This window comes from Triplophysa dalaica, chromosome 25 (genome assembly GCF_015846415.1).
Source record: "Triplophysa dalaica isolate WHDGS20190420 chromosome 25, ASM1584641v1, whole genome shotgun sequence".
NCBI classification, from domain to species: Eukaryota; Metazoa; Chordata; class Actinopteri; order Cypriniformes; family Nemacheilidae; genus Triplophysa; species Triplophysa dalaica.
The window spans coordinates 13,305,592-13,415,415 of NC_079566.1; the positions used below are offsets into that span (position 1 = coordinate 13,305,592).

Sequence of the window (109,824 nt, forward strand, 5' to 3'; positions counted from 1 at the left end):
ACTTAATTCACTGTGTTTATTTAATTGATTTGTCCAATCTACTGTATTTGAGAAAAACGTTATAAAAAGTTATAAAAATTTAAAACCTTTGAGAATCAATACGACCCAAAAAAAACATGCAAAAAAGTTGAGTTGAGATTTTTTAAAAGTGCAGCTTTATATTAACAATCATTTAAAATCTGTTTGAGTTGTTTAATTGCGTCAAAGTTTTAATTTAATCGCTAACAAAATTAAAACATTCAAATAATAAAAAACATCTACAATTATATAAGATATGGTAAACAGGACAACACTTTTAATTTTGCAGTCGTATAGTATATTGGTATATGAAGTTGTTATAGTGTAGAAGTGCATGATAAACATAGACAAAACAACAGATGCCCTGGAAATATCTACACGGTGCAAATACAACAGTACTTTACATATATTCTTTAAACTACAATAGATTAATTCTGTCTATATTTCCCAATCGAACACAATCTCATAGAAATTCATTACTATTTAACTGAGGATAATTGGTATTAATTTTAAATCTCATTTATCGGCATGTCCTGCTTTCATGCCAATGACAGTTATGGTGAGGCCTTATTACTTTTGACCAATGAGATCAAATTATATCGTTCACATTCACATAAATTAGCCAGCTCGTAAAATAGTAACAAATTCTTATGGGATCGATTTTGAATTCAGATTCAAGAAGATTCTGTAAAGTTAGAAGCCAAGGATTCAACATCTGAACTAAACCTAGAAATACAGCTGTGAAAAAAAATACTACAAAAACTATTTTCGTATTTAAAAAAAAATTAACATTGTTTTATTCTGTGAACTTATGACAATATTTTGTCCAAAATTCAAAATTAAAATATATATATTTTTTGCATTATGTGGAGAAAACTAGTAAAACAACAAAACAAAAGATGCAATGTTTTCAGACCTTAAATAGCTTTTTTCCACAGCTGTAAGTTTCCAAAACTAAAGCAACGTTGTTGACATTGAGATCAGATTTCTTGAGACACAAGACACCTGTGAAGCATTCTAACATCGTGACGTTGATCATAAGACATGTGGAGATCATGCCAGCTCGAGCACTCTTGTCATGTAAGCAACAGGCCAACATATCATCATAATGTCACGTTTGGACTTTTAAAGTAAATTGGAAAATCGCCAATATAGATTTTGTTCCCCGCCAGTCCACGGATGATCGTGCTTTATGGTACAGTTCTCCCTTAAATTGAAATTCTGTCTTCATTTGTTCTCAAATAGAAAGACTACATTGCCATTGACTGCAATAGTAGAAAAAAAAAAACTTGTTTCTGTTGAACACAAAAAAAGATATTTTGAAGTATGTAGTAAAGCAAACAGTTCTGAGGCACTTTTGACAACCATTGTAGTTTTTCCTACATGGAAGTCAATGGTGGCCAAAATCTGTTTGCTTACAAGCATTCTCCAAGTATCTTTTTCTTATTCAGAACAAACTAATACATCTATACCGATTTGGAGCAACTGTCCCTTTAATCTCTACCAATCGGCACCATCCATTCATTGCGACACTAACCAACACCACACATTCTAGAATTAAGCAACAACATAGGATGTGAGATGAAATACAGCCTAAAAGAATCAAGCACACACATAAATATGTTTATGGCCACGTCGCAGCCGAATCTAGTTTTTCTCCTCCTGACACCTTTTTTTTAACTCACGTCTCCTGAGAATGACTCGCTGGCCCATCTCTGCAAATCACCGACCCACTTTTTTTAAGACTGAAATTACAACACAGACAGGACGCGACCAACGCTTCACTTCATCTCAAGAACGGAATGAACAAACCAACACTTGGAAACATCTGGAGGGGAAGTCATCACCGTGTTATTAACTGCGCACACCGAGAGGTCCTGGTATCCAGAACATCCAGAAAGAACTCGACACACTCGAGCGCAGGTCACACACTGTTTACCAGCTTCACGACAGATTTATTGCTTTTAAACTTGTGATCTCTCTCAGTTTGAGTTTAGGTTAATCATTAATTCAGTAAAGGTACACCGAAAAGATCTGTTTTTGGTGCCAACTAAGAAAATCATTTTTGACAATGTGGAGACCAACATAAAGAAACCCTTCATATATAAGCACAAATACAATTTCAGGTCACAACAACCATTCAGTGTCAACACGTTGGAGCATGAAACTCTCACCATCTCAACCTGCCGAGGGTCCAGCTGGGTCGGTTCCATAGATGGGTCTTCAAAATGGATTTTCCTTTTTTCTTTGGGTTCCACGGGGCCCTTAGAAGGACTCGAGGTTTCCATAATCTGTTGTTCTCTTCTGTCAGTGTCACAAGTATCCTTTGAATCAACCCTGTCTCAACATATAAAACCACAAACACACACACGCACGCAGTGTCCTCCAAATTCTCCTTGTTATTTCTCTCCTTTCCTCGAGTCTCTGAGATGTGCTGGTGTTTCTTCTCTTATCAGCCTGACCTCTGGTTTTGTCTCTCTCACTGGCTGTGTTAAGAGTCGGCGTGGGACGTCCTTATATCAGCCCGGGGGCGGGAAAGAGGCGGGGCTTAGAGAGAGAACTTGCGGGTTTTTTGGGGGCTGTGTTGACGTTGATTTCTAATCAGAAAAAAAAAGATAATCTCATCCAGCTGGCTGAGCCTCTTTTGGCCTCTATTTGTGAATAAGAGATTAATAGAGAAATATAGAGAGAGAGGGCAATAATCATTTATACTGGAAACCAATTTCAATGCATTCTTCAGTTTGAGAAATAATATATGTATTAACACTAATTGATAATATGCGGTTACTAGAAACACTTAAGTCACATTGAAAATATAGATAACACTGCCCTTAAATATTTGGAAAAAAGATCATTCCAAATGCATTCATCCAACTGGAGTTGGGTTGATTTGATCAAGTATAACTTAAACAATTAAAACACAATTAAACACAGAAACATGATAACGTAATAAAAAACATGATTTTTGAATATTTTAAAAACAGAGTCATCTGTTTCTGCAAAGAAACTTTTCATATCAAAGCAATTTTCTCATAACTAATGTCATTTTCTAAGTAACCATTTGCAGTCTTTTTAAATCCCCTGGTGTTAAGAATGTATGTTGATGTATGAAGTTCACAGGTGTGCAAACAGAAGAACCACAGGTGCGGTTCATCACATGGACAATGGACAACCAGAAAATGTCCAAACACACCTGGTCTTCATTTGCACTGCTAAAATATTAGTTAAGCTTAGTTTGTTTTTGTAAAATGTTTGGCTCGTGGTGTATTTAGGTTAAATATGTACTGTACCACCTGTAATGGCATTCCGACAGCTTAAGGTGTGGCTTACATGTCAAATACTTTTTGAGAAGATATGTGCTTTGTAAATATGACAATTAACAGGCAAATATAGAGGCAACTCGACTCTATCTGCAAGTTACTTGGCAAAATAACAAAACAAGCGTTTTTGTAACACACGACCGTTGCAAAACTGCTGCAAGATGACAATAAATGTCTGTAGTTACTGTAATAGGCTCACTAGCGCCACTTGGTGGATAATAACTTGGGAGCAAGGGAAGGATTATTAGGAACACCTGTTCAATTTCTCATTAATGCAATTATGGTGGTGGTGTAATGGTGTGGGGGATGTTTCCTTGGCACACGTTAGGCCCCTTAGTGCCAATTGGCATCGTTTAAATGCAAAGGCCTACCTGAGCATTGTTTCTGACCATGTCCATCCCTTTATGACCACCATGTACCCATCCTCTGATGACTACTTCCAGCAGGATAATGCACCATGTCACAAAGCTCGAATCATTTCAAAATGGTTTCTTGAACATGACAATGAGTTCACTGTACTAAAATGGCCCCCACAGTCACCAGATCTCAACCCAATAGAGCATCTTTGGGATGTGGTGGAACGGGAGCTTCGTGCATCCCACAAATCTCCATCAACTGCAAGATGCTATCCTATCAATATGGGCCAACATTTCTAAAGAATGCTTTCAGCACCTTATTGTATCAATGCCACGTAGAATTAAGGCAGTTCTGAAGGCGAAAGAGGTCCAACACAGTATTAGTATGATGTTCCTAATAATCCTTTAGGTGAGTGTATTGGTATACCATAATAAATAAATCTTCGAAATTTAACATTAAGGTAATGCCTACAATAAAACGAACATTTAGTGAATAAAGAAACTAAGAACCTATTCCACAATCAAAGATTACCCGAAATATTTTTGGTTGTTGATGGCACAACACTAATCTCAAATCTAGAGATGAATTATTTCAAACCTTTCTAATGGTCGTGTTCTCAGTGTTATTTGTCATTGAAAGTTTAGGATTCAGAGCACCGAAAACAGCAACTGAACTATTTTCGCCCTGTTAGGATCATCGGTGAGGTCAAAGGTCATTTCGGTGCATGTTTGTGCACGTCATAGTAGCTTTTCAGACAGCTGCAATAATGACAAATGATGTAAACAAGGTCTGTATTTTCTATATAAACCACATTTTCTAATTTTCCTGTCAGAAACCCATTTAAAACCTTTCTAGAATATTCATTATATTCTAACCCTGAGCCCTATAAGTAACACCAACGCCCCCATTTGCATTGATTTATTCTTTTATAATCAAATATCTTAAGGATGTAAAAAAATTGACAAGTACCAGTAAGTTCAGTAAAACCTAGAGGGACACAATTAACTCAGCCACGTTTTTAATTTATTGTCATTTTACAACATGTACATTTGTCGTAGACAAAATCAAAGTAAGCAATTCTGTTGCTAAAACTCAGACCAGTCAATGTGTCTCGCAAGAATTCGGGAAGATCCCTTCAATTTAAATGAACGTTGCTAAACCTCTTGGTCCTGAAAACAACACGACACAGGCTTCGAAAACTCGGGATAAGTACACTTTCGCCACCAAAAATAAAACCAAGTGTTCTTTTCTCTCCCACTAGATGAGACAGACCTGGAGTTTAAACTGAACCGGGACAAGAAAGGGCACGAGGAAAGGCATTTAATGAGAGAATGTGGAGTCAAAGTTTATGCATCCTTTACAGATCCACAAACATTTTCATCTAGTCGGACAGTCCACCTCAAAATAATGCTGGGAGGGATGCATGTCATCCATTCAGCCATCAAGAATCCTTCCTTGAACATTCAGTTTTTCCTTCAACGTTAGAAAGAAACAGCAGACACAAGCGTAACTAGTAAAAAAGCAACAGATGCAGTTCAGAGCGGCAGACTCTCAGTCCCGGCTCAGGACTGGCCGGTGGATCCACCCAGAGAGTACCGCAGGTCTTGGTCTTGGGGAAACTGAGTCTCTGTAGCAGCGTTTTCCAGGCCGGCGGCGGGCGAGGGGGCATAAGAGGATGCGGGGGGTGGGGTTGTGCTCGGGGGAGAGGGGGGTACCTGACTGGTGCGAGGGTCTTCAGAAGGACGTCTGTCCTCTGAGGTCTGATGGGAGAGGAGATGGAGCAGGGTGTCTGTTGCGTCACGAGGGGGTTCGGAGGGTGCTACTGCAGACTTGGAGCCTGTCGCCTCCGGCTTTTTTAATGCAGCATCTGCCCGAGAGAAAAAGACGGAGTTAAATACAACACACTGCTATCAATACATTCAAACCAGCACCTAAAAGTGACTATACGTGAGCAATACATGCTTCTCTTGCTGGCAAATAATCCTTGTTTAGTTACTACTTTTGTACATGTTTTAGAAGGTTGCATTTTAAAGTATATGCATGTGCAAGTATATACGGCATTTAAATAGTGAAAAGTATTTTGGTGTTTAAATACTAGATTTAAAATGCATTTATTGTACAATATAGACCGTGGTCCAAATAATGAAGCAATGATTAAAGGGATAGTTCATCCAAAACTAAACGTTCCGTCATCATTTATTCACCCTCATTCCAAACCTGTTTATGATTCTTTCAGTGGAACACAAAAAATAGTATTTCGAGAAATGTCTCTGACTCGCATTGTATGAACACAAAACCACAATGTTGTTTGGTTAATGACATTCAAAATATCTTCTATTGTATTCTGCAAAAGAAAGTCATGCAGAATTTTCATTTTGGGCTGAACTATCTCTTTAACATCACCGGTTTATTGCGCCTGGTGTTGTCAAACTCTGTGTTCAGAACATTTCAAAGACACGAAAACAGATAAAAAATGATCTCAGAGCAGACATTTATTTGCACATGAGCATGATTTGTGCTTCAACTACACATTTATAGATAGGTTTAATAACACTAGCATCCTCAAATAGATAAATATTTTTACATTTTTAGAACATGACAAATGACTCGATTGCTCCTGTGCAGCCAATTTAAGAAATGATGCTAGTTTTGTTGATTTTATTGAAAGAACTTCATTGCGTAACATTTTTGGTTATGCATTTGAACATGCACAAGGATCAAAATATGATAAGTGTGTTTGTATCACCGTTTATTCCAAACCTACAGTATTTACTGATGCATTTCTATTGATTTATGCGTATCGTTGTATGTTTAGAACATCATGTGTCATATTTATCAGTATTTCATAAATATTGTGGTTATAGACATAACTATTATCGTGCATTTAAAACATTGATTAACTGTTTATGTTTCGATTTCATTTGTTGCATTAATTTTAATGAGGAAATATTAATGTGTCTTACTTATTTAAGCCTAATGAAAGCCACGAGGCATGCTATGTAATCTAACCGGGCCTCAGTAAACATATGTACATGTTACTAGCCAAGCGTATACTCACAGTTTAAGAGACAAAACTGATCTAACAGTAAAGATTGATTGTATTACATTATTTTTTATAAAACAGAATTGAGATGGTGGGTCTTTGAGGTTTGTGGGGATAAATGAAGATGTTTGATGCCTGCACATATGCACATTTCTGAAACTTGTTGTAATGGATAGTAGAGGCTGATTTGAGGCATAACATGTTTAAAGATAATAGACATTATGAATACAATTTCCCTATACAGTAATTATATAACCAAGCTTTATGAAACCCTGATGGTCAGACTCTGAGAATGAAAAATATTTTGGAGACTTAAAGCAGCAAAGAAAAATTGGTAACACTTTACATTAAGGTGCTATTAGTTAACATTAGTACATGGATTAGGTAACAATGAAGAATTTAGCTTTTCAGCATTTATAAATCCTTGTCAATGTTAGTTCAAGGTGAATTAAGTAAGTGAAGTACTACTTTGCACATGTGAAAAACTGGACATGAAATGTGAACTTAAAACATATTGTTAGCTCATTACGAAAAGAGACCATCCGTGAAGGAAAGCAATTTACTTTCGGTTTAAAGGTAAGATACGACGTTCAAAGGTCACTAACAGGCAATTTGGTTTAATCATTTGTAAATATAATACCATATAAGTTGTTAAAAGACATTTTATTTGTCAAAAAACCTGTCAAAATGATTTGCTGCATCCGAGTTACTGTGTGTTGTTAGTTTTGAGAGGTTGCTATCTGGGAATAACGAACCTGCAAATGTCTTGACTGGCCAATCAGAATGAAGCATTCCAACGAGCCGTGTAATAACTACTGTTAACAGTAACAACCTTTAATTTTAATAATGTATTAGTAAATGCTGGAATGAACATGAATTAATATTAATAAATGCTGTAGAAGTATCGTTCATTGGAAGCTAATGCATTAACTAATTGTCAACAAATTGCACCTCATTGTAAAGTGTTACCGAATCTGACAAACATCTTAAACTCAAACATAAAAAAAAAACCAAGACCTTTATCCATTTGGAAAAACGATAAAGGTGCTGACAATACATACAGTGCATCTATAATTTATTTGACACTCGTCTCACAGTAAGACTTTTATTACAGTGTGTACTCACAGATTAACACCCAAAGACTGCTTTGTTACGAGAAAAAATAAATCTACTGATGAAAAATATATAAGAAAAGAGTGATTTGAAACAAACATGTACTTGATGGTTTCATCTGTCAGGTCAAGAGTCAGCCGAATTATAAAGTCGTATTAGATCAGTAAGATTTTGTAAGTAACATCTCTTTTAGATGCGCCACTATACGATAAACAAAGATAGAAGGGGGAATCTCACAAAACCGGTTGAGATCGTCCAGTTGTGCAACAGGTGCATTCTGCATATCAATACTTCACAAGTAAAAAAGCTTGAATTTAGGACCATTAATATTTTGCATTATGACATTTTCATGACAACTTCACCTGCCTCAAATTGTGATCATTGTGTTTACCACGATTACCCTTACATCCACAGTAAAAATACTGCATATCAATACTGATTCCAATTTTAAAACAAAAATTGCAACAATTTCTATTACCAAGTATAAATATTATTACTTTTAATAGAATACTTATATTATTTATATGTAACCATTTAGGGACACTTACGAAAATAATGAAAAAAACAATCAGTATTTTTATTGATGTTGTTTTGAACTATGACCCAGACACAACAGGATTTGTGAAATTCACCCAAAATAATATCTGTTCAGTGTAAAATAACTATGCCTAAAGCAATAAATGGGAACGCTAACCCGATTCAGAAAACTGCTGTTTCTCATACCTAGAGATCAGTCTGTGTATTAGAACAGAGGCACAAGTGAAGATGTGTCCCAAACTGCTCTTTATTCCAGAACTTCTACAGGTTAACGCAAACATTAACCATCTTTCAAGGGTTTACCCTTCTCGGGGTGCAGTGCACACAATATCTTTTGTATGTCACAGTCCATGGGACACCAACGCGTCCTGCAAAGGACACCAGCGGCTTGGGATTTTGTTCCTATGAAATTTCAACTGAACGCTGCAAGGCTGTAAAATTTAGTGGAAAGTTACGACAGCAGAAAAAAAACATTGGGATTTCAAATAAACATGACAATTTATTTATTTTGTTAGCTTGCAGTCTTTCAACTAATTAGATGTTCCCCCTTATAAGATAAGAAAACAACAACGAAAAACTCTGCATGAAAAGCGAATATCAGCCTTACTGTGGGGCGGTCCCACAAACCCCACCATGCGTTGATCTGATGAGATAGAACAATCTTTTTTTTAGCTGCGACCAATCACAGCTTTCGACTACTCACGCCCCGTCCCACCCGTAGATTAGGCTAACACTTGCCCTCGCGACTGCTGCCCTTGACGGAAGCAGAGCTGCCTCGTGCCACAGCCTCTGCCGACTGAACTCCGTTGCTTTCGTCCGCCCCCTGTGCCGGAGCCTTTATAAGCTGCTCCAACAGGAGCGTGAGGAGGCCGGCCTGGTCTTCCTGCGGGAGTCCTGAAGGCTGAGGATTGCTAGAGGACTGGAGTAAGGTGGAGAGATGGCTGAGCAGTTCTATCTGCTGCGCGGGGTCCAGCTCGGGCATGGAGGGGGCGGCCGCCGTTTTGGCCAGCACTGAAGTCGAGGCTTCAGAGGAGCTACGGAGGACCTCGGCCATCTGCGGGAGGTTAAGATGGTCTGTTTGACTTTGGAGCAGGTTCAGAAGGACCGCCAGCTCGGTCTGGTTCAACTGCTCAGCCGCGGCTCCCAAACCTGTGCGTACATGCGGCATACAAGTTACATCTGGCATCTCTTAAATGAGGATATATGACACTTCAACAATACATCTCACACAATAATTGTATTAATGCAGCGAGAGACAACAAACACATAATAAAACAGCGAAAATGCAGAAACAGTAACTGGACATAAGAACACAAGTCAGACAATCAGATTTGTGTATCCTGCATCGAAAAAAGCCTTTTCAGGTTCAGAGACGGTTTAGAAGCTTAAACACCTCATAACTCACCTTCAAGCTCAGTAGTTGTGATGTTTGCCGGAGCAGGCTGGGCGGACGAGGGAGGCGGGGGCGGACGGCTGTTCTCCCCTCCGGCAGATCCTCCGGACTCCTTGCGTGGCACTTTGGCAACAGGTATCTCCTCAGAAACGCCGCTTTGCCTCTGTCGCCGTCGCTTTTTGCTCCAAAGCTCATGACAGTCTTGCCAATGAGGCAAACTACAGGATAATTGAGTTATTACGACAAATCTCATTAATACACATTGCCATGCTAACGACAAATCATTTTTGAAAGTTGCATTAATACTTGGAGATGGAGAAGCAGGGTAAAAGATTGATCATTTTAAAACGATGCATACTGCGATCGACATGACCTTGCAACTGCATTTGTAAACGCAAAAGATGTGAATTTGTAAATAACATGAGACAAGCACTGACTCTGGGGGCGGCATTTTGCTGGGCACCACGTCAGACAGAAACTGACTCGCAAGTGCCTGTTCGGCTGTGCAGCGTTTCGATGGATCCAGCGTCAACATGTGGTCCAGCAGGTCAAGAGCGGAGGCGGGCAGGCTGTAAGAAAGGCATTTTTTACATACCGGGGGTAAAACTAAACTCCACACTGACATCTTTCACGTCTGTTGTGGTACAGATAACATAATTTCCACCCAGGTTAAACATTAGATTACAAATAAACAAAAATAAAAAATTATTTGCAAGTGATCAAATCTGAAGGCATTATGTCAAAACCATTTGTCTGCAGAGTGAACAAAGCCAAAGTTAAGATAAGAAAACCTTGCACAATAAACCTAAGATAACATGTTATGATGTATTTGAGAAACTCATGAGAAACATACAAAGCGAATTCCTCTCGTAAGCGTCGCCTGTACTGTTTCTTGGGTCTCATGGTGTTGAAGTACGGCAGCTTGATCACATCTGGCCAAGCGGCAGGACACGGACTCCCACACAGACGACTGACAAAAACAATTACAACCATGTCACCACAGTCTATACTACACAAACAGTACATCGGTTCAGTGAATGTAAACACACCTGATCAGCTCCAGCTGCAGTAGTTCTTGGTTAGCTTGAAAAATTGGTTTCTTGGTGAAGAGCTCTCCCAAAATACACCTGTACACAAAATCCAAACCACATGATTAGCGTTGCAATATAATCATACCACAAATGCAGTTGTTCTGAGAGAGTAACAGATGTGATCTTACCCGCAGCTCCACACGTCTATAGCGGGGGAGTATCTCTCCTCTCCCAGCAGCAGCTCGGGCGGCCGGTACCACAGCGTGATCACCTTATTGGTGTACGGCCGACTGGAAATGACCAGAGATCATACTGTAAACAACTCATCCCCACTAAAAATCAGCTTTTTAAATCAGGATTGAATTATGACGTTTAAAAGTCCTGTGGTACCAAAATATATTAAATATGGCTATAACTTCTACTCTTCAATATAGCATCTTATAATCAGTTGTTATGTGTGTTTCTTTAAGATGTACCCAAGAACCAATGAGTTTCAATGAACATCGTGAGAATTGTCACAGGTATATTATTCCTTAAAATCACTAATTTTGACAAAAATAAATAAATAAATTATCTGACACCATGACTTACCTTTCCTCAGAGTTATAGAGACGAGCCAACCCAAAATCTGCCAGCTTGATCTGACCGCTGTTGACCACAATCAACATATGAGAGGTTGTACTTGCATTTTAAAGAACTAAAAGACTATTCAGGTCATTCTCACGAAACCACTGAAGCATTACGATAGTAACGATTTTAATCATAAAACAATGTGGTAAAAAAAGATCATAAAGATAATTGTGTTATCTACCTTGCACAAAGCATCATTTTGACATGGGAATCAATGATTTAAGTATTTTAATGCTTGTGTTATTACAGTTACACATCCTAAAGTAAAATTTAAATTGTTGAAAAAAAAACAACAACAAATGAATCTTGTATTTTGACAGTATCGGTAAACAAAGTACTTCATTTTTTTAGACTAAAAAGCTTAATATTCTTTGGTCACGCTGCGTACGCGACTTTTTATTCATTTTCTATTAAAATATACTAAATGTCGTCTTATACATGATCGATAAAACTTGGTTAGACATCGTGCCTTTGCTTTTATAAAGATGCAACGGGATTGACAATGTTAAGTTGGTGTGATGAGCATTTTTTTGTAAAAAAAAGTTCAAAATTGTGTTAAACTGTTAGTAACCGTTTCTAAACGAATGCTTTCAAACATGTCATACCGTGTTTTTAATGAATCGAAAGGAATTCTGTTGATATGAGTGTTTTTAAAAAAATAATCTTTGACATCTTGAAACGAAGATTTTGTGAGAATCACCCATAAGAACAGACACAAAACTAGAAATCCCAAACACTGTTGAGTAGTTCATTATCGTACCTGTTGTTTAGCAGAATATTGGAGCACTTGATGTCTCTGTGCAGAAAGTTCTTCTTGTGGCAATAATCTAATCCCTCCATGAGCTGATGCATGAAGCTCTGTACGTGTTCATGAGAGAACGACACCAGGCCAGACTCCAACAGACCCATGAGGTCATGGTCCATGTACTCAAATACCAGGTAAAACGCACCTGAACACACATGCACAATATGAGCTGTGATGCTCTTATATGAACACGCGGGAAGCACATATCATGCAGAGAATTGAACAGACCTTTGTCCTTTTTGAAGTCGAGAGCGTCCTGTTTGTCAGTGACGATTTCTTTCATGTTAACAACGCTGCTGTGGTTGAGCTGTCTCAGGATCTTGATCTCTCGGATGGCAGTGATGGGGAAACCTTCCTTCTCATTATCTAATCGTACCTTCTTCAGTGCCACCAGCTCACCTTTACAAACCCAAACACACACAACAGATGTCAGGACAAACGCATTATCAACAATTATATTTACTGGATGATGGCCGATTCATCGTTTTTTCCGCTTAATAAGCACCAATAGTTTTTCCTGGTTATGTTGATCCAGACTCAGCAGGAAAAGCTTTACTATGATATGCAGTGAGTACAGAGTGAAACAGGGACCTCTAGAGGAGAAAATAAAAATAATACTGACAGCCCGTGGAGATGCTCTTAGTAGATAAGTAATCTCATATTTTATATTCTTTAATGCGTAAAAAAATAGATGTTAGTTTACTCGCCACCAGTCCCACTATTTTTAAGAAGATATTTATGAAGTTGAAAGTTTAATGAATAAAAGTTTAAAACGCTAGCACATTCAGCACAAACGTAATATCTGCCCCTGAATCAATTGATAAACTGACCGCTATTTTCATAGATATGGATATAATCACATCTTCGGTTGAATTCCAATCGCATTTATGTGCCTAACACACTTAGAAGGGCAGATCCTTTTAAGTGCAAGTTCTGGAGGAAGATGAACAGCTGCTTCATTGCTATTTTAGTGAGTGTTGTTTTGATTCAGAATCAATAAAAAAAACTAAAGATGATTAATCGTTATCGGCAGGTACAGACCACCTTAGATATCTTTATCGGCAAAAGTAGGGATGCACCAAAACTTGAATTCTTGGCTGAAGCCGAAGATGATGTGAAACACTTGGCCAAAGACCTAATAATAATGAACATGTTTTTTTTTGCATTTCTTCTATTTATTACAGTAAGCCATTTTTTTTCTATTGCACAAACTGAAGTGTCAAAATATGCTTTTAATTATTTGTTTTGCTTTTCAATAAAATACAATACAATTTAACATAAAATTGAGCAAAACAACGTAAATTAAAACAAAAAATTGAGCCCTCTCCCATCATGGATAACCTATATTAATAGGCCTATAATTGACTGCTAAAAGAATGTGATGTAAGTTACTCTGTACCCCAAAACAGTTCATTTAAAAGTTTCATTCTACATTAGGCCTGTAAACTAAAAATATGAATAAACGAAAACTGTCAGATTATTATAGGCTACATTGCAAAATGATTTTAAGAAAAAAAACTATTCTGACAGACGCTGGCTGACTGATAACCATATCAGTTCACATTTCTCCTCCAAACATCCCCCACAAAAGCTGACTGTGAGGGTGCGCTCGTGGCCGGGATGCACAGAACATACTTTGACAAGTTGTTGAGTACAGGGAACTGTGTGCACACGACCACTGTATGATGTCAAGGGATGTCACGAGCGGTGGTGCTACAGTCAGACAGCCCACTTCCGCCTGAAGTAAAGTTACCGACCAGTAATGACGTTTTCATTTGGAATTTTAAATCCGTGCGGTAAGTCCCGTGCTGCGTCTTTCTCTTTAAAATGCTTCACACACACACACAAAGCCAAATGTTTGCAGCAGTAAAACGTGCAGCCATCTCTCTCTCTCTCTCGTATCATGAGTCATGTTCGGTAAAATGTATTCAGCCATTTCACATATTCGGTGGCCGAATATTCAGTGCATCACTAGGTAAAACCCAATATCAGTCGACCTCTAATATTTACACATCTGGCAGATGATCTTAAATGTATATGTTCGAATTCAACACCGATCATTCATTCCCTTTAAACATGACACAGAGGCAGCATACCTGTGTCTTTGTCTTTGGCCTTGTACACCTGGCCATACGTTCCTTCTCCAATGATGCCGATGATGTCAAACTTATCCACGCAGCGTTTTCCCCAGTCGCTCTGAGTCTGCTTTCTCTCTCCAAACCTCGGACAGCAAATCCTGGAGTCATTTCACACAAACAGCACATGTTCGGACTGTTGTTCATGCATGATGAGGTTTTCTCTCTTTAGCGATACTCACTTTGGTCTCTTCTTGTAGGTCGGTTGGTGGAGGGTCGGGGGCTCCAGGACAGGTGAATGTGGAGGTGAGGGGTCTCCGCCATGAAGCATAGGTGGGAGGGGCAAATCGCTGAGAAGGCGTGTCCTGACTTCTTTTTCCTTTTCTTTCTCCTTCACTCGTTCCTTTCGTGACGACCTCTGGGAAAGACTCTTCTTCTGACTAAGAGTGCAGAAAAGACAGTTTTATAGTTTACTGGAAGAGTTTATTAAAACCAAAACAGAGGCACGATTTTTTCCCTTTGGTTATGATACATGAATCAAGAAGCTAAATGTAATACATATTTTTTAAGACTGTTTTCATACATTTCAAGACCTCTTCGCCACTGAGTTTGAATCGGCTACATTGGCAACACTAACTTACATTTAGTATATACTGCTTGTTAGATCGCACAACTAAACAGCCTTAGTTTGTGATAACTCCTGACACCCTGCCAAGATGGCGACGGCAGGCTCCGCCCACTTTAGGCTCTTCACAAAACCTAGGGCTGACATCACGCCACGGACACTTCGTCCATGTTTTATACAGTCTATGGTTGATCCCCGTCGAGGCTACGCAAAACGCTTTCTTACATACAGAGCAGTACGCCTCACGGTTATTCCCAGAAACAGCCCTCAGCCATGGTTCTTACTCCTTATCCTCCAACCATTTGTAAGAAAACTTGCATTTCCCTATTAGTCAACGATGTTGTTTATCACCCGGGTGTAAATGGACCTCCGACTTTTCGCCTACACAATGATTATATTCAGACAAACTTTAGCATAAGACCTCTTTGGACAAATATGAAAAGATGATACAAAATTGAATACCTTGGAAATTGCATTTAATACTTCTTAATACTTTTTAAGGGCCTTCATTTTCTCTAAATAGATTTATTTTTTTAACTTTTTAAGGCACCCTGTGAAAAGGAAAAATTAAGTGAAATTTTATTTTATACATCGGTAAAAAAAATTCTGCCCGTTTCCACTGTTCCAATTAAAGATTTGAACATCACAGAAATACATTTGACATAGGGCAGTGCTGGTACATAAATAAAAGTAAAAAAAAAAAAAATCAAGGAAAAATCATCAAACTAACATTGTGATAGAGGGTTTTGCATAGGCAACCTTGAGCACCGCTTGACACAGCTAACTGTTTTGCGTCCATAAACAAGACAAACTACATTTTTATTTCATTTGTTAAGGAAATATTCCATATGTCATCCCAGCTTTGTGTACAGTGACCTAAAAGAGTGTTTGGACAAAAGCAGGTGTTGCATTACCATTATAGACATAATATCAAAGCAAGCAGTATTAAACGTGAAAAAATAGATGCACAACAACATTTTAAACAAAAGAATCTAACAGGTAAGACATTGCGTGCTGACATGTTTAGAAATTGAAACTTTATGGTTGTCAAATGTTTGCCCTTAGTTTAAAGGAATGCTTCATCAAAAAATTATTCTTTCATTTTTTCCTCAACCTCAAACCTGTATGACTTTCTTCGGCAGAACATGAGATATTTCAAAGAAAAAGTTGTATTTTGTATGACATGAGGGTTCATATTTTAGTGTGAACTATCAATTTAACGCTATAAATTATAAATGCGGTTCCCCAGTTAGGACACACATGTGATCTCAAACAACCACTAAAAAAAGAAGACTAGAGAACATTTACATGTTAACTTTTACATCAAGAGCAATAGAAGCGTTACATTTTTAAATTTCAATTAAATCCCTCCATTATTTTGTTTCATTACAACAGCCTCTATTGCAAAGAACACGCCAATAAAAACGTGAGCTGTATGAAAGAAGCTTTATTGTGTCTCACCTGTCCCTGGTGTCTCCCAGAAGAACGGGTGGCAGGGGGAGCAGTGGAAGGGTGGAGGTCTTCACCGGGTGTCCAGAACTTTGTGTGGATCTCTGCATGGGGCTTTTCGACCGGGAGGGAACAGGCGCAGCAGGTGCTATAGATGGAGCGGCTGGCCGTGGGCTGTTTAGAGGAAGGGGAGGAGGGGACGAGAGAGGAAGTGGGGGTGGAGAGCTTGCAGGAAGAGGCGGAGGAGCTGAGAGGGGTAAAGGAGGAGGACTGGACAGAGGGAGAGGTGGAGGAGGAGCCACGGCCGGTTCTTCCGGCGTAACGGTGCTCGGAGGAGGGGATGGAGGTCTTTGCTGCTCAGGGGGCGGAGCAGTCTCTAGTGTTAACTCAGTGTTTTTCGCTGCCACGTTTGCAGCGCTTGTCGTGTTTGAAGGGAGAGAGGGAGAGTTCTTGGCGGCGGCCGCCTGACGTTCCTTCTTTCTGCGCGTAAGTTCGGCCCCGAGGCTGGATGAGATCGGCAGATGAGAAGGGGATCGACTTTCTTCGCCTTTTCCTCTCGAACTTCCGGAATATAAAGAGTGTTTCTTAGTGCGAGAACGAGAGGACGAACGGCGAGAGGACAAGTAGTGTGGAGAGCGACTACGGGAACGTAATGATCTCCTGAAGAGAGAAAGAGGGAAATGTTTTAAAATCAAGTCAACCTAATGCAGCCAACCTAACAACATTTAGTGGGTTAAATCTATTCGTCAAACACATTCCAATATACTATGTGTAATGAATTATAAAAGATACACAACTTTAAGAACTAGTTAAATTAAATCAAATACGTTCTTCAAACTTCATATGAATTAATAAAAAAAAGATCAAATGTTGTTTTCTCCTTCTGAACTGGACTACATGGTGTATCATAAGCACCAAAGTGGCACTTTGCAAACAACTGTTATTAAAAGAGAATTATTACATTTGAAACCCCATAACTTCAGCATTGATCAAGTATTTTATTGCAACTAAAAAGCAAAATATGGCTTGTACTGTTTAGACATTAGCAAATGCATCATCATCCAGCCCTCTCTCATATTCATCGGAACGTAAAAGCCAAAGATTCCTTCCCAAAACTGTAGATTGATCGATTAAACATCTGCCCGATTAACCGAACATATATATCACGTGATTACGTGAGTGAAGTACGCTAAAATGCTGCTGCATCTGAAAGCCAGAGGGCGCTCTCGTGCAGAAAGTCCAAATACGCACTGCAGAAGAAGACCATAACAAATGCCTAAGAACATGTTTTTATCACTGTTCCTCAATCCTCCTCATGTATTTTCATGATAATAAAGTATATTTATAATGATCATGTTTGACGGGTGTTGCTGTTTTAAATGCACGTCATAAGCGACTCAAACGCGCACTGCTTATTTAGATCGAGCAGCATTTCCAATTCCTACTGATACGGACAAGCTACGCATCAAATAAAATAATCGATACTTTGCAGTTTTCACCTTCATCTATCATCAAATACGTAACATATGTAATTAAGTAGAACGCCATGAAGTTTGATTGACAGGACAAATATAATAAAATAACGTGATTGTCAACATTAATTCACAATAATGCCACTGGAATGGGCTGTTTTTTTCAACGCAGTTTAATGAAACAAATCTAACATTTCTGCAAAGAAATCCAAGTCCAAGGACTCAAGTTGTTAATGATAAAGACTGATACGGTGTTAAGAAAAAGCTCTTCTCAACAAGATAACAAACATTGCCATGAGTAAAATATAAAATGGAAAGGAAAATTTTCCACGTACATTTCATGTATCATGCAAAACAAAATGGGTTTAATGTCAATAACATCATAATATCACACACCTCACCTCTCAAACTGTGCTGTTGTTCACAGAACCCAAAACTATTTAGACACTTAACTTACAGCATTTCATTGAATTCAACCACAAAAAACAATCTGCAAACAAATGACATTTCTTAAAAACGGTGTCACCTTGCTGTAACACATTACCATAAACTAACACTAACAGCATGTTTTACAGCATCTTCCTAAAACTGACATGCACTTCCATTAATAACAGTTGGTTTACGAATGCTGTCAAATTAAAAGCTGATGTTTTATGCACGTGCGGCAGCTCACCTGGATACCGGACTGGTACTGGATGAGCGTCGGTTGCCATAGGGACTGCACGGCGAGTGTTTCCTGCTTACATACGGACTTCCATCCTTTTCGCAACTCGAGGACCTCCTCCGTCCATACGGACTCTCTGATCTCTGCCTGCTCCGTCTGGACGGCTCCCTGTACGGGCTCGGACTCGCAGCCCGGCGCCTGGAAGAATAACTGTTGTCCGGCTCCCCGGTGGAGGGACTGTCCCCTGCACTTCTCCTGGGACTCACCGACTGGGCAGCGGCCTTCCTCCGAGGGCTACCCCGAGACTGGCTTTTCCCCTTGGGGCTCGACTTGCGGCTCTTGGAAGGCTTTCGACGGCTTTTGTCCTCGTATTCCTCTCTCCTTTCCTTGTCTTTGCGGGACTTCAACGAACGCCCGCTTTCCTTACTTCTGGACGAAGATGCTGAGGATGCGCTGCTACCCAGATTTACGGCCGACTGGACCACAGCGGATGAGAGAGAGTCACTGGACCTCTTACTACCGGACTCCTCCGAGCGCCTGGATGCGGAGACAAGTGAGCTCTCCTTGACCTTTCGACTTTCCTTGGTCGCGCGATCCTTTTCCTTCGTGATCTTTTTGGGGTCCTCTTCGCTTTCCAATGACTCCCGGACCCGATGGGGGTCTTTGGACTTCTTCCGGGAGCGCTTGTGTTTATGAGTCCTGTTGTCTCTACTAACCCCCGCTTTGCTGTTATCAGAATCTACTCGATCGGAGTCTCTGCCTTCGATCGGTTTCGCACCTGCGGGAGAATCCAGAAAAGGGTCCGAGTCGGAGCTAATGTCGTCGTATTCCACCAGCGGCTTAATGACGCCCACTGCTGGACGCGCGGCGGAACTGCAAGTGGAGGCGACGGCGGCGGTTTCGGCCTCATGTTTGGACTTGCTTCGTTTGAGCTTGGAAGAAGCAGAGCTCGTTGACTTTAGGAGATGCTTACCGGAGCCGGTGTGCGAAGGTGGAGCCGTTTTACCGTCCCCACCGGCCGCCTGCTGCTGCTGATGGTACAGCGACTCAGCCTTCCTTTTGGTCGCATGCAGGCGGTCTGATCCAGGCATACCTCCACGTTAGAGCGACCGGTGTCCTCTGGAGATGCGAACCTCTGCGGTCAAGACAGCACATGAACAGCAGAAATCGCACAGTGTGGGGTAAAAAAAACAAATCTTGCGAGACGAAAAAGTTTAGGAAGCACGAAGATGCGCGTGCGGTTTATTGCGCACGACGTATCCAGAAGTCATCCCCTGTTGCGGTTGAGCAAGACTTGGCACCTTTGTACGGCTTCAAAATGTATCCAAGAGTACACAAGAAACAAAAAACGACCCTTTTAACGATACATCTGATTCATGTCCTCCAGGATGGTGTAACTGGCCGCTTCCAGGGCGCCTCGGTCAACGCGTTGCGCTCGCGCCACTCCACTGCGCGGCTAGCTTAGGCTAAGCTAGCTCCCATCGAAAGCCAAAAAAAGAACAAAAATACACGCTCCCTTGTTTTAGTTTGCTTATCCTTGCTCGGTATCAACGTCTAAACGGTCGTTTAGATGTCCTTGCACACGGCTGTCGAGCTTTGATCAAGTAAAGCTCGCTGTGCATGGATATTTCACCACATAACTGAAAATGAAAAACTTGACCCGCTTGCTTCTTGTTCACATATTCGCTTTAATATTCAGTGTAAACTCTCTGTAGTTTCATATTTGTCGGAAATTGTCACATATTTATGTGTTAAAATTTGTTCCAGTTGACTTAAGCGGCTCTGGGAAGCAACCAGACCTATAATTCGGGCGATGTTCGTGGATATAAAACCCTCCACGGCCCTTAATTCAGAGAGAATTCACATCATCCATCACAGCCAAAATTATGCGCAGCCTCTTCTGCGCATGTGTGATACAAGCCCCTCCCACGGAAAAGGAAATACCAAAGAACTACTAGAGAATGTGTTCGATAACTAATAAAGGCACGGGCTCATATTTTTGTTATTTCATGGAAAAAATACGTGTGAAAGTGTTAACTAGAATTATATTAAATAATACATTTATTCTACAATCCTCATGTATTACAGCTGACCGCTCCTTATCGGTTTCTATGGAACAAGAACACTGTCCGTCTTCATGGTAACTAGGCGACAGCCAATCATAAAGGGGAAATGTGTTCCGCCCCCGTCGCGTTTCCGTTCGAGTTCTTGTAGTCTATAGATTCAATTTTTTTTTTTAAAGATCATTATCATATATTTTTTTTCATTTAACGAATATTTACTGGTTCTTGTCCATATCGTGTTCTTTTTAAATGTAAATGTTCTGCTTTGTAACAATGAAAATTGTAAAAAGCGCTATATAAATAAAGTTGAGTTGAGTTAAATATAAAACTAAAAAACAACAACTAGGATTTACACTGTAGTTCATAAATCTATACATTTTTCTAAATTACACACATGCACAGATAGATTAAATAAAACAATAGAATTCGTATAGTTTTGTAGTTTGCACGTCATTGGTAGTATATCAAAGTAATTTATGCTTCAAGAAAGTGCTCGTCAGGCTAAATTTACGAGTACAATTTTATTTTAATAGAAAATCTTACAAATAGTATGTAGATTGAAGATGCAATTTTGATCTTACAAATAAAAAATTGTGCATCATTTTTTTTTCTGTCGCACTGCTTGCTGTTTGTTTGGGAAAACGCTGCCTCGTGTTACCACCAGGATGACGTCAAATGACGAACTCTTTCCGTGAGTTTCCATTGGCTAGCCATACCCGGAAACCGCATAACAAAAACATGAAGACAAAAACACAGATGATTTGCAGTCTGTACTCTGTGCAGTATACTTCAACAACCGAGACAAAAGAATGATGTTAATGCTATTTATTCAGAAAACATTCATTCACAATGTATTTAGCCCACTATCTTCACGTGTAATATTATAAATAATACATTGATTTCTGAATGGGAGCTCCCCATTCCCATTATGCACAAAATAACAACTGGGGACAGGTTGATGTTGTGACAACTAAAGGACGGTTATGTTAAATGAAATAGTGGACACTTTCGACCTTGATCTAGTCCATAGACAAATACAACCACGTTACAAGGCCTACACACTCTCAATCTCATAAATGCAGAAGCTGTAAGACTTGTTTATTAAAATATGTTTACGCACCCATGTAAATACAATATTCACGTAGGCCTATAAGATAAGCCAAAACGCGTATTTCACAATTATAAACAAACGTGTAAACTGTGAGATCGAGTCTTGGTAAAGGGGAGGGGGTGATCGACTACACAACAGAGGAGATAAGCTTGATTTCACCCTTCTACCGCTGGGGCTCTTCTGCATCTTCGCCATCAGAAACCTCGAGGAAATTAACCGAAAACAAGACATGAGCTCGACGGAAACCAGCGGCGCCGACACATTCGTTCCCTTTTAATAACCGGACGCGCGTTTCCTCCCCGGTTTACCGAGTCGGTTCAGTCGGCACCGTCCGGGATGGGTAAGGAGGTGAACGGCGTCTCGCGGAGTCGCTTTGAGGCGAGTAGCCACTGTTTATTTTCACATTGACATGTCGATGTAAACAATCGCCACGTTATATTTTGCGTCTTTCATTCTTAAACGGCTTAAATAAGGGAGGATTCCAACTAGTTGCGGTGGAAGAGGCCGAGCTTCCGCAATTAAATGGCTTTAAATGACCACTTGTCAATGTTAGCATATTAACTTATGTTTCGAGTAAAGTCAAAGAGAACACGTCAGGTTTTGTCGCTGTGTTTTACCACACACGTCTACTTTGTGTCCGTTTGTATAAACATAACAGTTGTGTCAAGCTAAACGTGAGCCACTACATGCACTTTAATTTTTGTGTCTGATGTTACGTGAAGCAACAGTTACAAGTTACACGTTTGCCAGATATATACCAGATGGGTTTTGAACATTGAACTGGTTAGCTGAGATTATATTAGCAGTCGATACGTATAATGCTGATAGGCCTGCAGGCTGGAGTGAAAACAGCCGGCCAAAACAAAAGCTGTACACAAGGGCCTTTACGTTTAAACACGGCCACATCACAACTTGTAACACTTGGGCATGTTGACGCACACATTAGCTTTGTTTTTGTTTTTAAAAGTGAAGCCGCGTTCGGTCAGGTTAACATCGGCTGTGTTTTAAAACTTACTGATATTGTTGCCTAGGCTGCAGTTTGGGGACGCTATCTAGTATGCTGCCTAGGTAGGCACCCAGCTAAGTTTACAAACACAGCCATTATGTCGAGAAACCCGACATTGTTCTAATAGTTGGGTTGAAGTTTAAATAGCCCCCTGCTGGAAACAACAATAGAAACTATTTGCATACAGAAATTCTTATGGATTTACTGTATTGGTGTTAAACTACTATGGTCTTTGTTGGTGATGTGACTGTGGGATATTGTCTACTAGAAGGGAACCAGAAAACCCATTCAATCTTACTACTGAGGTTAGGCCCAAACACACATGAATCATTTTTGTACTGGTTTTAACGGAACAGCTGATGGTTTGCCTGAAACCCTTAGAAAAGAATGTTTTTTTTTGTGCAGAGGGTCTGGTTTGATTATATTTGAAGTGACCATCAATTTATTCAAAAATACTCCTGTTGTTATGTAAACAACACCGTAACTTACTGTTTTGTGAATGGTATGTGTATAAAATGACAGTAATTTCACCATGTCATTTTGAATAGGAAATATATTCACCATATTTTTATAGTTTTGTAGTAGTATAGCTTTTTTGGAATTTTGCAATTTGACTGTACGCTGTGTTTGAACTTAGTTTATAAAGTTTGGTATTGTTTAAAGGCCTGTTCTGTTTTGAGTAACATTGTGAATATCTGGATATAGTTCAGCATGCTGAATAATTTATATTGTTGTTATAATATTGTCATTTATGACTCTTAAAAGCAACGTTGTCTGCAGGACTGATTTATGTATGTGTTCCGACTTCCGACTGCGAAATAAGTGTGGAAATGGCGTTGGTATGTCAGATAAGTGAGACCAGAGGTGTTGAAAAACAGAGTTACGACACTTGATCTTGCTACCGTGTGGTCGCGTGGTTTATGGAGCGCTCAATCCAGTACCTCAGAGATGACGTGCTTTTGTAGGCTAAGTTAGCATCGCGCTGGTTCCCTTGACCGAAAGCCTATGCATTTTTCCCATAGACTTTTGGAAGATCGCAAAAAATAAACTCTCTAACAAAGGTTTATTGTGTTTAACGTTTTGTCTATTGGGATAACTTTTACAAATCAACACAACATTTGTTACTTTTTGTAGCTGAAATACAATCGGCAGAAGTAAACAGCTAACACAATGCTTTAAACAGACTATATTTAATGTTGCTTGATATCAACGTCACCACCACCAAGCCTCCGACAACTCTTTCAAACTTTATTAAAATGTGTCTCCTGGGAAGTAATTACTACGTGAATGAAACTGCATCTACGTTTGAAGAGATTTGTGCCCATATTGCATTATTTGTGAGCTTTAGATGTGCGATGACGTCTAATGTCCCTGCCTAAGGAAGTAGTCACTTATAGCAACATGCTAGCAACCGGCGTTTTAAGACATAAAAAGGCTTTAAAAAATCACAAGCGGGTTATAATTGGTGTGTTTTATGTCATAGATTAAAATGTGAAATATTTAGAGGTTTTGTTTACCACTGACCTTATTTCGGACAATTTACCAAAAACCCATTCCAAAAATCCCATAGACTTTGGAGCGATGGAACCGGAAGTCCTTAAATGCTATAACCCGCTTCCTGGTTTTGCAAGCACAAATAAGTCATCTCAAACCTCCCTATAGTTCCAAACAAATCTGTACTGTCAACTTATTTGAATGGATTTTAGCGGGACAGTCTACAGCAACTATATTTGCATAAATTTTGCTAAGTATATCAGCACATTGTATAGACTGAATACTACGTTGACTACATTTATATCAGCATTTTGTCTGGGAAGTATGACGCAATTTAGTTCCGCATTCCATTCTTCAAATGGACGTCTATTTGAGTGTCGTAACTCTGTTTTTCAACGTCTCTGAGTGAAAATACACCCTGTGAAGGTACCGGGACCACTCAGAAAGCAGGAAACAATGTGTGTATAACAGGAAGTCACTTTTCCCAAGTCTTCTGAAGTTATATGATTGATGAGATAACAAGAAGTTTCCTTGTATAAAGACATTTTATAAGATTTATTTTAAATCAGGCATTGTTCTTATGAGAACATAACATGTTCTATGTTCATGGGAACTTTGTACTTCATAGTTGGTGTGCATTTTCTATATACAGACATGATCTGAACCAATTTTGTGAAGATACATACTTTAGATTTAATAGTAATTAGAAAGCCCTCCAGCTATAGCTGTACAAGATTAGATAGTAGATTGTCAGGTTTGACACAATCTGAACTTGATCTTAGCTCCTTAAGCAAATAAAGGGAGAGTACATCTATAGAAACAGAAGGCCATGCATACATCATTACTTACCATGCACAAACAATATCTACGTCATTATTCTTGTATCTGCAGTAGTTACTTCTTCAAAAGAGGAACATCTGGTCCTGTCTGAATTATTCAGTAGGACATCTGTATCTCTTGTTACCACATGGTAAAAGGTTTTGTGGTTCGATGAGAGCAAGGTAAACTTGCTAACCACATAAGGACAACACATCTCTAAGAACACCAACTGTTGGGTGCAGGACACTGTAGATCATTTATGTAAATGAGGATAGCAAAATTAAGTAAACTGTTACACTGTTACAATCTTAGTGACGCTGACATTCAAGTAAAACTGATGCAAATTTGGGACCAGAAATATGATATTGGACTGGAAATGCGTTTCTTTTTCAAACGGATTTATCATAGGCCTAGTTACTCTGAGTTTAGGCACCTCAGTCTTTGACTGAAATGTTTTTTTTGTGTCAATATTTTTGCAATATTAAATAAAATCTGACGAAAATTTGCATTGGTGTTCACAATGGCCTACTTACATTTTTAACTAGAAAGTTTGTTTTGAAATGCTTTTATTTCATACAAAATGGCAACAAAATAACACTTTCGGTGTTCACGGGTCAAGAATACCCGTCTACCAAAAATAGCTTATAAATCACTCGATATGCTATATTGTCACCAAATATTGGATTCAATCTTTTTCTCAACTTGTTTTTTTCATTTAGGACTGTTTTTATTCTCTTTCAAACGGATTAATCGTAGCCTTCATTGATCTGAGCTATTGCACCTTAAAATGACTGGCCTTTGAAAGTAAGTGTGGAAGAATACAAAACTCAGGACCTTTATTTTGAAATCATATTAATTTCTGAATAAAGGTGTGAAGTAACAATTATGCTGTTTCTGTGTCAAATCTGAGTCACAGAAGAGGAGCAGCACCAAATGTCCAATATTAAAGTACACAGTTGATCCGGGGCGTGGATCAAAAAAACATAAGACGCGAAAACGTTTTGCACTTTTCACTTGTTTCTATGGCTTCTGTTGAAGCATTAAATACATTTGACTTTGGTTTCTGAGCAGTTCTGTTTGATTATATTTCTTGTTTTAATATGGAGTAGTTACTTCTAGTATCATAATAAAGAAGCTCTCTCTCTTCAGATGTTCTCCAATAATGATGAGGCTTTTATCAACAAGAAGCTGCCAAAGGAGCTGTTGTTACGGTCGGTGGGAAGTCTTTCCTTATAATCCATTTAAACTCTGTATTTTGTTGTCCTAATAGCAGAAAGATATTATGACTTGATGTTTCGTTTAATTTTTATTTTACAGAATCTTCTCGTTTCTGGATGTGGTGACACTCTGCCGCTGTGCACAAGTCTCACGAGTACGTACCATTAGTCCCAGGGCTTTAAATCGATAGTTTATCCCAAAATAAATATTCTGTCATTATTTATTTATGCAGCCTCATGTCATTCAGTACCTGTCAATTACTCTTTCTTCTGTGGAACACCAAAGAAGATATTTTGAGAAATGTTCAGACAATGGAAGTCAATGGGGTTCGGTGTTGATTGGTTATGTCTTCAAATTATCTTCGTTTTTTTGTTCAGCAGAAGAAAGAAAGTCATACAAGTTTGGAATAACAAGAGGGTGAACATTATTTTGGGGGGTAAATGACGATGATTTTATTTTCTTGTTTGCTTCTAATGCAAAAGCCATTTAAACTAACCAGGTATCACTGTAGTAGGTTCTCTTTTACTTATTATTATTTTTTTGTTTTTGTTGATATGTCTGTTTCTCAGTCATGGAACCTGTTAGCTCTGGATGGCAGTAACTGGCAGCGTATTGACCTCTTTGACTTCCAGAGGGACATTGAGGTCAGAAACGGAGAAATGGTTTAAAAACAATAAAACATACAAAAATTGCTTTTACCGAAAACGATAAGAGATGCTAAAACCCATTCTTTTACAGGGCCGTGTGGTGGAGAACATCTCAAAACGGTGTGGAGGCTTCCTTAGAAAGTTAAGTCTCAGAGGATGTCTGGGAGTTGGTGACAGTGCGCTCAGGTGAAAAACGTCTTCGCATCTTTAAGATCTGCTCTATTCTCTAACAAACGTCTGCTTTTCATTCCTGTTTTAAAAAGTACAAAGGCATTATTATTCAATCGTGACTTGTTTTTGCCAGAACATTTGCTCAGAACTGCAGAAACATCGAGCTGCTCAGTCTCAACGGTTGCACAAAGATAACTGACAGGTGGGTGCACGCCAGCCTGCGGGATGTTGTGCGCAACTTGTTGATGTCTATTAAACCTCTGGCTTTCTCTTTGCAGTACCTGCAACAGCTTGAGTAAATTTTGTCCCAAACTGAAGCACTTGGATCTTGCCTCCTGCACCTCGATTACAAACCTGTCTCTCAAAGCACTGAGGTCAGAGGTCATTCAGTTGATGGGCACGTGGTGGTTGAACGTCTCTGAAGCATCTTGTTTCTCTCGTTTTAGTGAGGGCTGTCCTCTACTGGAGCAGTTGAACATCTCTTGGTGTGACCAGGTGACCAAAGATGGCATACAGGCGCTTGTGAGATGTTGTCCAGGTCTCAAATGCCTTTTCCTTAAGGGCTGCACACAGGTAAATCTGTTTCCCAGTGCGTTCCAGACCTCTTCCTCTGGCGAGTTACTGTCTTAAAACATTTTGAGGTTAAATTGTGATAATTTTTTTTTGATTACATTTATTTGAATGAATTATTTATTAGTAAAAAAAAGTTATTATATCTTTTTATTAAAAATATGTGACCCTGGACCACAAAACCAGTCTAGCACAGGAATGTTTGTGGCAAAAGCCAACAAAACATTGTATGGTTTCAAATGATCGATTTTTATTTTATGTGACCTCATGTGGTCACTAATTGATTCAACCGAGTGCGACATTTTGTCCGATCAAAAGCTCTTATGTTGTGTGTTATTTAGTTGGAAGACGAGGCTCTCAAGCAAATCGGAGCACATTGTCCAGAGCTGGTCACGCTCAACTTACAGACGTGTTCAGTAAGACATACAAACAAATGACAAAGACACATTGTGACATCAGTTAAATGATTGTAATGTATACACTGTGAAAACATGACACTTATTACATATACCGTAAACAGATTGTATGATCAAGGGGTTCTCATGTAGAAATCTCTTTGTATGTGAACCGAGCAGCAGATCACAGATGAAGGTCTGATAACCATCTGTCGAGGGTGTCATCGGTTGCAGTCGCTATGCGTGTCGGGCTGTGCGAACATCACAGACGCTATTCTCAATGCACTGGGCCAAAACTGCCCTCGCCTCAGGTACATAACACACATCTGATCAATCATTGGACATCATAAGTTGATCAGAAACTGAAAGTTGACTGTGGATCCTTGATTTATCTTTTTGTCTCATGTAGAATATTAGAAGTGGCTCGCTGCTCTCAGCTCACAGACGTCGGGTTTACCTCTTTAGCTCGGGTGAGACACTTCACAAAACATCTCGCAGATTAAACCTGCGTATATCAAACCCCCCCAAAAAAAGGTGTTTTATGTCACTCCATGTTGTTGTTTTTTACAGAATTGTCATGAACTAGAAAAAATGGATTTAGAAGAGTGTGTACAGGTGAGGGAGAATGTGTTGCTGTTACATAGTAATATTATTTAGGATATTCTCAATGTGTCTTGTAGTTTTGCGATAATTATGATGTTTGTAGATCACATCTTTTATGATTTTAAAATATACTATAAAGGTGTGTTTTTTTCTGCTGTATGTGTTTGTGTTCATCTTGAGTTCTCTGTTACATGGCTTCAAACGTGTCTCACTGAAATAATCGTAATGCCTCCTCTATAGATCACAGATGGGACGCTCATCCAGTTATCTATACACTGCCCTCGACTCCAAGTTCTGGTAATAGATTAAATAAGAAACACACTTTACATCATATACTGTATCGAGTTATTTTCAAAACTGTCGCGCAACTAGATAAACATTTTGTGTAATTTTCCATGATATCCGAGATCACAACAGCAAAATTCTCAGATATCAAATTTGATATTTGTGTGTGAACTTAAAACTGATGAATATGTTCTTCATATGTTAAGATCCAAATGAACTCATTTTATTTTAGCAGCCAAATGTTGGAGTGTAAGATAGGAAATGTGTGATCCACAAACAGCACAAGTTATATATATATACATATCAGATATCATGCTGTTGTGTGATTTAGAGTTTGTCTCACTGCGAGCTGATCACTGATGATGGGATCAGACAGCTGGGCAGCGGCCCCTGTGCTCACGACCGGCTGGAGGTCATCGAGCTGGATAACTGCCCGCTCATCACGGACGCTTCCTTAGAGCATCTGAAGACCTGCCACAGCCTGGATCGCATCGAGCTCTACGACTGCCAGCAGATCACCCGCGCGGGGATCAAACGCTTGAGGGTGAGTCCACAACCCATGTTTCACTTATGGAAAACATTTAATGTTCAACAGGGTGAACATTTAAATGAATGAACTCAAGATATTAATGATCACTAACAATAAAGCTTTTCTCAGATATATGGTCAGGATGTTTAAGTGATAGTTAGCCCAAAAATCTTACAACACAAAGGAAGATATTTTTAAGACTGTCAGTAACCACACAGATTTCATCCCCCATTTACTGCCATAGTAAGGAAAATAAATACTATGGGGTGACATCTGTTTGGTTACTGTCATTCTTCCAAATATCTTCCTTTGTGTTTAGCAGAACAAATATATTTTTTCAAATGAGGGTGAGAAAATTATGACAGATTGTTCATTTTTTGGTGAGTATCCCTTTGAGGGTCCACACTGTTTAAAGAAATGCGATAGGTTAGATAAAATAAGTTTTATTTGATGTGCATTTTGCAATAGCCTATTCACATTTGGAATATATCGATCATATTTCATTCAGCCAGAATATTTGTTTTTGTTTATAGATGTGGGTTTTAAGGGTGTAAATACATGCTGTGCTATAGATAATAATATGATTTATTAAATCATGTAGATTAATTTGATTTATTAAAAAATGAAAGTGAAGTATTACATCATAATCATATATTATGTACATATTCATCACTATTCAAATGTTTAGGGTCTTTTTAATTTGAAGTTAATTCGTAAATTATTTTGGTATTTTTTTTACATAAATCAATAAATATTATACATATAGGGGCCAACAAGATCCCAAAATAGATCCTGACCACATTCTTCCCAAAGTTACATTTGTGTAATTACAAAGTTTGGATAAGTTAAATATAATTGTACTTTTAGTATTGTTATTGTATAATTGTCAAATTTGACGAAGAAAAAAACGCATTAACATTATGGACCTTTTTTCGTCTCTTTATCTGTAGACTCACTTACCCAACATTAAAGTCCACGCCTACTTTGCACCCGTAACTCCGCCTCCATCGGTGGGCGGAAGCCGTCAGAGATTCTGTCGCTGCTGCATCCTTCTATGATGTAAAAACAGACTGCAACCTGACCCCTCCCCCTAATCTACCCAGAGCACATGCTGGTGGGTCTCCGGTCAGATCTAATGAAAGTAAAAGAGAGACTCGTCCCGTCATACTCTCATGAGCTTCAACCAACACTACAGTCCCTTCTGTGGCTTTATACCAAACTCGCATATGGATATGGGGAGCGTCTTAAAAACAGAGCATGAAGAATGTGACTCCCCCTCGATACCACACCACGGATCACATCAGATTGTGCAGAGACAACATTAAGAGGAAACTGGCGAGTTTTTTGGCAGCCCCAATCTGACCGTTCTTTTTGCCCCTACACAGATATGTAAAAAAAGTTTACTTGTCAGACCCCCCAAAAAACACAGCTTTGAACATGTACGGACACACAAACACACATTCTCTCTCTTTGTTTTACTCTGTGGCTTTGTAATATAAGACATTTTTTAAGCATGATACTCCTCCAAGTTTTGCTTTTTATCTGTAAGAGGTGGAGGTGGCAGTCGGCTGATGGAGGCGAGGGGTTGATGTACACTGCTGATGAAGCAGGTTGGATGTCTGGAGAACACGAATGAAGGTGTTTTGCTCTTTCAGCATTATGCACTTAAGACAGTCTTTGAATTTTAGGAAAGACGCGTACGCGAATTCGAATGTAAAATCCCAGATGGACAAATGTGAGCTAGATTCCGCATACATCCATACCTTCAGGACCCGTCATGTGAATCTAAAAAGAAATTAAAGCATCACTTCATCATTTGTTGAAGTGTACGCTTTTGAAAATGTCACTAATAGACGAAACAGTATTTAGGATTTGTTCAATGCAAACAATCAAATCAACCGAAATCTATTTGATGCGCAGTGTGCTCGCATACTACTCAGAGGAATCGCCAGATGACTTGTAAACGAATCGCCAACAATGGTTCGGCTTTTAGATCCATGAGAGTACGTCCTCCCATCCCAAACACAATCAAAAGCGTTTGTTTTAAAATGTTTTGTTTGTTTGTGCTTGTTCTCAACGCGACTGGAATCGTTTCCGTTTTGTCTTTCGAGTTGGTGAGCCCTTGAGGCCTCTTGCGAAAATGTACGTTTTTTTTGGTTTCGTGATTTTTTTGTAGTTTAGAGAATTACCTTTATTGAAAATAAACATCTGTCCCGCTCAAACTTGCAAGAGTAGAAGATTATTTCTATAGGGCTTTATAAAGTGCAAACGTGACCTGGAGGCGGGTTGGTGGCATTTTGTTAATGTAAACATTTTGTGTGATCGCGATCATGTAATTGGATGAAGTGAAGCGGACGCAGTTACAATAAACCACTTTTGCACAAATTTATATTCAGTTTCTCCCAAAAGTAATTGAGGGATATACTGTTGCCATAAAGAAGATCTGGCGTTAACGCATTGACCATTCTTACCATCTATTTTTAGATAAAGTTCGTTCATCTGGTTAGAATCACACACAATGTATTAGTTTATTTTGGACTATTTGTTTCTTAGTGCCTATGAGCCGTGTAGATTTCATCAGGTGCGGTTTTCTGTGATGTCTTGTACCTATTTCGATTCTTTTCTTTGTCAACAGCACATAAAATGCATTGGTTTGGAATCAGAGACATGTTTCTCCAGTCATGAACAGAGATAGTGTTTGAAAGTCATTGTGTGTGTGTGTGTGTGTGAGGCACTAACCCGTCGTTTTTTCCCACTTTCTTGTTGTAAATCTCATTTTTGTGTATTCCTGCTCCGTTGGCTTAGTCTTTAGTGCATAGATTCTTATCAAGGCATATCCTTGCTCTCATGATGCTCTTGAATTGAGTTGAATTTTCTGTCCATGACAAAGCTCTATTCTTCATACGCTTGATATCTTTTGCGTTTGGGTTTATAGTTTTGTCCTTTAAAAACAGCGAGGTCCAAAAGTCTCAGATCACACTTTGATTCTGTGATTCACAATATAATTGAAATGTGGAAATAAATATACATAAAAAATCATGTATGTAAAAGTAATACGTAATAAGGTTTCTATGTCAGTAAGCAAATTCATATGTAGGCTACTTAAGATCACAAATTATTCAAGCTCGCCACATGATTTTTAAAGCATTTTAAATGGTGTCTATTTCAGTTAGAAACATACTGTATGAGGTGAAGATAACCTTAAATAAAATGAAGAACTCGTCATCATACGAGCTATAAACAGATCAACCCATGAGTGAAGTTCTTCTTGGATGCTTTTAAATCAAGAGAAATGCAACTGTGTAGAGATTTCACGAGTGGTCTCGGACGTTTGGACCCCACTGTGCATCTGAGTTTATCTGGAGATGTCAGTCTCTTGTTGAGAACAATGTTGAGCATGTAGAATGTTGGGATTTTCTGTTTTTTACATTGTGATGTTATTTCTTTATGTTGTGTGTATATTGGAAAGTCTAAGGTTCAAGCTCAATATCTCCAAACTGCTCAGAATGTAGATAGACCTTATAATTCACATTCGACAAATGGTTAATCGTTTATATTCGATCGATTATTTGTCAGATCAGGATTTGTCCATGTTTTGCTTTTAGATGTTTTCGCTGCTTTGATATTCTGTATGTGTGTGTTTAACATCCATCCTTCTTGACATGTATTTGATGAAATGTGATGACATGTGGCCATTGCACTGTGTTGTCTGCAAATCCTTTTTGATTTTTAATCTTGCTGTTAAATCATTTGAGAGATCGAGTCAGCAATACCAAATAATGTTTCTCAATACATTTAACTCCAACAATGATTGGGTTATAATAGAAATCTCTGCCCTGTTCCATATAGGCGACAACCATTTTTTTCTTTGTCGCCTTTTAAGAACTCGCTGGACTTCGAAAAATTGCTGATAATGAATATTCCTCTATCATCCTTACATACACACACAACACACATTATCTGACTGCTGTCAATCCTCATGGTTATCTGTGCACTTGTTATCAATGAGTGTGTTCAACTTCTGGATGTTTTGGGGTCACATTCTGATTTTGGGATAAACAGACACATCTACAATCTGAAGTCACGGTCTGAGTGTTTGAGACTGTAACAATGAGCTTTCAGGGCCCTGAGAATGAGGGGAGGAAACCTTCACAAAGACTGTACTAATTTTAGTTCTTGTACTTTTTTATTTTACAATTAACCAATATAAATGAAGATGGCAGAATGAATAAATATATAACTATATTATTAAGAGCTATGTGTTTTTGCCGTTATTGTTGTCAGCCCTGGTTCCTGCCAGAAGCAAAAGGGTGGGCTAGCAGATATCATGGTTGGGCATTTAGCATTTACTTTTACATTTATGCATTATGCAGACGCTTTTATCCAAAGCGACTTGAATTGCATTAACCTATTTATATATACTAAGGTATGTCCAATCCCCTGGGTCTCGAACCCACAACCTTGCTCTTACCACTGAGCTACAGGAAAGCTTTTTACCACACTCAGTATATAGCCACAAAAAACATTAAGTGACCATTTTCAAAAGTTTTTTTATCTGTTAAGAATGTGTTTTGGTGAATTTTTTTGTTTATATCTGTGAAATTCTGACAACATTTTCCCAAGTTTCATATAAAAATGTTGTATTTTTTTGCAGAAAATGAACTGGAGAAAAAAAAGGGTCTAAACAACAGAAAAGACGATCTACGTTTTTTAAAACGGAAACATCGCAAAAAAACTAAACATGTTCATATTTAGTTTTAAGCAACACAAAAGTAATGTTAACATATGTTAGTAAAAATATATCGGATATAACCTTGATTTTTAAAATGTGTTTATTATCTCGCTCTCAGGCCCTCATGTTGCTGAAGTCACTAAGGTTTGATTTTGTTTGAATTCAACAATCACTCCAATATATGACTGTTGGATCTAGTGACATTTAAATGATTTATGATGTTATAAATATAAAAAACACGCATTAAGTTCAGAAGACAGAGATTAAAACAAAAAATAATTATTGTTGATCATTGCTTTTTATATAGTAATTGTGTGCGTTTGATTTTACTGATGTTTTACTGATGTACATAAGCGGTTGTGTAAACTGGACATAAATAGAAGCCTTTAAAGTGGGCTAAGAACAATCCCCATCACTAAACGATCACAGACTTCTGTTTAATTTCGCAAAATTAAAACATTTTTAATGAATGAATAATCGCTTTGCGCCTAAACTAAACTATTCTGAAAGTGTTTCACTACCACCTGCAGCATGAAGTGGGATGTTTAAGATGAAGGAAGACAGATTTATTTCTGAAGCGAGAGATTTCGGTCATTACTGAAGGTCAACAGATTAAAATCTAGCCTATTGCAACGAAATAATAGCTGTTTGTTAACAGCACAAAATAAGACGTTATAGTAAATGAATCAGACTTCACTGCACAATTACTTTTACATTCTGTTTATAATAAACTCAAAGCAAGTCTGGCTAAAATTCCTTTGCTTCCACCATAGCATGTACATGAAAAGAGATATGAAAAACTCAAACAGAACTTTAGGTTGACAAAGCACATGTATGAGTATTATGAGGATAGCCACATCTGGGAAAAAGCTTTGTCATATAGACTCGGTCTTATATGAGAGAGAACTTAAAGAAGAGAGCCAAAATCTCATCGCTCTATGTGCTGTGAATGACAAAAAGTTCACAAAATGCTGAATCTGCAACAGAATCATTACATAAGAAAGTTTGTGGACAGCTCAACACTTTTCTAATATATCATTGTAGTAAAGATTTGATGAGACATCGGTCAATCTATTTACATTCACGCATTGTGCATCACACTTTAGTGAGTGACTTTCCTTTTCAAATTGTAGGTAACTGCACAAGATCATCATGACAGAACCCAACAACTCACTTAACATTTTCACCATCAATATTAATGGGGGTTTAAAGGAAAAATTGACAAAAAACAGATTTTTTTGTGATTATATTAATAATTAACATGTTATAATGCTGCAAGAAACTCATGAGGGCAAAAGGCTGAATGTAGTCCAGGACTCATTTTGGCCTCCATGGTGATTCTGAAGTCTACATCACAGTTTTCACCAAAAGAAGAGGTGTTGCTAGTATTATAAACACCACACATGAAGTCATCAAAGTCGTCAAAAAACTATTTTAAAGTATGGGGAATGACACACATTGTAAAAAAAAATTCTCACATACATGTTGGCCACAATTCTTGGCACCCTTGCATTAATACATTCTGCAACCACACTTTTTTAGAAGCGTTCTTTGCTCATATTAACTAAAGGTGACAAAATTGGAGGGCACTGAAGGCGCTACAATACATTACTATCCAAATATATTTATCATGTTTAAAGACATTTATTTTATAATAACATTTTACCATCTTCACAATAATTCTTAACACACTAAAGTCAACTTATTATTCATGTATGCTTCCTTATAGAATCAAGTTTATGTTATTCAATTGTTTATCCTTTCCTTCAAAATCATGTTAGTTATCATGTGTTACCATAGTTTTTAGCATATTTACGATTGTTGTTATCATATTGAAGTCACATTCGATTTAAAACATGTTACTTTGAATACTTATCATGTATGATCTACATTTTTTACAGCGCTTTTCACAGTTTTTCCTTGTTGCACAGCAACTTTACAGTAAACGTATGGTGACATAAACAGTGTAGTACAGTAAAATATGCTTTGACTGCAAAGTGTGCTTTACAAAAATAGTGCCTATTGGGCCATAGGAAGACTGTAGGTGTCTTCTCTCACCAGAAGAGGGCAGTACAACTGAAGGACAGAAAAGATGTCTGTCCAGAATTGTGAATCGAACTCGAGTGTATTCTCTAATATAATAACAAAGCTCTTATAAAGGTCCAATATTCTTTCCAAAACATTAACACATTTAACACTTTGTCATTTTTGTCACAAAGCTTTTCACACATATATTAGATTGCAAAAAAACTATATCTTACATAACAATTTATGGCTTTTCCTATTTTTTTCTGTTTCAAATCATTTTCACTTAGTCTCTTTTTATAAAGCTATGTACACATGGGACACGGACAGGATGAAACTACATCCTTATTAACTTGAATGACACATTGTTAACCTACTGAAACACAGTTTGACCTCTTTCTTCCAGAAGCCTAATGTCAGACCCATAACAACAGAACACAAGCCTTATATTACAGCATCATCTCTATTGGACTAACATATTGTTTTATGCTCTGAATCTCATCCTGAGTAAAACAAACATGTAAACATAAAGGTTCTCTGTCAATGCTTGTTTTGGGTGTTAACAGAACCAATAAGTCATTGTTCACAAATTTCCTCATTTTTTGGCTGTGCTGTTATGTTGAAATGTGGGGTTTTACAGATTGTCTGGCATGATACTGTCACATTTCACACATGTTTTAGCAGTGAAACATTCACCTTTCCTAGTTTTAATACTTTATTTGTCAATTACATTATACTATTATTCCATTTGTATTTAATATTAGAAGAGATATAGTTAACCAATACAACAAATTGACTTTGAAGATAAGCGAGGATAAGTTTTTGCACAGTTTATTTATTGGCACGTTCAATTCGCTGGAGGTCATTTTACTGTGATTGACAGTTTGGTTTAGGGAATTTATTTCATAACCTTTTCTCAAGTGAAGGCATCTGAATCCTACGTACTTCAGAATCAATTCATTCAGTTTAAGTAAAGTTTAAGTATATTGTAAGCCTACGTTACGATGCTAATGTCAATGTCCTGTCTAAGTGGTTATCCAAGTGTCAATAGTGCTACATTTGGGACAATATTACCCCTCTTTTGAGTATACTTTGGAATAGCTTGGAATACAACAACACTTTTATTTCCGATGTAGACAAAAGTAAAGATGAAAGAACAACACGGCCGAGCTTGTTCACACATGATACACACAATAATCATGTACTTGCATTCACAAGCATTATATCCAAAAACACACAATAACAGGTAAACAAACAAGCATAAATTACAATACAACAAATTCTAATCAATTCTATGTTCCTTGAGAATGTATAGCAGATGAAGAGACGGACATGACCTTGTGGAATATTGATTCTGATCAATCCAGCGTTCTGACGTTCCTCAGTATTCACTGCACTTTCAGGACTAAGTCTGCAAGCCATATTGATTTCTGATATCAAGATTTACTGTCAATTCCCGCCATCAAGAATCCTGAGGATGAAATAAAGGGTTTATATTTGAGTGATATTTTGGGCCTCATCTGTGTTACTATACTATATACATATTAAAATGATGAAACATTGTTTGTTTTCAAGTAAAAGAGTGGAACACTCTTCCAATCTGCCTTAAGTAGCTCCTGATCAACCTTTCAGATTTTTTTTGAAATAACAACTACAAACTGTACATAATGTCCTTATACACACGTTGCCGATGATACCTAACAGGTTTTATGAATGTTCACCTCGAAGAAAAATGTGTTATGTTGTAATTATTTCTTTCTAGGAATTCTCATGTCACTATGTTCGCAACATTTCCAAATCGTTTTGGTTCATGTCCAACTCTTGAACATCACAATCTTCTTCTCCTGCTCAAGTCGACGGATTGTCTGATATTCATAGTCTCCAGTATGACTTCAAAATAATGATGCCACTTTCCAGCTCTTGTCGCTGTAGCAAACCTGAAAACTTTCACCTGTGAGAGAAGGAGTTAATGTCTTCATCATTTAAAAGAGCTTTAGCACACGATTGTGTTCTCACAGAATAACTTGTGTGTTTCATCCTTTCATATTTGAGAAAAAAGAAAAAGAACAAAGAGGCGATACATTTATCTTGAGTTACAGTATATAGGGAAAGTTATTTGTGTACTGCAAGCTGTTCCGTTCCATTTATCTTTGTCACTGGTCCAGAAGTGACACATCCAAATCAAATTAATATTTACAATCCAAATAAAATTAAATCCAAAATATACAATTTCTCGAGAATTTTTTTGTTTGAGACGTATAATGAATATAATGAGGTTTTACCTCATCACAGATGTGCAGAGCGAACATCAGCGTTAGGAAGCCTGTGGATGGATAACTCCCGTGACTGTCCGTCCAATTCATATAAACATATTTCATAAATTCTGGGTGGAGTATCATCACCTTAAGAGAAAAAAATAATACAAGACCCTTGTGAAACACACTTGTGAATGAACTAATATAATGTTGTGATCTGATATAGTTTGATTTTCTCCTACATTATATTTCAACAAACAAAATCATTTTATGTTGTTAGTAAATGTATTTATTTGAAGAAAATATGTGTTAATCACCTTGTCCTTATAAGCCTTTATTGTGGATGGCACTTCTATATATGTTCTGGGAACAAACAGAAGAGACCAAATAAAAAAAACGTTAACTGAACTTTTCCTATTAAATGAAATATACCTGTCGTTGTTTTTTTATTAATTCCTCTTAAATTACTTAACAGTTGCATGGTTGGTTTTATGGGTAAACCTACAGCAGGAATGTTGTTTTAAAGCTGATGTTACAATACTTTCTTCTTTTGAAATGTAATACAGACAACTATAGATTTACCAATTATAGTTTAAACTCCTCCTACATGAAAATGTAAACGGTGTCTCACTGTGGGCAGGTGTATATGATTGACACTCAGTATAGCTCCACCCCCAGGCCGAGACAAACGTCATACAGAGATGTTGTTGTTAATGTTTTTGATGACAGATTAGTGAACATGATTATAAAAAACAGCTCTGCAATAATACATTAAAATATTAATAGTCGTTTTTGATTTCATGGTTACGTTCAATATGAGATTCTCTCTTGGTTAGAGTACAGCATTAGATTTTGGACGGTCTATCATTAGAATCAGCAAAGTTTACTTTATGATGTTTTTAGTGGTGAAGGCACTGATGAGCCACTCCATATCCAGAATCTTAAAAGGATAAAACACCAGGTGAGTTGAGTTGTCCATATCCACAGAGCTCTCATCCTTTCATATTTGAGAAAAAAACAACAACAACAATTAGGCGATAAATTAATTTGAGGAGATTAATTGCATTGTTAAAGCAATGCTCTTACCGCTGAACTACAGGAAAGCTATTAAAAACCCCAATGGAGATGAAAACACAGTTCCCGACCACAGCGCAGGTTCTGCAGCGGTCTGGACCTGCATCTGAGTAGTGTTCTTTATCCGGAAAGAGCGGAAACAGGTTCTTCACCACCTCTGTGTAGTTGGCAACACGTGTTACATTTTGAAGATCCTGTGTTAACATGAACAAAATGATAATAATACATTATTATTAAGCAGTGGAATAAAGAAATGCTGTAATGCTTCAATTGTTTACTTATATTGTCTATGTGTTTTGATTCATGTCATGTCATGTATAAATCTTTTAAACCTTGAATCTATTGTGACATAAAAACAGGTCTAAAGGCAACAAAGGAGCGTTGATTTGACCCACTGAACTATATTTTACCACACAAAAGATCATTTTCAAGCCATTGTTCTTTGAATAAAGCCATGTTCAGCAGTTTACACAACGGAGTAGGAAAGAACCGCTTTGATGAGAAAAACACTTGGTGATTTAAATAAATTGACATTAATAACTGACAAGTTTACACCTTCCATATAAGGGTCAATGACGTGACATGTATTTTTTGTGTCCAAATTCATTATTTTCCTAAAAAGAATTTGAATAAATACATGTCATATATCAAATGGATCTACAATATGTCCTTTATAAGAAACCCTTTTCATTTTATTGAAATTCAATAGATTTTTTGAGTTTTGGTGTTTGAAAGACCAAAAATGTCAGGTGGTGCGACCGTCCGAACATACAAACAGAGAACAAAACTGAGAAATAAATGTTAATTTTCTCAATAAAATTCTTTATAAAATATTTTGGCATGATTTTATGTTACATTTCTTATATATGAGGGGAAAAATACTCAGTGCTAAATACATTAAATGTATATTATTTTAAATTAATATATGGTCGCACCACCTGACATTTTCTTATTTGTCATTGACCCATAAAAGAAATGGCAGCAAAAGACAAATCTTGACACAACCAAATGTACCACTTTTCAGTCAAACATCTTCTAACATTCATAAGTCTCATCTTGTTTAGACGTTCATTTCTACTTTTACTCTCATTGTCATGGAAGGCATGCTGGCTATTTATTTTTCAAACCTTTGTCTTTCCATCTGCAGGATAGGAGATATAAACGTGACGTACATCATCCGGGATCATGGTACATCATCACAACGATCCGTTTGTTTGTCAGTGTTAGTATGTGAAGTGTGACGGAATGTTCAGAGTTGCTCACTTTCAGCCTTTGAGCAATCAATTCGTCACAACCCATTGGGCTGCACCCATAATGCACCACAGATAAATACATTTAATCGGTCCAGTTTCATGAGTCAAACTCCTCCATAATACAAATTCAAGAGCAGAAATGAATACACTCACTGATCATTTCTATTGGTATCAATATAAATGCTAAAAATAATGCTTTGCTTATTAGACAATAAGCTTATAAGATGAATGAAGCAGAATTTGTGAAACGTCGTTCCTTTTACGTCGCGTCAACTAATTCATCAACTGTTGAGTTGTTTTGATTTAATTTAATACAATTAATACTGTACACATTATTCTGATGTTGCTCATGTACATTTGCTCAAAACTGGAACATCCTGTTCTCTATGAAATGACTTTCTCCTGTAGCTCAGTGGTAAGAGCATTGCGTTAACAGCGCAAGGTTGTGGTTTCGATCCCAGGGGATTGCACGTATAAATGTATAGGATAATGCAATGTAAACCGCTTTGGAATAAAGTGTCTGCCAAATGCGTAAATGTCCTCATATTTAGATGATTAAATGTATGCTAAAAATAGGCAAAAGAAAAACACCTGAAATTCCAGTCGTATGAGAAGCACATGACAAAGTGAAGAGTAAGCTGTCGTGATTCCAGTCTTGTCTTAACATTATCTGTCAAGGAGGGTGTGCTATGCTATCTGTGAGCGTGTGCGTTATCATTCTGTCACCTCACCACACACACGCAATGTCTACGTCAATCGCCCTCGTGTTTCCCCGTCAGGGCTTTCACCTCACTGGTGATCAGTCACACCTTTAACTTATCGTTTCCCATCAGCTTGATTCTCTCCCCATTAGTACACACTTGCATCCGATCCCTACTTATTCTTTAGTAGCCTAACTGTTTCACAGCCTTTTCACTCCCTACATTCCCTTTATGAAGCTGTATTGATTTAAACAAACAACATATGTCCACTATGTGCTGTGCATGTTCACTGGATTTAAATCTGGCACTATGGCAAGTTTGTACAATACTTCTGCATGAAATATTACCAATTAAACCCAGCCGCATATATATAGACATAGCTAGAATTGATCAGGAAACAGATATTTGAACATGTTAAAAATAGCTCTTTGTGCCTTTAATAGGAAAATATGAATCACCAAAAACAATTTAACAGTCAATGCATGCTTGAAGACAACAATCTTAACAAAGTACTTGTGAGTAATTGAGACATTTGGGGAAATGTTGTTATACATTACATGGCATACAAACAGGATGAAACTACAGCTTTATTAACTTGAATGACACATTGTTAACCTACTGAAACACAGTTTGACCTCTTTCTTCCAGAAGCCTAATGTCAGACCCATAACAACAGAACACAAGCCTTATATTACAGCATCATCTCTATTGGACTAACATATTGTTTTGTGCTGTGAATCTGATCCTGAGTAAAACAAACATGTAAACATAAAGGTTCTCTGTCAATGCTTCTGTTTATTGAAGTAATTGTTTACATATCTCTTACATTTCTTTGGCTGTGTTGTTATGTTGTTGTTGCTCTACTGCACATCTTGAATGCATAGAAAGTCTCGCATGAACGTATCACATTTCAAACTTGTTTTTACTTTTTATCAGTGAAACATATGCGTCCCCCTTTCCAAGTCATTTATATTTTATTTATAAATAACATTATTCTTCTAATATTAAATACAAACGCAATAATAGTATATAGATATCCAATACAACAAATTGACTTTGAAGATTGGTGAAGGTCAGTTTTTGTACAGTGTATTTATTGGCACATTCAATTTGCTGGAGGTCATTTTACTGTGATTGACAGTATTTCATTATGTTTTCATATCCTTTTCTCTCTTTTTCTCCAGTGAAGGCATCTGAATCCTGCGTACTTCAGAATCAATTCATTCAGGATAAGTAAAGTATATTTATATTTTATGCCTACTTTATGTATGCTAATACGTTCTGCCAATGTTTCCAAAACATTTTTGTTCATGTCCAACCCTTGAACATCACAATCCTCTTCTCCTGCTCAAGTCGACGGATTGTCTGATATTCAAAGTCTCCAGCATGACTTTCATTGACATACAGAGTCAACGTTTCATCAAAATAATGATGCCACTTTCCAGCCTTAGTAGCTCCAAACCCGAAAACTTTCACCTGTGAGAGAAGGAGTTCATGTCTTCATCATTTAAAAGAGCATTAGCACACGATTATGTTCTCACAGAATAACTTGTGTGTTTCATCCTTTCATATTTGAGAAAAAAACAACAACAACAAAGAGGCGATACATTTATCTTGAGTTACAGTATATAGGGAAAGTTATTTGTGTACTGCAAGCTGTTCCGTTCCATTTATCTTTGTCACTGGTCCAGAAGTGACACATCCAAATTAAAGTAATATTTACAATCCAAATAAAATTAAATCCAAAATATACAATTTCTCGAGAATTTTTTTGTTTGAGACGTATAATGAATATAATGAGGTTTTACCTCATCACAGATGTGCAGAGCGAACATCAGCGTTAGGAAGCCTGTGGATGGATATCTCCCGTGACTGTCCGTCCAATTCATATAAACATATTTCATAAATTCTGGGTGGAGTATCATCACCTTAAGAGTAAAAAATAATACAAGACCCTTGTGAAGCACACTTGTGAATGAACTAATATTGTCACATATGTGTTCCCTGCTACCAGACGTCGCCACACACCACACTGACTGTTTCACCATGGACTCCATTTCCCAAGATCCCCTCTAATTACACCTTCACCTGTTGCCTATCACTCAGTCACTTTTTAAGCCACACTCACTCCATTACACATTGCTCAGTATTGTTTGTCCCACAGCATTACCATGTTTATATATACCTGTGGTTTGACCTGTTTTATGATTGTAGTCTTGACCCCTAGTCTTGACCCCTAGTCTTGACCCCAGTCTTGAGCCCAGTCTTGAGCCCTGTCTTGAGCCCTTTCTTGAGCCCTGTCTTGACCCCTAGTCTTGACCCCTAGTCTTGACCCCTAGTCTTGACCCCAGTCTTGAGCCCTGTCATGAGCCCTGTCATGAGCCCTGTCTTGACCCCTAGTCTTGACCCCTAATCTTGAGCCCAGTCTTGAGCCCAGTCTTGAGCCCTGTCTTGAGCCCTGTCTTGAGCCCTTTCTTGAGCCCTGTCTTGACCCCTAGTCTTGACCCCTAGTCTTGACCCCTAGTCTTGACCCCAGTCTTGAGCCCTGTCATGAGCCCTGTCATGAGCCCTGTCTTGACCCCTAGTCTTGACCCCTAATCTTGAGCCCAGTCTTGAGCCCAGTCTTGAGCCCTGTCTTGAGCCCTTTGTCTTTTTGCTGGATAAAACATTGGATTACACATTTTAATAAAGCTTCATATGGATCCGACCTTGCCTCATAAACCACCATTTGTTACAAATATAATGTTGTGATCTGGTATAGTTTGATTTTCGACTAAATCATATTTTAACACCAAAATCATTTTATGTTGTTAGTAAATGTATTTATTTGAAGAAAATATGTGTTAATCACCTTGTCCTTATTAGCCTTTATTGTGGATGGCACTTCTATATATGTTCTGGAAACAAACAGAAGAGACCAAATCAAAACTTTAACTTAAATTTTCACTTAAAATGAAATATCCCCGCTGTGGTTTTTAATAATTCCTCTTAAATTACTTAACAGTTGCATGGTTGGTTTTATGGGTAAACCTACAGCAGGATGTTTTTTTAAAGCTGATGTTACGATACTTTCTTCTATTCTAATGTTATACAGACAGCTATAGATTTACCAATTATAGTTTAAACTCCTCGAAAATGTAAAGGGTGTCTCAGCTGTGGACGGGTGTATATGATTGACACTCAGTATAGCTCCACCCCCAGGCAGAGACAAACGTCATACAGAGGTGTTGTTGTTAATGTTTTTGATGACAGATTAGTGAACATGATCATAAAAAACAGCTCTGCAATAATACATTAAAATATTAATAGTTGTTTTTGATTTCATGGTTACGTTCAATATGAGATTCTCTCTTGGTTAGAGTACAGCATTCGATTTTGGACGTTTTATCATTAGAATGAGTAAATCTTACTTGTTGATGTTTTTAGTGGTGAAGGCACTGATGAGCCACTCCATATCCAGAATCTTAAAAGGATAAAACACCAGGTGAGTTGAGTTGTCCATATCCACAGAGCTCTCAGGGTACATGATCCTGTGAGTGGTTCTGGAACCAACATCCTTCTCAAAACCTTCCGATGGACCCTTATTTATCCTGAAGGAAAACACAGCAAAACTTGTTATTGAACTGAAATGTAGGAATACAACGTTTTGAAAAAAGGTTCAAATACATATCCAGTTATTTTTGACCCTTATAGCTGCATCCATGCAACCTCACGCTGAATATTTTCTATTTTATCTTTAATGATATTTGATGATATCATTCTTTGTAAAGAACCAAAGAAGTTTGTGTTAGTTTTAGGCGGATTAGTTGTGCTTCACTCTTTAAAAGAGGTGCTACAAAAGTTTCTTTACAGCAATGTCACAAGAACCATTTTTTGTTCCCCAAAGAACTATTTCTTTCTTTTTTTAAATCCAAGACATTTTTTCCACTGCAAGAAAGGCTTTTGTGCATTTCCTCAACACATAAAAACATCAAATTAAAGTCAGATGTAAGTTTGTGTGCTTTTGTACCTCATGACAAAGTCATTGGAATCTATGAGAGGTCCATAATGGGATCTCAGCAGGTTCCCGGAGTTCCCGACCACAGCGCAGGTTCTGCAGCGATCTGGACCTGCATCTGAGTAGTGTTCTTTATCCGGAAAGAGCGGAAACAGGTTCTTCACCACCTCTGTGTAGTTGGCAACACGTGTTACATTTTGAAGATCCTGTGTTTAACATGAACAAAATGATAATAATACATTATTATTAAGCAGTGGAATAAAGAAATGCTGTAATGCTTCAATTGTTTACTTATATTGTCTATGTGTTTTGATTCATGTCATGTCATGTTTAAATCTTTTAAACCTTGAATCTATTGTGACATAAAAACAGGTCTAAAGGCAACAAAGGAGCGTTGATTTGACCCACTGAACTATATTTTACCACACAAAAGATCATTTTTAAGCCATTGTTCTTTGAATAAAGCCATGTTCAGCAGTTTACACAACGGAGTAGGAAAGAACTGCTTTGTTGAGAAAAACACTTGGTGGTTTGAATAAATTCATATTAATAACTCTAATAATATCAAGAGCTTTTCATATGTTGAGACCTTCCATAAAAAAGAAATGGAAATTTCAGCTAAACAGCATCAAACATTTTTAAATAAGTTCTGCTTTTACTCTCCTGATCTATTCTTATGGAAAGCATGCTGGGATCTGCTTGGAAACAGCCCTGCCCGCATGTAAATCTTCCGTAGGCTATGTTCGTCTTTTACATGTGTCGGTCAATGAATGAATGTGATCCATCCGACTTAAACTAATGTGCAATTAACTGGCTTTTAAAGAATACACATGTAATGAGAAGTTTATCAACAGTTTTCAATTTTGTGCCATCCATTCCCGGTTACACACAACTTGCTGCAAAGTTTCAGCAAACTCACCTTCCACCACCTGAAGACGTCTGCGCGTAACACGCTGTTGCTGCTGTTGAGCAGCAGATGGACTGTCGGTTCGTAACACGCACTGAACCAGTCCGCGCGCCCCCGGTCCAGCGGACAGTCGCCACACGCGCACGGAGCGCGCTCGGTCTCATTACGAAAATAAGAATTATAGGTAGAAATAACCACTGAGTTTTGAAAGTAAAAACAGAAGAGGAGAAAAGTGGAGATGAGGAGTAAAGTCAAATAGCGGTGGTGATGCCTCATTGTGTGTAAAACGATTGCCACCTCTGGAGTTTGGAGTCGCCAGATATTAGGAAAGCAGAGTAGACCTACGGAGAGAAAGTTATGTATAATGATTCATGAAATAAAACGTCAAAGTAGACAAATGAGATAATTATAATAAAGCTGTAGCCTATTTATTTTAAGCCTTTCGTCTATACACGTTCCCCATGAAAAAAATTACTAGACAACAATCTATAATGTTTTAGTATAGCAAACATCACCAAAGAGCAATATTTCACCATAACACAGTTTACTATAAAGGCTAAAGCTACAAATGTATTTTTTCCACGTTGGATTATAAATGTAGGCTAATTAAGTAATACTATAGTTGACAGTATAAGAAACATAATAATTCGTTCATATGATAACGGTCTGCTATACATCAGACATTATAATGAATTACTGAGGTCACGTCCTCTACCATTCGCAATAAATCAATGAGCCTTCTCGTAAAACCTGGCACGTATGCATCAATGTTCAAGTTCACTCACCTTCTTTGGTTTGTTTGACAGATTTTTAAGGTAACTGAAACAATTTTAATCCCCGGAGGTTACGCACGGGATGAATCTCCGTTGTGTTGTGGAAAGCAGACACTAGAGCTGAGTGTTTTCATTGAGAGCTGTTTTATGACTTCTGGTCGATCCGGTTACTCCACCTTATGTAATGGGGATGCGCCCTTCCCCACCTGAAAAGAAGAAATGAAAACCGACACTTCGCAAATCGAGCTGTGGAGTCGACTAGAAACGTCAGCAGTGGAATAGATCGAGTTTTGTAACGCATTTTTATTGGGCCAACTGAGTTTCAAAGTGAGAAATGTTCGAAAACGTATATTAGACAAGCTCCAAAACATGTCAAGTCTGTAAGAAAGAATTAAGATATTTTCTTTGACAAACGAATGCTTAAATACACTGACCAAAATTATAAACGTAACACTTTTGTTTTTGACACCGTTTTTCATGAGCTGAAAGCCTTTTTGTGTACACAAAAGGCGTATTTAAGCTGACCAAAATAGCCACTCCAAAATGTGCAGAATTATTTTGGAAAACATTCGAAAACACTGTCAAAAGTAAATAATGAAAGCAGGAATTTTCTTAGACTTATTTGATCAAATAATTTATAGCCTATCGCTTAATGAATTGAAAATTGTGATTTTTGTCTTTCTGTTTTTGTCTTTTTTTGGGTTGTATTATCTTTAATATTTTTTTCTTGTCTAAGCCCTACAATGCTTTGAATGTAACTGAATGTATAGCATCCGATCCGAATGGAAACGCAAAGGATTTCTTGTATGGAAGGCCAACAGAGACAAAACGTGTGAAACTAACGCGTTAACACGTATTAAGGGGTTAGCATGCTTGACTGTCCGCGTCCGTCTCGCGCACAAACCCGTCGGCACAGCTTCCTACGCGTACTCATCACGGGTTAAGCGCTGACGTCCGAGGTCAACACATTCGCAATTCAAATGTGTCTGTGTGCTCTACCAGACCGAGGGCAGCGCTGAGTCGCGTCATTTACAGACATACTGAAAACTAATGATTGAGGAAGGGTTTTTGCCTTGCAAACAACAAGAGTAACAACCAAACTGGAGAAGGAGAATTGGAGTTTGGAGAAGGATATGCTTCTAAGCTTACTCTTCTTGTTTCCCGCCTGTTGGTTTTGTATCATTCTTCTTCGACAACGGCACACTGCAAACTTTTGTGTATGGACCCCTATTGGAGTTATACTTTTTTGTGCATGCGCTGTTGTGTCTCAAAAAATGGTCTGCACGAGGACGGGGTGTGCGGACGAGAGCGGACCCTTCTGATAACCAAAATTGCGTCATGCGGACGGCGCGCGGATGCGGACGGACGGACGGACCATACTTCCAGCTTCTACATTAAAACGCGTTATTGCGTACGCGCAGTTTAAAATAAGGGGGTCAAATTACACAGGTAAAATGAATATTATCGTTTCATTTAAATGTAATGTATGTGTACACCATTTAAGGTTAAAAATGCTGTATTTTCCATAAACCCGGGCATATGTGTACATCTCCTCTTTGCCCCGCCTCTCTGAAACGCACTGATTATTTACAAAGCTCATCGCTCTGGACATTTTAGTCAATAGCGAATATAAGAGATCATAGAATTATTTCAAGTGAACCACATGGAATGCAAGATGTGAATGCTTTGTTCATTTTAGTCATTTAGGAAGACTGGTTAATTCAGTTGGCTATTGTGGGGTGAAAAATAAGTTGAAAATTATAAAAACAGCGTTATTTGATTAAAAAACATTTCTGTTTGGTTGAATAAAAGTACTTTTTTATATAACTTAATAATGGTCTTTTTCATCTCACTTTATACGAACTTTTAATATGTCAAGGTCACTTTGGTTAAGCAACCTAAGTTTCCAGAATTGTATTACGGAGTATTTCTGTGCTCGATACACTCCCAAGCGATCGTACAGGTTTCGGAAAGATTTTTTTCGAACATGTAAAACTGTTTAGTAACAACTGGATAATTCTCCCAGAAAAGCGCGCGAGAGCAGGAGCATGCGCAGATGTGCTTCTTCTGAACAAAAGCCGCTAGAAGTCTAGGAAAAGTGACTTCAAAAGACAGACTTCTTTATTTAGAAACACTGTTTTGCGTTCCCACCTCCATGTGCGCGGGCAGGGGAAACGCATGGCAGTATGAATGTGGCGTATTAACGCTGTTATGTTAAATTTTCTTCCTGTTGCCTGGGCCCCAACCGCGCATGGGCCCCTGGGACTGTGGCAATAATCCCTATTGGATAATCCGGCCCTGCACACAAATACACCAGGCTGCAGTGCGGGGCGGTGCTACCTATGGGGGAGGAGCTCCGCCCTCAACATATCCGATTGGTTAGCAGGCGGGGTTATTGTTAAATACAGCTTTCATGTGTCGCTCTGCCCATAACTCTACACATTGGTTACAAGGAAATGATGTTGAAACCAGGAACTGATGGTAAAATCATTGTTGTTCGATTTAATGCGGTGCCGTTCAAACCGATTGAAATATAAACTCTGTATGTATTTATTAATATTCATAGTATGATAAAAAAAACTTAATCCAATGAAAGTTACTTCAAGGGAAGTGTTCCAGTCTTTTGTAAATTTGAAAGCATCAGTCTTTCTACTACTTAGGTTGATTTTGATTCTGATTTTGGCGCATCCTTTGTTAGCTAGACGATAGATTTAAAACATATATTTGATTAGAATATGGATACCGTATCAGTTTGAACTCTTTTACAAAGTCTTTGTTTACAGTAAATTTCTCATTTTTCATCTCAGAAAGTATGTCAGTGTCTATGTATTTATTTACCGTATTTACTTGTTTTTATTTAATATTTTTTTTCATTATTTATATTAAATAATCATTTATTATCCTACTTTTTTCTATTACTGTTATTTAATGCAGGGATTTTCAAACTGTGATCTGGGGCACTCTAGAATGCTCCAAAATATATTTTTTTGATAAAAATATAAAGGTTAAAGAAAAATGACATAAATCTACTGGAACATTATTACAGTTTCATATAAATATGTTAAATTTTTTTCTAAGCGAAGAAAGAACATTTCTAAGAAGGCAGTCCGAAAACATTAACATTGTTAATTGTTAAATCCATAATTTTAATAGCCAATTAGTGTGTTGACACAATTATTGAATTACATCATTCACTTTATTTCCATTACAACAAATGATTAAAATGGTTACGAATATAGCAGGATTAAAAAAATATTAACTACAACAGAAGCATATTTGACCAACATAAAATTACAACGAAAAACAACTTCATTACGTTCACGTGTGTTAATATGCGTCCTTGCAGTACACCACGTTTGCCATTTCTTTTAAACAGGCATTTTATCCATTAATAACGTATATTTCCGATAGGGCACCATGTAGTATTTGGCAGTTTTTGAAGCAAACGGCTATGTATAAAAAACATTCACTCAACATAAGTTAATGATGTGCATGTGGCATTCAGAGAGTTTTGCATCTGAACTTTTCAATTGTTTATCAATGAAAATCAAGTTAATTTAACGTGGGCATTAAACCTTATGAAAAAAAACTTCCCAAATACAGACCGTGTCATCACACTCACAGTGATGCTAGAAATAGTGGAAGTGAAGCATACCGAGCAATCGACGTCATTACTTGTGTTTAACCAATAATGCGAGGTTAGGGCGAGACGACACATAGATCGCCCTTAATATTTACCGAACCTCTAACCAATGAGACGCGTACATATGGAGCACCGCCCTGTACTGCAACCTGCAGCTCGGTGAGTGAAACTGATCTATATTTAGTTGACAATGGTTGCGCACGTGCTTTGGTTCAGCCTCCCCCACCACACGCGCCGTACTTTTTCGGAAACAATCGTAAAGCTGTATCTATCTTTAATAAATGTTATCAAACTAAATACTCTTCGATCTTACGAAGTATGCAATACTACTCTATATGTTCTCAAGATTAATATGAGATTGGCAGCAACCATGTGTGTTACCCCCGCTTTAAAAATACAATACACTTTTGTGTCCAATTAAACGATTACCACAAATGTACGTTAGAATAAATCCCAACAAAACAATGTAGGCTCAACATTATTGCGCTGGTGCTGTAAACATTTACAGGGATGAATCCTTTTACAGCAGGGTTGTAATAAAATAAGCCATGATAAAAAGGTCAGTAAAGATGACCTCACATTTTCTTCTCGCCACTTATCGTGTGTTGGTGGAAACTGATGATGTGAGCACGTGACCATCATCCTGCATTTAAACGTGTCCTCTGCTTTCGCAAATAGAGAATCACTTGGTTTGAGCGTTTGTTGTGTCTGTGATTATATAAGAACCGCTACCTTGATTTGAACCCTATTCCTATCATTTAAACAAATAGCTTTCCAAGAGTGATCGTGTTGTATTGTGCTTGCAGCCCGTTTACCCATGACGACATTGTTGCAATTGCAGTGCCTTGTTAATTAAAGTTTAGCCTTTAGTCTACGTGATACGCAGTCATACGCTGTATAACAGTTAGAAAAGATCAATCATTTTCGTATACCCACTTAATAAAGCCCGAGGATACAAACATCGTTTTGAGTTAGAAAACTGCGAAGCGCTGACTTTTGGACTATTGTTGCACCCGGGAGATATATGACACAAAAGGATATCATGCAGGTGAGCCTTATTTTAATGCACGTAGAACTATACAAACACAACATAAAATAAACTTGTCTAAGGCGTATACAAAATACTGTCACATACTAAATAAGCTTTAACAATAAATCAATTTCAATAACATGGAGTTCATTACAAAAATATTTTAAAAAGTGGGAATGAGATATACGTTAACATTCTTTTTAGTATATGGACAAAACCAGAACAGGTGTCCAACAGTTTCATCAGAATCTTCACAAAATGAACAGCAAGAGCCAATATAATTTTGATACTTTTACATATAATGGTTGGCGGAATAACACTTGTGAATTATTTATAAGACACCTCTTTTACTTTGTTGGTTAGAAGGAAATTATGAGGAAGCATCCCTTCTTCCAGCAAATGTCATTCACTGCATTATTCCAGTATGATAATACTTAAGGAATATATACAATATCCTGTTGAAATAATGATCGGATCAGTCTATTGTTTTGACAAGGTGAAACGAAGCATAATTAAGCAACAGGTATGTCAAGCCAATTTATTGAGACTGATCGAAAGTTTTTCAATAAAGCAACAAAACCTGGAGGCATGAAGCATATGACTATTCAAGCCCCTCTTGGGGAAATGGGAGAAAGGTAACCATTTAATCTGCACTATTTGCATCGTGTGACGCTGGAGCAGGTATTACAGAAAATGAGCCCTGCGTCGCAATAGCGTCCCGGGTTAGAAATCGCGTAATATGTTTGCTGGTGTATTATACTTTCTGCTGATAAATCGCCCCCATTTTTAAAACCACAGCGTATTCTTTAATGAATTGAGGATATTTATTATCATTAACATAAGAGTATTGTTGGCATATTGAATTGTATCTAACTAGCCAAAGTGTCAATAAATGAGGGAGGAAGATGATTTATACAACAATGTAGGCAATATTTGGTTTGGGATGATAAGAGATGCGAACACAGGCTGGAGAAATTCCCAGCTATAGGTGCAAGGGTTGCTTGATAGAAGTGCACAAATGTTCATTGTTAATTATTATACCCTGACATGTTCACAAGTCTCTGAAGTCCAAGTGTCTTAAGTCTATGTACTATTTTTAGCAATAGTTCTCTCCGATAGTGATTGCAATTCACAGTGTATGATCCTAAATCGGTTTTGAAAAAGTTTTTAAAACTAACTTTACAGAATATCTTGGGTATTCGAACCAGTACTGTTGCTGGTTTGGTAGCCTGCGTTTTCTTCTTTTTACTAGGTCTTTGCGCCACGTTTACCGTTGCAAAATCATAACACATTTTATGCGGAATAATGATGTGCTAATATGAACAATTTCGTATTTTTATTGTAATTTTGTCTTTTAATGAGTTGCATGGTGTGTAATTAAATGTTCCAAACAAAGATTGAACTGTTTTCACGTCATTTATTTGACCTTCGAATGAAACTAAACCAGGACATTACCTTTATTTTTCAGAAAAGTTCAGTAACTACTGGATATGCATTGTTGCAACACAGAGAATATTAGATCATGAACTCACTTACTAGATCATTCAATTTCATTTGATTTAAATGACTCGTTCAGTAGGGCGTATTCATGAAGTACATTTAACCAATGAAACAATGAAGCGCTATTGTCTAATGGCGTGCCTCTCTGTCTCAATGAATAGTCTTCTTCAGTCATGCAAACATGTCACATACGTGCTTTGATATTTAGAGTCTCGTTCAATCTTTGAATGTACATAACGACTTAATTAATCACTTCTTTTGCCTAAACTGTTACATTGTTGCATTTCACGTTATGCAGCAGCTCGCATTAGCGCATAAATTAACATTTGCATTTAAAATGTTCGTGCTTGCCTTTGTAATGAGTTTTAGGGTGACTCGCCCTCACTCGAGCGTCAAGTTTGTGGAGTTTTTTACGAGTCTCATGAGTCCAAGTCGAGTCTTGAGTCAGCTGTTTCCATCGCTGTTATACACTGACTTAAATTATAATTGCAATACTTTTGTTTTTGCCCCTATTTTTCATGAGCTGAGCTAAAATGTCAATTTTTTCCCCTTGTACACAAAGGGCTAATTTCACTCAAATACTGTTCACATATCTGCCTAAATCTGTGTTAGTGAGCACTTCTCCTTTGGCGAGGTAATCCGTTTACCTCACAGGTGTGGCATATCAAGATGCTTCTTGTGTGCGCCTTAAACTGACCACAATAAAAAAACACTATAAAATGTTTACAGCACAATGCTACAGATGTCGAAAGTTTATAGGGAGTGTGCAATTGGCATGCTGACTCCAGGAATGTCCACCAGAGCTGTTGCCCGTGAATTTAATGTTCATTTCTCAGTGAAAAAGGTGGCGTTTTCAAAAAGATTAACTTTGAGACCCGTTTTCAAAAGTTTGTGTTTTCAGTCCCCCAAAACGCTGTTTCCGTCTAAACGAAGACCAAGACTCATAAAGGTATTTGCACCTTCAGTTGAAGATGGTCTTGCGTAAACATCCCCTAGTGGGCTTTTATTGTGGCCAGCCCAAGGCACACCTGTGCAATAATCATACTGTCCAATCAGCATCTTGATATGCACACCTGTGAGGTCAATGGATTATCTCGGCAAAGGAGAAGTACTCACTAACACAGATTTCTGAACAATATTTGAGAGAAGTAGGCCTTTGTGTACATAGGCCTACTTGATACATAGATTCTTGATTACATATAGAGGCGTAGTCTATGCATTCGTGAGTGTGGTGGTGCTGGGGGGGGAATCAGAGTATATTCACTACCACTAAAATGATACCATTTTCTTTATAATTGTTATTATATATTTGTGTTTTAGGCCTACTTTAAATTGATGTTTCGTTTTACTCAATGCTTATTGTTTTTGTTTATGGCATTTAAAATTAAGAAAAAGTATGTATATTTGTAACTGCAATAATCAGAAAAATCACGTACACAAATTTGTAACGAAATATGAAAGACTTCTGACAGTCCCTGAAATGTACATTTGGCTGTACAATATTTCACAGTTATACAAATACCGCAGTGGTTTGCAATAAAGGATTTTATCTTCATACATAGTCAAAGTTTTAGTTTGATGCAAACAGCAGATTGACACGCACATAATCTACATGGCATGGTGATATTTGATTTATTTTCATTAATCAGATATATTGATTTAATTCTTATATCAATATAAACGATTGAAACTTTAACCAGTATCTGGAATCAAAACATGGTATGTTTTAAGTTTGTTTGAGAAGTCCACGTATTTGGTATTTAGAAATGTATTGAAATATGTCTATTGCACTTAACGTATTTAAACAGTGCACCTGTTGTTGTGAATGTTAGGGAATTTAAAAAATGATCAGCTTATTATTATATTAAACCACACTCCAAAATGATCTTTGTTTGTTTGTTTTACTCCATGGGTGAAGTGAAGGAATGATGCAACGGATTAGAAATTGGACACTGGTCATATGTGTAATTCTAGTCTGCATGTTTGTGGTCTTCCGACCCCTGGAAGACTTCTCAGATGGGATCTGTGCGTGTACTCACTGTGTCAGACAGCAGAGCCACAGTCATTGGTTCAATGAACTCTACAACGTCTCTGTCCCAGCTTTGCTCACCAGGAGAAATCATGTGCTTAGTGATAGTGACCTGAAGTATTGGAAGGTATTCTTCTTACTGTAAAATGACTTTGATCCATATGTTTTAGAGAAACCTTCCGGAAACTGAAGTCACTTTTACATAACATTGCAGGGTCTTCAGAAATTAAAGACCGAATCCAACTACGTCGAAGTGGTGGAGAAGTTGTTCTCGCTCTTCCCAGATAAAGAACACTACTCCGATGCTGGACCGGATCGCTGCCGAATCTGTGCTGTTGTGGGAAACTCTGGCAACCTCCAAGGATCCTATTATGGACGTCTCATAGATTTTCATGACTTTGTCATTAGGTATGAATACGTTGAGATATGTCACGGCCATAAACATATCAGTTCTGACCTATTATATGTTTTTTGCATTTATTGTTAAGTTAGGATAAATAAGGGCCCAACCAAAGGTTTTGAGAAGGATGTGGGTTCCAAGACCACTCATCGGATGATCTATCCCGAGAGCTCTGTGGATATGGACGACTTCACCCACCTTGTACTTTCTCCCTTTAAGATCTTGGACATGGAGTGGCTCATCAGTGCCTTCACCACTAAAAACATCACACGGTGAGGACTGTGTAGTCGGCCTGAAAAAATTGTGCCACTACATGTAGACAACAACAAAATATGACATGGAGAGTTACATCAGACCATCCCACAGTGTCGGCTTCAGTTCACAGAAATGTAATGGTCTAGTCAGGGCTCTAGACTGCGACAAAATGGTTGTAAATGAGATATTTTTTTTATCATGTTCGAAATACAATTTCACCGGTTGGTCCAAGTGCGTAAAACAAATTTTGCACCGGCAAATATTTATTTGAACATTTAATGTGATTTATAAATGGTGAATGACGCACTTGCGATAAGTGCAGGAAAGAGTGAGCAGAGAGCTTATGCACTACCTCTGTCTCCAAACTGAAGTGTGCCCCACCTACACGCTTGCAGTGCATTGATAATAAAACACAGCGACTATTTAAAAAAAAATCAACGTGACCTATTAACAGAATGATTCATCAACATACAACGTAATTATGATTACTATCAAAAAAGGGTGCGACTAAATGAGAAATTGAGTCACACCAATAGAACCAGTGGAAAAAATGTGCCTAGAGCCAGAAGCTGATCTAGGATTTGTTTAAAGCAAGGGCCGATCTAGGATTTTTTAAATCTTATACCAGATTTCTGAACAAAACACTGGAGAGGAGTAAGAGAATGATGCAGGTTTATTAATGATAAACAGAGATGAGTACAGGTAAGTAAAAAATCCAAAAGACCACCAAACAAAAGCATTATATACAGTGCTTATAAGCATAACTTTGGTGTGATCAAATACTATAGGGTTTTAAGTGTCAGACACTATTCTCCATCCCTGGACTATTTTACTCCTCTGAACTGTAACTTTGTTTCGAAAATTGGTGGGGAAAGAGATGACAAAAACAATACTATAATAAATTGTTTCTATTATAACACGTTGGGAATATGTATCATAACAGTGGGTGGTCTGTCCATTAGCTACTCCGCTTTTCGACCCAAGTTCTCACAGTAGTCATATTTGGTTCCCAAACTATCATTTTGGGAAGGTCACCATGGCTGTTGGGGTGCATTACACTTACACATTCCCATGACTAATAAAGACATTTTTTCATTGGTTTTCGGGTTTTTGTGATTGGACACTGGATGATGAGCCCATTTTTAAACTGGCCGCGTTCCTGGAGTCAAGGTTCTCTGTCTTCCGCAAATATAATTTACGAGTTAAAATAATTGCTTTAGGTTTTTGGGCTTAATGGTGTTCAGATAAAGATATAGTCAAATGCAATAATCAAAATGCAAAATAATATTTTTAAATTACAGAATGCATGCTTCACTGTGTATAAATTAAATAACGTAACTATGATACTTCTGTGTATGTCTAATTAGTGAAATTGCTCTCACATAATGTGTACTGTAATTATACTGTATATTTACAGACAGTAGTATGAAGCCCTGTAGATTATTCTATGGTTCACAATTTCCTGTGCTCCTATTGATATTATCCTGAGATTTTGATTGGAGTCTCATCAGCTGTACTGCTGAATGTTTACTGATGGATAAATGTGTGCTATTTGAGATTACATCTTGACACTTCAGTTCATTATATAATGTGTTTTCTTATGCACAAACCCCAAACAAAAATGTTCACATTTTTCTAAGGTTTAACCAAGTTGGTGTATTGTTCTGAGAATGTGCTGCGTGGAGAATAGTTGTGAGAAAATCATTAATTGTGTGTTCGCATCGAGGAGAAACGGTCATTTCTGAAACTGACTCTAAAGTAAATAAACATAAACATTGATAAGAACGACGTTTCCTTGTAGTATTCAAGATCCGAAAACATTGAATCTTTTTTGTTATTTTGACCAGTTTGTACCACTTAAAATTTTCTACACATACAGCAAACAAAAACGTTTTTTGCAATTGGGATGAACTGTTGTCACTAGTTCACAGAATGAAACAAATATGATCATTTTACTTAATCACAAACTAAATAATAAATTCCGAAAAATGTAATATAATTTTAAGTATGTGTTCTTGTCTTTTATAGCACCTACATGAAAGTTAAGCCGAGTGTGACTGCCAACAGACATAAGGTGAGTTTGAAGCTACACTTTGAAATTGTTTGGATTCTGTCGAGGGGCTGGGGTGATTGTTATTTTGTCAAATCGAAGTAGAGCACGTGCTTCTGAATGCCTGGGTGGGTGTTCTCGTTGTTTGTATATAGTGGCATAATATGTTAAATTCTTTGAATGTAAGGGTGGTGGAGGATGTTTTAGACAACGAAATTTAAGATCAAAAATGTTTTTTTGCCACTGTAAATGTAATTCTAGTTCATTACAGTAATATCTATTAAACAAATATTTAATCTTCAAGGTGATGATTCTACATCCGGCTTTTATAAAATACGTCCATGAGATTTGGTTACTAAAACGTGGCCGATATCCATCCACTGGCTTCCTCGCAATTGTATTTGCCCTGCACATCTGTGACCAGGTAATTCTTGAAAAAATATATATATTATATACAAAAATATATATATAATAATATATAATGAACATATATAATAATGAGAAAATCATAATCTATATAGAATTCAGCTTGATCTAATATTGTTTTGTCATTTCATTTTTGATGTGTATTTTTGTGTATATTTGCACAGGTTTCTGCATTTGGGTTTGGTGCCGATCAGTATGGAAACTGGTATCACTACTTTGAGAAAACCGGACGCAACCTTCACACCGGTGCTCACCCCGGCAGCTTTGAATTTGACACTATGATGCGCCTTTACCTTGAAAACAAAATTCAGGTGTTCAAAAGAAGATAATTATAGGAAATCGGACATGTGTCATTCGACTAGTAAATTGAACCAGATCAAACTGTACTGCTTACGCCTGCATCATAAGGCACTCATTTATGCTACGTTTCTTGTTTGGTTGCAAATGTTTGCTTGGTTCAGAGAAAAAGCTTCCCTTGAGCAAAACTCCACATGCTGTAATGTATTTAAAGTGACCCAGTTTTACGGGCGTAGGACATTGAGATGGCACTGTATTGTCCGTGAAGATATATTTTATTTGTTTAGCCACCTCACAAATTCCTGTCTGCGTACATGTGTACGTCAAAGCAGAGAATGGGTTTTTTTTGGGGCGTGGAAGTCTATTGTGCAACAGAATGTTCAGTTGCCCACTCCTCAAGATAACTTCTGAATGATCAGCCAATGACGCACCTGCTCTGCAAAAAATGTTTCACGCTGACTGAGCAGTAAAGGGATCCTGAAACAGATCTTTACATATAATGAGGTCATTTATTTGTTGAGATTAAGTGTCCTAGCTACCGAAATGTGTTTTCTCTTCACAATGTAATTCCAACAAATGCCTTCAGAACAATGGTGCTGTTATACGGAATGCCTTGAGATCATCATGTGGCTCAGAAAAAATACTTTAAAGATCTCGCACTGATGGTAATGAACACACACTTTTGTTTTCGAAATGGTAACATGCATGTTCAAACGAAGCCATTTCATTGTGTCATTTAATAAATAAAATAAACGCTAATCATTCACAAAACAGTTATTCAGTTATTTCAACACGTTTCTAGTGTGTTGAAATCTGGTGTAGTGACGCAAGAGGAAGATTGTTTACAGTGAAAGAGATGAATCATATTTAACTGCATCAATATTACAAAGAATACTATTGTAGCATTGTTTCATGATGGATGTTAGGTATTAACACCTGTAATGGTTCAGAAGTCACACAAAAAATCATGAGAGATTAGTAGAGAAAATTATTGACTGATTGTTTTCCAGGATACTCGTCAAGAAATAAGTGAAATTGCTTTCATATAAAGTGTGAACTGTAATTATACTGCATGTTAACAGACAGTAGTATGAAGCCCTGTAGATTATTCTATGGTGCACAATTTCCTGTGCTCCTATTGATATTATCCTGAGATTTTGATTGGAGTCTCATCAGTTTTACTGCTGAATGTTTACTGATGGATACATTTGTGCTGTTTGAGATTACATCAGTTCATTATATTAAGTGTTTTCTGAATGAGAACATGGTTAAACCTTTGAAAAATGAGGAAGTTTTTGGTTGGGGTTTGAACAAGTTGGTGTATTGTTCTGAGAATGTGTTACGTGGAGAATAGTTGTGAGAAAATTTTGTAAAGAATTTTGAAAAGAATTTTGTGTTTGCCTTGAGGAAAAAGTGACATTTCTGAACTGGTTCTAAAGTACATAAACATGAACATGAACAAGAACGACTTTTCATTTTAGTAGTCAAGATCCGAAAACATTGAATCTTTTTTGTTGTTTTGACCAGTCTGTACCATTTAAATTTTCTACACATACGGCAAACAAAAAAAAACATTTGCAATTTGGATGAACTGTTGTCACTAGTTCACAGAATGAGACACATTTTTTTACACAAAAACATACTTAAATTATTGTCGTTTTTTCTGATAGCACCTATCAAAGTTAAGGCGAGAATCAACGGAAGCTACACTTTGAAACAGTTTGCATTCCGCCCAGGGGCTTGGCTGACTGTCACAGCATGCGCTTCTGAATACCTGGGTGGGTGTTCTTACAGTTGCATAACCTGTTCTTGTCTGTAAGTGTTTAGGAATCTTCGAATGTATGGGTGGGGGAGGATTTTTTAGACAATGAAATTTAAGAACAAAAATGTTTTTTGCCACTGCAAATGTAATTCTAGTTCATTACAGTCATTTCAATTAAACAAATGTTTAATCTTCCAGGTGATGGTTCTACATCCGGCTTTTATAAAATACGTCCATGAGATTTGGTTACTAAATCCTATCAACCTCTGCTAGGGGTCATAACTATGCATTTGAAATTTCAATCAAGTCAAGATGCTTAAATATGCCTTTTTTAGTATAGGGCCAAAATGTGTTTTCATCTGTTTGGCGTAACGTCAGGTGCTTCGTGTTTCCAGGAACAGTTTTCTCTTCATAATGTAATTCCAGCAAATGCCTTCAGAACAAAGGGGCTGCCATACAGAATGGCTTTTTCCTTGAGATCATCACGTGTCTCACAAAAAATACTTTAAAGATCTCGCACTGCTGGTACTGTACACACTTTTGTTTTCGAAATGGTAACGTGCATGTCCAAACGAATGTATTTCACCGTGTCATTTTATAAATGCATGCAGTTGTTATACCAACACATTTCTAGTGTGTTGAAATCTGGTGTGCTGACGCAAGAGGAAGATTCTATCTTTACTGTAAAATATATAACAAACAATACTACTGGACCATTGTTTCATGATGGATGATGTATTAATGCCGCAAATTGTTTAGACGTCACAAAAAAAAGATCACAAGAGATTATGAGAGAAAATAGATTTTGCACATACCCACGGAAGTATGTTCCTTCACTTACATGAAGGGATATGTGTATACTGAATGACCAAATGGAGTTTCATGTATACATTTCTCATTTCTCATTTCTCATTTCTCATTTCTCATTTCAACTGATGCAAAACGTTCGGAATAACCCAGAATGTATGTATGGCAGTCGGCCTACATCAAAGGTTTTATTTAGAATCAAATAGAGCTTTATTGCCATTGTAAAGGGAACAATGAAATGCAGTTTAGCAGCTCTTCTGGATGAGAGTTGTTAAAAACAGAAAACAAACAAAGATATATATACACACAATATTATAAAAAATATAAATCCTCTGAGGTAACGCAGTAGCAGTGCAAGTAAAGCAATAGTGCAACAGAGTAATATAGTAGGGGAGGGTTATTGCACATTTAAGGGAATTTTTATTGCACGTTTATTTGTTTTAATTGATATCAAGATGGCAGCCGCGTCCAGACGCAGCGGCCAAGGTTTTATTTCACATTAACAATAGCCTTATATAAGACAGTCACCTGCAAAACTGCATTCCAGTGGTGCATTGACAAAGCCAAGCTTTTTTTAAAGCCTTTCAGTGCATGACTTTAAAGATATGCTTTGAGGTTAAACCCACGTAACAAATGAATCAAATTCAAAAACAATATCTCTTTCACAAACCTGTCCAGGTAGAATAAAATTACCATATATGTTCATTAGACTGTAAAGTATGTACAAAATATAGTGTTCCATTCTTCCAATGACATATTTAATTATTCTGCACACATTCCATGTCATATGTTTCTTATCTATCGTATAGCGTACAAGGGTATTATTTTACTTGTGTAACCAGATATGTATATTAAATAAGCATTTTTTGTGTGAAATGCATTGACAATATAAGGATAAACTAGATCAATCTTTTGCTAGGCCCTAATGTTTTATAATAATACAGTAGGCTACATCTTAATTATATAGCAAACAAATTATTATTAGTGTTGTTAATATAAATCTATGAAAATTATGAACTGAAAACATAAGCAGGGTTAAGCTAATTCATAAGTCTGCAGTCTTTGACTTTTACAATAAAAACATGTTTACAATGTTGAAAACATGTTGAACAAACACATCTCATGACCAGACGGCTGATGGCTGAAAGCAAAAACAGGTGCAACAAATGCAAACAAGTCATATATTTATGGATCCTTTTAGAATCCTCTAAACTGGATCAATCCCACAACCTTGGTCTTGTCTTATTGAACCCATACAATGAGGTGACTGTTTTACTTCAACTTTGACCTCCAATTGTTTATCTACCCTGTCTTGCTCAAACAACCAAAGACTGCTTGTAGATCCAACTGTGTCTCCCGCTTCTTTGTTGTTACATACATGCAAAGAAAACAAAACACAAACATTGAAAAGAAAAACCCTTAGTTGAGACACAAGGTCTAAAAACATTATCTCCAATCAAAAGGTTTAATGGCATCTGTCAAGAAGAAAAAGAAAAGGTCCTAAAATAAACTTCTTTACGTCATGCTAACTTTTAATCAATGGCTTGGATCTCATTGTATTGCTTTGCACACATCACGTATGTAAAAATATTTTTTACAGCTGGGGTTAGATCACAAATTATGTTGCAATTGTTTCGTACAAGGATGTATTTAATGTGCTCATAATTATGTTTGTGTTGGATGTGGTTTTGTGTGGACTCTCTCTCTCTTTTTGTCTCTCTCTCGACACAAGACAGGTGCTCAAAGCAGCTGTGTTCAATCCGGTGAGGTTTGGGGTCATTAATGTTGACGGGAAGAAATCAAAATATAAGATGTGGTGGATCTGTGGAGAAAAGAGAGAGACTTTCTTCTGCCAGTTTCTTTCTCATGGCCCAGATACATTTGTTGTTTAATTGTCTTGATTCATTAATTTTTGAGTAAGTGAACTCATGAGTTTTGTTGTGTTCTTTGACAAAAAGAGAACTGAAGCTGATTAATATATTTTCATTATTTTTACTTCTTATATGGTTTTCAGTATTTTATGATCTTTTGATTTAGGGAATTTAGGGGGAAGGGTGCCGTTTTTGTTTAAACTTCTTTTTCTCCTGATTATAGTCAGATAGGAATAGAGGGAAGTTGTGCGTATACTTTATTTTTCGATTATCTTTTTCGAGGTAAATTCCTCTTCTTGGGATAGTAAATTCTGATTGTTTGTTATTTGGCGAAGTCAAAGAAGTACAAAAATTTCCAAACATCAACAAATAAAATGTATTATTTGTTGATGTTTGGAAATTATTGTTAATCATTTTCTATTGTTTCAAATTAAAAGATATGAATTTGTGTTTGTGTTGACTCTGGGACGGGAGGCTGGATTGCCCTGGTTTTTCTCTCCAATGAAGCTTTTTTTTCGAGTTATGTTTTATTTATTATTTTGTTGCTGGCTCCCCAGCCCTAGATGGGTAGTTATAAAACACAATACATAAAATTATGTTTTTGTTATGAACTACATTATAGTCATCATAAAGCTAGCAATAGCTCACTACCTAGTAATCATTTTATAGTTTATGGCTATGATTAAAAGGAAACACTCAACGCAGTGAACTATGTCAGTTCCTGAGCAGCTGCGTTACACAACAGAGCACATGAGTGTGTAAAGACAACAAAATATTTAACAGAAATTACTAAAAAGAAACAATTATAAATCTCTGCCAAATTCATAAATGTAGGCCTAACAGTTAAAGCAGATCAAAAGAAAAAAAACGTACAAAAGTTTCTCTGCTTAGGTGTAAAAACATATGATGCATGAAGCAGACGTGCTTTAAATAAAATGGTTGCAGTGCATGGGGTTAGGGTGGGTTGTAATTTACTGTTGATAAAAACGTCTGCCAAATAAATGAATGAGAATGTCATTACCACCCACGTGATTTCATATATACATTGACACATCTATTGAATCATATGTCATGATAAAACCTTGTTTATGATATTATATGGATTCATTTGTCCGAATCAGTGTTGAAAAATAATCAGTAAACAGAAATAATCCCTGAGTGCAAATCATTTATCAACACTGATATCCTTAGAAATTTGACACACAGATTCCATATTCTAAACAAGATCTATGAAGAAAGTAAGGAATTTCAGTCCGAAGTGGCTTACAATTCCAAACAATAATCAAGAGTTTATAAAAAATGTGATGGACGTTTTGAAAAGTCAAAAGCAACTTTATGACTTTTAAGTCAATTAGTGAATCTTATACATGCAGCGGTAAAAAAAATGAGGAGAGCATTCCAAATTTTCATTTCAGAACCGCATTGCAATAAAATCAAACCTCAGGAGTCGCATAAAGTTTCCAACAGCAATGTAAAAAACGGACATCATAACAAGGCACATGATGAACTGTGATACAAATCCAGATTATCCCATAAACATTTTGGAACTTTGCCTAGTGTGTAAAATATGTAGAAAATTCTATTTTACCTAAATGTGAATATAAACTTGTTTTCTTTGCAGTATTTGAGGTCTGAAAATATACAGAGCATATTACCTGCTTATATCTGATATTTTGAGATGTTTCTCCAGTATTCCTTTTCTGAAAAAATATATGCAAATATTAGCAATAATTTTATTTAAATTTGGGAGAAATATTGACTGTAGTTCACAGAATGAAACAAAAATTGTATTTTGTCTACACACATGACTTATTTTTAGTACATTTTAAAATCATAAAGACGGTCTCTTCATTTTTTCGCCGCTGTTTGTTTATACACACACATACAGGTTTTTGATGTTTGTTTAACAGTTGGATTACTGAATGTTTACGCACCCACACATGCAGACAAAAACAATATTACAGAAACCCACAGACAGGCAAAGAATCATACAGAAACACACACAATGGCCAATTACTCAAGAACTCAAATAGACAATGTATGTATACTGTGTTTGTGTGTACTGTACATACTTATCCGTCACAGAGTGTTGACTTGTTAACGATTAACACATTAATAGGCTAATAAAAATGATTATTATGAGTTTAACTTCACCTATATTCTTACCTGAGTATACAATACTCTTCATAAAGTGCCAGCAGTGATGACAACAGGTCTGTGCACCAAACACAGCTCCAACCTAAGTGTCTATATTTTTCAATATTCAATGTTTTCTTACTGTTCTTAATAATAATGACATTTATGTATAAATATATAAATATATTTAATAGAAAATAGGACATATAAATTTTGGGACAATATTTATGCAACAACAGTGGTATGGGTTTGTGTTGAAACATGGAGCAAACATTTCCCCTCCCCCCCAATTTTTTTATTTTTTATTTTATTTAAATTTGACAATATATTTTATAACCCTTTATACTTGAAAATCTTTTTTCTCAGCTGAAGCTCATTCATGGTTATATTTTCAAAGTCTCCACCATGGCTACCTCTGGAAAAGTGAGCCAAAGTGCTGTCGAAATAATGATGCCAGTTTCCATCACTTCTAGCTCCAAAGCCAAAAACGTTAACCTGTGTGAGAGTGAGATCAAGTCATATACAGCATTACTCACTCAGATAATCTATTTAATCAAAAATTTGTTCAAGAGAGGTTCAGAGTTTGTCAAAAGCAAACATTAGACTCTGTGAATCAAATATCAGAGAGAAGGGGATTTTACCTCATCACATATGTGAAGGGCCAGTATTAGAGTTATGAAGCCTGTAGATGGATATCTCCCATGCCTTTGTGACCAGTTGTCATAAACGTATTTAATGAATGCTGGATGGACAATCATCACCTTACAGAATAATGGAATAGTTATTTAATAAAAATATGATGAATCTTAGGCATAAGAATGATTTTTAGGTTACATACCCTGTCCATGTCAGCATTTAGAGAACCTTTCACATCAGTGTACGTGCTGGAGAACACAAAGATCATTGGGTTAAAACAAGTAAATTAGCATCAAAGATCAAGACCGAAAATATGATTTTAGCAGGTGACTTGACAATATCATGTCTGTTCTGGTGAAATCTTCTTGTAAATCTAAACCTGTATGACTTCTGCAGAACACAAAAGAAGATACTTTAATGATAACAGAACTTCAAGCCACATACACATATTTGGCCTTCAACTCATTTCAGCATGCATTGTGGTAATTCCACTTCAGTGTCTGTTAATTAAAAATATAGGAGGAATTCAACCTGGAATTCTTCTAACAGCAATGTGAAAGACTGAGAGAATGCAAAACATGCATGAACGGTGTGAAAAAAGTACAGGCTTTATTCCATTATCAGGGCTCTCAAGTCTCAGACACAGGCATGTCAACCTGTTCACACCTTGTATTTCTTAGGCAGAGAAATTTCCAGGATAACGCCCACCAAGTTGCGCCGCTATTAGAGGAATCAAGTGAGTTCGCCATAGAGTTCAGAAGGCCCAACCACACACCAGCTAATCAAATGAAAATATATAGCTACTGAAAAGCCAAACAGCTGTATCCGGATAAGATTTAGATGTTCTACAATAACAATTGCAAGATTGGGAGCATAAGAGGACGAGCGACGGGACTGCTGACGAGAGAGGGCCAGGCCTGGATTTTATGTTGTGGTTTGTTATGCACCAGCAGTAGTCCAGGAGGGGCTGCCGGCTGTTTATGTTATGTTTTATTCGCCAGCAGTCGCCCGTGAGGGGCTACTGGCTGTCTTTTTATTTTGTTTTCATTGTATTAAATGTTTAAATGTTTGCAGGTTCCCGTCTCCTTCCTTCCTTTTAATTGAACCTTTTGACAATCTCTAACTCTCACACACACACACACACACAATAAGAAATGCTGAATTAATTATAAATATATTTTTTGTACGGATTTATGCGTCACATTTTTCAGATCAAACCCCCGCTGCCAATATCTTACTCTGAACTCAGTTCAACTTGAGAGCCCTGCATAATATTGTTAGGCTTTGTTTTCTCTCTGTTTTGATGTTTTTAATTTGTGAGCACATGCCTTGTTTGACACCCTGCCATATGCTGTCATGTCATTTTGATGTGACCTCGCCCTCTTGCTATCTGTTAATTACCTTGTTATTGTATCACTCGCCTCACCTGTTCCTTGTCATTACTTTCTCTCTCTCCCCTTCTGTTCCTCCTTTTGTGTCCAGATTTTCTTCCCTTAATATTTCCTCTGTTTCTCTTATCCTGTGTCATACCATTTGTGTTAGTTTTCTTTGCTACTCTCTAGTCTAGTTATCTTGCCTTGTTCCTATATTTTGACTCACCCTAGAACTATCCTGTCTGGTCTATAGGCTCAAGTGCCCATAACTGAAGGGCAGAGCGAGGCTTTGTGAAACAATGATACGGTGACACCTAATGGACATTTGCAGGTATTGCTCTTAGACACTTATATAACAAGTAGTGTTTGTGGTTAGTAATCCTGGGTCGAGGGTTCGAATCATGGTTGAAGCGTCGTCACATCATATAAAATAGTGTTTCTTCATTATGTTTTTATTTTATTTTAAGTTTTAGTTTTCTTCAGAACAGCAGATGTTCTGGCTACACCTGTGCACATCCAATAAATGCAGGTGTTAGGAGTGCATGTGTTTCAACATTGATAAGTGTTATGATTTCCCATCACACACCTCCAAGTCTGTTTTCAAAATGGTCCCATAGACTTCAATTGACCTTTGACTTTTTACTGCAATCATCTTATTTCGCATTTGACATACACAACATATGGCTCTGTTTTTTTAATAAAATGTGGCTAGATTTCACATTAAGTGTCTTATCCCTAGATGATCACTGTCCATAGATCACAATAAACATGCTTCTTTTTTTTTCTTGATTTACAGAAAATCAGTTATTGACACTTGTTTATGAGTTTACTTTCAGATCAACACCCCCTAGTGGCGGAATGTAGTCGTGTTTTGAAACGTTTTGAAACCGTAATGACATAAAGAAGAAACTGCCTTTGCTAACAATCACTTGACTAAGCCAGTTTCATTCTTACTTCAAAGAACTGATTCTATACACAAGATTCAATATTGGCTTCGAAGCTTCATGAAGCCTGTTTCGAAAGCGCCCATCACCAGTTCTGTACTCTCTTCCAGAGTGAATTGCATCTCTCTGTGTGAGTCAAAGACTAGCCAGGATGCTCCCCCTACAGTCACCTCAGATCTCCTCAGGCCAATTACCGTTGCCTGTTTCCTGTGGCCAGTTACGGCTATCTCCCCTTTCAGCCCTTGCCAAGCACTCAAGCCTGTTGCCTCCTGACTCTGGCCTAAAGCACTATTTTGTGACTGTTCTCATTGTTTGTCTTGGCAAGTCTTGTTGAACCCTGCTTCTGATTCCGACCTCATTCCTGACACATGTATTCATGTTTGAACTAATCCTAAATACAATTGAAACATTAGTTTGGTGTTTAAATGTGAACATGAACTTGTTTTCTTTGTAGAATTCAAGATCTGCTAACATTACAACTTTTTGCTTTTTTGAGCAGTTTGTCCCGTCTGAATTTTCTGCAAATACAAATAATATTTTTATTTGGAATTTGGAAGAAATGCTGTGACTTGTTCACAGAATGAAATTAAAAATGATAATCTTGTTGAAACCCGTTCAAATGGCAAATTCAGAAAAACTTGAAATAATTAGTGTTGTCTTCATTTTTTTTATTCTGTTTCTCAAAACTTTTGGATAAGGAATATTTCCACTTGTTTGTTTAGAAAGCTGTATGTTAAAGTTTTTTTTTTGATCATGCACAATCTCACCTTGTGATGTGTTTAGTGGTGAAGATGCTGATGAGCCAGCGCAGATCAAGGATCTTAAAGGGCACAAGAATCAGATTGGTGGACTCATCAATGTCCACAGCGCTTTCAGGGTAGATAATCCTGTGGGTAGTCTTAGACCCCACGTCCCGCTCATAACCTTTCGTTGGACCCTTGTTTATCCTGTGAGAAAGGAAGAGATAAATATTGAACATTTTTCACTGACACTTTGATCCTTTGTCTCTTTAATCAAGGGTCACACCCCAAAAACCAGAATGGCACATTTTTCAAATCACTGTCATAATTGTCAGCTATTTCAGGAGTACATCCTTACCTAAAAGGAAATGTTATCTACAATGACAGGTATTTTTGACAAGCATACATAAATCTGCTTTGCAACAGCACAACTGAATGAAATGTGAATAGAAAAGAAGTGGTTTCGATGTAAATGTTTTGAAGAAGTAGCTGTTACCTTATCACAAAGTCATGGCTGTCTATCAGTTCACCATATTGGGATTTCAGAAGATTCCCAGAGTTTCCGACCACGGCACAGGTTCTGCAGCGATCCAGACTTGCGTCCGAATAATGTTCTTCATCAGGGAAGAGAGCAAATAATGTGTCTACCAAATCCGTGTACACATGTTTAGAGCTGTCAATTTGTAGACCCTACAAATGTTTAAAGACATCAAGTTTAGCTGCAGTTCTTATAGATGTGGCTAAACTTCGGATTTTTAGATCACTTGACTGAGAGTTTGTCTATATAAACCCTTAAATTGTCCCAAACACAAAATACATAAATCATGTTTCATATTAGAGATAAAAGGGAATTTACTTACTTTCCACCATCTATAGACATCTTTCTTCAAAACGCTGTTCTTTTTGTTCAGCATAGTTGGAATTGTCGGGTTGTAGCGCATAAAGAACCAGTCATCATCATTCAGATCTCTGACACATTGATCACAAGCGCACAGACCTCCTCCATCATCATCATAAGATGTTTGCAGGGAATTGTATATCACAGCATTTTGGAGAAACATGAAAAGAACGATGATGCTAAAAACGATTGTGGTTGAAATCACTTTCATGTGTGATTCCTGTTTATTGAAGGTGATCATATTTTTCATATGTACTGTCGCTGGATGGTTCAAAACCCAACAGCTGAAATGCAAAACACCATATTTAGCATGCATAATAAAAAAATGATGTTGTTCTTGTGCATTTATGGACAAACTAAACCAAGTATTTTCAACTTATGTTTATTTATTTTTAAAAATACATATTTATAAAACAAAATGTTTGTTTTAAAACATTTCTTTTTTTTTCTTTAATGCTGTTTTCACACGAACTGTATCTACTTAATAATGATTTGATTTCTTTTTAAAGATTTTTTCGTATAGCCGCTTTGCAACAATTCAAATTTGTGAAAAGGATTTAGCTCTAGGAAGTAACATTAAATTCCCCAAATAATTTGGGTGGGGACCACTTGGTTCTGGATTATTAGTCGAAATAAAAACAAGGGTCCATTTTGTTTTTTAAATTACCTTTGTAAAATGAAAATTAAATGCCCAGTAGGTACACGTACCGACCACGGACCCACAGCTTTATTAAGGGAGGCCTAAATATTTTTCATAATATTATTAAATTAGATTAGACAATTAGATTATTAATACTACTCTTAGATCTATAATTGACCTTATTAGTAAGTTTATTTTTATGTCGCCTTGTTGTACAAACACTGTCGAGTTTGTGAAGAGGCAGCAGATTTTACCGGAGGGGAGCAGGAATCCGGTTAGACCAGGGTTCTCCTGAGGGTTTTTTTTCTCGATTGGAATTTTTGGTTCCTCGTCACCTTTTGCATACGGTTTGAACTATTTGCACTTCAGAATTAATATTGCATTTATCAATTTAAAGTGTGTTTTTTATTTTTGACCAGTGTTTCTCTCTACTTTATATTAAATGTGTCCTTTCCCATTCGTGTCGGTGCGTCCTTGCCTGTGTGCGCCTGCTTGTCTGTGTGTGTCTGAGCGTTTGTGGGTATGTCTGTCTTCTGTGTTTACCCCTTTTCTTGTTTTACATGCATAACTTTATTTATTTTGCATATAGTCAATTTGCCTCATGTACAGCTGCTTTGTATCAATAAAAATGGTAAAAAGCGCTATATCAATGAAGTCGAGTTGAGTATTATTTTATTAATGTACAAAAATGAAAATGAAAACATTTGCTTCGGTTTACACTCCAACTATACAACACAAACTTTTCATACATTTTTAAATAATAAAGGCCAAATACGCGTTTCCAATTTTCCAATGTTGCACACCACTTTTGGCCATTACTGTCAAAATCCTTGGATGTTTAAGAGTGTGTGACAAATGTATTAAAAGTTAACGTACCTGCTTATTTGGACGTTTGGTTCCTTGGAATGAAGCTGTAAATCTGAATATTTTGATTCTTCATCAAGGATGTTTATATTCCTGAAAAATATTGTACTAAGGCGGAGTAAAGTTGCTTGCTTTAGGGTTAGGTTACTAAGAGGACAAATGTCGCCATGATGTAATTCCTGCACAAACCCTGCACTATACATTTAGTCTAACTGTCTTGAACATTTATAGCTGTCAATGCACTGAAACCAATTAATTTGGCTAGGTTTTTATTTTATCGTGAACTGCACTGGACGTAAATGTTAAAATTAAAATACAATTACATTTTTGTGGTTTGTACCGATTGCACCACTGTCACGTGAATGGTCTGAAACTAATCCATAGTTCTTTATATTTGAAGAGGCTTTCATTTATTTGCCTAGTTGATTGAGACTTAACAGATACTTTAAAGCTAATTTCAACAAGTTTGTTGACCTTCCTGCTAATATAATAATTAATCATCGTTATATGGTATTATCAAAGCGATAATTCAACATTTTTGTCTTCTTTTGAAGTTTTATGGTGGTTCGCAAACGAGCTTCTGAGGCCACCTACAGGACTCGACAGAGAATAATAAACTAAGTAATTCAACACTTTACCTTCGATATAATATGGAATGAATCCGTTTGTCTTAACCTGCAAAGCTACTATACATCGTAGATGTATATACTTCCATATTTTGTTTTACCGCTGCTTGAAGATATTCCGTTTGTTCCATTTCTAAGGGCTCGTTCCTATGCCCTAAACCCTTTGAATGGGTTACCATATGGTGTGAGAGCTTTGAAGGGTTGAAGGTGTAGGGGACCTTTTGAAGTGCCCTTCTGCGTCATCATGTCGCGCCCACAAGGAGGTGGAGTCACCATGTAAAGAATCTGCGCAAAGAATCATGAGGGCCCGAAGTGACCATCAGTTGTACCCTTCAAAATTCTTTATTCTGAAGGGCTCTTTGAAGTGGCCAATTATGTGCACTTCGGTTTGGAACGACCCTTCAGTATGGCGGGCCTGATTGTTGTCACTCCGAAGGGCCCTTCATAGGGTGATATATCCCAGTTGGAACGCGGGGTGACAGTTTCAAAACCTTATTTAAATGTCAGGAACACTTCAAACGATGCATTGACAACTTTTAGAGATATTTATATCATTTTAAATCAGTCGTAAGTTGAAGTTGAATATTTTGATAAATTAACTTTTAGTTCCTTTTTATAAATTCTCTTTTTTAGTGATCAGTTGCAATTGTGTGTTTTCCACACAAAATAAAGTGATTTATACCCATTGGTGCTCACTGCATATGATACTGATGAAAGTGTCTGGAAATCTGTCTGTTTCAATAAAATTTCTTAAATTGGATAAACTCTGCACAGAAATGTGGTGTTTATCACATATTATTATTATATTGAATTTTCCAATTATTGCATCTAATTGTCTACTATTCAGTTTTCATTTTATATTTATTCATTATAGTGCATTTTCTAATTATTGTATATAATTTTACATTATTGTAATTTAATTTTACATTTAGTTTCAATGTTCAAAAGCACAAGTTAGCATTCTAAACTTTCCAGGCTATTTAAAAAAACTTTAAACATTGACTCCTGATATGAACTTCAAACAAACAAGTTTCCAAAATCAACAAAAATATGCAATCATACTTCGTTAATAAATATTTTGCAAATAAATACTTAAAATAGGGTCTTTCCGTTAAAAAATCTTCTTTTGAACAGCTGAGAAGAAAACCACTAATTTTATAGTTCAAATCCATGCTTCTCACATGGCATTCCAGTGACAATGGTGTTAAATGGCTCAGTCTTTCTGATGACCGCAAACGAGAATTAAAATAAAATATAACTTTGAGAAGGAGTGCTCTCCTTTCGCCTGGATTTGATACGGATCAGATCTGCTGTATGTTGTAAGAGCTGGCACCGGCGCAAATATTTCATCGTGCATCGTACCATTACTTTCGTTTTTATCTAAAAGGGCAAAGTAAACATTCATAAAACCCTTGCTTTCTAATTAGTTGGTTGCAAGAACCAGGGCCGGCCCAGCCTCTGTTGGTGCCCTAGGCAAGATTTAAGATTTTGCCCCTCCTATGCAAAATAAATAAATTCATAAATAAATAAATGTTTTTTATATAAAATGATTTTATATATCAATGATTTTGATATTGGTCAAGAACAATTTTGTTTATCCGCCCTTGGGTACAGTGATGAGAAAAATAAGAATTTTGTTCACTCATTTTATTGCTTTTAATGTATTGTGAATTATTGATTTCTCTCCACAAAAGGCACAAGGCGCATCCATATGTATAAACTTTTTTAGTTTAAAGTCTTTAAAGTTTGGAGATATGCAAATTCAAAAGAAAAACTTAAACATGAAAAACATAAACCTAAAACTGGAGATTTAGAAAGTATATTTTAGTGTTTACTGAACCAACATCTCTTATTGCAGGTAAATGATGATGATAAGAATAAAATGCATGTGGGCCGAAGCGTGTTTGTGTTGTTTTTTATTTATGAATATTAAAGAAATTGTATACCAAAAGTGATATCTCATGAAGTGGAGTGGTTTGGATATCATCATCAGGCTGCGCCTCCATCACGGGTCTCCTCTCTTTTCTGATGATGTGTGTAGTGTAGCACAGGCCCTGTCAGGTTCATTCGTTAGACTTTTTAAACACTGAAATTCAAAGGTCATTTCACGATCCTGTCCTGGATAGAGCTGCAGTGTAACAGGTGTGGGTGAGGGAATGGTGTCTTCAAACACAGTACCATCATAAATGGTACTGAAGATTGTTGACTCATGCAGATTCCGGTCATTTGCAATATTAAATTTATATTACCTGCAAATAGTATATTGCTTTTCAGAAAATAACCTGAGGCCCCAGAGCCGTATGATGCAGTCTATGACATCGTGGGATTACAAATTTATAAGATAATAGTAATAGTAATGTAATAGTATATAAACAAAGAAAGTTATGTACATTGTGTTTCACTTCCTGACCATACGGCAGAGTCCCAAGTAAGAGGTGAATTCTAAGCTCAAGCTCCTGATTCCTGCATTGCATTTGCATGCTTTGTGTAAATCGACTCCACCTCTATGGATCCCACCCCTTTGAAAGGTATAAAACTCTACTCTGCTGTGGTATAGTCGGACTTGGATGACTTCAGCAACGCAAAGTGGGTCCTCAATAGAGAGAACTTCTGTATGAAAGATATCCCAACGTCTCCTGGTCTCTGCTTCTACGAGGAAAAGGTTTCCTAAAACATCAATCAAGAGACCTACTATTTTCATTGACTGCATAATCGTTTGTGCCCTTAATATTTATTAAGCTGGGTTTTTAAGAGACTAAAATATAACACATTTGCAAATGGCAGGACGGACTACATTTTTTATAAATGTCCTCTTTTAAAACTGTGGCGTATTGATGACACAAATGAAAGCAAAAATGTATCTGATATGATGGGAATGCTGCTCAGAAAGATTCATAACATTTTTTTAAACCAAATGTTCTGTTGTGAAGAGAATCTATTGCCAAAATGTCAATCCATGTTGTAGGTGTGACATTTTGAAAGTACCCATTAAAACTGATCTGTGTCAGCTAAAATGTCTGGAATTTTTGTGCGTTTCAATGAGAGTTTTGTGTCATGTCTTTGTTTACGGGTTCTTGTCATGTGGACAGACAGCTTTGGTGAAAAAAGGCTGACTATGTGTTTCTTTTTTTACCAAAGGTTGGCAAGCATGCAGAAGCAGAGGGAAAAATAATCATTGCTTCAGACGTGAGGACATCTTAATTTTAAACTTTCTTCTTCTTTAGGAACTTTAGGCCTTTATTAAAACACGTGTTATACTCTGAAAGTCATATTCTTTGCGTTCACTTTCCAATGATTAAAATATTTGATGTCAGAAATCTCATAAAAAGAGTGTGCGAAACATGAAAAACTCGAGAAATATAAATGGTGATTGTAGGTTGGTTTACACTTTTGTAAGTGGAGGTTGGATGTGCAGAACAGAACATGATAGAGCCGATAGGTGACGCACTCATCTTTGTGTCGTGCAGCCCTCGTTGGGTTGCGTTTTCCTAACGCATCGCTGTAAGAAAGACCACATATTTATTTTTAGGGGAAAATACAACATCTGCGCATCTTTGGTGCACAGCTGACGCGCTCTAACACAGTTTGAGCACCTGGATGAGGTAACATGAGGAATATTTGATCCCCTGCAGATTTTGTAAGTTTGCCTGCTTACAAAGAAATTAAGGTCTATAATATACTGACTGAAATGCAAATCAATTTATAACCTTTATTATTTTTATATTCTGTCTCTATCACTCTATAACCTCCGTTTGGAGAGTGTATTTCCTCAATGAAAACCATAAAGTTCTATCTCCGAATGATCCGCAAAGATTATTGTGTGTTTTATATTGTACTTGTCATGTCTGTATGACGTTGTTACGGTGTGCTAACCTCATTGTTATTTTTATAGCACCTGATTTATTTGTAGGTTTTCTCATCTTGTGGTTTACTCAGTATTATTTACATGCACTGAATATTAAAGTGCACATATGTACTTATTGTTTGCTTACACAGTCAAGTGTTGCTCGCTCAGTATTGTCAGTCACGTTTTGTACACATGACACCGCCTAGCAGAAGTTTGTACACTTGTACTATTTAGTTAATGCTGTCACAATTAAAATGCTGTATATCAATACCGTTCATGCTAAGATATACTATAATACATGTTATTATATGTTTCTTTCAGAACCACACACTTACGAATATCCATGTAAATAACTCCAAATTAATATAAATGAAACATGTATGCGGGTGCCTATACTGCAACTGTCAAGAAAACGTCCCTAAATCTGTCTTATGGTCTGGTTATTTTGTTCTACCCGGGAGTGATTGTAATACAAAACAGTTGGGCAATTCCAGCGTTATGGAAGTGACATTTTGCGTTATGGACGTGACACAAAAATGCTCAGAGAATGAATTTGTTATACTATTATATTGAACCATCTGTTTATATTTTACTGAACCCTTGTTGATATAGTCTTAACATCAAAAATGGTCAGTCTATGAAAAAAAGAATATATAAAAAAAGGGAAATAAACATGCGTTATGGATGTGACAAAAATCGTATTTTTTTCGTATGGTTGACATTTTCACAGAATTGCCCGGTTCCAGCAGTAGATAGAAAATACAGTCCCTCTAAGTCTAAGCAACAATCTTCAGATTCAAATGACAGGGCCAAAACGAATATTATCGTTTGTTTTAGATGAAATTTAATGTGTCTACAAAAACGTTGTATTTTCGCATGTTTGTATCTCCTCTTTTCCCCGCCTCTCTGAAACCCGCTGATTTTTTACAAAATGCATCGCTGTGAAAAGCGAGGTGTGCTGTGATTGGCCAGTTTACCAGCGCGTAGTAATTGGTCGAATACTGCAAGCGCGTGACGGAAATGTAATATGTACCATATTCGGAACATCATGTTCCCAAGTAATTGTACTGACAGATGATAAAATGTCATCGATACGTTCCTAACCATTTCGAGCCCGAATCTGATCCAAAAAATGAAGATGATCAAGCCGATATGTCAACTTTGCCAGCGCGACTTGAGCAAGATGTAAAGGGTTGGTAAGGTTTTTAAAAATTATATTATGTTAAATATTTAAAAACTATAGCTAACCATTTTACATACTGTAAACATAAAGATTTGCCGTTAGTGATTCACCAGTTTTACGCCATGTCTCAATAAAGACAATAAAAAAGACATTTGTTGCCTTAATTTGGAACACTGATTAGGATTTATGTTGTCTTTTTTCACATCACGCTCGTGCCTGCGTTTGCAGACCAGAAAACAGATTTACATTTATGCATTTGGCTGACGCTTTTGAAACACACAGTGTCTCCACTACATAGCTGCGGCGGTGACGATACAATGAGATTTACAAGTACGCTCACCTTACCTGTGTTTACATTTGGGCAGTAGTCAAGTCATTTTAAAGGGGTTATTAGCCACGAATACATGTTTTATTGTGTTTTTGGTGAGTTATAAGTTGCTCAAGCATGTATCAGACACATAAAATTTCCTAAATTAATGTGTCCTAACAAAATTCTGTTTATTCTATCTCACCCAGACCCACCTGAAACGCCTTGTGTAACCACACCCCCACAAATCTACGTCACAAAGACTGCCCAAATATTAAGAAAGTTAGGTGGGCTTGCCTGTCATTACAATTACTTTGGAACCGGATGTTACAAATATGGTAAGAGACATTACATTTCCTTCACACCCTTGCAGTATTTGACCAATCACTACACTCTGGTTAACGGGCCAATCATAGCACGCCTCGCTTTTCAGAGCGATGAGCTTTGTATAAAATCAGCACATTTCAGAGAGTCGGGACAAAGAGGAGATATAAACATGATCGGTACACTGTAAAACTTTTCACTGTAAAATTACAGTAAAATACTGGCAGCTGGGTTGCCAGCCACATACTGTATTTTTACAGATCTAGTACTGTAATTATAATTTACAGTACTAGATCTGTAAACCGTTGTACTGTAAAATTACAGTAAAATGCTGGCAGCTGTATTGCCAGCCACATACTGTATTTTTACAGATCTAGTACTGTAATTAAAATTTACAGTACTGGATCTGTAAACCGTTGTACTGTAAAATTACAGTAAAATGCTGGCAGCTGGGTTGCCAGCCACATACTGTATTTTTACAGAATACCATAACCAGATAAAAATATATATTTTTTACAGGGAAAACATTATACTTTGAACTTGAAACTAGAAACTAGAAACCAACAACATTCTCTGGGTTTTAAAACATTTATTTTAAAAGCAACTTAACACTTTACACTTTATAATATATTAATCTTGTTAACCTTTAACAAATGTAAAAAAAATCCAGAAATTGAAAGTGCTAGAAAGAGTAAAAAAAGAAAAATAGAACAGCAAATTGGCTGAAATCCCAGTTGTATTTTTATGAATGGAGTTAACGATGCAGTATTTACTTTGAATATACCTGCTGACAGGATCTAAACAAAGTTCCATTCAAAGTCTGCAAGTTTTTGCAGAAGTGAGGAAACTGGTGGGCTTACAGTGTTGTTCTTTCTTTGCACAATTTGGCCGGTTTTCTTTGAAGTAACTTGAAGTAACTTGCAAATTAAATATTTGACAGAGAGAGAGAGAGAGAGAGAGAGAGAGGTCTGTTTCAACGACTATTCACCCATCTTATTAACAATAAAACCCCTCATCAGGTATGAATCAGGGCCCACCAGAGTATCAGTTGAAACACAGCCATAAACCCTGAGCGCACACATTGCTGAATCCAGTCCATATTTGTGACTTAATTTATATAATTTTACAAAATTTCAACCTAAATGGTGCTTTTCACCATGACCTTGAGCCAATAGTTGTTGAGCTACTGTTCGATCAAGGGAAAAAAGGCTTCTGGGGGGGTGTTTGGCTCAATGTAATGGTGAATGACCCTAGGTTGATTTTACTCTGAACCATCCCTTTAAATACTCTAATTTTACTAAAGCCTGGGCCTGGCTTAAGCTAAGCCCTGTCTGCACTGCAAAAAATGCCTCTCTTTTTGTCTGATTTCCAGTCCACATATCTAAAAAATCTTAAATCAAGATGCATTTACTAGATACGTAAAATTAGATTAGATATTATGTCTTGTGTATTTATTAATCCAAATTAAGTAATTATTTTTTTTGGACTGGAAACAAGACGAAAGCAGTGTGTTTGTCAGTGTGTGAAACCAGGTCCATATTGTTATTCCCAGTAGTCAGCTGTACAAAATGTTTATATAAAAAGATGAAGTTCTTAACAAATACTGTCCAGACAAGGTTAGTGTCAATTCAGTCTAAAATATATGAATGGCAAATATGCTAATTACTTACCTATGAACAAACTCAAGGGTGCATGCTGCCTCTTCCTGGTACTGTAAATTGAAATTATAGAAGGAGGCAAACAGCGCTGCCAGGCCGGTGATGAAGGTGTGCTGTGCTCCTTCACACACAACTTGACCCTCCAAACTCAACATCCAGCGCTGGTTGCTCAGAGATTGACCTGTAATAAAATAAAAAACAGAATAAAAAAGTATTAATAAAAAAAAATTGTGGGTTCTATGTAGTTGTCTTTTCATAATTCTACATAACTGATAAAAGAACTCTGAAACACCATTCACATGATACACCATTTCAATTTTCCTTAGTAGTGTTTTTTGTTAGGGTTCATCAATACAGTAATGAAAACGGAATTTGGAACATGACTATGGATTTTCATGTGCTGGCAAAATGCTGACAATGATTCAAAAGAATAATCGCAGAACTGACACAATGGCATTTTTGCACGTGGACTGGACATAGCACTTACTTTAGCACTGGATTGTCATGTCATCAGATTGTAAAACCTGAAACGAAAAAAACATGTTAATAAAAAGCAGATTATCCAAATGACATTGTAAATTTTGTCTATATGTGGTTGTTACTTGGTAAAGAGGTGGGACAAGTGATTTTTATTTTCGGGGTAAATATAAATATATATATATAAAAGCAGGTCATGCAACTAAAATGGTATGATGTGAAATATCGAAGTTAATTTACTTGGTAAAGAGGTGGAGTGTTTTTTTTTCGCGGTACAAAACCACGTGCGCAAAATCAAACTATTCGTGTAAACAATGTAGAAATCCGAACGCAATAAATAAATAAAAATAGATTGGCTTACCGTATCGATCAGTTGAACACTCTTCTCAAAATCTAAAATCCACTTTTGCTCACAGACGCATGACAGATTCTTCCTCCTGTCTTCATGAAGTTCATGTGACGTTAACAGTTTCTGCTGCGTCACACAGGCAACTCATATTTGAAAGACGCTAACAAAAGCTTTCATGAAACGAAGCTCACGCGAAAAAAAGCTAAGAAAAGCCTAAAGATTAATTACAAATTCACAAAAACTCTGAAATATAGATCAAAGGAATAAATATTCGTCAGACCCGCTGGCACATCAAGTTTTCCTGAACTGTCTCATCTGAATTGAGCGCGAAAAATATCAATCCCACAATGCAATGCATTTACAGTATGATTCTGTATTACGAATTTAGCGGGATGAAAACAGAAATGTGCTGTATATTTACAGCTGTTCTGTAAAAGATACAGCTTAATACTGTATTATGGAAATACAGTACAATTCTGTACGAAATTCGCTGTAAATTTACAGCAAAGGGTTACAGTGTATGTGAAAAATACAGCGTATTGAACCATAAACCGTATAAAAACATTCTATTACATTTAAAACAAATGAAAAAAAATGTTTTAGCATGTCATATTACCCCTTTAAGGAACGCTAGTAACCAAACAAAACCAACCTGGTCTCATGGGTAAGACGTACCTCTGCACACTTTTTGCAGCGCCACTAAATACGTTCTAGCAGGTACATATTTCTACAGTTTTACGACACGAAAGTCCACTGGGGGCGCTAAAGAGAAGACCTCTGTGTGACACATCGATGACGGTCGACTCCACATACAACACGATTGAGCGTCAGAGGTATGTACAGTATATCACATTATCCTAATGCTGTCTGCGTTATTTTAGTGAAATTGTAAAGTGTCACGTTGTTTTACTGAAACATGTTTGCTCTAATGGTAACTAAACTGTAACGTTAGAATCATGCGACTGCCCGTGACGCCAGTGGACAGTTAAGTGAAGCTAACGCATGAGTAATTTAGCTAGCGTTAGCCACCGCCGACAATTAAAGTTTTTTTTTTACAATTACCGTTACGAATTCTGCGGTAGATTTAGTAGCTATGTGGCTTGTTATCCGGTAAGCTTAATAAAGCTTTTGGCGACCTTTGAAAATATAAATAGATCGCTTTATAATTCGGTTTATTGTTCGCAGTGGTGGACAGTAATGACGTTTTTATCTTTTTACTCCGCTATATTACATAAAGCATATCGTTACTCCTTATTTGGAAATAAAGAAATTACGATGTGCCCCTCATGAAAGAAATGACTATTTTTAACGAACCGGGTAAATCGGTTCGCAAATCACGCCAAATGATTCATCTACGATTGTATGAACTACTCAATGATTCAAATGAGCCGTTCATAGCGAGTCTTCAGTGAACTGAATTCACGCGCGCGCGCGTGCGCGCTATAAGTAAGTTACTCATGTCCAGTTTAAGGATAATCTTTGTAACTGAAAATCACACTTAGGTCAAAACCTACAGTTGTTGGTGTAGTCTTAATCTGCAGACATCGTTGAATGTGGACACATCGAAGTCAATTTGAAATGTTTACGTGAAAAGACGAAATATTATAGTAACAGAAGTTAAAAAGTAATTTAAAACGCATGCATCATTCATCGTCCCAGTTGAAGTGGTATTATAATGTTATGCATTTATCCATGCGTGACCCCTGTTTTTAACTTGTTTTTCAACACATTACATACGTGACAAGCACTAAGCCGAAATAACTTATTTATTTATTTATATGAAAATGTTTCTAACCTGAGAAACTACATGATGGAATAAGAAAGGATGTGATGTACATACTTACTATCAGTGATACCTGCTGGGGTCGTTTTACCCCACAGACTAGGTTTAATAAATAATTATGGAAAAATATGTTCCATAAAATGTAATCCCTTAATACAGTTTGTATTCTTATGTCAAATATAACTCAGATTTTCTGCAAAACGTCAAGCTTTAAAACACTTTTCCATTAACCAATGAAAATTGGTTGTATTTGTCTATTGGCATAGTTGTAATTAGGCTAAATTACATTTTAAAATACTTTTAATCAGACTACAGGTAATTCAAAAACGTACAGTGAAACGTTGACATATCAGGTTAGTCTTTCCATGTAGCACCAACTTGTGCCAATGCCATGCTTGCATATGAGTACATATTACTACATTTATTTATGTATTGAACATGCATTTTATGTAGCAGCCGTACCTGCCACAGAATGAGTGGTGCTCGAGCTTAAGATAACTGCCCATGTGGCTGGACTTTAAAGTAACAACCTCATTTTAAAAAGTTAATTTATGTTATAATGATATGTAACGTAACAATTTGACCCCTTTTTACTGGATCATATGGTACAAAAATATGTTGTATTACTTTTTTCTTCTATTTAGAGATGCCGGGAAACACACAGAAATTGTGCCCCGGGTGCAACACCCTGATAAGTGTTGCATTCAAGACATGCCCACTTTGCAAACAACTCCAGCCGTACAAAACAAAAGTTGCAAAAAAGAGATGCAACTTTCAAAATAAGAAGGCTGAATGGAAGAAGTCAATCGAGAAAAACAACAACAGGACAGTTGTACTTAATAGCTGCCATGTAATGGTAAGTTTAGGTCAGGGATAAGCATACAAATAGGGTGATTCATGGGGTCAACTCAAACGTAGTAAAGTTAAACGGTCAATTGTCATGTTTCCATGCAGCTGTCAAGTAAACTTTTATGAAATGTGAAAAAAAAAAGAAAATATGAATCACATGTGTTTCCATCAACTGGTTTTGAGTGAATAAATTCCTGCAACGGGATCCTCCCGCCATGAGGCCGTCCCGTTCCCCCCCTGGGAAAAATACATTGATGAAAACATGGCTGATGAAGCAGAAATAAATATGTTAGTGATAGCATTTTGGTGAATATTTAGTTACAAACCAGTAGTAATTAATTTCTTGATATAAGTAGACATGGGCTGGTATGAGATTTTGGTGCTATAATAACCTTGCTCAATGAATACCATGGTTTCACGGTATTGCTATTACAACACTAAAATGTGTTACCTTCAAATGTATGCATATACATAGAGACTGGACACAATTTATTTCAGTTTGAACCATAACTTGTGTGTGGGGTAAAAATAAAGCCTTAAAATTAAAATATTCTTAAAAAATATATATATATTAGACATAAACATCAAACATTGAATTACATGATTAAACAATCTATTCTTATGCAAACACAGCTCTTACCTTAGAAACTGTATCACATAATTTTTTTGTGGTTTTGAAACCCTAACTCTTTTAAACCTTGGTATACCTTGAAACCGGTATGCGGCCCATGTCTATGTATAAGTGGCACATTTTAAGAGGTTTTTTCAAATGACCATAAAAATGAAATGAAATTAATATTTTAGTCAAATTGATTCATTCTATGCATGTTTTTTTAATTTAAAGTTTTTATTTCAGCTTGACAAACTTGCTGCCCTTGATTTCTTCCCCATACTACTTTTGGGAAAGAAATTAAAGGGAAAGTTGGTGGCCGATGCCATCCTTGGAGGGGATTACGTTTTGGATCCCGATTTGTTTCAGAGGGTTAAATTGATGTATGAAGCAGTGCTAAAGAGTAAGTTTTTTTTACTAATATTAAGGTCTGTAATCTGGAAACACTGATAATCCACATGTTTCATTCTCTTTATTTTTCATATGGATGCAAAGGGTGAACCATTACATTTAGCCATAATAGGATAAAGCAGCATGTGGTGGCTCTATTGCAAAACAATACTATTGCCTGAAGTCAACAAAATAGATAAACAGTATTAGGCAGACTGTTTTGTGACAATAATTACAATTGATGGGAGAAGACATGTTTTAGGTCTATGAATTGCCCCTGATTTAAGTTAAGGGTAAAAAATGATCTACCTATTCCTGATAGGGGCAGTATACTGCACATGTAGTTTATGCTTTCTGGCTCATAGCCTTTGGTAAGAATTGATCTTCCTGTGGAAACAATGTTCTGAAGCTAGCGTTCTTTAAATTTTGGCCATGGGCCAGATCATTGATAGCTCAGGAGACCTGGATGTAATCTCGTTATTGTTTCATTTATGTATCCATTTAATCACAGATTTTGCTCCATTTCCTTAAAACAATCAGTTTGAGACAGAGAAGATATGAGGAACTCTATTGTAAACTTTTACCGTAGATAAAAAGAAAGATCTACTACATTTCCCTCTCCACAACAGCTTTGAACAGTCTTCTTCTCATAAATTAGTTAGGAAAATTTCAGCCTCCTCCACAAACACCAATGTTGTCTTGTGGGAGAAACAGAAAATGTAATATTAATTTAAGTATAAACTCTGCTTGACTATTTATCCTGTTGAGACTTCACCTTAAACACCTTTGGAGAAATTTGGTTCTAAAAAGTGATAGAAGCATGAGAATACATTTAATATTTTGGGGTTGGATACCTCCTCTTTATATACAACTAGTTGCAGCTTCTTTAGCATTATCCCCCTGTCATAATCATGAAAATTTAGAATGCTCTGATCAAAAGCTAAGTACAGTATTGCCTTGATGACTAGATCTCTTGACATATACTGTAGATCCTTAATGGCTCTTTTCAATCATAACATAACACAACACACATGTAATGTAGAAACCAATTCTATTATAAAAACTAGCCTCTTACACTTGCATTCAGATCATCTTTGTGTTTTTAATAATTAGTCATATGCAAAGTTCTTAATTTTGATCTTTGTCTTGTCTGCAAGTTCATTGTCAAAGACAGAAGAAGGCCACAAGTAGCACAGAAACTACTGACCCTCCAGAAGCTACTTCCACCAGCCCTCCAGAAGCTACTTCCACCAGCCCTCCAGAAGCTACTGCCACCAGCCCTCCAGAAGCTACTGCCATCAGCCCTCCAGAAGCTACTGCCATCAGCCCTCCAGAAGCTACTGCCACCAGCCCTCCAGAAGCTACTGCCACCAGCCCTCCAGAAGCTGCTGCCACCAACCCCCCAGAAGCTGCTGCCACCAGCCCCCCAGAAGCTGCTGCCACCAGCCCCCCAGAAGCCGCTGCCACCAACCCCCCAGAAGCCGCTCCCACCAGCCCCCCAGAAGCTGCTGCCCCCATTCCCCCAGAAGCTGATGCCACCAGCCCCCCAGAAGCCGCTCCCACCTGCCCCCCAGAAGCTGCTGCCACCAACCCCCCAGAAGCCGCTCCCACCAGCCCCCCAGAAGCTGCTGCCCCCATTCCCCCAGAAGCTGCTGCCACCAGCCCCCCAGAAGCCGCTCCCACCAGCCCCCAAGAAGCTACTGCCACCAGCCCTCCAGAAACCACTGCCACCAGCCCCCCAGAAGCCACCAGCCCTCCAGAAGCCACTGCCACCAGCCCCCAAGAAGCCACCAGCCCTCCAGAAGCCACTGCCACCAGCCCCCAAGAAGCCACCAGCCCTCCAGAAGCCACTGCCACGAGCCCCCCAGAAGCTACCGGTATTGATATCACAGGCTCATCAGAAGCCACAAGACCCCAGGCCCAGAAGGCCAAAAATAGACCAAGAAATGAAGTACACTGTATGTCCTTAATACTCAGTAAAGTGTGTCTGAACTCTTGACATTCTTAAGAAGTAATAACTTACTGTATAATAAAGTGTGATGTCTTGATACAGATCCAGTCCAACAGATGGAAGCCAGCAAGAAAAAGAAAAAGTGTTAAGTACATTTTCTGTATATACATTTGCATCAGTAGCTTTCCTGTAGCCCATTGGTAAGAGCTTTGCATTAACAGCTTTGGATAAAAGCGTCTTCCAAATGAATAAATGTAAATGTACATTAATATGATTTATTAACTACTCTTTGATTCTGCAGTCGCTGTTTGGTTTTATTTGTAGCAATATACTTATTTCAAAATAATATTGCCTATCTTTCAGATGAGTGTCCAGAATGCTGTAGGAGAGTGAGCCAAAACAACTTTGATTACTCCAAGGTTTTGAAAAAAAGAGTGAGAGAGGTTTGTCTTTCCAAAGCATTTTCACACAGTCTTGCATTATATCGATGTACTTGCAGTCATAGACTACTTAAAAAATCTGCTTAAAATCCTTCAAACCATCTCATCTGCCCCAACACTGCTTAGCGTCAAATTGTAAAATTGATAACCAGACTAAAAATACAACATGAGATGAACCACTCTACCCAGTATTTTCAGATTGGATTAACTTCAGGTTTTTTCTTTGGTATAACAATTGTGATTCATAAACCAACAATGACAACAGGCAAAGAAAAACTATTATGTAAAAGATAAGGGTGAATAGTCCAGCTAAAGCATACACTGATCACCATAATGGTGACTCAATAAAATAAATTCACATTGAGCTAACATATTACTGACATAATAACATAGTGACATCACTATGATCATCCCATGACCTCATGTGTTGACTGTGTAGTTATGTTGCCGTTTATTTAATGCTAGTTGTTCTAGGCCTTTGTTGTTGTCTGACCAGTTGAAACCTACGATTACACACTGTTCTGTAAATTAACATACTTTGATTTTCCTTCATACCTTTTGCAAGTATTGACATGAACCTTTAAAACATTTTTACATTTAATTAATAATGGTCTTAAAATTGTCTTAAATATCTTTAATTTTACTTGTTGAAACTTGCAGAAGCCCTGAAAATGTTAGAGCATAGATAAAAAAGGATAACACTCTGGACATGCTGAATGTGAAGTTAACATGAATTGAAACTGAATCACTTTGAATTCTTTGTATTTAATAAAAACGCATTTGGCCCCAACAATGTATTCATGTGATTGTTACTGAGCTGGATCATGACATCATTGTTTTCTTCAAAGCTGCTGTTTTGACAGATGAACTAAGTAAAAACTAATCAATAAAGACTGAACTTAATAATGCTGGACATTGCCACCCGTTTTTCTAGAGCTGCTACACAATTTATATTGTAAATAAGCAGTATTTAAATAAAGGTTACTTGATGACATAACATGATATGTTAGGACTTTACCACTGTACATTTTACCATCACAATTGCAAGATTTGTGCCATGCACACATGGCTGGATTTTGTGTTGTGGAAAGTTGTGTTGTGATCATGCTTGTTTTTTGTTTGTTCTATAGGGAACAGAGGAGGTCCTCATTCGTTGGGTTCCATGCAAGACCAGGTATAGTACTAATCGACGGTTTATTACATACAGACCATATACAACAGTTTTAATATTTGGGTAACAGTAACAATGTCAATAGTTCACTGAAATGTTAAAATATTTTCAATTCTTATATTTCATAAAGTGATATAACAGTTTGCTTGCCCGACAGAGTCACTCAGCAAATGTAAATTTTTACTCAAAACGTTGTCTCTTACAGTGGGACCAAATGGAAGGACTCATGGGAGCCTTCTTCTTTTCTTGAAGAATGAATTAGAAATATGTAAATTAATTTAAAAATGGGGCTTGTTGTTCATTGCCTAAAATGTATATTCCTTCAGGAATAACCTAATAAAAATCAGTTTTGTATGCATCATTATTGGACATGGTATGTCACTTACAGTATGTCTTGAAAATTTAATGGTGCATGTGTTGCCTTTTAAACTTCCAAAATGTTGCTGTTCAATATGAAATTGAGTCCATGTGCAAGAGCAATTTAGCTGTCCTGCCTGCACCCCAGCAATGCTTACATATTGGTTGAAGGAAACATTACTGTTTAAAGTGTATTGCAAGGTATTCTAGAATCTACACATTCACACATGAATGGCAAAATACACAACTATGTATTGTACACCAAGTTACCTTTATCCGTGTCAAATCTTAAATGTTAGTTCCATTTGTTCTTGTTTTTTTTAGATCTGAAAGTGGTCGGGATGTGAATACATTTCAGAATGTATAGTTATTTGAACACAAATTATTCTTTCCTTTTTCATATACCTATTTGATACAATTCTTACATCATGACATAATGATCATTTGTCAGTTACGATTTTTCGACAATGTAGGTTATTGGAATATGCATTTGTGTTGGGGCTTGGTTGGCAGCCAGAGAGAATTCCCACAAATCCTGCAAGAAGGTTTATGAGGAGCAACTGGAGTTGGCTGTCTGCAGGCACGTTGAGCAGAGAACATCACAATGCTGCTGGTTCCATCTTAGGGCAGGAAGTGGAGAAGTAGTTGGTATGCTATGTAGATGTGCAATCATACAGTATATAGTATTTGGATAAAAGACCAGACGAAGCCATGGCAGTTGTAGTTCTATCTTTTGATCTATTATTCATTGGCGGTGCAATAATTATGCATTCAAAGCATCAAAAAGATTTAATATTGGCAAATAATTACATTAAATAGAAATACCTAAGAAAGACAAATGTTTCTATTTACAAGAAACATGTTAATGGCTTCACATAAAATGGACAGGACTGAACAGTATAAACTTTATTATGGTGATAAAAATATCAGATAACAAATAATGATTCATACTAATAATAATAATTCTTCTCATCATTTTAGACTTCTAAAGCTATATTGATCCCCCTTGGGACCTGGAAACCCTGAATGCTCACCTTCACCTGGAAATGAGAGCATGGGCAGATGGTAAGAAAAGGATGAACATCATCTGACATTTGTGTCAATCCCTTTTTTTCAGGAGAAACTGACTATCCAATATTATTGTAAAAAGGAATCATGATATGATCACCATGTTATTCTGCAGAAGTAATCACAAATGAAATGCTTAACTATCACAATTTCACAAGCTCTCCATCCACATTTTAGTTCCTTTGTATGATATCGTGGAATTGGTTACATTGTAAAGAAACAATGCTATCACTAAAAAGATGTGAAAAAATACAAACAATTGTCCATGTGCCTATTTTTGACACAGAAGCAGGATAGTTTCTGATTGAAGGTCACACACATTCAGCAGTTGTTTGCTCGAACTTTCCATAAACATTTCAAAATATTTGAAATTTGCTTGTTTGTTGGACATTGTCTGCTGTATGGTGATTTTTCTTTCTGTTTTTCTATACAATTCCTCTACAGGTTTGGGTGACTTGACAAAGGATATGCAGTCAACTGTCTTCTCAATCGGTGGTACCACTCACTCAGTAGTCAACACAAACAGGCTGTAAATGCATACAGCAGTATAGCCGTTATGGAGGACATTCAGGACAACTCTCCGGTGCTGAAGATGTGCACAAAAAAGACTTTCCTTTCTATTAAACAGCCCTTTTTTTGAGGTGATTTACTCTAGATAGGGCTCATTACAAACCCAACTGTTTGAAAATAGTGCACTTAGATTTTTTATTTTTGAACTAAATCTACTAAGTGTTGTCACACATAGCTTACAGATAATCAAGGCCAAAGGTCCAGCACATATAGAATGGCAATTCTAAGCTATTATTAAGATAAACTCAAAAATTGAAGAAGGAATTTGCAAATACTAATATTGGACTATTATTATTAATTTGGTTCAGCTTTTTTGTGACAACAAAGCTGTAGTTTCTCCAGACTGGTGTCACTACATAGCAAGTTAATCATGCTAATTTCTTAAATAATCCTATTACAAAGCATAATTTGTTTTTCACACGCTTAAATTGTACAGATTTTAAGGGAAAATATTTTGTGTATTATTGTGTGTGTGTATGTATCTAAGCTATGATTGCAATAGAATGTGGAAATGTCTTCATTTGTCTTGATGCATACATGCTGTTTGTCGTTTAAGCATACTTGTTGATGAACCCCATCAAATGGAATTTAAATCATAGATGTATTTCTATAATGATTTCCATATCGCATCATCCAAGTGTACATCAATATAGACATAAATCAAATCCACTTTCACTGACATTCTGTAAAACTGTACAGAGAAATGTATTAATTTGTCTTTATGCATATGTTCACTGCTGTAATAAACACAATAATAATGCCATAAATGTCTGCTGTGTGAACTTCCTATGAAAATAATATAACATTTGTCTGACTTTAGACTACTGCAGATGCTTACAAGTTCATGACTCATGCATACACACTGAGTCTTGGGTGTGGTACATACATATGTTCACTACTTTAATAAACACATTGTTGATGGCATTGCCAATGAAGGGTGAGGTCGGGTTCCAAAGGTTTCACTAAAACAATGCCTGGTACCGGGCAGTCTCCATGAAATATTGAAATGAAATCTTGTAATAAGACCAAACAAAATACATTTTCAGAGTTTAAATGGCAAATGTTGAAAGTGAGACATTTTGAAATGTCATTCTAAATATGGGCTCATTTTGGATTTCATGAGAGGTACACATTCCAAAAAAGTTGGGACAGGTAGGAAAAAGATGCCGGAAAAGTGTACATCAGCTAGAGGACCAATTTGCAACATGATTGGGTATAAAAAGAGCCTCTCAGAGTGGCAGTGTCTCTCAAAGGGCAAGATGGGCATAGGATCACTAATTCCCCAAATGCTGAGGCGAAAAATAGTGAAGCAAAATCAAAAAGGACTTTCTCAGGGAAAAATTGCAAAGAGTTTGAATTTATCATCATCAACAGTGCATAATATCATCCAAAGATTCAGAGAATCTGGAACAATCTCTGAGCGTAAAGGTCAAGGCCGGAAAACCATACTGGATGCCCATTATCTTCGGGCCCTTAGACGGCACTGCATCACATACAGGAATGCTACTGTAATGCAAATCACAACATGGGCTCAGGAATACTTGCAGACAACATTGTCTGTGAACACAATCCACCGTGCCATTCGCCGTTGCCGGCTAAGACTCTATAGGTCAAAAAAGAAGTTATATCTAAACACGATTGTGAAGCGTAGGCGTTTTCTCTGGGCCAAGGCTCATTAAAAATGGACTGTGGCAAAGTGGAAAACTGTTCTGTGGTCAGACGAATCAAAACTTGAGTTTCTTTTTGGAAAACTGGGACGCTATGTCATCCGGACTAAAGATAACCCAAGTTGTTATCAGCACTCAGTTCAGAAACCTGCATTTCTGATGGTATGGGGTTGCATGAGTGTGGCATGGGCAGCTTACACATCCGGAAAGGCACCATCAATGCTGAAAGGTATATCCAAGTTCTAGAACAACATATGCTCCCATCCAGATGTCATCTCTTTCAGGGAAGACCTTGCATTTTCCAACATGACAATGCCAGACCACATAATGCATCAATTACAAAATCATGGCTGCGTAGAAGAATCCGGTTACTGAAATGGCCTGCCTGAAGTCCAGATCTTCACCCATAGAAAAAATTTGGTGCATCATAAAGAGGAAGATGCGACAAAGAAGACCTTAGACAGTAGAGCAACTAGAAGCCTGTATTAGACAAGAATGGTACAACATTCCTATTCCTAAACTTGAGCAACTTGTCTTCTCAGTCACCAGACGTTTGCAGACTGTTATAGAAAGAAGAGGGAATGCCACACAGTGGTAAACATGGCCTTGTCCAAACTTTTTTGAGATGTGTTGATGCCATGAAATTTAAAACACAACTTATTTTTCTCTTGAAATTATATATTTTATAAGTTTAAACATTTGATATGTCATCTATGTTGAATTCTGAATAAAATATTGAAATTTGAAAATTCCACATCATTGCATTCTGTTTTTATTCACAATTTGTACTGTGTCACAACTTTTTTGGAATCAGGTTTGTATATAAATGTGTTTTGTGGTTAGATCTTAAGTACATCTTAAGCAAAATTAAATATTTAAGCACGATCACAGAACATTTAACTTATTAAGCCTATTATCAAAAAGTTTGGTGAAACTTTATGTATTGCTATATTATGTTATAATATTTTTGTTATATTGTAATTCTGTTAATGATCCATGTGTTAATGTAGTGAAGTATGTAGTAAACAAATTTGTACAAGAAAAAATTACAAACTATAACCAAACTGTGACGTTAAACGATATTTTGTAATTAAGGAATCAAGACTCAGTCAGGCAGTGATAGAACATTCAGGGTCAAGGTTTTATTCTTTACAATGGGGAGAAAACATGGCTTCAAAAGACAGATTCATCAAAGTGGCTGAGTAGAGCAGAGAAAGTCTGATTTAAGATGCTACTTTTACAGGAGAGGAGTAAATTACTGCACCCAGCAAACTTGAGCCACCTAGAGTAAGAAGACCAGTCAAAACTCTGGTCAAAACTATAATTCATCATCGGTAGAGGCATCTGTGGAGGCATGCTCAAATGGGTCTTCATCTTCTTTTTCAACAACAGGTCCATCATTGCCACCTAACGCTATTCGGGAATATGTTTCTTTCACAGTCACCAGGTCTCTTTTGATCTCCTCACATTTTTGTAGGACAGCACTGTATAGGCCACGGTAAGCTTCACCAGAAAGTCCTGAAGGGAAGCCTAAAATTTCGGATAGAAAATAAGAAAGTGTTTAGAAGTATGCACCACTACATCAATTTGGGACTTTCCAGGTATTATGATCTTTAAAGCAGGTTATTTAAACTAGGCTATACTAAGTAAACAATATTTAGAAATTAGTACTCACTCTGTGTGGCCAGGTCATCTGACACTGCTCTAGCCTGGTCCTTCAAGGCCCTGTAGGTTCTTGTAAGCTGTGTCCAATGTTGTTTCATTTCCTCTACAAGTACAGCCTCTTCCTCAATCAGTCTCTCCAGCTGCATCACCTTGTCAAAAACTTTCTTCTTCATTCCTAAAGAAGTGTCAGGTTCTACAAAGATAAAAAAAAAATCAATTAACATAATACTACTAATCTTAATGCCTTTTGTTAGCAATATCCCATGTTAGTGGAAAAGATGTCTCAGGCAAAAAGTGACTGGTGTTGGATCTACAGTGTGGGAAAACAAAAGGACAAACCGACTTGACACATTACTCTGAGGAGTGACCTGTAGTAACTTCCTCTGGACTGTAGTTTGAGTGAGCTAAAAAAAGTTTAAAGAATGCAATGATGTCTGTGCATTTCTATGGTCTGAAACAAAGGATAAGCACATGGGCCTTTTCCTTTTTTAACCCAGAGTTTAATGAAGTAAGTGTTTGAAGAGGATTCACCAAAATGATTTATGTCAAACTTTACATACCAGAATCCCAAGGCCAGATAGGACTTTCTGTTGTAAGAAGGTCTTCAATTGAACCTACAGATTCTGTTGTGGTTGGAAGACCGTCGTATTGGGATATGGCATTAAACAGCTTTTTCTTATCCTCTCCAATCCGTCTTCGGATCTTGTGTCGCTGTTTGTTACGGTCTGCAGCACAAAAACACCACAGAGAGAGGTTTCAGGAGGATACGCATGAAGGTCATTGTGCTAATGGCGCCTTATAAACTACGGTATTGAGCTCACAGAATATCAGGGATTAAAAATGCAATTGTAGAATATTTAAACTACAATAATAAAAGTGTGGTCATAAAACCATAATAGATAACCTTGAATGTGACCAATTTTCAAGTTATCCAGGAAGTTGGGTGCTGATAACATTGGACATATAGGCAGAGTTAGGACAGTTCACTCAATGTACACTCACAGTATAAAGGTTACTAATGGTTCTTGTAGTAGAATAGGCGGGGCGAGACCGTGGTTCGAGTCCGGTGAGTATTTGTGAATTAGCGCCAGCTGTGCGCACACCGGGCTCGAATCACGTAGGAGATTGGGAGCATATAAAAGGAACGAGCGACTGGACCGTCGAATAGAGAGGACCGGGCCCGAACTTGTGTTATGTTTGTATTTATATTTATGTTTTGTTCGCCGGCGGTCGTCCGTGAGGGGCCACCGGCTGTTGTATTACTTTATTAAATGTTTTGAATGTCTTTCGGTTTCCGACTCCTTCCTTCCATTTTATGTAAAACATGTTCGGGCCCGGTCCTCTCTCTTCGACGGTCCGGTTGCTCGTTCCTTTTATATGCTCCCAATCTCCTACGTGATTCGAGCCCGGTGTGCGCACAGCTGGCACCAATTCACAATTACTCACCGGACTCGAACCACGGTCTCGCCCCGTCTACTCTACTACAGTTCTATATGCACAGTGTGCTGTAGATGTGAGACTTCAGTCTTCAGATGTGATAACATTTAAATAACTTAATAATATCAATACATATCACATTTTAAAATTAACCCCACAAGTACATGAGGGCATGGAAAGGGAAGGAATTGAAAAATTCGATTCAAATCGGAATCGAATCGAAAAAGAATCGAACACTTGAAATTTAAATTACACTTATCAATTCCTATGTGCATATTTTCAGAAATGTGCATGTGTTAACTTCGGATAAAGCAAATGAAATACAAATTTACCACACATTTATTTAACCATGATGTAGTTGGTATTAAACTATGGTAATTTTTTTTTATAAATCAGACAAAACATGGTTGCTATGTACACAGAATGGTGCTCATAAACCGATATTTTTGGCAAATCTGTCAATAAGCAGGCTTAAAGGACCCTACAGGTCAAAGTTTTGCTTCAACTGTGGAATCAAAACTGGGAATCGATAACAATTGAAATCGATAAGCAGAATTGGAAATCAAAATCATCAAAATACCCAACCTTAGGCATGGAGCCTACTTACCGGTTACACGATACAGATCCCTCTTTTTCTGCTGGATGCCCAAAAATAGGCCTTCAATCAGATGTTGCAACGCCACTGGATCATCTGTTCGGAGGTCATCTGGAGCTGTAAATATTTAGTAAAGGTATTTAATCAATATCATGCACTTTCTGTTCCATCAAAAATAGAACAATTAAACTATTTCTATAAAACACCTAATATAGACATGTTTAGGGATAAGGTGGTTAACATTTAGTGAAAAAATAAGTATTCAATGAATTCAAAATATTGACAATGGATATCAACAAATGTTTTGCCAAAGAATCTGAGAACATTTGCTCAGTTTGCTAATTGGTGAATAAGTGTTATGAAGTTTTTTGGGAGAAAGTTTCATCATCTTAGTTTACTTTAAAAAGAGAAAGAGCTCCCAATTATGCCATTGTTTTATTGTTTGGTTTGGTCATTCAATGTCACTAGAGGAGTCAGGTGTTAAAACACAAACGAGCAAGGAAAAATAACGTATTCAATATATATTTTATATATAAAATAACACGTTCAATAATTTTTAAATTTAAAAGAGACAGCAACAAGTACTTACTGTCAACTGCCCACTGTCTCACATCAGTAACCCACTGTTGTAGTTCCTCATCAGACCTTTGCGTGGACTCCTTTATAGCCTCAATGTCCTCTTTGACTTCCTTTGTCTTCTGGATAGTCTAAAAGCACAATTAATGGAAAGTCACACAAAACTGTCGCAATCCTAAATGTATAAGATACTGAGTACATACAAGTTATCAGTAAACATCAGTCAGATGAAATGTAATCTTCCTTGATGAATATTTTTTAGTTTTTACTTACCTTCAAGTACCGTGTAGACAAGTACTTGTGCAGGTTTCTTTTTTTTCGCTCATTCCATCCTCTGGCATGTAATGTGATCATATCTACTCGTGCTGTAAAGATGAAAGAATTAAATGAGCTTTTTGAGCAGTGATGGTTAATCTACAAGTATGATTCTTGAAAAAAGCAAGCTGTTTTAATTGTTATGCTACCAAAGCACAATCCGTGAGCACTGAAAAAAAACACTTACCAGCCTTACTCATGTATTTTGTAGTTATAGCCACACGGGACAAAAAGCTGTTGACTTGTTCAACTTCTTCACCAATGGTAGTGCCTGCCCCTGTTTGGTTTTTGCCACCCCACTGCACCTAAAACATGCACACCAGATGTCCAAACCACAAATATTGAGTTCAAGGAGGTCAAACAGGAAAAGAACTTACCATATTGTTTGAAGATATATTTACCTCACATTTTGTAGAATGCCCCTTTGCATGCATGACCGAAAGAAATGGCTTCATCTGAGTCAATTTTTTCATTTCTGGGAATGCTTGAGCCACCTTTTGTAGATAAGGCCAATATCTACACATGATGTCGGTGCAGAAGAACTTGCAATTTGTTTTTGTGGCCAGATCATTTTGCAAAAACAGAGGGTATGCAAATATCTCCCCCCTGAACATGTTCAGACCTCTAAGCAATATGCAGTGTCTGCAAACTGCCACCTCTAAGCCTTCTTCGTCACATTTGGAGTTTGTCTTCTTAGAGGTCTCCCTGGCTGCAGCCCATGTTGATGTTCCACAGGTGCCTTTTCCACTTACCTGTAACACAGAGTCATATCAAATATATACACAAAGTAAATGCTGATTTATTGACTACAGTCGTAAGTCTTTGACAAATATCTTACTGGCTTGATCTTCTCACGAACACAATCAACAAATGTTGCTACAGCTTTGTCATTGGCCAGAAAAACTCCATCAAAAAATGGTTGTTCCTCTACCCTACATAAATAAAATATGTTAAAAGCAAAAATGATTCACAAGACATTTTGACAGTGTAATGTTATCAATAATAATATACCCCTTTGTTTTGCTGAATCTATATAATTTTCTGTTTCCATCTGCAGACACAGCAACTGTATCTGGGGTGCAAGCTGGGCAAGAGAAGTGGTCAATGCCGCAGAGTTTTTCTCTTTCATGACGACAATATGTCCATTCAAGGAAAGCTTTTTGGAAGATGTCGCCACAAATGTAACCTCTCTGGAATTACAAAAATTTGAATACAGTGACATGCCAGTTAGACTTGCACAAATGAAGAAAACAAATGACCTTCCAGATGTTACCCTTCCAAATTGTTGTGAGCGCTGTTCTAACATTTTGACAAATGCTTGTCTTGAAAGACCAGGTGCATTGATCTTCAGGTCCTCAAAAGAGGTGAAAAGGTCTAGCTGGTATATGGTTTGAAATCCCACAGTGCCCGGCCAGTAACCACTACACAGCAGGTCTCCCACTTCAGGTGTCCATGACGCATGACATGTTCTGCAATTCATAACTGGCAGGTACATGTCATAGCGACCTGAAAAAAGATTAGATCACTTAAATTTTTTTATCCATTTCTGATTCCAATTACATAACAAAATTGTAGTTGGAAACCATCACAGTAGTTGGAATCCAATTAAATGACACATTTTAAGGTAATAATAAGACAACTTTTAAATAACTTTGGGCCTATATTGTTTCAATGGGATAATATTATATCATATCATTATAAAAATACAAAGAGTAAGAATATTACATTTGTTATTACTAACAACTTAACATAATATTATGTAAAGGTTTTCCAGAATGGTATTTGTGAAGGAACTGCGGGGGTGTTTAAGAGTTTATATGAAAGGCTAAAAATTAATTAAATAATACAAATGTTATATTATAATAAATCATTTTAAAATTAAAATAAAAAACTACTAAAAAATAAAATAATTTATTTGTCTACACGCATGCGATTTTACCATAACCAATGACAGAGAACCAATGAACATGCAAATGTAATAATTATTCAAAAAAATATTTTTAAATCTCTGTGGTATAGATGAAATTGAATTGAATAACCTGATTAAAAGTTTTTAAAAGATTAAAAGATTAAATGCCAATAGACAAATACAATAGAAACATTGCGTGTCATACAGTACCATTTATGCAAATGAGTGCAACTGATCGTCCGGCGACAACAGAGAGGTTTTGAGGGTCACAATCACAAACTTTTTCTGGTTGTGTGATTGGCAGCAAGCACACTAGATGAAAGGAAAAATATATTACCAAAAAATAACATGATTTTAAGCTTTCCAGTAATTCCTACCTTGCTCATATATGACATTTTGGCCACTGAAGTCTTGCACAGCAGTTGATGGAGGGACAGGTTTATAGAACCCATCTATAAGAGTCTCTCTGTTGTGAAAAACTAGATGTTGATGCGTAGAAACATCACACTTTCCACAGTAACGGGGTTTAGGCAAACAGTCCTTGCACCTGATGACTGCTTCTTTCAAGCTGCAGTGATCACAAGGACCAAGATGTACACAGTCTGAAGCAAGCAAACTGTCAAGGAGTTTTGGTCTTGCTTCCTGCCAGCGTTCTTCAGACAAGGATTGCCTCAGTGCCCAATCATTAGATGCTGTTGATCTGGGTTCATCACAGTCCATTGCATCTTGGAGTAGATGTACTTGTAAATCTTGCAATAAATTAATTTACATTACAATTCCTTATCATGAACAAGCTTGTAAGAACACAAACACAGTTTATGTTGTTTAAAAAAACAATCTCTTGAGTGCTACACCTAAATATTCTGAAGCAAATCTGTACATTTTCATAAAATGCTTGCTCTATTATTAATTCAGAGACAGTTCTGATAGGTAAAAACTTACTACACAAAACAAATTTAAAGTAAGCATACCAATAATCCGATGTGCATCTACTTCTCCAAAATGTTTGGTAGTTGAGGCTTCAGATGTGTTTGTAGTTTCTAGAATTTTAATGCAGTAGCAGGCATACAAAGAACAGAACAGATGCAATGGGAACTCTTTCCACTGTTGAGCAGCTCATATGGGAATGTATTTTATCAAATTACCTGTCTGTTAGTATAAACAGACTTCAGGGTATAAATGTGAAAGATAAACAGTATTTGGTTGAACACATGATTGTACATCGAATCAACAAAAACAAAAATTGCTTACCAAGCTCAACTTCTTGAGGGTTATTTGAAGAGGCACTGGTTGAGGCAACTGGTCTTTCAGATCGGTCTAAAAATAAAAGGGAAAAAAATGGTATTTACAAAAACTTAGTGAAAATCAAAGGGTCAAAAATATCAAAACATACCTGTCTTTCGTTTATGCTTCTCATAGACCAAGAATCCTTTTTGGTCTCTTTGTTTCCACCTGAGTTTTATCTTCTTTCTTTTTCGTTTTTTTGGTGTTTCTTTTACTGCCTCCTCACTCTGTATTACTCAAATACAAGAGGTAGAACAACGACTTCAAAATATACATATTTAAGAATGTGTTGAACACGTTTCTGAATATCAATTTTCAAGTTGCAAAAAATACAAACAGTGGAACACACACGCACACACATACAGTGAAATACTGCTTGATGCAGAATGCTGGTACATAATTTTATAAAAAATACCTGTAACTCCTCCAAATCAGCCATTATTTCATCGAGATCAGGCTCTAATCTCTCCTCCATATTTTACACTGCTGTAGGCTGACAATCCTTCTCAGTAATTTATTTTTTGACACCTGAGAGGCACAAAAAAAAGGACACATCAAAACAAATGAAAATATGTGGGTAACGGTTTGCATACAACTGGGAGGCCTCCTTGATTAAGTTTATTTCCTACCCAGGCAGTGCCTAGGTAAATGTTCTCAATGATGGTTAATTGGGTGCCGGTGATGCATTGGGCAGTTTTCATCACCTGATGGAGTGTTTACTGTCCGATGTGGAGCTCTTGCCATACCACACTTGAGTGTGGTTTGGGAGTAGATCGAAATGTTAAATGCTTAAGTCAATGAACTGCATTCTAACACAAATTTTGATTGTTTGGTTAAGGCAGAGTGGAGCTCCTTTCTGGCATCAGGAGTGCTCACACATGATTCTATTGTTAACATTTACCATTACAATTACTACTGGTTTATGACTAAATATAAAAACAAAATGCTTTCATTGTGATATTTTATTTCTGTTTCATCAGCCATGTTTTCATCAATGTATTTTTCTACACTTTTTGAAGTATCACATTAGAAAAGGTTGATGGAAACCGCAAAATTGAAACAGATTTGCCCAATAAATTCTGATGTAGTGAGCATTTAACTGACATGACTGATCAGCTGTTAACGAAAGGAGAAAATCCACGGCTAAACATGCCTTTAAGGATTTTAAAGCACAACGTGAAGACCAAGAAGTGCATAAAAATCCTTTAAAATGATCTAGTAAAAAGGGGTCAAATTGTTACGTTACATATCATTATAACATAAATTAACTTTTTAAAATGAGGTTGTTACTTTAAAGTCCAGCCACATGGGCAGTTATCTTAAGCTCGAGCACCACTCATTCTGTGGCAGGTACGGCTGCTACATAAAATGCATGTTCAATACATAAATAAATGTAGTAATATGTACTCATATGCAAGCATGGCATTGGCACAAGTTGGTGCTACATGGAAAGACTAACCTGATATGTCAACGTTTCACTGTACGTTTTTGAATTACCTGTAGTCTGATTAAAAGTATTTTAAAATGTAATTTAGCCTAATTACAACTATGCCAATAGACAAATACAACCAATTTTCATTGGTTAATGGAAAAGTGTTTTAAAGCTTGACGTTTTGCAGAAAATCTGAGTTATATTTGACATAAGAATACAAACTGTATTAAGGGATTACATTTTATGGAACATATTTTTCCATAATTATTTATTAAACCTAGTCTGTGGGGTAAAACGACCCCAGCAGGTATCACTGATAGTAAGTATGTACATCACATCCTTTCTTATTCCATCATGTAGTTTCTCAGGTTAGAAACATTTTCATATAAATAAATAAATAAGTTATTTCGGCTTAGTGCTTGTCACGTATGTAATGTGTTGAAAAACAAGTTAAAAACAGGGGTCACGCATGGATAAATGCATAACATTATAATACCACTTCAACTGGGACGATGAATGATGCATGCGTTTTAAATTACTTTTTAACTTCTGTTACTATAATATTTCGTCTTTTCACGTAAACATTTCAAATTGACTTCGATGTGTCCACATTCAACGATGTCTGCAGATTAAGACTACACCAACAACTGTAGGTTTTGACCTAAGTGTGATTTTCAGTTACAAAGATTATCCTTAAACTGGACATGAGTAACTTACTTATAGCGCGCACGCGCGCGCGCGTGAATTCAGTTCACTGAAGACTCGCTATGAACGGCTCATTTGAATCATTGAGTAGTTCATACAATCGTAGATGAATCATTTGGCGTGATTTGCGAACCGATTTACCCGGTTCGTTAAAAATAATCATTTCTTTCATGAGGGGCACATCGTAATTTCTTTATTTCCAAATAAGGAGTAACGATATGCTTTATGTAATATAGCGGAGTAAAAAGATAAAAACGTCATTACTGTCCACCACTGCGAACAATAAACCGAATTATAAAGCGATCTATTTATATTTTCAAAGGTCGCCAAAAGCTTTATTAAGCTTACCGGATAACAAGCCACATAGCTACTAAATCTACCGCAGAATTCGTAACGGTAATTGTAAAAAAAAAACTTTAATTGTCGGCGGTGGCTAACGCTAGCTAAATTACTCATGCGTTAGCTTCACTTAACTGTCCACTGGCGTCACGGGCAGTCGCATGATTCTAACGTTACAGTTTAGTTACCATTAGAGCAAACATGTTTCAGTAAAACAACGTGACACTTTACAATTTCACTAAAATAACGCAGACAGCATTAGGATAATGTGATATACTGTACATACCTCTGACGCTCAATCGTGTTGTATGTGGAGTCGACCGTCATCGATGTGTCACACAGAGGTCTTCTCTTTAGCGCCCCCAGTGGACTTTCGTGTCGTAAAACTGTAGAAATATGTACCTGCTAGAACGTATTTAGTGGCGCTGCAAAAAGTGTGCAGAGGTACGTCTTACCCATGAGACCAGGTTGGATAATATTTATTAGTCTGAACTTGTTATCTGTGCAAACAACCATAGCATTGTCAGACATTTGTTGTTAAGCAATTCTGTTGGCAAAAATGATGTGATGTTGTGTAACAAACACCCTTTGATTTTGTTTTCCTGGTTGATAATTCCATTGCATTACATCTAAAAAATATTTTAAATACTTTTTACCACATATGTTCCTCCCAAATCAGTGTAAATAAAGTGCAGATCAAAAGATCATCAAGTCACACCCTTTATAAACTAGACAGAAATCTACTTGATTCCTTTGAATGAGTGACACTCCTTAATTCGAAACAATAATGACAAACGACAAACACACCTGTCATGGAAATAATAATCCTTCCAAGTACATATAAAAACAAGCCTGACTTCATTCAGCACACGCAAGCAAATGTTCAACTTAATTAATCTTTTCATATCTGTTTTTTTTATTTAGGTAACATTACAGTGATATAGATACTTACATCAAGATGATAAAATGTTGAAGAAAATGGCGCTGTTCAAAATAAAAAGCAGAACAAACCATTCGGTTTGTAGAACTACAATGTCTTGTTAACACATAAATATAATATTGTGTAGGAGAGTATTAATGCAATTTATCGGACATTTATATCGCCTTCCTTAGCATAATTGTCCTTTGTTACTCTTATATAGCTTTTAAATTGATTTATTTATTTATCTTTGCATAATAATAATGTACACACCTTCACAGGAATTATCTTGCCTTAACATCAGTCCTGTTGGTTGGCAAAGTAAGCACGCAATAAACAAGACGGCAACAATGGGTGTACACCTCTGCTTTTTTTTCGAGAGTTCATGTGAACTTTACCAGACCAGTTTTGCCCTATATCCATATTTTCCATTAGCTATTTTTTAGGGAAAAAAGTTGAATTTAAAATTCGACAGGTGTCATGATTAGTTAAATAAAGAATAATAGTTTAGTTGAGTTACTGCGGAATAAAGGACGTTACGACACTTATACAAAACCTGGATCTTCTAGAGGCCGAAAAAATAGGCTATACATCACCCATAGGAAATAAAACAAAAGGCTCGTAAAGAATGTATACACCTTCACAGAAATGATCTTATCTTAACATCAGTCCTGTTGGTTGGCAAAGTAAGCACGCAATAAACAAGACGGCAACAATGGGTGTACACCTCTGCTTTTTTTTCAAGAGTTCATGTGAACTTTACCAGACCAGTTTTGCCCTATATCCATATTTTCCATTAGCTATTTTTTAGGGAAAAAAGTTGAATTTAAAATTCGACAGGTGTCATGATTAGTTAAATAAAGAATAATAGTTTAGTTGAGTTACTGCGGAATAAAGGACGTTACGACACTTATACAAAACCTGGATCTTCTAGAGGCCGAAAAAATAGGCTATACATCACCCATAGGAAATAAAACAAAAGGCTCGTAAAGAATGTACACACCTTCACAGAAATGATCTTATCTTAACATCAGTCCTGTTGGTTGGCAAAGTAAGCACGCAACTCACAAAACGGCGACAATAGGTGTACACTTCTGCTTTTTTTTCAAGAGTTCATGTGAACTTTACCAGACCAGTTTACCCGATATCCATATTTGCCATTAGCTATGTAGTAGAATTTTTTTTTATTCGACAGGTGTCATGATTAGTTAAATAAAGAATGATAATTTAGTTGAGTTACTCCGAAATAAAGGACATTAGGTCGCTTGAACAAAACCAGGATGGATCGAAAATTTATCTTCTAAAGGCCTTAAAAATAGGCTACATCACCCATAGGAAATAAAACAAAAGCCTCTTAAAGAATGTACACACCTTCACAGAAATTATCTTATCTTAACATCAATCCTTTTGGTTGGCAAAGTAAGCACGCAACACATTTACATTTAGGCATTTGGCAGACGCTTTTATTTAAAGCGACTTACCCTTATCCTATACATTTTACATAGGTATTTGCACACCCCTGGGATTGAACCCACATCCTTTCGTTGTTGACGCAATGCTCTTACCACTGAGCTACAGGAAAGCAAAAGACATAACGGCGACAATAGGTGTACACTTCTGCTTTTTTTTCAAGAGTTCATGTGAACTTTACCAGACCAGTTTTGCCCTAAATCCACATTGGAATTAAGTTTCATTAAGAATGATAATTTAGTTGAGCATTTCATATGTATGTTTTGATAAATTCTAAATTAATGTATAAACTAGTTACTTATTCACATCATTGCTTATTTATTTTCTATTAGGCCAGCTATTCAAGAATAAAAACCTTTAATGCAGTACATTTTCTTACTAAAGATAATAAGCCATGTGTTGTTGTAGATTTATATGTAGTTGTCTCTGGGCTATTCAAAGCTGAACAACTCAGCTATGTCTCATACAGAAATATTAAATAACAACATATATGCATATTCAGAAGTGTAAACAGAAGAATAGTGTATACAAATGAATAAATATACATAAGCAGTTGCATTAACGTCATGACATTTGAATGCATGACAAACACATAAGTATCTAGTGCGTAATGCTTGGGTGGCATGTCAACATGTATATAAAACAGTAAAAACCGGCAGCTCCAGTCTCAAATAACTACAATGTGTGTACAAAGGTGTGATCGACTTCACGTGGCGCTGTGTAGACTGATCAGCGAATGATAACAAAGTACCGCGAGAGTGAATAGAAAGCACCGCTTGCTCTTTTTTCATGCGATGACCTCAAGTTTGTCCCAAAATGCACTTATGTACCCTTGTGGGCTCGTGCCCAGTGCCCTGTAGGTCTGCACTTCCTGATATCACCAATCTGGACTCTGAGGAGGTTCACAAGACCGATGTGTGAGACAATAAGGGCAGCGTTACACAAATTAGAAAGACCATGGACAAAGACTGCAACTTAAACATCAAAATAAATTATGACAGAACCACCCATAACAGTGACACTTGAAATATAATCTAATTATTATAAAATAAGGGCTTTGGTATTGTCTAATACCAAAGTTGCAAGCATGTGATTCCGTACAGACAATCAAGCTAAAACATCACTGTAGGCGGGGCGAGACCGTGGTTCGAGTCCGGTGAGTAATTGTGAATGAGCGCCAGCTGTGCGCACACCGGGCTCGAATCACGTAGGAGATTGGGAGCATATAAAAGGAAGGAGCGACCAGACCGGGCCCGAACTTGTGTTTGAGTTTGTTTCGCCTCGCCGGCGGTCATCCGTGAGGGGCCGCCGGCTGTTATATTACTGTATTAAATGTTTTGAAATGTCTATGGTTCCCGACTCCTTGCTTCCCTTTTATGGAGAATTATTACAATCACATTAATAGAATTCTGCATGTAAACACGTGCTACATAAAGTATAAAAACATTTTGTGTGAACTATTCCTTTAAACATCACTCCGTTAAGGAAAGGTTAACGGCAGAATCTGTGACATTCAAAAATCATGCTGTGTTCCCAAGTAAATGAAAAGAATGTTTCAACCTTTATATTTTTGTCATTTATTTCCACAAGACGAAAACTGCTCAATTGCATTCTAGGGTGTGGATATCATTTAAACATCTTAAGCAATAAATCAACATAATTTATGATGTGAACACCTTTTCTCATCTCTTTAATGATTGTGGTCTCTCAATCCCTCCACTGTGGTACCCTAAAACGTTTTGATGATTCTTTAAAACAATTGTACAGCTTTCCTGTAGCTCAGTGGTAAGAGCATTGCTCTAACAACGCAAGGTTGTGGGTTCGATCCCAGGGGGTTGGAAATACCTATGTAAAATCTATGGGATAAAGCAATGTAAGTCGCTTTGGATAAAAGCGTCTGCCAAATGCCTTAATGTAAATGTAGTGCAGATGATAAAGATCTACCTAGCCCTCTCACCCAATGACTACAGGCCTATTGACTCTCTTTGCCAGTGCTCAATGAAATTTACAGCTGGATTTGTCAAAACTTCCTTCAGCTAAATAAAAACAAAACTGAAGTCAATGTTTTGGTAACTAGGATGAAACTAACTAGGTCAACCCATTCCTTAAGAGGTCTAAAGTCACAAAGTAAGGTAAAATTTTTTGTTGTCATTTTATAGTCTGACCTTAGTTTCATCATTCATGTCAAAGCAATAAGCAAATCAGCATATTACCATCTAAGAAACACAGCCAGAATCAGAGGTTTTGTCTCAAACCAAGATTTAGAGAAACTAGTCCATGCTTTCATCACCAGCAGTGTGGATTACTGTTATGGACTCCTTACAGGTCTTCCCAAAAGACCATCAGAGAGCTGAAATCTGAACATATCACTTCAATCCTCAGGTCCTTACACTGAGTATAAAAGTAATTGGTTCCAAAGTATTATTAATTGTCTATATACTGTAAATAACTCAATGGTCTAGGATCTAAATACATTTCAGATATGCTTATTGAGTATAAACCAAAAAGACTACTCAGATCATCAGGATCAAGTCAGTAAGAGATAACAAGGGTTCACTCAAAAAAGGGCGAGTCAGCGTTAAGCCATTGTACCACCTTTAGCAGGAATCCACTTCCAGAAGACATCAGATGTTCACTAACAGTGGCTTCTTTTAAATCCAGATTAAAAACACACTTGTTTAGATGTGCATTCACAACCTGAGCACTGTGCTGGTTTACATCAACTGCATTTATACATTCTTTGTTCTTATTCTTTTTATATATACACTCACATTTTGAATCAATTTTATTGCTGTTTTATTGTTTCTTAAAATCAAAAGTTGTGTTTGTGAAATTAAATAATTTGCATTTTAAAGAAACTTCTTATTTCTCTCTGTCAATCATTTTATGTAAAGCAATTTGAATTGCCCTTGTGTATGAAATGTGCTGTATATAAACTTGCCTTGCCTTGCCTACACCCAATTCAACATTAACCGTAAAAGACAACAGTAAAAGTTCACCCAAAATAAGGCTTGTTGAAGATCAATGATTTACCATATTCACAGATATGGAGGGCAAACATCAGAGCGAGAAAACCAGACGTCAGCCATGTCCTGTACATAACCATGGCCTAAATCAGAAGTTTTTAAAATTTGGCTCGTGGAGAGTCACTTTCGCTGTTTCAGGGAATGACACAAAAGGTCAAAAGCTAAAAAGTTTAGCTTAATTTTAGTGAACAGAAACTAAGTTTTTAAGGCATGTTGTATTTTTGTATTGTAAATAAAACTAATATTTCTTTTAAATAATGACAAAAATACTCTGCCCTATATAATTTATAATTATAATAATTATATTTTGGTGATTCTTGATAAAGATTTGTAATGACTGTCCTGGCACATTAGAAATATATATCGGAGGCAGTTGATTTCAATCCCACATCATCTTCAAAAGCCTTCAACTGGTACCATATAATTTATGATTATATGAAAATTTATGAAAAAAGGGACTGTCCTCCTACTGGAATGACCACAAACAGCTCAATAATTGCTGGCTGGTATATAAACTGGGTACCGCTAGATTTTAGACATGGCAGACGGAAGAGTCTCACATTAAATTTGGGCAGAAAAATGTTCTTTAACCCGCATACAAATTAAATGAAATTGGTCACACCTTACAGCACTTTGAATTATAATGATGGGAAAAGCAGAGCAGAACAATTTTAGTCTTAGACCACAACACAAGGGGCCAGAAGAAGAGATCATAAACTGCTTGCCACTTAAAAGTTGGTTTTCAGGTTGCACATAAAATTGAATTAGAACAAGACTATTCTTTAAATATCTACCTTAACCGGTATAACCGGTTTAACTCTGTTTTCTTAACTGCTTCTTTATTGTTGACTAAATGTTGTAAATGTTGACTAATATGTTGACTATTATTGTAAAGGGCTAGGAACTTGTGAGAGTGCAAACGACAGCACTTCATACTGGGTGTGCATACAGATTTGAACCAAAAAGCGCATTTTCCGTGTTTGATCTCTGATGTCAGTGGATTTGGAGTGACTGCCACATAAACCTAAGATTTCCTATATTCATAAAAAGCAGTAGGCTACCATAAATCTAAATAACAAATGAAGAAGTCACATCATTTAAAAATATATATATAATGGAAAAAGCTAAACAATATAGCGAGAATAGCAGAAATAGCCTAGAGCTGTTATTTGTGTTAGACCGCCAGATTCAACCAGCAACCTCTGTGGTATTTAAAGTCTTTTCATAAAACAATAGGTCTTTTAATAATAGATCGGCAAATACACTGTAAAAAACAAACAAAAACCTAAGTTAGAAACCTTCAGTATTTTAAATTGAACTGACTTTAAAAATCTATATTTGTCAATCAAATTATATAATCAATTAAACATTTAGACTATTTAACAGTGGGAAAGAAGTTACAGTTTCGTACACTCTTTTTTCGCCATCTGGTGGTCAATCAAAATTTCTACACCGACTGTGTCACTCAGATGTTTTTTTCATTGAAATGTTATTATAATCTTTCGGATTTTAATTCGTATTTGCGATAATTTTTTGTTGTTTCACCTTCTTAATATTATGTTTAATAATCCAATAAATTATGCGTCTGTTTTTTCATTGTACCTTTTTGTCTGTTCCAACACGAACATGCATAATAAAAAAACACAAATGCACAAATACAGATGCAATTACATATATTAATTCAAAAAAAAAATTGTTCTGCTGTGCTGGGGCTTTAGCGGCTCCTTTTTATATTCCACAAATCCCATCCCCAGCATTATAAAATATACGTTCACATGGAACAGAGGTGGGTGTAATGGAGATAATTGATAGCTAAAACATGTAGATGGGGGTACTCTAGGTCTGCCAGTATTTGAGAGGGTCCTCTCTTCGGGGAAGGTTTGCGTCATTGATGTATCTCTAATCGCTGTTATCCAGAAGCTCAAAGGTCCTCATAGGAAGGTGGATTCTGAGATGCAGATGCCTGAGATGTTGATGCTTCTGCTTGTGAAGCATGCCCCCTGGTTAGCCAGATAATTTAAGCACATTCACCCATCAACAGCCTTAAGCGTCACAGGCATGATCCTGGTTGTCAAACCCAAGGGTCTTAAATCTGGGATATAGAAATGTGGCCATTGCAAGCACACGGATTGACTCAACATTACTGCACCGCTTGTTGAGGTACTGCTGAAGAAACTAATGGATAATTAAATACTCAGAGTTTTTAAATAGTGTAGTATATTACAACACATAAAAAAATGGAATAGAATATGAAAATCTACTTATTACATGATCTCCATACTTATTTTGCTCTATTTGCCCGGCCGAGGGGGCTGCTTTAGAATTAGAATTTTAAAGTTTTACATAATTAATATTGCATATGGGATTTTATGGTTTGTTTAATATTTGACCTGTGTCTTTCTCTTTTATCTTAAATGTGTGCTTTCAATGTGGGTGCGTGACTTTGTGTGCGCGTGCTTGTCTATGTCTGTTTGTGTAAGTACGTGTGCGTTTATGTCTGTCTTCTGTGTTTTCACCTTTTTCTTGTTTTTAAAGTTTCATATTTAAATTGATTTGCATAATCAATATGTCTCATATACAGCTCCTTTGTAACAATGAAAATTGTGATTTGAGTTGGTTCAGGAAACACGTACTTTTATACTTTTTGGGAACAGTGTTAAACCTGCAATTTACTTTGTGACAACAGACATAAACAAGTATTATTAGTAATAATATTAATAGATCTTAAACAAGAACAAAAGTGGCCATAGCCGCTTCGGGCTTGGCCCCTAATAACCATAGTTTAACCACTGATAGATCGTATTATCTGAATTTCTTAACAGCGACTTGTGTGTATTTTCTTTGAAATGATTCAATTCTCACTTGAGTCCACTGATTTGTGTAATAAATTTATACTCTTATTTCTTATACTTTAAAATTTGTCTTAACTTATTTATATATATATATATATATATATATATTAGTGGTGGGCCGTTAACGGCGTTAACGGTGTTAACGCAGTGAGACTCTTATCGCGCGATAAAAAAAATGTCGCCGTTAATCTATTCTCAAAGTTGGGTTGTGA

At 36.9% G+C, this 109,824-nt stretch overlaps 9 protein-coding genes across 18 annotated transcripts in view; 3 read left to right on the forward strand and 6 right to left on the reverse strand.

Moving 5' to 3' along the window:
* The window catches only part of ppp1r1b (protein phosphatase 1, regulatory (inhibitor) subunit 1B), a 14,245-nt gene extending 11,729 nt beyond the window's left edge, over positions 1-2,516 (reverse strand). Inside the window, exon 1 of the mRNA XM_056741467.1 lies at positions 2,193-2,516. Within this exon, the coding sequence (XP_056597445.1) occupies positions 2,193-2,306 (114 nt within the window). The 5' untranslated portion in view covers positions 2,307-2,516. The remainder of the gene's footprint in view (positions 1-2,192) is intronic.
* Positions 2,517-4,696: 2,180 nt separating this feature from the next.
* Positions 4,697-20,457, reverse strand: cdk12 (cyclin-dependent kinase 12). The gene is made up of 14 exons (XM_056741023.1): positions 18,542-20,457; positions 16,409-17,056; positions 14,565-14,762; positions 14,344-14,483; positions 12,476-12,646; positions 12,203-12,392; positions 11,404-11,460; positions 11,001-11,102; positions 10,831-10,908; positions 10,635-10,751; positions 10,219-10,350; positions 9,794-9,999; positions 9,127-9,537; positions 4,697-5,562 (listed from the first exon to the last, which is right to left on the reverse strand). The coding sequence occupies exons 1-14, from the start codon at positions 19,621-19,623 to the stop codon at positions 5,258-5,260; spliced, it is 3,837 nt and encodes a 1,278-aa protein (XP_056597001.1). The 5' UTR covers positions 19,624-20,457; the 3' UTR covers positions 4,697-5,257.
* Positions 20,458-21,751: 1,294 nt separating this feature from the next.
* fbxl20 (F-box and leucine-rich repeat protein 20) lies at positions 21,752-33,697 on the forward strand. Its single transcript, XM_056741369.1, has 15 exons — positions 21,752-22,084; positions 26,175-26,236; positions 26,343-26,397; positions 26,813-26,887; positions 26,982-27,076; positions 27,195-27,263; positions 27,340-27,435; positions 27,508-27,634; positions 27,973-28,047; positions 28,207-28,337; positions 28,436-28,496; positions 28,597-28,641; positions 28,870-28,926; positions 29,246-29,458; positions 30,394-33,697. The coding sequence occupies exons 1-15, from the start codon at positions 22,043-22,045 to the stop codon at positions 30,499-30,501; spliced, it is 1,311 nt and encodes a 436-aa protein (XP_056597347.1). The 5' UTR covers positions 21,752-22,042; the 3' UTR covers positions 30,502-33,697.
* Positions 33,698-37,048: 3,351 nt separating this feature from the next.
* On the reverse strand, positions 37,049-39,720 carry LOC130415854 (CMP-N-acetylneuraminate-beta-galactosamide-alpha-2,3-sialyltransferase 1-like). 2 transcript variants are annotated; one of them, XR_008905973.1, is made up of 6 exons: positions 39,542-39,720; positions 39,343-39,452; positions 38,773-38,818; positions 38,483-38,602; positions 37,922-38,151; positions 37,049-37,671 (listed from the first exon to the last, which is right to left on the reverse strand). XR_008905973.1 is itself a non-coding variant. In XM_056741830.1 (5 exons), the coding sequence occupies exons 2-5, from the start codon at positions 39,432-39,434 to the stop codon at positions 38,029-38,031; spliced, it is 381 nt and encodes a 126-aa protein (XP_056597808.1). In that variant the 5' UTR covers positions 39,435-39,452; positions 39,542-39,720; the 3' UTR covers positions 37,049-38,028. The 2 variants fall into 2 exon arrangements, 1 of the variants encoding a protein (XP_056597808.1); XM_056741830.1 differs by having other exon boundaries at positions 37,049-38,151.
* Positions 39,721-41,893: 2,173 nt separating this feature from the next.
* Positions 41,894-47,322, reverse strand: LOC130415658 (CMP-N-acetylneuraminate-beta-galactosamide-alpha-2,3-sialyltransferase 1-like). Its single transcript, XM_056741503.1, has 7 exons — positions 47,173-47,322; positions 46,400-46,728; positions 45,493-45,686; positions 44,894-45,073; positions 44,335-44,380; positions 43,292-43,411; positions 41,894-42,959 (listed from the first exon to the last, which is right to left on the reverse strand). Exons 2-7 carry the CDS (start codon positions 46,661-46,663, stop codon positions 42,792-42,794), a joined length of 972 nt encoding a protein of 323 aa, XP_056597481.1. The 5' UTR covers positions 46,664-46,728; positions 47,173-47,322; the 3' UTR covers positions 41,894-42,791.
* A 4,184-nt stretch (positions 47,323-51,506) lies between these two features.
* LOC130415659 (CMP-N-acetylneuraminate-beta-galactosamide-alpha-2,3-sialyltransferase 1-like) lies at positions 51,507-59,561 on the forward strand. Its single transcript, XM_056741504.1, has 7 exons — positions 51,507-51,851; positions 55,252-55,489; positions 55,577-55,770; positions 55,855-56,034; positions 58,046-58,091; positions 58,372-58,491; positions 58,658-59,561. The coding sequence occupies exons 2-7, from the start codon at positions 55,259-55,261 to the stop codon at positions 58,820-58,822; spliced, it is 936 nt and encodes a 311-aa protein (XP_056597482.1). The 5' UTR covers positions 51,507-51,851; positions 55,252-55,258; the 3' UTR covers positions 58,823-59,561.
* A 5,388-nt stretch (positions 59,562-64,949) lies between these two features.
* LOC130415657 (CMP-N-acetylneuraminate-beta-galactosamide-alpha-2,3-sialyltransferase 1-like) lies at positions 64,950-72,263 on the reverse strand. 2 transcript variants are annotated; one of them, XM_056741502.1, is made up of 7 exons: positions 72,100-72,263; positions 69,920-70,241; positions 69,556-69,749; positions 69,087-69,266; positions 66,205-66,250; positions 66,008-66,127; positions 64,950-65,861 (listed from the first exon to the last, which is right to left on the reverse strand). In XM_056741502.1, exons 2-7 carry the CDS (start codon positions 70,205-70,207, stop codon positions 65,697-65,699), a joined length of 993 nt encoding a protein of 330 aa, XP_056597480.1. In that variant the 5' UTR covers positions 70,208-70,241; positions 72,100-72,263; the 3' UTR covers positions 64,950-65,696. The 2 variants fall into 2 exon arrangements, with proteins under 2 accessions (XP_056597480.1, XP_056597478.1); XM_056741500.1 differs by lacking the exon at positions 72,100-72,263 and adding an exon at positions 71,474-72,093.
* Positions 72,264-74,687: 2,424 nt separating this feature from the next.
* On the forward strand, positions 74,688-90,171 carry LOC130416089 (proteoglycan 4-like). Of its 5 annotated transcripts, XM_056742194.1 has the most exons (13): positions 74,688-74,749; positions 75,226-75,273; positions 77,634-77,762; positions 82,660-82,871; positions 83,721-83,877; positions 85,022-85,822; positions 85,918-85,959; positions 86,179-86,258; positions 87,386-87,429; positions 88,108-88,144; positions 88,257-88,431; positions 88,765-88,848; positions 89,296-90,171. In XM_056742194.1, the coding sequence occupies exons 4-12, from the start codon at positions 82,662-82,664 to the stop codon at positions 88,770-88,772; spliced, it is 1,554 nt and encodes a 517-aa protein (XP_056598172.1). In that variant the 5' UTR covers positions 74,688-74,749; positions 75,226-75,273; positions 77,634-77,762; positions 82,660-82,661; the 3' UTR covers positions 88,773-88,848; positions 89,296-90,171. The 5 variants fall into 5 exon arrangements, with proteins under 5 accessions (XP_056598172.1, XP_056598171.1, XP_056598170.1 ...); XM_056742193.1 differs by lacking the exons at positions 74,688-74,749; positions 75,226-75,273 and adding an exon at positions 75,567-75,724; XM_056742192.1 differs by lacking the exons at positions 74,688-74,749; positions 75,226-75,273; positions 77,634-77,762 and adding an exon at positions 80,679-81,065.
* Positions 90,172-92,208: 2,037 nt separating this feature from the next.
* On the reverse strand, positions 92,209-101,801 carry LOC130415257 (uncharacterized). Of its 4 annotated transcripts, none has more exons than XM_056740825.1 (18): positions 101,632-101,801; positions 99,285-99,397; positions 98,979-99,096; positions 98,837-98,902; positions 98,557-98,625; positions 97,963-98,310; positions 97,796-97,897; positions 96,950-97,182; positions 96,688-96,866; positions 96,515-96,608; positions 96,078-96,428; positions 95,864-95,981; positions 95,635-95,726; positions 95,375-95,492; positions 94,798-94,902; positions 93,314-93,478; positions 92,764-92,946; positions 92,209-92,618 (listed from the first exon to the last, which is right to left on the reverse strand). In XM_056740825.1, the coding sequence occupies exons 2-18, from the start codon at positions 99,342-99,344 to the stop codon at positions 92,407-92,409; spliced, it is 2,613 nt and encodes an 870-aa protein (XP_056596803.1). In that variant the 5' UTR covers positions 99,345-99,397; positions 101,632-101,801; the 3' UTR covers positions 92,209-92,406. The 4 variants fall into 4 exon arrangements, with proteins under 4 accessions (XP_056596803.1, XP_056596802.1, XP_056596804.1 ...); XM_056740824.1 differs by having other exon boundaries at positions 97,963-98,334; XM_056740826.1 differs by having other exon boundaries at positions 97,963-98,334; positions 98,979-99,104; positions 101,632-101,800.
* Positions 101,802-109,824: the final 8,023 nt, after the last annotated feature.

What these genes read in the sequence shown, in the direction of transcription:
- cdk12 (XM_056741023.1), bottom strand. Translation starts at nt 19,623, where the DNA reads ATGCCTGGATCAGACCGCCTGCATGCGACCAAAAGGAAGGCTGAGTCG. An exon ending in TTACGAGAGGAATTCGCTTT is followed by an intron (nt 10,351 to 10,634) that starts GTATGTTTCTCA and finishes CCTTTCTTACAG; the next exon opens with CCTGCCCGCCTCCGCTCTTG. An exon ending in CAAGGGCAGCAGTCGCGAGG is followed by an intron (nt 5,563 to 9,126) that starts GCAAGTGTTAGC and finishes TCTCTCGGGCAG; the next exon opens with ATGCTGCATTAAAAAAGCCG.
- fbxl20 (XM_056741369.1), top strand. Translation starts at nt 22,043, where the DNA reads ATGGGTAAGGAGGTGAACGGCGTCTCGCGGAGTCGCTTTGAG. An exon ending in GTTGGTGACAGTGCGCTCAG is followed by an intron (nt 27,077 to 27,194) that starts GTGAAAAACGTC and finishes TGTTTTTGCCAG; the next exon opens with AACATTTGCTCAGAACTGCA. An exon ending in TCAACTTACAGACGTGTTCA is followed by an intron (nt 28,048 to 28,206) that starts GTAAGACATACA and finishes TGAACCGAGCAG; the next exon opens with CAGATCACAGATGAAGGTCT.
- LOC130415854 (XM_056741830.1), bottom strand. Translation starts at nt 39,434, where the DNA reads ATGGACAACTCAACTCACCTGGTGTTTTATCCTTTTAAGATTCTGGAT. An exon ending in ACCACTAAAAACATCATAAA is followed by an intron (nt 38,819 to 39,342) that starts GTAAACTTTGCT and finishes GTTTGTTCCCAG; the next exon opens with AACATATATAGAAGTGCCAT. An exon ending in TAAAGGCTTATAAGGACAAG is followed by an intron (nt 38,603 to 38,772) that starts GTGATTAACACA and finishes TTTTCTCTTAAG; the next exon opens with GTGATGATACTCCACCCAGA.
- LOC130415658 (XM_056741503.1), bottom strand. Translation starts at nt 46,663, where the DNA reads ATGAGGCATCACCACCGCTATTTGACTTTACTCCTCATCTCCACTTTT. An exon ending in ACCACTAAAAACATCAACAA is followed by an intron (nt 44,381 to 44,893) that starts GTAAGATTTACT and finishes GTTTGTTTCCAG; the next exon opens with AACATATATAGAAGTGCCAT. An exon ending in TAAAGGCTAATAAGGACAAG is followed by an intron (nt 43,412 to 44,334) that starts GTGATTAACACA and finishes TTTACTCTTAAG; the next exon opens with GTGATGATACTCCACCCAGA.
- LOC130415659 (XM_056741504.1), top strand. Translation starts at nt 55,259, where the DNA reads ATGATGCAACGGATTAGAAATTGGACACTGGTCATATGTGTAATTCTA. An exon ending in TTTCATGACTTTGTCATTAG is followed by an intron (nt 55,771 to 55,854) that starts GTATGAATACGT and finishes TTGTTAAGTTAG; the next exon opens with GATAAATAAGGGCCCAACCA. An exon ending in ACCACTAAAAACATCACACG is followed by an intron (nt 56,035 to 58,045) that starts GTGAGGACTGTG and finishes TGTCTTTTATAG; the next exon opens with CACCTACATGAAAGTTAAGC.
- LOC130415657 (XM_056741500.1), bottom strand. Translation starts at nt 71,664, where the DNA reads ATGTATAGTGCAGGGTTTGTGCAGGAATTACATCATGGCGACATTTGT. An exon ending in ATGTCTATAGATGGTGGAAA is followed by an intron (nt 69,750 to 69,919) that starts GTAAGTAAATTC and finishes AAACATTTGTAG; the next exon opens with GGTCTACAAATTGACAGCTC. An exon ending in TAAATGCTGACATGGACAGG is followed by an intron (nt 66,128 to 66,204) that starts GTATGTAACCTA and finishes TTATTCTGTAAG; the next exon opens with GTGATGATTGTCCATCCAGC.
- LOC130416089 (XM_056742194.1), top strand. Translation starts at nt 82,662, where the DNA reads ATGCCGGGAAACACACAGAAATTGTGCCCCGGGTGCAACACCCTGATA. An exon ending in GTATGAAGCAGTGCTAAAGA is followed by an intron (nt 83,878 to 85,021) that starts GTAAGTTTTTTT and finishes CTTGTCTGCAAG; the next exon opens with TTCATTGTCAAAGACAGAAG. An exon ending in ACCAAGAAATGAAGTACACT is followed by an intron (nt 85,823 to 85,917) that starts GTATGTCCTTAA and finishes GTCTTGATACAG; the next exon opens with ATCCAGTCCAACAGATGGAA.
- LOC130415257 (XM_056740824.1), bottom strand. Translation starts at nt 99,344, where the DNA reads ATGGAGGAGAGATTAGAGCCTGATCTCGATGAAATAATGGCTGATTTG. An exon ending in AGATGCACATCGGATTATTG is followed by an intron (nt 98,335 to 98,556) that starts GTATGCTTACTT and finishes ATTTATTGCAAG; the next exon opens with ATTTACAAGTACATCTACTC. An exon ending in TGCACTCATTTGCATAAATG is followed by an intron (nt 97,183 to 97,795) that starts GTACTGTATGAC and finishes ATCTTTTTTCAG; the next exon opens with GTCGCTATGACATGTACCTG.